Genomic DNA, 144,179 nt, shown 5'->3' on the forward strand with positions numbered 1-144,179 from the left:
CTGAACAAGAAATTTTTGACACAAGGCTATGTAATTATGTTAATCATAATTAATGTTATTCTGGAGTTACCTATGTCAATAAATATGTCATAGCTTAAAACTTTGGTAAAATATGTTTGGAAGACTGGATGCAGAAGCCACAAATGTCTGCTGGTAACTCATGGCCTAGATAGTTCTATCCCAATCAGTGTGACTAGTCAGAAAACATCTGCTAGGATCATCTTTGGAACACTTGTATACTCTGGCTCTCTTTACTATCCTGGCCTCCTCTTCTAACTCTGAATCTGGCTGCGTATAGTTTTACATCTGACATCATTCTGCTAGTTACAAGGGTTTCACAATTCATATCTGCAGAGGGAAGATTCTATATAATCATGTTCAGATGACTAAAACATATAATGGAGGTTAAAAAAAAATGGTGCTTTGTCTAGATGTGCTGAATGAGAACCAGGGTTCATAAATAAAGGGTTCTTGAAACCAGAGGGAGGAGTAAAAACCTTCAGAAGATAACCAAGGCACATTTCCCCTGTGATAAATAATTGTTTTTGTTGGCTGAAGAAATCTATTTTGCTTACCATCTGTTAAGCAGTTCACTTTCTTTTCTCACTCTGGTTTTGTTTGGATTTCCAACTCTTGAAAAAGTCACTTTGGAAATTGTTCTCTTCAAGTTGCAACTTAAAGAATTTAAAAAGAAAACAGCTGGGGCCACAAGCCTCTCATATATAGAGGGTACCTTCAGACTGGTGGCAACTTTCTCACCCTACAATTAGAAAGATGGCCCCCCGACATGGGCAGGAGAGGTCTGATTTAGTTGAAGAGTCACAGAATGAAAGCTCTGTCTCACGGGACCCTCCACTCCCTCATCTCCAGTTCGGACCTTACATTCACTGTCCTTTCTGCTCCCATCTAAAGTTTGATAGGAAACTCGTGTCCCCAGTGCTAAAAATCAATGACCTTTTCTCAGGCTTCCTCTTCCCATTTCCCAAGTCTCTCTTCAGTAGATGTTTTCCTGTTTGTCTGACTTTATCAGTCTCCTTTGCTGACTTCTCTCCTCCTCCACCCCCTATTGGGTCTGGCTTCCCCGAGTTTCAGCTCTTGGCTGTCTGGTTGTTTTTCCTTCTCATCTACTGCATTTAACCCCTCCCTCCTTCTCCACCCCCAGGGCTTTTATATGTGTTTTCAAGGCTTTACCTTTCATTCATTCAACAAATATTCATTGAATAAATATCTTGACTCCTTTTTTTCCCTCTTAACACCCACAATCAAACCATTAAGTTTTGTTGGCCCTACAATCAAAAATCTATTTCGAAACTGACTTGCTTTTACTGTTACCAACCAAGCTGAAACCACCATCGTCTCCTGGACCACTGCCTTAGACTCCAAATTGGCCTCCAGACTTTGCGGTTCATTTTCCCACCCACCTCCCTTGGTTTAGTCTCACTCAGCATCTGTGATCCTTTTCAAAACCTACGTTGAATCACGTCACTGCTCAGCGTGCAACCATCCAAATGGTACTCTCTCTCTTTTCCAATTGCAGTAAGAACACTAAACATGAAATCTACCCTCTTAACAGATTTTTTAAGTGTACAATAGAGTAGTGTTATCTACAGAGACAATGCTGTGCAGCAGATCTTTGGAACTTATTCATTTTGAGAAACTGAAATTTCACCCCTGTTGGTTAGTAGTTCCGCTTCCCCCCTCCCCCTAGCCCCTGGCAACCACCATTCTATTGTTTGCTTCTAAGAAGTTGATTTCTTTAGATATAAGTGGAATCATGCAGTATTTGTCCTTCTGTGAGTGGCTTCTTTCACTTAGCATAATGTCCTCAGGTCAAAGTTGATATCAGGCTCCACACAATCACACTGTGATTATCTGTTTACCTTTCCCATCCCTTGCTTGTTACCATCCAGGCTTCATATCCTACTAAGCTTACGGTCACTGAACTCCTTTCCAACAGTTCAGACTTGTTCTGGCCCCAGGGTCTTCGCACTTCCTGTTTTTCTTCCTGGACATAATTCCCCCATAGAGAATGACTACCTCTCTCCCTCACCACTTTCAGGTCTTTGCTCAAGGATCATCTTCTCAGTGACGGCTTCTCAGGACAGCCCATTTCAAAATTTCAGTATATCCTCTCCTTCTTAGTTAGCTTTCCTAATTTATTTTCTCTCTACAACTTATCACCATTGTGTGTTTATTATCTTTCTTTACGCAAGAGTAAAAGCTACATAAGGGAGGGACTTTGTTTTTTTCACTGATATATCTGTCTTACCAGCATCTAGAACAGTGCCTAGACATAGTAGGCACACAGTGGGTGCATTTTGAATGAACAACTGAATGAATGAATACATGCTAATATGTGCCAGTACTGAGTATAATGATGAAGAAAAATTGGATCCTGCCCTTGATAAACAAACTGTCTAGTAAAAGACTGTCAAAAATGAAAGAGTTTTGTTTAAACTTAAAAGTTAGAAAGCATGGAGCAGGGATACTTAATCTATCTGGAGATAGGATGAGGTACTCAAGTTGGGCTTCCTGTAGGAGGTGGCACCTGAGCCTGACAGAAGTTGGCCCAATGAAAGGAAGAGGAGAGATTTGGAGAAGAGTGTTTTTTTTCCTTGAGAACATTTACCTTTAATTCTTTTTGTTAATTAATTTTTATTGGAGTATAGTTGCTTTACAATGTTGTGTTAGTTTGTGCTGCACAGCAAAGTGAATCAGTTATACATATACAGATATCTACTCCTTTTTAGATTCTTTTCCCATATAGGTCATTACAGAGTATTGAGTAGAGTTTCCTGTGCTATACAGTAGGTCCTTATTAGATATCTATTTTAGAAGAGCTTTTAAAATAGAGAGATAACATGAACAAAGGCATGGTGGCTAAGAAGATGCTGTTACTGCTTTTCTCATTTCTCCTCAAATCTCCTTACCATTTCTGAGAATGCCAACCTCACTTCTCATGGCTAAGACGTGCATCATTCTTGGGGAGCTACTATGCCTGTGAGCATAGCAGGCTGGGAATGTCTGAGAATGAATGAGTGCCCCCAGCCCTTAATCCATGACTGATGAGTGTTGGCATATATATATATATATATTCCTATTCTCCTGCCCCTTGGCTAGGATATTTCTGTGGGGCGTACTTTACATCAATTCTGTGGGATTGTGGTTACCTACTGTGGTAGATTTAATAATGTACCCATTATTGGCCAATTCCCTTTTCTGTGTCACTTCACCCTCAGCTACCCCTTTTCCTTGAAACTCCCAACAAACTGCTGGTGCTTGAAACTTGGCTCTGGGTTGGCCTCTGTAAGAACAAAGGGGAAGATGGTGATTACTTTCCAAACTTTAGAGAATAAAAATTACAGTCTTTGGTCTGCTTTGGGAGGTAATAAAGCAAACCAGATCGGCTATAGGGAGAGGTGAAGTGAAGGAACTTGAATTCTAGGTTAAGAGATCTGGTTTGCTTCCAAATTTTTTCTGAAATCTTTGAGTTTGGGGATAAAGTAATTGAAAGGTTATTTGAGTATGATGAATCTAGCTGTGGTACGTGGGGTCAGGGAGGGTGTACACAGAGGGTGATCAGTTAGGACACAGTTCAAACAGCACATTAGTGAGGTGGCAGTGAGAATGGAAAGGAATAGAGGAGAGGCAATGTGAGGGGGAAAAAATGACAGGATTTGGAGTCTAGCTCTGTGTTGTGGGGAGGGAGGTAGTGGGAGGAGAGAAGTAGAAAATGCCTGAGGCTCTGTGAGCTAAAGAGCAGCAGTATCATTAACAGAGATGAGGAAGCCATGAGTGGGATCTGGATTTCATGAGTTAAAGACATTTGGAGTTTGTGCCAGTGGAATGTCCAAGTAGAAATGTCCAGCAGACAGCTGGAAATACAAGAAGGGAGGAAGGATTTGGTTTCAGAATTGGGGCTCTTTCAGGCAGCGATAAATATGGCTGGCTATTTTGAAAAGCCCAAAGAAACACTTAACTTTTTTTTTTAATAGATCTTTATTGGAGTATAATTACTTCACAATACCGTGTTAGTTTCTGTTGCACAACAAATCCAATCACTTAACTTTATACAAGTCTTATAGTCCTGAACTTGTGACTCTCAGTAGAGAAGGAGGAATGTCATAGTAACCTGCAATTATTGGTGGACTTTGCAGTTGAAACACACACACCCTTGTGATGTGGAGAGGCTGTAAGTATGCATGTGGGCAAGTGGGGGATTGGAAGGGCAGAAAGCTAGGCTCTAACCATGCAAGTTCTTGAAGATACTGGACAACCAGGGAAGTGAGAAGTCAAGTTCAAGGACTTTGGCAGGATTCAGGCACAGCAGACAGATTTGGAATTCTGGAGACTGAGATTTGGCCAAAAAGACCAGCCAATCCCAGCAGAGACCTCAGATTTAGAAGACTGATGCTCTTTGTTTTCTGCCTACTTTCATGGAGTGGCACTGGCCAGACACAGAAGGATGTTATTAAGGAATCCCTTCCTTAGCCTTTTCTTCTTCAGGCTAAACAATCCTTATTTCATTCTCACGTGTCATACTTTCCATTTCTTTATTTGTTGCTCTTCTCTGAACTTTCTCCAATATCCCTCTTAAAATACGGAGACCAAACCTTACACACACCATGACAACTGGCTTAGGGCTGGGCACAGGAAATTATTCTTTTTCTAAAGTGTCACACACAGGCAACATTTCTTTACAGGTTTTCCACCTGTTTTTAACGTGACCATTTAGTACTCATCTAGACATCATGCTAATTTCAGACAAAATGTGATCATAATGGAACGTCTTTTCCAATAATTTTCTGTTTTAACTTCAAAGGCTCAGAGTTGGAAAGGGTATTGGTTCAAATCAGCTCCACTCCCCTCCCCCGCCCCTGCATTTTAGGAAGATAGAGGTAGAACATTATCGAATATTGCCATACTAACAATATGATTTTTTTTCTCCCATAGGATAGCTCGTGTCATGAAATATACGAGGCAGATTGTCAGGCTTTGGCCTTAATTTGTGCTTTTGCCCCTGCTCATCCCAACAGATTAAACACTGGGCTAGCTAAGATGTGCTGAGAAGTAATACATTAAAAGGAATTTTCTCAGACATGAGTCAAAACTGGAAGCAGGGGAGGACGCGCCAGGGAGATGAGAGATCGCTCGCTCTGACAGCATCTCTGGGAGTAATTTTCCATGTAGACTGAAGGAAGATCTTGTAAGGCAAAGCACCGGGTTACACATGCTGGACTCCGATTCCGCAGGATTTACAAGCCATTACTGGAGAGAGTCTAAGGCTCTCCTGGCACAGGCAGAGGAGGAAGAAATGTTCAATGGCCAATAAAAACTTTCTGTTTATAGAGTAAACTAAAAACAGGGCCTTCCTTTTACAGGGTTTAGAAATTTGCCCCTGAGTTAACGGGGGTGCGGGATGTGTCTACATTTCCATCGTTCATTGTCGGGCGAGGTCCCATTCAACCAGGATTGCTGTGAATTTGACGTCGCTTCTGCTCTGGGGTAGCATCTAAATGTAGAGAAGAGCAGAGTCGCACCCTTAGAGGCTACCGGGAAGCTCAGGGTGCTGGGGAAGCCGAGAGGAGGGAGCGGGGAGCGCCGCCCGTCAGCCAGACTCCCAGCGTCTCCTCCCCCTGTCTCGGGCCCACTCCCAAACTTAACTGCACGCTTCCGGGTTCCAGCCAGAAGCCCTGCGTGAGCCTCCACACGTAGCGGCAGACGGCTCCTTAAATAGGTCGGAGTTGAGCAAACAATCCCAGACGTGGGGCTGGGACAGGCGCGCAGGCAGGGGAGCGCAGGCAACCGCACGGTGCACTCAGCAGCGCGGCGGGTCAGCCGGCGGCCAATAGCCGGGGCGCGGCCCGCCCCGTCACCTCCCCCTCGGGGACCCTATAAGTCGCCCGCGGCGCCGCTGGCGCCCGCCGCTCTGCGCCTTCCAGACCACCTGATTCCCGCCCCTCTCCACGCCGCTTGACCTGCCGGCTGCGGTTACCCTGCGCCCACTCTGCCCGGCCGCCTCCGCCCGCCTTCGTCGGCCCGGGGCGGATCAGGGGTCCCCACTCTCGCGAGAAGTGGGCCGCTGCAGGGTGTCAGGGGCGCCGGAGCCCGCGCGGGCCCTCGACGGGCCGAAGATGGGGCGGTGCGCGGTGCAGCCGCGGCTGCTGCTGCTGCTGCTGGCGCTCGTCCTCCAGCCCTGGGATCCCTGCCTGGGTGCAGACTCGGGGAAGTCCTCCAGCATCCCCACAGGTGAGCACTCCCGCGGGCCGCCCTGTCCCGCGAGGCTCGGCCGGATGGGCAGTTCATTCATCCACCGGTCCTTCGCGTGGGGTCGGCCGGGTGAGTTGGTGGAGGGGGGCGCCCGTCCCTCCGAGGTCCACAGAGGTGATTTGGTGGGAGCCTGTCCTTCCGCAGGACCACCGAGGTGAGTGGGGGTGGGCTGTCCATCCTCCTCAGAACCGCCCAGGTCTTCCCCAGAACTGCGCTCGGGCTGTGCTGATCCCCGGGGGAATGTGGGCGCATCCGCCCTCGTGGGCTCTCGGAGTTCTCCGTAACCCGAGAGCGCACGAAGTTTTCTTCAGCACGAGTTGGGGTTTCCTTTTGGTCTTGCAGGTCGGTGGGCACCAACACCTTTCCTGCAACTTTGCTTTCTCCTCCTTTGCTGGAGTTGGCATGATTTATCTGTTTTGGACGAAGCAGTACTCCCTCTGTGACCTAAACACTGGGCTAGTGTACTTTCTGATTGATGGTGACACATTCCTTCCAGCGCCCCAGGAAGTAGCTGGTAACACCTACCTCCTGCCAGAAACAACGCTCAAAACCGTGGTTGTTCTCAGTAAGGCTGCTTGGCTACCCAATACCTCCAGGAGGTAGCTTTCCTCTTTGGGGATTATGGAGGGGAAGCTGTCCACAGCTTTTCCGCTTAGCCACCCTGTTCGTAAGCCTGGTGCCCTTCCTTGTTTTCAGAAGCTGGAACTGCAGCAAATAGTCAAGTTCATGTAAAATAAAACTTTTTACATTTAGCAAGATTAAAGGGAGCCTCACCACATGTTTGTCGAAACATACTTTGCTGCCATTTGCTGCACATGCGATATCCTTCGAGTGTTCCACTTTTGTGCTCTAACTCTGTGTTCTCTGAGATTAGATCTTGAATTTAAATGTCTTTCTGCTGTACCACTTTTGTTTAAAAATTAAAATCATTCTGTCATTTTTTTGGGGAGTGGGAGAAAATAGGGCACTTTTCTTTTTGAACTTTAGTTAAGCACAAGGACAGAAACTTCTATTTTAAGTTTACATCCAGAAGTTGACATTTGCTGTAGAACCCAGTCAAATCCATGTAAGCAATACTTTTGTTTTCATCTGAAACAAACCTTTCCTAGGGTTTGTTTCCTAGGGTTTGTTTCAGAAAACTTCAGTGGACTAAGTTGCCCATCTTTCTACATTCCTGCCAAACAGTACTTGCTTTGTTAGTTTGAGAAACTTAAGCATTTGGATAGATTTTTGTCAGTTACAGTATACTTTTCTTTCTCTCAGATATATGTGATGGCTTCAAATTGAGTTTCTCAACCCTTTGTGGTTTCTTTAAATTTGAACTGAATTTTTTTCATTATTTTAAAATTATCTTTTACTGTAACATCTAGAAAATAGACAAGAAAATGCCTTCAGCAAACCTGGAAAAGGAGACATTAAAAAAAAATTCCCAGAAAAATGACTTTCTTTGTTGAAACACCCAAGGAAACTTACTGGGAAATAAAATAACCTCTAAGGACTTTGCCACTTTTAGAGGGACCTCTTCAGCCTTTGTATATTTTATTTCACTTCATTATCAACACCCCTTATAGAAGACATCTCTTTGTGGCTGCGTTTAGGTTTACATTCAAAATTATCTTTCTTTCCTAATCTGACTTTTAAGTTTCATGGAGCTGGACAGTAAAGTTTTAATGGATTGTAACATCAGAGAAGGGAATTTCAGATATGAATGCTTTTCTCAGAAAATGACACGTAAAACCCACTGCTGACAACTGAGGACTGATTTTGGTGGTTGGGCATGGGGAATTCAGATATCATTTAAATGCAGAAAAATATTGATTTGTCATAGATGGAGCCAGCAGTAGTCAGTTTGATTATGAACTGTGTATAGGTAGATGTGATAAGCTATTAAATATAGATGGTACAGTGCTTGATAACATGGGGAGAATCATGGAATATGTTCTATTTTCTCTCTAAACTATTACAACTGAAAATTGCTAAATTGGAAACTTATCTATGTAAATATCAAGCAAACTTTAGAACTCTAAGTTGTTCCTTGCTTAATAGGAGGTCTTTAAGAAGAGTGCTTATCATCTCTAACCCGCTATTTTTGTCACCATGTCCCAGCTAAACATGAAGAAATAGATTAGACCAGGGTTTTGTGGCTGTATTTACATTTTGAGCTAGATAATTATTTATTGTGGGAGACTATCCAGTGCATTTTACGATGTTTAGCAGCATCCTTGGCCTCTACCCACTAGAAGCCAGGAGGACCCTCCTCCAGGAGTGAAAATGAAATATGTCTCAAAATTAAAAATGGCCATATGTCTCCTGAGGGACAAAATTACCCAGGGTTGGAAATCACTGGATTAGACAAATCTATGTGTATTTGAGGCAATGTGGCGTTATAGTGTACTGGAATGATAATGGCTACTCTTTTTTCGAAACAAATATTTATAGTGATTTTTCCATTTTTCCACTGTAGTAGGGAATGTGTTGTTTGAATCACATTACATTAATCAATTTTTGAAATATAGTTTTTCCTAGCTTTGATGCTGTGCATTAACCAGAGTTGAGAACACTGCTTTTTGTTTTCTTTGCTGAGAGTTCTACTGTGTACTGCATTCATTCCTTTTCGGTTGCCACTTTATTCTCAGCATGGAAAGACTCTAAATAAGAATTTGGTTAAAAACAATCATTTTCTCCTAGAATCATTTATAGGAATTTTGCCTTAAACTTTTATCTCCATGGGAGCTTTCGAGGCAAAACCCTCCTAACAAGCATCAACAAATCAAGTTCATACCCTGATTTATGTTTCCTACACTTTTTCCCTTCTCAATGAGAGAAGGTGTATTCCTGCCAAGAATTTGTAACTAAGTCTCCAGACCTAGATCAACATTTGGTGTGTTTTCTAAGGTACCTTGCCTATTCCATGATCTAAATTGGGCAGAAACCAAGTTTTGCACAAAAATGGAGGAAATGGTTTCAGATGTTTCTGTCAAGACCAGTATTTTTCAACCATGTTCATTTATAAACTCTTTAATTTACCCTGGCACATTCAAGGAGGAAAGGAAAGGTCTGTCCCTATCTGCTGATGCAAACTGACAATTTACGGGATGGAGAGGAAAAAACCAAGGTCCTGGAAAAACCTCGAGAAGAAGAGAGGGAGGCTTGTGCTTTGTGTACTTTGTGTGTCCTGGGCTCCAGCCACACAGAATGACCAGTCTCTGCCTTTTGTTCGTGTAAAAATAGACATACAAAACAATTCTAGAGAATGTGAGGACCAGAAATGAAAATTAAATTGAGATACCCTTCTCTACCCATCACATTGACTAAAGCATTAAAAAAATAAACTCTGATCATACCAACTGTTGTGAGGGTGAGAAGTCTCAGGAAGCACAACACCTTTGGAGAACAATTTAGTAATGTCTAGTGGAATGGAGAATCCACATACCCTGCCATCCTAGATACACATGTACAGGTCTCTCAAATTTCTACTTCTGTCTGTTCTCCTTGAAATTATATTCTTTGTTTATATCTAGCTCCTAAGAAATTCTTCTCCATCCTGCCTTTTGTTTGGCTCTCTTTCTAACTGCTTAATGCAGTTGGTTTATACGATCATGTCTGCTTTGTATGATAGATGTTCATGTTTAATAAATTATAAATTTTTTGGAGTAAAGGACTGAGTCTTATTCATTTTTGTGCCCCTCACAGTACCTTCCCTGTTCTTTTAACACAAAGAAGATTCTCAGTTTATGTTTGTTGAGTTTCTGGCCGCCTCGGAGAATTATGAAAAGTGGCATGCAGTCAATGAGATTTCTAGCTGCTCCTTTTCCTAGTGTTTTAACTAAGTTCACTGAGTTTCCTTTCTCTACCAGGGTACCCATGCACTACCATGATCAAGGAACTTACCCATGAAACATCAGGCAAGGCTTTGTTTCTGAACAAGTTGTTGGCAACTCTTTTTTTTTTTTTTTCCCTTGGCTATGTTGGCTCTTCGTTTCTGCGTGAGGACTCTCTCTTGTCGTGGTGAGCGGGGGTTACTGTTCGCTGCGGTGCGCAGGCTTCTCATTGCAGTGGCTTCTCTTGTTGCAGAGCACGGGCTCCAGGTGCGTGGGCTTTAGTAGTTGCAGCGTGTGGGCTCAGTAGTTGTGGCTCGCGGGCTCTAGAGCACAGGCTCAGTAGTTGTGGTGCACGGCCTTAGTTGCTCCACGGCATGTGGGATCTTCCTGGTCTAGGGATCGAACCTGTGTCCCCTGCATTGGCAGGCATATTCTCAACCACTGCGCCACCAGGGAAGTCCAGTTGTTGGCAGTTCTTCTCCAGAAGTTATATTTTCTGCTCTACCTAGCTTTCTCAATATAAAATCATACCTTCAGAAATACTTTCACGTGGTTGGATACCATGATCCTTTTTTTATAGATGGTGAAATGGACATTTAGATGGTTTGTTACTTGAAGATCAGATAGCTGAAAGCAACACAAGAGGGACTTGTGCCCTTTCTTCAGGCCATGCTCTGTGTCTTCCCTGACCCCTTTATGCTTTTGGACTTTCAGTACCGATGGGAAAGAAATAGAGACTGGGCATCAGAGATCTAAAGAAGCAAAAGGGCTGCTTTGCTAAAGAGCACTAATTTTGTAGGTTTATATAAATGGAGGGGAAAGGGATAGGCAGGGGCTGAAGGAGAGCTTGGCCCCTGGTCAGGGATGACAAGCTACAGCCCACGGGCCAAATCCGGCAGACTATAAACAGCTACCTGTTTTTGTACAGCCAGTGAGCTAATGATGAGTTTTACATTTTTAAATGACTGAAAACTATAAATATATATATATATATATATATGTCTCGTGACATATGAAAGTTATATGAAATCCAGTATTCAGGGTCCGTAAAGTTTTATTGGCTCACAACCACATTCGTTCGTTAACATATCATCTGTGGCTGCTTTGGTGCTACAAGGCAGAGTCGATTAGTTGTCACAGAGGCTATATGTCCTGCAAAGTCTAAATTATTTGCTCTCTGGCCCTGTACAGAAACCCTTTGCCGACTTTGGCCTTAGGAGATGGTATTCCCTCTTAAGCCATGTCTCCTGCAGATCTGCTGCTCTCTTGGAAGGAGACACATTCTGGACAGTAGCAGCTGGCTCTGGGCACTTGAGAGAGCTGTTTTTCATTTTCGCCTTTGCCAGTGATTCCTGTGGCATTTTGAATTCAAACATAGAGCTTCTCTGTTACATCTTTTTAAACCTGGTGCTTGATGCTAACTAGACATGTACTTTGGTGTAAATAGTGTGCTTAGGATAAAAAATGGATTTATATATACTACCAAATGTAAAGTAGATCGCTAGTGGGAAGCAGCCGCATAGCACAGGGAGATCAGCTTGGTGCTTTGTGACCACCTAGAGGGGTGGGATAGGGAGGGTGGGAGGGAGGGAGATGCAAGAGGGAAGAGATATGGGGACATATGTATATGTATAACTGATTCACTTTGTTATAAAGCAGAAACTAACACACCATTGTAAAGCAATTATACTCCAATAAAGATGTTAAAAAACAAAAAGAATAAAACACCCTGGTGGCCGATTGTAAACGAGATGCATATTTCTTTTTCAGAGCTTGTGTGTGTTCTAGAAATTTGGTCTAGAAACTCGACTGTGAATCTGTGGCTTGATTCCTGGGAGGAAATGATTAGCACATTTATCAATGACTATTTTTATTCTTCTTCAACCTTTGCTGTAAAACTTAAGCTGAACTGAGAAATTGGTGCTTTTAAAATGACAGATCTTTTTCTTTTACATTTTACCCCTTTGCATTTGCTGCGATATGTTTGCCTCACTAAACTTAAATAACAACTCATTTTCAGAACTATTGAGATTTTAATTAGCCAAGAAATAGTTATCCAGAGTAGTAGAATTATAAACAGTGCATTATGATTTGTTGTCCTTATGCTACCTACTATCTTTTTAAAATTGAAATACACTTGATTTGCTACTTACTGTCTTACGGCGTATTATGTTGCAACTTTGTTTGGTAATGGTGCTACTGAATTAATCACTACGCTATTAACTGTGTCACAAGAAAGCTCCGTCAAAAAATGCTGTTTATAATTAAAAAATACAGAAACTTTAAATACGTTTTAATGTTTCCCATTCAGGATAACTTTATTTAAAACAAAATTTAAAGAGTGAAGATATGTTATTTTTATACCCAGAGGAAAGATTTCCATTACATATTTTCTTTTGTGTGTTAAAAGAGGCACATCAACTTCTGTTAATGATTTTGATTTAGTTTTTAAATATAAATCTCTTTATTAAAAAAATAAACTAATTCAGGTTAGTGCATTTACGTACTTAGTTACTAGATTGATTCATAAGTATTTTTCAGGCCTTGGTTGTATTAGTAGCATACTGTAGCAGTTATGGGAAAATAACAATCATTTTTTATTCCAATTGAAATGTGGGTATATCTCCCCCCTTAAATTTATTTCTTAAAAAAAGATGTGATTATATGAGAAAATGCTTGATTTGCTAGTGTGGACATATACTTCGTTTACTGTTTATATTCTGCTGTAAAAATTTTGGTTTAAAGTTTAGTTTGTATAGGGTTGGAATTGCATTTTATGTAGTTAGGGAGAAAACTTTGAATAGTGAGTAGACTATCTTTGCTTTATAATGAAAATCTTCATTAGAAATGGAAAAAAACACTTTAATTTCATACAATTGGAGGAACATGCTTGTTGCTATTAATATATTCTGTGAAATTTTTAATACAAAAAGAGTTTTTGAGGACATACAGCTAAAATGAGGGGGCTAAATGGTCAGGGAAAGTGCTTCTAAAAAACATGGTTGAGTTTCCAAAATGGGCTAGGGTTATAATTAAATCTCATTTGTTATATTGATTTTAACATTGCTTTTATTATTTTGGATGTATAAGACATCCTGGTGTTATTACATTAACTGATCATCTGCTCATTTACTTTAGGGTTACATACTAAAATTTTTAAAAGGAGTTCTATTTATTTTTCTAGTTACTGCTAATCTGTTTCAACATTTCTTCCAAAGAGAAAGAGAGAGGGGATTTTCCTCTGATTAAAATGCTGTGGTTCTGTTCTTCTAACGCTGTGGACATCACATGGTAAAGATTCTTATGGTAGGAAGGAACTTGCAAGCACATGTAATTTTTATCGCTCTCATCACCAGCCCTAGTCAGACCCAGACATTCAGAGGTACTGAGGAGACACTGAATATGCATCATGCCACCCAGCTTCACTGTCTGCAGGCACAGCAGCAAGTGGAAGAAGGACGTGAGGTCCAGGCAGTCTTGAGTTCCTCATTCTTGGACACTGTCCAGGAAAAGCCCCAGAAACTCTGCATCTCAGTTCCAGTGACCACAGAGCCCCAACACAGAGCCAGTGTCCCATCAGCAAGGCTCTTTCATTGACTAGTCTGTTTCACTGGTTTGAAGCTACAACTTTTATTGGGCCTTAGGGTGCTAATTACTTTTAGGTGCTACACACCTGGCTAGGAAGGGAGCCAGTTACTTTTGGATTTTTAAAATTCATTCTCAAAACTGGTTCTTTAAATATTTGATCCTTTTCTTCCTGGGTCTAGCAGTATACTAACACGAGCAGCTCTTTTAGCATGCCAAACAACAACAACAACAACAACAAAGCAAATGTAGAATTAAATTTTTTTTTTTGGAGGAAACTGGCTAACAGTTTGTAGGCAGATTAAAATGACCTCCCTAATTCAATTGCCTAGGGAAGTCTTACAGAGCCATCATGCAGAGGGCAAACTGGCTCTCTGATGGGATTTTCCAGTCATGCCCAAGCCAGCTCCGAGGCCCCTTGTCTTCCGAGGGCTCCTTGCTCTCCTGCGCTAACCTTGCAGACCTCTCTCCTGGCCTCCAGCTGGCATCACAACTGTGACCAGGGTGCCTTGGTCATCCAGAGCCTCTGAAATTCCTGTCGGCCACGTCTAGAGAGGGACAAGTCTCCTTTTCTTCTTAGTTGAGTTTAAACAGGGGTGGAATTTTTTAAACAGTGACTTTACTGGGTAACCAAGGGCAAAACAAAACAAAACCCCAAACTGGAAAAGCACCAAAGCAAAGCAATGAACAGACTTACAAATTAGAGACTCAGAGTTCTTACTCTACTGTGACTTTACTTAAAGACCTGCCTACCTGCACATCCTCGGGGATTCATAGGTTCTGCGTCTGTGCGCAGCTTTTCTTTCTCCTCTCTTCCGTCCTGCTTCTCTTCACCAGCTTCTTTTACACAGACAGCTCTTTCTTCTCCAGCATTGGAGTCCATGAAGTTCATAGATAGATAAGTGTTACTAGGTTGTGAAATAATAAAAAATATGTTTATTTTGATCTCAACAGCCGCCCCCCTCGCCCCATTCCTGCTAATATTTGGCCTTTGAGCCTTGCTCCTGACACAGAGCTCCTAAAACCCTTGTAATTTCCTGAGTGATAGGAGTGTCTGACACAGAGCTCCTCTATCCCTTGGAATTTCCTAGGTGATAGGAGCATCTTTTGTTCTAATGAGACAACTCTTGGTGGGCTCTTGGACGGAATCTGGTCACTAGAAAGACCAAGCCGTGATTAGAAACTTGGAGCTTTCAGCCCTACCCCCGTATTCCACGGAGGGAGAGGGATTTGAAACTAAGTTAATAATCGACCACGCCTGTGTGATGAAGCCTCTACAGAGATCCCTAAAGTTCAGGTTTTGGAGAGCTTCTGAGTCTTGGAATGCATCTACAAGCCAGGAAGGTAGTACACCCCAGCTCCAGAGGGGACAGAAACTCCTGCCCTGGGGACCCTTCTAGACCTTGACCTATGTATCTCTTCATCTTGCTGTTCATTTGTATCCTTTAAAATATTTTTGTAATAAATTGGCAATAGTAAGTCAGCTGTTTTCCTTGGTTCTGTCGGCCACTCTAGAAAATTATTGAACCTGAGAAGGGGGGGTCTTGGGAACTTCTGATTTGTAGCCAAGTCACACAGAAGTTGTGGGTAACCTGGGGACCTACTGCTTGCGACGGGCATCTGAAGTGGGGGCAGCCTTATGGGACTGAGCCCTTAACCTGTTGGGTCTGTGGTAATTCTGGTTAAATTGAACTGAATTGCAGAACACCCAGCTGATGTGGGAGAAAGGGTCTGTGTGGGGAAAAAACCCACACATGGGTGTCAGAAGTATTGTGTGTGTATATAGTAGAGGAGAACACCATAGTGTTTTCTCTAGGCATCGGTGGACGAGATATTTTTATAGTTTCGTAGGGACCTATCAGCCTAACCCTAGTCATTTATTTTCTTCAGTGGGTAAGTTTTTAATGCATTTTTGCTCACAGCTCTTCTGATAGTGCTTTTTTTTTGGTTTTGAGTAGTAATTTACATTGGCTTATATGAATCTACACTCTTCAATAAATCTACACTTATTTAAATAACTTTAAAAATTCTCCCAGAATACACTTTTTCTAGAGGTAATTAGCAGTTTTGTAACTTCTTAGATACAAATGCACGCTAAGAACAATTCCTACTGTGTAATATTCTGAAGTGTCACAATTAATATTTCAAAATTTAATTCTATGAGTATTTATTGAATGGCTAGTCTGTGTTCCAAGTTGCCTTATGTGGAGGAAAAAGAGAAAAAACATGACAAACCAAAAATGTGTTAGGCTCAGTTCCTGTTCCACATTGAAATTCTAAGATTCTTACATAGAAAATAGTGCATATATAAAACTGAACAAATCGAAAGAGCACTTATGATGAAGCCTGGCCTGTGGGGAAGACGATAGACATCTGGGCGTCGGGAAACTTACATCTAAGTTTTAACCCTTCCACTCACTAACCTTGAGTCAATTACCTTGCCTCACCCGACTTCTTTGTAATTTATGATCTCTCTAGCTCTGTTATTTGATGTTCCTTGAATTCTAAATGTCAGGATGTGTAGTGGAGACAAAGTGCTGCAGGAATCAGAAATGAGGTCTCAAGGAAATTTACTACTGATGATTTTGTTAGGCCAAAGAAAGCATAGATGCAAAGTTGTTTTGTATTTTAATATTCTAGTTATTCTATCAGAAGCTGGACTTAGGCTTTGATTTTTTTTTTTCCTAATTAACTTTTGATTTAGAGGTAAGAAAATAGGGCCAAGAATAATTAAATTTACATTTAAAAATATTTCAAGTGTTTTAATGTGAGAGGAGAAAACAATCTGGTGTTTATATGAAGCTATTTTCCATCTCCTGAGAGGAATCATATACTCTTCAGTACATTTAAATATTGTAAGGTTTTTTTTTGTAAGCTGTTTTTAAAAATAACTGTATATTCCTCTGTTTCCACCCTGTTTAAGGCCTGTTGGTTAACAAAAATGATGCTGATAACTCTTTCGAAGTTAAAGAATTTTTTTAATGAAATGTGCTGTTTAAAAATTGGAAGCCCTCCTCCAGATTGTTCTGAAACACTTATCAAATCACCCAGATCTACTTTTTAGAGTCATTAAATATTTGTAAAATATGATTGCATTTAGTAAACTAGAAACATGGTAAAGAAAAAGAAAATCAGCTCATGGGAGAAAAGTGTTTGTGTGCATTGTGTGTGTGTATGCATAGTGTTTGCTACCCACAGAGATAACTGTTAAGCCTTGAGAGTGGAGTAGAAATTTGGGATGCCTTTCGATCTGGACTTTTCTTGGATATATTTTTCATTCATTGTCACAGTAACATTTATTCTGCATGTGTTTGCACCCCTGGAGTGAAACATATCTAGTAAATGGTATAGTCTTAGACCCAGGCCTTGGAAGAGGTGGTGGTGCTTTTCTCTTCGGACTATTTTTCCTACTGCTGCAGATGGATTTTATGTAAATTGAAGGAAGCAGTTCAAAGAAAACAATGGGATGGGAAAGAGGGTGGCTTAGTTTTGAAAACATACAGTTGTTAACTTTTTCCAGTATAAGATTACAAAGAAATCACAGAACCATTTAGTCTGGGTGTTGTTTTTGGAGATTAACTGTGATTTATTGAATAAGCAAGTAAACATTAGCAGATGTTTCTCCTGTAGCGTCGGTAAGGTTGAAGAAAAATCTGTTTCAATAAAATAATTACTTTTGTATTACTATAAAATAGTTGATACGTTTATGTCCCTCAAGTGTAAGCATGGGTTGTTTTCATAGGGTATATAATCCTAAATAGTCAAGCTCCTCTTCTCCATAGCAAGTCGCTGAATGGCTCTGTTACACGAGTGACAGCAGCATCACGGGTTGCAGTTACAGCGGGTTACAGTTTATGGCAGAGTGGGATTTTTTTAGGTTGAGGTAAGAGATAAACTAAGAAGCTTATTTTAAATCGTACACGTAAACTTAAGAAATGTCCACACTTGACAGTTCTAGCTCCTTTTCTAAAACTGGATTTAAATTCTTCATTGATGTAAGGTATGACTTTTTCTTAATAAGTGTCAGAATAGCCCACATTTGAATGAGTTTAAAGCATATCTGAATTGTAGAAGATTCTTTTGAAAAACGAGTCTTACTCAGTGTGAAGAGGTGATGGGAGGTAGAGGTGAAGTGGAGGAGAGGAGCTGAAATTGCTTGCAAGCCTGTTAGAAAATTATACAATATGTGATTCGAATGGGTTCAGGCAATTAATTCAGAAATACCTGAAAGTGCCACTGCCTCAAATGCTGGCAGAGAGCAAGTTTGCTTATGTAAAACTAGACACTCCCTAAGCAGAAATTTGGTTTGAATAGTTTCACATGAGGAATTTCTTTCCCTGGTTTGTGCTAACTGATAGTGTAGCATTTTGTTTTAACCATAATAAACTGTACGTCCCAGCCATTCTTGCCATGCAGTGACTCCCAGGCTGCAGGCCCGGGTGCATGGATCCTGGTGGGACATGCACGCTGAGACAGTATGCAGTACTGGATTTGCTTTTCGTTTGGTTATGGGGAATTAGCCGGTTGCTGTGGTAATCAGCAGAGGTTCAGAAACCTAGACACTGTGACTCTATGATGCCAACCATGGATGTGTTCCCTGGTGGAAGAGGTCACGTCACATTTCTTGGTGTTTCTGATAAATTAAGGTGCAAGTCCATTGTGCTTTGAATTATCTGGAAAGCTGTATTGTTCCTGCTTTCATCCTGAATACATTATTAAGAATTTGAGCAAGATGCTACTTTGCTCTTGACACATTAGGGCAACTGCAAAGGCAGTACAGAAGGGGATGCTTGCTTTCTAGATATAGCCAGAGAGGGTTCACCATACAGGAAGGGGGCTAGACCCCTCTAAGTGCGAATTAAAGGTATGTATTGTATGAGCTTGCCTGTCTTACTGTGATACATGATTTATTTTAAGGCCAGATGTTCATAAACTGCTTGTGTGCTAATTATGAAAGATGCCCCGTGGAAGACAGTATAGGATAATGCTAAGGAGATGGGATTATGGAATCAGACAGCCTGCATTTAAATCCCATCTCTGCCACTTATTTGCTGATTGTCCTGGGAACAAGTTAGTTAACCTCTTTGAATCATAGTTTCTTTATAACAGTAATTGCCTCCTGGGTTTGACTTGAGGATTAAATATGATAATGCCAGTAAAAGGCTTAGCACAGAGTCTGCAAACGGAAATTGCTCAATAAGTGCTACTAACTAAATTTGTCATTTAGTTAGAGTATAATTTTAAAGAGTAGAATTCCAGTTAGCATTATTCTAAAGTGGAGCATATAAGGTATGGAATTAATTCTTGTGTTCTGATTGATAATGGAGAGGAAAGTGTGGGCTGTCAATGAATTCTAGAAAATAAGTTTTGACAAGTTAAGATATAAAGACAACTTTTTCCAGGGGAACCCAAAGGAAATAATAAGTTTAGTAGTGCAGCCTCTTCGGTGATGCTCTTTGATTGCTTATTCGAATTCAAAATTTTGAAGTCACTTTTCCTCATTCCTCTTATTTACTCTTAATATTCAGATATGTTGAGTTTTACCCATTATTTTTTCTCTCTCCCTGTTTTTTGTTTCATCTATAGTGGAAAGTATATATATATATATATATATATATATATATATATATATATATATATATATATGATTACATACCACAAACAGATAAGGCCTGTCTTTTTTTAAACATAGTCTTAAGACTGTTATCACACTCAATAGTAATTCCTTCATATCATCTAATACTTATTCAAGTTCACTTTTGCCCCCTGTTCTCAAAACTGACTTTTAACAGTTAGTTTATTTGATCAAGATCCATCAGTTTCTCCTAAACACCCCTTCAAGCTGTCATCACCGTAGTCTACGCTACTGATCTCTGGCAGCTTGAGGGTCAAATTCAGCCTGCTTATTGTTTTTCAGAAAACTTGAACTAAGTCCTGTGTTGTTTTTTTTTTTTTTTTTGCAGTACGCGGGCCTCTCACCACTGTGGCCTCTCCCGTTGTGGAGCACAGGCTCCGGACACGCAGGCTCAGCGGCCATGGCTCACAGGCCCGCCGCTCCGCGGCGTGTGTGATCTTCCCGGACCAGGGCACGAACCCGTGTCCCCTGCATCGGCAGGCGGGCTCTCAACCACTGCGCCACCAGGGAAAGCCCCTGTGTTTTTAAAATTAGGAAAATTTACTGAAGAGTCTGGAATTTATTTCTCTTGGGGTGGGGTGGGGTGGGGAGGAGGCCTGGAGACCCTGGATTTGCCCTCCCACGTGGCAGCCACAGCTGGCTGTTGCTGAGTGGTGTTCCCCCTGTAGGTGGTACTTGTGTACTCCTGTTCGCCATACTCTCCCCGCACCGCCCCACCTCTTCACTGTTTATTGTGTGTTACAACTCCTGGTCTGGGCACACATCACAGAATAAGACAGTTATACTTGCTTCTTAAATTGTTAAATTATCTTGCCTCATCTTTCCATACTAATGTTTCTCGAGTCTCGTGGCTTTTAGCTGGGAGTGGTTTTTTGCCCTCCATGGCATGTTTGGTAACATCTGGAGACCTTTTTGATTGTCGTGAGTGGTGGGTGCTCCTGGCATTCTATGGGTAGAGACCAGGGATGCTGCTAAAACATCTGACAATGCACAGCACAAGAATTATTTGGTCCCAAACGTCAGTAGAGCTAAGACTGAGAAACTCTGCTCTTGTCTGATGGCACATTTCCAATTTCACTGCCCTGTTTAGAAACTTTCTGTGCCTTCCCTATTTTCAAATGTATTTATCACTGTTTCCCAATTTTCACTTGATAATGCATACTGGACTCCTTATCCAGCCAAGATACCACAATTTTATCTTTTTTTTAGTAATATCTGTTTTTCCAGTTTCTTCTCACTGTCAAAATCCTACTTAACATTTTTTTTAAAAAAAATTTAATTTTTTGGTCTCGCCGCGTGGCATGCAGGATCTTAGTTCCCCAACCAGGGATCGAGCCCGTGCTCCCTACAGTGGAAGCATGAAGTCTTAACCACTGGACCACCGGGGAGGTCCCCCCTACTTAACATTTTTAAGTCCTCTGTTTTGCCCGTTCATGAAACTGTTTTTTTTATGACACTTTTCCACATTATTCTCTAAAAATCATCTTATTAGAACTGGAAACTTTCTTAAAGATGATCTTTAAACTTTCTTAAAGATGATCTTTCCCTCAATACTGTTTCTGCTTCTCCAAACCAAGAAACTGCATCTGGAGGTATTACATGGTATATGCAAGGTATCTCCTAGTTCTTTGTTTTTCCCCTCCATGCTGGACTCCTGCAACATTATTTGCTAGCTTATAATCTGTTACTTAATTAGGGATTTAGTATGTTATTTTTCAGACTTTTCATGTGAATTAACTTCATATTCTCTGCTGGATTTTAAACCGCAATAGGACAGAGACAGTATCTCTTACTGTTGGTACCAAGTCTGTGATTTGCCGTGCCTCAGACCTTTCTTTGCCTGTAGGCCCTACAGAGGGGTAGTCAGATAACCCATGTCACCCCAGTCACAACTAACAAGGTGAGTGGGCACCTGTGTTTCTCCATTCCATTCAGGAAAGAGAGACCATTCTAGATATCTTGAGCAGAAGGGGATTATTTAACAAAAGTAATTATGGGTTTATGAAATTGTTGGAAAGGCTGGAAGAGGAGGCTTTAGGCTGAGCCTCCAGCATTGATTCCTAGAACAGCGGAGAGAGCTAACCAGGCTCGGAGGTTACGACCTCAGTCCCAACTGGGGGGAATCAGGAGGCCTCCATTAGAACTACAGCCACACGAGTATATGATGCTGTAAATGTAATTCCGGGATCAGGAAGCTTTCTCCATTGACTTCTTCTGCACCGGAAGCTGGTGACTGGACTCTAGAAAGCAGAATTCAACCACTGCCTCTGCTGCATATCTGTCTGTGTGTCTCCCTCCTGCCCTCCATCCCTCCCTCCACAAAGTGGAAGACTGGAACACTGAGGTGCCTTCCTGACCGTATTTACCAATGGAATCGGCCAGCAGTGTGGGAAGACCACCTGTCTTCCAAATTTCATAGGAATGCATCTGAAAAGGAGGGGCATGATTTTCATCGAGAAGCTTAGCTCCAAAGGAGTTGGGGAAATGTAGCTTTAATATTTATTTTTCCCATGACTTTCTTCAGTAATTGTTCTCCTTGCAGCTTGATAAATCATTCAATAATTTTGGACATTTATAAGTCTTTTTGACAGTAGGAATGCAAGTATGGGCTCAGCATTACGTGAAACACGTGCTCTGAATGTTAACATGGACTCTGTTATAAAGTTTAAAGATTATTGAATACTTGCCCAAATTTCAACAATTACTGAAGACAGTCATGGAAAAATGAAATAAAACCATAAAATAGAGGAATTTACCTCGCCTTGCCCTCCAGTATGTAGTGCAGCTTATCTCTAATTACCATTTTGTAGTGTTTGTTTGACTTTCAGCTATTTTTTTTCTTTTTTTTTTCAGCTATTTTAAAATTTTATTTTCTAGTCCTTTCATCTTATACAACACCCTATTAATTTCAGTAAGTACTTAGCTGGCTAAAGCGACTTTTCTGAGATGAAATGACTGGGGCTTACCCAAGGCTTCTGGAATTTGAGAAGGTCAAGAGATAATGGAAAAATTCTGGCTCATTTAGGAAGGAAGGATTTTATTTGACTCCACTTCTTAAGTATTCATGGAAGCAAAAGTACAAAACAAAACAAAACTCAAAACCTTTGTGGATCACCATAACTACACTTCATAATTATACATTTATTTTTAGTGATTTTTATTTGAAAGCTTGGTTTTCAGGTAACACTTTTTTTACCTTTGTAGTTTCTCTGCTCATAGCAGAAACTATAAATAAGCTTGTGGCTGAAACTTCTGCTGAGCAAATCTACAGAAGATTATCTTGCATTAGACTTTGAATGTTGGTTTTCCTTAAAATTTCTTAGAGTTGGGACATGCAAATGTGTTTCATTTTATTTGACTTTTCTAGGTTCTTCCCAACTACACATTTATTTATTTTTAAATTACATTTGTTTTGCTTATTGTTTGTGATAATTCCAGGTGATAAATACATGCACCTCAATGTTAAAATGAATAAGCAGACAGAACTATTTTGGAAATGGATGGATTTGGTTAATAATTACCTATATAGGTTTAATATGCTGCCATGGGAATTTTAGCTTTTTGGTTTTGTGTGTGTGTGTGTTTAAATGAAACACCTCCAAAATTTTCACTTTTGTTTTGATGAAGATAAAAATAAACCTTTGGTGAATCTGGATTTATTTTGATGACATGTGCCCAATACTGTAACATGTGCCCAGTATTCAGTCAGTTTAACCTTCTCTCATAATGTTTTTATCTATAAATCATTCTGAAAGCTTTAGTAAGAAATGACAGATCTTTTGTAAGAAATGGTGAAACACCAGTAGGAATCCCTAAGAACTAGGATATAACAAACTTCATGAAAATGGTATAACTTCACTTAAAAGTTTGCATTTTTGGTTACAATGAAAATAAGTGCTTATAACTGAAAATAAAGACACTTAAGGAGATTAAATTTGTTCTTGATCTCACTATCATTAGTAAACAATGTAAAATATTGTGATAGTATTTTTTTCCTGTTCATATGTCCTCATATATTTTCTTTATAAAATCAGGATACATACACATATTGACAAACATAAAGAGCTAATTTTTTATTCCATGTTATTCACAAAACACTATATTCTAAGTATTTTCCCATGGCTTTGAATAATCTTCAAGTCATGAATTTTAAGTAACATTTTGGTAACTGTCATGAGATTATACCATAATTTTTAGAGCCACTATCCTGTTATTAGGTACATAACAATATTCAATATGTAACAATATTGGATATATAGTTTGCAATTTTGTGCTAACAGAAGTAATATTGTAGGGATGTTCTCAAAAATGAGTTTTGGTTTCTGTTTTTACAGGATAGGTCCAAGAAACAAGACACTGAAATCAAAGGATATGAACTCTTATATCTCTCTTATATATCCTTGAGTCACTTTCCAGAAGGTTGTACGGATTGGCATCTCCCCTAACGGTACCAGATGGTCTGCAGTATGAAATTCTCAGCAGCATTACTTTTTAAAGAATCTCTTCTAATTTTTAGGGAAAAATAAGTTTTGCTTCTCTTTATCCTCCTTTTTAAATTTCTTAAATTTATGGTGACTTATTTCTTTCCTTGCCAAACTAGAAGCTTTCATTCATTATTTTAGTCACTGCTGTTTCTTCTATGAGCCGCATATTCATATCAACGGAGTGTACATCTTAGTGGAACGAGAAGGGACAATAAATAGATGTATCTAGTGGATTCAAGTACTAAGAAGAAAAGTAAAATGAGATTAGGGGCAAGAATGCTGAGGTCAGAAATGCCATTTTAGGTGCTGCTTTCAGGGAAGACTTTTCATACTGGTTACATTTGAGCACAGACCTGATGGGAGGGGATTTTGCTAGGAGAAGAGCGAGACTTACAGGCAGCAGGGATCACAAGGGCAAATGCCTTGAGTGTAGAATGTGCTTGATGTGTTCCTGGAACAGCACATTTTCCCACGTGCCTGCAGTGCGACAGGAAGGGGCTGGTGCTCCAAGAGGAGATCAGAATGATAGGACCAGATTGCTTAGGGACTTGGGGACTATGGTGTGGAGTTTGGATTTTATGGAGAACAAGAAGGAAACTGTTGAACTATTTTGAGTCAAAAAGACACAAGATCTGTGTGAATTAGAATAAGTTACCACCTGTGAATGGAGTGGGGCTGGATTTCAGCCCCATCTCCCCTTTGACTTCTCTGTTGGGTGGCTGGGTGCAGTGCAACTGCACAGCTGTACACTGCGGCCCTCAAGGGACAGAATTGTAGATGTGTTGTCTTGGTTGGTGGCCATGTAGAGAAGATTGAAGTGGGCATGGGTGAATGAGGGGAGATCCCTTAGGAGGCCATTTCATTGTCCAGGGAGGAGATGATGGTGCCCAGTCCCAGAGGCTGGTCACAGAAAAGGTGGGTATGTGAGGCTGGATTCTCTCCCGCTGGTAGAACTTGCAGATTGATTGATTGGATGGGGAATGTGAGAGGAACAGAGGAGTTAACACTTTACATGTTAAAAGTTTAAATTTGGGAATTCCCTGGTAGTCCAGTGGTTAAGACTACTCACTTCCACTGCAGGGGGCATGGGTTCGATCCCTGGTCGGGGAGCTAAGGTCCTTGCAAGCTGCGCGGCACGGCCAAAAAGAAAAAAAAAAAGTTTAAATTTGCTGAAGCCTGCATCAATTAGGAATAACTCTACCAGCCATGCTTTATATTCTCCCTCTTGGATTAAAACTTCCTTGTGAAGGATTTTGGTGACTATTTTAGAGTTATCTTAATAATCACTGTTATTAAATTTATAGTCTTTTTTGTGCCTCTGCTGTTGGTACCGAGGTGTTTATTCAGTAGAGTGTGAGTGCTGAGAAACAGGCCACCACAACAGAGACTTTGCAAGGGAAGAGTCCGAATGTTAAGCTCTAGGAAGAAGGCCAAAACAGCTGCTGTGATTCACTGAGCTGTGAGTTTGGAAACCAGCACTCTGCAAAACGGTCAAGTGCTGAAAAATTACAGAGCAGCTTGAAGCAGAATTTTAAGTTTACAGGAATTGTCATGTAACCAAAGCAAGTAAGATGGGAACAAATAGTGTGGGGGGAATGTAGCTTCATGACTATAGGCTTAGTACTGCTGCAGTGCACCCCCGAGTCAGCTGTGGTTTGTACCAAGGCATCGGTGCATTTGATTTGGCAGGAGAGCAGAATGTGTTGACCATGGCCTTCTCTTATACTTTGATGCAGTCTATTAACCAAAAAGCTTTATTGTGAATTTAGTGTTTGTTGTTATTTTTTTATGCTTAAATTATGTTTAAAGACAAGCACTGGGAGATATATGTGACCGGAAAGTCCTCCCCTCTCCCTCTGCTGTCCTTTCAGTTCGGTGGGAAAATTAATCTTGTGAGATGAGAGGTTTGGGTTTTGTTGGCTTTTCACTGATTATACTTTGCATAAAAATGTAGCTACCCTATACTTGGAAAAATGGTCCCTAGAGATTCTGATATGTGCCACTCTTAGTTTTCAGAAGCAGATGGAGGAAGAAACACAGGAAAAAGAGACTGAAAATGAATAGGCAAAGGGAGGATACTTAGGTTGCTTCCACGTCCTGGCTATTGTACATAGAGCTGCAGTGAACATCGTGGTACATGACTCTTTTTGAATTATGGTTTTCTCAGGGTATATGCCCAGTACTGGGATTGCTGGGTCGTATGGTAGTTCTATTTGTAGTTTTTTAAGGAACCTCCATACTGTTCTCCATAGTGGCTGTATCAATTTGCATTCCCACCAACAGTGCAAGAGTGTTCCCTTTTCTCCATACCCTCTCCAGCATTTATTGTTTCTAGATTTTTTGATGATGGCCATTCTGACCGGTGTGAGATGATAACTCATTGTAGTTTTGATTTGCATTTCTCTAATGATTAGTGATGTTGAGCATTCTTTCATGTGTTTGTTGGCAATCTGTATATCTTTGGAGAAATGTCTCTTTAGGTCTTCTGCCCATTTTTGGATTGGGTTGTTTGTTTTTTTGTTATTGAGCTGCATGAGCTGCTTGTAAATTTTGGAGATTAATCCTTTGTCAGTTGCTTCATTTGCAAATATTTTCTCCCATTCTGAGGGTTGTCTTTTGGTCTTGTTCATGGTTTCCTTTGCTATGCAAAAGCTTTGAAGTTTCATTAGGTCCCATTTGTTTATTTTTGTTTTTATTTACATTTCTCTAGGAGGTGGGTCAAATGAATGGGTAAAGAAGATGTACGTATATACAATGGAGTATTACTCAGCCATGAAAAGAAACGAAATTGAGTTATTTATAGTGAGGTGGATGGACCTAGAGTCTGTCATACAGAGTGAAGTAAGTCAGAAAGAGAAAAACAAATACTGTATGCTAACACATATATATGAAATCTAAGAAAAAAAAAAAAAGGTCATGAAGAACCTAGGGATAAGCTGGGAATAAAGACACAGACCTACTAGAGAATGGACTTGAGGACACGGGGAGGGGGAAGGGTAAGCTGTGACAAAGTGAGAGAGTGGCATGGACATATATACACTACTAAACGTAAAATACATAGCTAGTGGGAAGCAGCCGCATAGCACAGGGAGATCAGCTTGGTGGTTTGTGACCATCTAGAGGGGTGGGGTAGGGAGGGTGGGAGGGAGGCTCAAGAGGGAGAGGATGTGGCGATATATGTATACATAGAGCTGATTCACTTTGTTGTACAACAGAAACTAACACAGTATTGTGAAGCAATTGTACTCCATTAAAGATGTTAAAAAAAATAAAAAAAGGAAACAAAAAAGGGAGGAAAAAAATAGTAGAGGGAAGCATCAGGAGGGTGGTTTGGTACAGCTGCACAGTGAATTTGGCACTAAACCTTTTGGCTAATTGAATCAAACATGGAAACTTGTTGGATTATATAATTGTCTACTTAGTGGAAAAAAAACACTGTACACATATTGGTTTAGGTGACAAAAATCTGTTTAGAAAAAAATGGTTTCTTTTAATGAAGAACGTTAAATAACAGTAGATGGTAGCTTCAGTTGTGGTTAATTTACAGTTACTTTCAAAGGAATAAATATTTTCTTCCTCTTTTTGAAAAGTAGGGAAGGAATGGTGTTACATCGTAACTCGGTAATTGCTTTTCTGACAGGAACATTTGGTCAGTGACACAGTAAGGGACATTGTTACCAATCCTGTAACTCTCTAGGGGCAGTAGTAAGAGAACCCAGAATAGATGACAAAGAGGGGGCCTCTGAAATGTCGATATTGCTGGATAATATTGAATTCCACCCTCATATTCAAATAGCACATTTCTTCACCTGGAGTCATCTTTCCTTCAGGTCTCAGCTTTAATCTAGTTCCTCAGAGTTCTTCCCTAACCTTCCAATTTAAAACAACTTCCTCTGTTAAAATCTCTCACCTCATTCCTGTTTGAATTCATTTTTAACATTTACCACAATTTCCACTTGTACTTATTTATGCAGTTATTTACTTACTATCTGCCACCCCAGCCCTACCCCCCACTATATTGTAAGATCCACGAAGACAGTGATCCATTCTTCCAAAGCTATTTATTGAGTGCCTGCTACGCGTCAACTAGGAGTTGGGGATACATCTGCTCCTGAAGTTTAGATTATCCTCAATTCTAGTGTCTTTTTTTTTTTACGATCATATCTCTAACATTTAGTACAGTGAGTGGTTCACAGAGAATGGTTAGTAACTAGTTGTTGAAAGAATGAAGGTAGAAGTTGTTGAGGATTATTTGCAGAGCTCAGAGGTAGAGTGGAGTCAAGGCTTAAATCTGTAGTTCGGGAATATAAACTTTTTCTGAGGCTGGGGGCTCCTTTTTCCTACCACAGGCTGGAATTTCCAGCTCCCCCTGCCTCTGTGGTGCTCCTTGGATGTGCAAGAGTTTCTCTCTGACCACAGTGATCTCCCTCTCTGAAAGGGGAAATAAGAAGAACCCAGAGATTATGAATGATGAATTGGTCTGAGATGAGTTCTGGGCTCTTTAGGTGACTGTATTACACATGCAGGGTCCAAAATTACATCTTCTAAAGCATGAAGAGTATGGAGTTTTTGTCTAGAGGGTTCTCTTCTCATCAAATACTACTTGTTTTATTTTGGCAGATGAATTTGTAGGTAGGGTGTGTGCATGTTTGTGTGTGTATTTTCTTCCCCCGAAGGAGTTTTGAATTTTTTCCGTACCACTCGAATAAATAGCAAAGCAACACAAATTTTCAGCAAATACCATGGAAGCCTGAGATATTTTTCACTACTTCAGCTTGAGAATGTTTTAGGGCAGCCTGACTTTTCTTTCAATATAAAGTAGAAGCCCCTTAGTGTTAGAACTTATTCTGTAAACTGCATCTGGGGAGTATATATAGTTTAAGCAGGCTGCAAGATAAATCTTTGAAGACTTCGTGTGGTAGTGATCATTTTATTATTGGTGGACACTTATAAAATACAGCAATTTTAATTTTAATATAGTTTGTACTTTTCTTTTTCTGGCCATGATTAATCTAAACCTCCAGCTGTTTCTTTATATTACTTATAATTAAAGATGGGAAAGCCATCTTTAATTTATTTAATATACAGTATGAACAAATGAGTTTTCTACTTCTGTGTACATAATATAGTATAAAAATTATAAGGGGGAGGTAACTGGAGAAACGTGCTGTGTTACTGGTGGAAGCAGGCATTCTGACACTCAGACATCAAAATGGAGACCAAGAAATTAAAGATCTGAAACAGCATGTGAAAAATAATGTCTGAGCCCCCTCATTATGGGGATAAATGGCTGTGGAGAATGAGATGCATTTTGGGGAATTACTGTATCACTGGAAGGTGCAGTAAGAAATGAACATGAAGCATCAGGAAGAGGTTATATTTGTTTGGAATTCTTTGCTTAATTATAGTATTTTATACAATGATTTCTATTAAAAAGTATTTAGAGAAAGATTAGACTACTGGGCATATACCCTGAGAAAACCATAACTCAAAAAGAGTCATGTACCACAATGTTCATTGCAGCACTATTTACCATAGCCAGGACATGGAAGCAACCTAAGTGTCCATTGATAGATGAATGGATAAAAAAGATGTGGTACGTATATACAATGGAATATTACTCAGCCATAAAAAGAAACGAAATTGAGTTATTTGTAGTGAGGTGGATGGACCTACAGTCTGTCATACAGAGTGAAGTAAGTCAGAAAGAGAAAAACAAGTACCGTATGCTAACACATATATATATATGGAATAAAAAAAAATTGATTCTGAAGAACCTAGGGTCAGGACAGGAATAATGACAGACTCAGACCTAGAGAATGGACTTGAGGACACAGGGAGGGGGAAGGGTAAGCTGGGATGAAGTGAGAGAGTGGCATGGACATATATACACTACCAAATGTAAAATAGATAGCTAGTGGGAAGCAGCCGCATAGCACAGGGAGATCAGCTCAGTGCTTTGTGACCACCTAGAGGGGTGGGGTAGGGAGGGTGGGAGGGAGATGCAAGAGGGAGGGGATATGGGGATATATGTGTACGTATAGCTGACTCACTTTGTTATACAGCAGAAACTAACACACCATTGTAATTAAACTCTAATAAAGATGTTAAAAAAGAAAAAAAGATAGAGACTCCACAGCTTAAATAAGTGGAATTCTCAATGACTAAAAATGCTAACAGAGAGTAATTTGTGAATTTGAGAAGTCTTCTCTATTCTGGTTTTAAGCTATGTTGTTTATTTCTGAAAAAATACACAGTGTCATTTAATCCAGATTCTTTGAGGCATATGAATATTTAACAGTATACCAGTTAATGACATTATTGTGAGTTTTCTTCTACTTTGAGAAATTTTGGAATTAAGAGGGAGTGAGGAATGTTGGAGAGGTACCCCTATGCTAAGAAATACTGAATGCTTATCCCTGTTCATCAGAGCAGCTCTCTGATGAGTCGTGCTAGGACCCCTTCAGCAGTGGGAATGTCTTTGGTTCTGGTGTGTAGAGGTTTCTTGAGAGCTTGGACTTTTGAGGAGTCTTTGCAGCAACTGGCCCCATGTGACACTGGCCAAGCTTTCCAACTAGGGGATCTTCGTCCCTGATACACAGGGTCCCTGATTGAGCTGCTGACTCATTCAGATACACCCTGACCCAGTATACAGGAGCATCTCCCCCCAGCTGGATTTATACTGCTGAGATTAGATTGCATTCAAAAGGCAGCTATTTTATAAACATCTGCTTTAAATATGTATGTTGTTTATGACTACTTCATGACTTGCTGTGTTTTTGTTCTTCTTTTTGAGGAACCAGTGGGTGAGGTATTAATTGACTATGATTGTTCAGGAGATGGGGAAAGAGAGAGGGAGGGATCAACGTTTTCACAGTGACCTTCCTCTAACAGTGCTCTTTGCCAGCAGCTATTTCTTTCCCCAGTTGCTTTTCTACGTACATGTTCTAATCCCCTACGTACATGTTCTAATCGAATCTGACACTTCTTACTAATGACTTAAAGTGATGGCATTTATACAGGAATGTGCAAGCATGCCTTGCTTATTCTACAAAAATAGATTTTAAAAAAAAAGAAAACCTCTGCATTTTGATTTCTGCCTAAAACTAGTGAAAATCTAAATAACTATTATGAAGTACAGAAAAGCTTTACATTTTAGGGTGAGCTCAGCCATGATCCTATTTTATGTATTAAAATAAACTACTTATTTTATGTTTAGGTTTTCAATAGTTGGGGTCCATAACTGCTCCAGGAGCAAACAAGTAACAAAAGAGGAGTTATAAGGACTGTATCTCCTTCAGGACAGGGAGTGTGGCATTTAGCTTTTTTATCATCTTGAAGGTCACAGTAACCGCCTTTGATTTAAACATTTTCTTACCATTTTACCCATGCAGCAGACTAATCTTTTAAGGTTAGTCTTCTTAAATAAATCTGGAGTCCTTCACACCTTTCTTTCAAATCCCACATTTAATGTCAGTCAGTCTTGTTTAATCTATCAAAACATATCCAGACGGATCACTTTTTACCTTCTTTCCTGCTACTCCTTGGTGCATGTCCCCGTGGCCTAGATTATTTATCTGGTTGCGCCGGGTCCCAGTTGCAGCAAGTGGGCTCCTTATTTGCGGCATGTGGGCTTCTTAGTTGTGGCATGTGAACTCTCAGTTGCGGCAGGCATGCGGGATCCAGCTCCACGAGCAGGAATGGAACCTGGCCCCCTTGCATTGGATGTGCCAAGTCTCAACCGCTGTGCCACCAGGGAAGTGCCATGGCCTAGACTATTGTTGTAAATTTCCTCCCAGTCAGGCTTCCTAATTTTACCCTTGACCTCTTTCAGGCATAGCAACCAGAATGAATAAACTTTATTCAGATTTTGTCAGATTTAAACTTTAGTCAGATTTTGGAATGCAGTACTGTATTGCAGTTATGGGCACAGACTCTGGAGCCAGGCTGTCTGGGTTCTTATCTAGGTCCTGACATTTATGGTGTGTTTAATCTTGGGCAACATTTAAATATAAAATTGGAATAGCTGTAGTGTATGGATTAAAAGAGTTAATAGTAACTACATGGTAGACACTATTATTAGTATTAGTATCAGCAGCAGCAACAGTGGTAGTTGTAATAGTAATAGTATTAGTATTTGAACAACTAGTATGGCATCCTTTGACTCAAAATCCTCTAAGAGCTTCCCATTGCATTCGGAGAAGAAGCCAAAATCTTTGCAATGACCTCCTAGGCCCTGCACAATCTAGTCACTCTGATTTCTGGATGCATCTCATTTTCTGCCTTGCTTAGCCTCCTCTGTATTCTGGTGCCTGTAGTGTACTCCCCTCTCTCCCCCAAGCACGTATGAGTCCTGAAACTGGCTCATTCAGATTCTTTGTATTTGTTCTTTCCACTTGCGGGAAAGCATCCCCTCAGATACCTGCAGAGCTAACTCACTTCCTTCACTTCACATCACCCTCTCCGTGAAACTTGATTATGCTATCCCAAATGCCAAACAATTCAAGACTCCCTGTGCCCCTTCCTCCTTTCTCTTTAGCCGTGTAAGTTAGATGAAGTTATTTTTTGTTTTGGTTTTTGTCCCCCTGCATTAGAATGTAAACTCCATGATGGCAAAGATTTATTTTTTGTCTCGTGTCCACTCTGGAATCCCCAAACTCTCGAACAGTGTCTGGCATATAGTAGGCCTACAATAAATATTTTTTGAAGGAGTGAATGAAATTATGGCACCTTAACAATGTTAATTCTCTGCTCAAACCCTTCTGTGGCATTCCTGTCCCTTACAGAGCTCGGTGCCCTTGGCCTTGGCCTCCATGGTCTGCCACATCTCGGCTGCCAGCTGGTCTCTCTCACTCCTAAATTATGATTTGCGATTAACCATTTCCTGTCGTTCTGGATACTGAAAACACTATTATTTCCTCCTCATTTCTGACTAGCTAAGTCTTACCCCATCTTTGAGGCCCCCTAAATTTTTTTTCTTCTATGGCACTACCAGCCCCCCAACTACTTTTGATTTCTTTCTTCATTGTTTAACCTCTTCATTGGGCTGTTACCTGGAATTAGAGATACCGAAGTGTGTATGTTCACTGGCCTACCTAGGATGTAGTTCTTAGAATGTGATCCTTGTTCAGCCTTATCAGCATCTCCTGGTGTTGATGCCTGGTGCACAGAAATTATTTCTGAACCTCTCCTAAGACACAACAAATCAAAAATTCTGGGGGTGTGGTCCAGAAATGCATGTTTTAATAAGGCTTTGTGTATTTCTGATGCAAGCTGATGTTTGAGAGCTGCTGGACAAGGACATCAGCATGATGGACCAGACTGGGAGTGTCTGAATTAAGGAACCAGTTGAATCTTCAAAGTTCAGCAATCCCCAGAGATGGGAGGAAACTAAAATGGGTGTAGGAGGGCCAGAGGTAGAATGTTCCAAGAATGAAGTAAACAAAAACTTTCTCTGAAAAAGAAACTAGGAAACATGTCTACAGGATAAAGGACCATCAGGGGAATGGAACTCTGTTAGTGAATGCTTATGTCCATGATTCAGATTTTCTTCTTGTGGAGTAAGTTTTGGACAGTAGAAGGTTAGCAGAGAACTTGGAGGTTGTGAGCATTAGCACTGGGCAAATCTTGAGAATGGTGAGCCATGCAGAGTCTGAGGCAGCACGTATGGCCTTTCCTGGTAAGCGTTTGGGGTGCCGGCTCTGAGACCGGGATATTTTGACAGGAGCTAAAATTGAGGAAGAAGGTACAAAACCAGATTCTAGTCGTCTATTGAAATAATATGTCATGATAGGTATCTGATCACTGATGGGAAAAGTGAAGGACAGACAACCCAGTTATTAAGGAAAGGAACCTGTCTCTGCAGAAGAGCTTGGCATGGAAGCACCTGAGGACTGAGAAGAGGTCGGCATGAACTCTGGGATGGAGGTTAAATGGCCTCGGGGGGTGGGTGTTTAGAGGCCTGGGGTGGGGGTGGGGCGGTTATCACAGAAACCATTAAAGTCAACAAGTAAGTGCCAACTATGTGTTACATATCAAATTAAATATTTTACTTGAACACAGGTAATGTACCAGTATACATCTTTCTATCTCTTTATTGCCTGAATGATAATGGATTGAAATCAAACACTTAAAATGACTGGCTCTTTATAAGGACTTACTTTAATCATATAATTGTGTTTGCTATATGATACCAATCTTTTTGAATTTTTTTCCCCCAATTTCAAACTTGAATTAAACTGTACTTCAGGCACCGGGAGAATATAAACACATGTTCAGAAGGATCTTCGGCTTCCTGTTAAAACTGACCTATCATACACATCATAATGGGCACTGAACTTAGAAAAGTGAACATGTTCAGGGCTTTATATTGTCTTGCATGAGACAGGGTGAAAGGTCAATTGGGTAGATTTCTTCTGCTGCTGTCCTTCAAGAGTTCTGAGCCCCATGTTGAGGTGCATGCTTACCCACACACCACACCGTCCCCACCCTATGGAATCAACCTAGATCTGGAAGTGTGGTGCAGGGGTTCTGATGAACCATGACTGATGTGACTGAGGCCATTCTGGGAGGTTGGTTATCTCAAGGTCCTGAGGTTGACCAGCCACAGACTTGTTCAACAATGACTTGTCAGTGAGAATCACCCATGTATTCTTTCAACATATGACCTGGTTCAGCATTCAAGAAAGTCACTGTTCAAAACTGAAAGAAGAAATATAAGAAGGGAGGAATATCAGGCACTTAGACAACAGGGAGCTGATTGGGTCAGAGATAATTCCATCTTAGGGGAGTTTTTGTCAGTGTGGCAGATGGGAGCAGGTAGAGAACCTTTTATGTGGGACTTTATATCCAATCAAAATAGTGTTATAAAGCCAGTTTTACTTACAGAAAAACAAATTACGGGACAGTATTATGTTCCTGTTACTTTTAGTGTTCTCAGCATTTGTATATTTTGAGACTTTTTTTTTTCTGTCTTTAAAAAATCATAGGTCACCTTGCAATCATAGTTGAAATAATTACTATTTCTCTTTAAAACATGGCAGGGAGCACGGGTTTGATCCCTGGTCAGGGAACTAAGATCCCGCGTGCTGAGCGGACTGAAATGAAATGAAATGAAATAAAATAAAATAAAATGAGAGGGCTATCTAGAAAAGAAATCTATCTATCTATCTATCTATCTACCTACCTATCTCTGTATGTATCTATAAAATTCAGAATGGAACCCAAGGACTTCCTTGTTTGGAATAATACGAGAGAAAGCCTCAACAGGTTCAGCATTTCATTTATTCCACTTCAGCCACATGATAAAAGAAAGAAATATGAAAAAAATATATAAAAAACTGGAAGAAAATATGGAAGAATTATTTTATAATTATAACATGTGGAAAGACTTTCTAAAGTATAACACAAACCTAGGCATGTAAGAGTTAATGGCTGATAAAAACAATATTGTAGGAAAAGAAATTTTGCCTGGCAGAAATCATATGTCAAAACAAAGTCAAGGGCTTCCCTGGTGGCGCAGTGGTTGAGAGTCCGCCTGCCAATGCAGGGCACATGGGTTCGTGCCCCGGTCTGGGAAGATCCCACATGCCACAAAGCGGCTAGGCCCGAGAGCCATGGCCACTGAGCCTGCGTGTCCCAAGCCTGTGCTCCACAACGGGAGAGGCCACAACAGTGAGAGGCCCACGTACCGGGGGAAAAAAAAAAAAAAAGTCAAATGATAATGGTGATAATGAATGGGAGGAAATTTTTGACTCAGAAATTCTATTTTGAATTTATCCTACAGATACAATCTTACATGTAAAAAATTACTTATGTACATCATTATCAATTGCAGAATTTTTTTAGTACAGTATTAGATTGGAAATAATTTAATATCTGCCACTAGCATGGTGGTAATTAAATTATGGTTCATCCATGTAATGGAATACTGTGCTGCTGGATTCCATTTGAAAATATCTCAAAGATATGTAACTTTTTTTTAAAAGATGCAAAAAAATATTTAACTACAAAAATAGCCAGAAAATTAACAAAATGGCAATAAGCACATGGCTATCAATAATTAACTTTAAATGGATTAAATTCTCCAATCCAAAGACATAAAGTGCCTGAATGAATTAAAAAAAAGGCCAAGACTCATCTATGTGCTGCCTACAAGAGGCTCATTTAGATGTAAGGAAACACACAGACTGAAAGTGAAGGGATAGAAAAAGATATTCCACGTAAATGGAAACCAACAGAAGCTGGAGTAGCTATACTTAAATCAGACAATGTAGACTTTAAAATAAAGACTCTAATAAGAGAAAAGGTTCCCTTGTGCAGTGTTGGTGGGAATGTAAATTTTGTTCAGCCACTATGGAAAACATTATAGAAGTTCTTCAAAAAATTAAAAATAGAACTATCATATGATCCAGCAATTCCACTTCTGGTAATTTATATGAAGAAAATGAAAATACTCATTCGAAAAGCTATGTGCACAGTCATGTTCATCACAGCAGTATTTACCATAGCCAAGATATTGAAGCAGCCTAAGTTTCCATTGATAGATGAACAGATAAAGAAATTGTGGTACATATATACAATGAAATATTATTACTCAGCCATAGAAAAGAATGAAATCCTCCCATTTGTGACAACATGGATGGACCTTGAGGGCATTGTGCTAAATGAAATAAGTTAGAGAAGCACAAATACTGTTTGCGCTCACATGTGGAATCCTAAAACATATATATATTTATACACACACTATATATATATATATATATACACACACACATACATATATACATATATATACACACATATGTATGTACACATATATATATATGTTCATGGACACAGAGAACAGATTCATGATTGCCAAAAGTTGGGGAGTTGAGGGGTTGAAGAAATTGGTGAACTGGTTTTTTTTTAAGTGTAAATAAATTGAAAAAAGGAAAAAGAAGCAAAATGGGGTATAGATTATAAAGTGTTTGACATTGTATGCATTGACATCTCTTGACGCATCCATAAGAACAATCATTGGTATCTCCTGAGGGAAAGTCAGCTATATGTCTGGGAGAAAGGGCTGGGAAAGAATATCACTTCCCACTTTATCACCCAGTCCAAAAATTAAATTACAAAAAGTGGCTGCAGAAGGAAAAAGCAGTCATGTGTATATACAAATATATTGTTTTAATCTCTAACTTGGCATAGTGAATACTAGAATATTTCTTTTATTTTCTGGGATATACTCCAAAAAATAAGACATTCCTCATATAAAGATGATAGTTTATGACACAAAGTGAATAATGAAGCTTTCTTTTGGAGTCTTGTAGTAATTCCATAGGAGAAGGTATTTATAGTTGTAGATGTCACATCGTCTACATTTAATTTTATGTCCCTGAAATGTCTAATGTGCTGATTTGGTTTTATAGTAATCTTTTATATGGTAACTTCAACTTGTTGGACATTGTGGGGAACTAGCAAGTTGTGGGGGAGGATTCTGAACTGCCAGCAAAGATGCCATAAAACTCTCAAGCAGGTGAGGATGGGCTGCTGCTCAGATTAATTGTACTCATTTTATGCTACCTGGGTACAATGGAAAATGCCCTCTTAAAATATATATAAGTATAATGTGTTCATGGCAATGTGGAGTGGGAGAAGCAAATGTTTCCGTGTACTTGAAGATGATGAGTTACAGTTACGACTTTTCATTTGTTTCCTTTCAGCTCCTCCACACTTTGTCAGGTCTGCTTTTAATTTTGCGTCCCACATTGATTTATTTTCATTCCTTTAGGTTAAGCAGACTTCTTTAAAAAGATTTTTTTGTTTCCCATTATCGAGAAATAAAGGTCATCTTGGCTCAGGCACCTCACCCTTGCAGCTTTGTCTCACATGGACCACAAGTGCATCTCAGGATGTTCTCTGCCCTAGGACAACTGTTTTTTTGTGGGTTTTTTTTTTTTCTTTCTTTTTCCATTTGTAGGTGAATTAGCAAGAGTATATGATCTCAGCCCCTGCTGTTTTGTCCTGGTAATTAACTTTATTATTGATGCCCTTTGCTGATGAGTCTGGGAAATACTTTCAATGCCTATGCAAAATATGGAATAAAGAACAGTAGATCAGATTGTAAATCGAACACAATAATTTGTTTGAACAAACCGTACAACCTTGGGACCAAATTTCTGGCAGGTGGGTCATACTCTCTGCTAAAGCATTTGGCCAGCAGATGGGTTATATCATCCCACTCAAAGGAGGTTCTCATTACTGGTACATCTTTCTATTTTGGAGGTTGCTGCAACCTTTTTTTAAAAAAATTAATTGATTTATTTTTGGCTGCATTGGGTCTTCACTGCATAGGGGCTTTCTTTAGTTGCTGCGAGCGGGGGCTACTCTTCGTTGCGGTGCACAGGCTTCTCATTGCGGTGGCTTCTCTTGTTGTGGAGCATGGGCTCTAGGTGCGCGGGCTTCAGTAGTTGTGACACGCAGGCTCAGTAGCTGTGGCTCGTGGGTTCTAGAGCGCAGGCTCAGTAGTTGTGGCGCACGGGCTTAGTTGTTCCGCGGCATGTGGGATCTTCCCGGACCAGGGCTCGAACCTGTGTCCCGTCCATTGACAGGTGGATTCTTAACCACTGCACCACCAGGGAAGTCCTGCTGCAATCTTTGAACCCTTGAAATTCAACAGATTGGAGTCAGCTCTGGCTGTGAAGAGGGCAGGTCCTTTTTCCTTTGACATTAAAATTACATTCAAGGTATGCATCTCATAACTTTTGAAGGGATCAGTTGTGCTCTCCAAGTCATAAATTCTGGAAAATGGTCCTGTGCTATTTATTTTAATACTTGTAAAGATAGAAAATGCTGCTTTTCCAAGACAGAACATTAATTCTGAGTGCTTTTAACTGTACTTTGTATTTGCTACGACCTGAATGTTTGTGGCCGCCCAAAATTCATATATTGAAATCCTAACCCACAAAGGTGATGATATTAGAAGGTGGGGTCTTTGGCAGATCCTTAAGTCATGAGGGTAGAGTCATCATGAATTGGGTTAGTGCTCTTATAAAAGAGGTTCCGAAGATACCCCATCCCCTTTCACCATGATAAAATTATGAAGGTGCTTATACTATGAAATATTCGATCCCATTTGTGAGAAGGATATTCATTAGAAGGTCTACTTAAGCAAATATCCAGAGACCAAAGCTTATTCTTATTTGCCCACTATAACAGTTCCCATGGATGAAAGTGTTTCATAAAATAGCCATAGTTTTTAGTCAACAGATTGGTAACTATAATGGTCTGAATGTTTGTGTCTCCCTAAAATTCATATGTTGAAATCCTAACATCTGAAGACGATGAAGTGGAGCCTATAGGAGACACTTAGGTCATGAGGGCAGAGCCTTCATGAATGGGATCAGTGTTCTTATAAAAGAGACCCCACAGAGTCCCTGGCCCCTTCCACCATGTGAGGACACAGGGAGAAAGTGCTGGCTATGAGCCAAGAAAAAAGCCTTCACCAGAACGTGTTCGTTCAGGTGCTGTGATCTCCAGAACTGGGAGGAGTAAATTTCTGCTGTTTATAAGCTACCACGTCTGTGGTATTTTGTTATAGCAGCCTGAACAGAGTAAGACAGTATTGATAGAAAATTTGCCTCCTCTCCATTAATTCTTCCCCTAGCTAATTATCTCTTTGAAAATAAAACAGAGGAAATCCTTTTTTTTTTTCTCTTCAAATATGGTGAGGTAGAGAGGTGGTGAATCTTTTTTATCAGGTAGAAAAATTCTCACTTCCTCAATTATTCAATATGTGAAATGATTGCCAAACCTCTAACCATGCTGGTCAAACTCCATGTTTGTCAAAATTCTCCTTAATGTAGCATGCCAAACGTCTGATAATTTTTTGTACGTGAACTGCACAGGTTACAGTGGGATCGTCACCTCTTTCGTTAAGATTGTGTTTTTTTTTATTTGTTTGTTTCGGTCAGCAGTTCACACATTGGCTCATTTTTGAGTTTGTATTTGAGTAATGTTATGTGAAAATGAAATGCTTCTCAATCAGCGGAGGAGCAGGGTATGATTGTCTTATCTACCAAATATTTCCTTTATGGAGTCTATTTGGAGTCTTTGCTGTATGTCTCTAGCCTGGCCTCTGAGCCCAGATTGTAAAACTCAGCCATGTATCAGACATAATCAGTTAGGCCCATAGTGTCTCTTTCAGATGAAGAAATGCTGCCTGTAGCTAGAAGCATAATGGGTCAGCTATCCCCAAGACAATGTTCAGGTTCAGCAATTCAGTAGGAGGACTCAGATGATGCAGTGTATCGTCATATTGATAGCTATGACTTTTTACATTGAAAGAATACCAAGCAAAGGCAGCAAAGGGAAAAGGCACATAGGCAAAGTCCAGGGGAACCAGACACAGCTTCCAAGAGTCTTTTTCCAGTGGAGTCACAGAGGATTAGCTTAATTCCTCCAGCAACTAGTTGTGACAACACATGTGAAACGTTATTTGTTGGGAAAGCTCTTTAGAGACTCAGTGCCTAAGGTTTTTATTCGGGGCTAGTCATAGAGGCAACCCCTGTACCAGAATTCCGAACTCCTAGAAGGAAAGCTGGTGTTCAGCATAAATACCTTGTTTGTACAATTCAGATACAATGAGCTGTTCTTATCTGGGAATGGTGGGAATCCTCTCCAAATCCAGCTTTCCAGATGCCAGCCGAGGATCAATCCTGCAAACTAAGATTGAAGTCTTAGGCTTGCTATGTTATCTCTTTTCTGTACATTTAAACAGATTTTAATTTTAATTTTAAACAGATTCTAGCCTCTTGACCTCTTACCACCAAGTGAGGCCACATGAAACATTGGAAAGAAATGGACTTTGAGGAATACCCAAAGTTCCACTTCCAGCTTTGCTAGTAACTCGTTGGGTGACTTTGGCTAAGTCAACCTATTCAACCTTATTTTCTTCATCTATGAGTTGGATGTAATAAGGCAATCTACATAAGGATTTTGTTGGGAACAAATTATTTTATACACCCACACAGATAAAATATAACATCCCTTGTTCCTGAATCCACTCATTCAACAAATATTTATTAAGAATCTACTATATGCTAAACACTTTGATAGGTCCTGGAGGTGTAGTGCTGAGCAAAAAACGTCCTGCCTTTCTGGAATTTACGGTCTAGTCGGAGAAAGAGACTTGACTCTTGAATAGTAATCATGCAAATTAATATGTAATTACAATTTGTCATAAGTGCTCCAAAAGAGAGGTAGAGAATGCAGTGAAAATGTATAATGGGCACTGACATACTTGAGTGGGTCAGGGAAGTTTCCCCCAAGGAAATGGCATATGTGTAAGAATCTCAATGAATTGAACAGGCAGGGGTTGCATCAAGAGATGATGCAACCTGACATCTAATGACATCTAATGACATCTAATTAGATAAAGGTTTTGCAGAGGCTCTTCTCCTCAGGGTGGGAGGGAGAAGGCATTGTTGGAGAACTGAGAAAAAAGAAAAAGAAAAACTGCAGTTGGAGCAGAGAGAGCAAAGGGCAGAGAGATGGTGGGTGAGATTAGAGAGGATAGAGGTAGTCAAGGGCCACATTAAGGTAAAGTAGCTTGGCCGCAGTGCTAATAGCAATGGAAAGTCATTTAAGGATGTTTAGCAATGGGGTGACATGATTAGATATCTAATTTTTTTGAAAAGATTCAGTCTGCTTTGTAGAGATATGATTGGAATGGGTATAGTGGGATTTAGGAGGGTATTGTGGAAACCTGGGCTAGTAGGAGGGTATTGTGGAAACCTGGGCTAGTGATGATTGTAATTTGAGTTAGCTTGCTTGGAGATGGAGAGAAATGAAAAGATTTGAGACGGTGTATCTGTAGTTACATGCTAAATTATTTTAGTGCACAGTTTAAATTGAACTCTTTTTACATAGATTTTTTTTCCCGCATTACAGTTGCCTCCACCCCTTATCTGCGGCAGATAAATTCCAAGACCCCCAGTGGATGCCTGAAACTGTGGATAGTACCGAATCCTATATATACTCGGTTTTTTCCTATACATGCATATCTATGATAAAGTTTAATTGATAGATCAGGCACAGTAAGAAATTAACAACAATAACTAATAATAAAATAGACAGTTATAACAATATACTGTAATGAAAGTTATGTGAATGTGGTCTCTCTCAAAATATCTTATTGTATCAAGTTAATGCCTTTTTATCTTAATTAAGCACTTACCATGCACTGTGGCCATGACTTCTACAGTTTGAGGCAAGACAGCAAATCTAGCATGAACTTCTTTTTCTTTCTTCACAGTTTCACAGAGAGATTTGTTCCTAGCGTAGATCTTAGCAACCTCAGCATATGCTTTCCTTTTCCTTATTAAATCAAGAACATTCACCTTTTCATTTAAAGGAAGTGCTTTACAGCTTTCTTTGGCTTATTTGAATTACCAGCATCACTACTCTTGTGCTTTGGGGCCATTATTAAGTAAAATAAGGGTGACGTGGACACAAGCAGTGTGATACTGTGACAGTGGATCTGATTACTGAGATGGCTACTAAATGACTAATGGACAGGATACACTGGACAGGGATGATTCACATCCCAGGCAGCACAGAACGGGATGGTAATTGATTTTACCATGCTACTCAGAATGGCGTGCCATTTAAACAACTTATAAGTTATTTATTTTTGGAATTTTCCATTTAATATTTTCAGACCATGATTGACCCTGTGGGTAACAGAAACCTTGGGTAAGGGGACAGTACCGTACTGGCATCATAAAATCTTGAGAGTTGGAAGAGATATTTGGTTCTTGAATGAATAACTCTGGTAGAGAAAAAGATTGAGTTGCATAACTTGCTGAGATTTGCACATCAACTCCCTTACACATTTATCTGTTGAGTGGAAATAATAAGATACTGTCATTAGACCTATGTATGGACTTAAGTGTATCATCCACTTTACATATATTAACTCATTAATTCTCACAGCAAGGCTATCAGGTGCTCTTATTACACACATAGATGAGAAACAGATGAGACACAGAGTTTAAGTAACTGACCAATTTCAAACAAGTAATAAATGGTAGGTCTGAGATTGGAACCCAAGAAGTTTGTTGTCAGATCCCTATGGCCAACCACAGTGGCAAACTATGACCCTTAGGCCAAATCTGGCCCATGGCTGTTTTTGTACAGCCAGCCAGAAAACTAAGGATTATTATTATTTTTTTATTTTAAAAAAGTTTTAAAGAAGAAAGAAAAAAGGAGAATCGTGACAGAGATTGTATGTAGACCACAAAGCCTAAAATATTTACTATGTGGCCTTTAACAGGGAATGTTTGCTGGCCCCTATACTAACCATTCCTAGGAAAATGCGTTCCTTGAATAGAAAGTTGAGCACCACTGATCCTTTCAGATGAAGGACATGTCTTTCATTAAATGCGTTATTGCAGAGTAAAGTATATACTCAGAGCTCCTTCTGTGGTAGAATTATTTTTCTTGATTTTTGCAAATTTAGAATTAAGACTGGGTGTAGGGAAAGTTTCTTGGGAAGTAGGGAGAATTATCCCTCTGAGTGAGATCAAAGGCAGCTGGGCTGGCGCTGAGTTACTGAATGTGATGCCTGTTATTAAGACAATGAATTTCAGCTGGATTTATGGGCTGATTTTTTTTTTTTTTTTTTTTTTTTTTTTTTTTTTTTTAAGCAGTTTGGAGATAGGATATATTAGCCCAAAAACTTCCTGTTTTAAATCCATGATTTGTTTTTGGAAAGAAAAATTATATCAGCTCTAAAAATTGATGAATTCTGGTATTGTATCAACAACTATTTGGAGAAAAAAAAGACTAACAATGCCATTTTTCCTCCCCAGAGCTGTAATTTCATTAGTAAGAAAGAACATAACAGGGTGTTTTTTGCCTTTCTAAATAAAAAAGATTTAGATTATTGGAGAAATTCTGTTATTCATGTAAATTTTCGTAGGGGGCTAAATATTAAGCTACTTAACAAATATTTATTAAACCTTACTATGGTGCTAGGTATTTTGAGGGACTTTGTAAATATGATTACAGAAGGTTTTTTTTTTTTTTTGCTATGATGTGATTTTCATTTGATAAATGGTTGTTGTAATAGACCACACTCTATAGATGATTTACATGTTTCTTGCTCATGCAAACTGTATTAACTGTTTTCTAACAGAGTCAGGCAGTGGCTCTAGAGTTTATGTTTGGTCACAGTTGGGCTTCCATTTGTCTTTTCTTTGACACTGTCTTAGACTGGTTTTGGTAGTGGTTGATGGGTACCCATTATTCAAGCCCATTTCTTCAATCATCTCACTTGATCCTTTTGGTTGTTGTGGGTGGATTGGGTAAGGTACTAATTATAGTTGTTTAAATTATAATATTGTCTGGTTAGAAAATTTCTGCTGTCTATTCTGTTTTTCCTTTTACTTAGATGATTCAGATTGTTGAAAAGAGTTTTATATTGAATATTTTTCTGATTGGAAGATTAGGGATTGTGCATAAAGTTGAACTCCCTTTTTTTAATTTAGGGATTTCCAAACATATATAAATGGAACCCACTTTTAATAGTATCATACGTGGGCAGTCTTATTTACTCTTTATCTTCCTCCTCCATTGTCTCCCATCTACCCCTAATAATTTTAAGACAAATCACAAACACTACTTCCTTTCATTGAGTAAATACTTTATTATTTGTCTCTAAATTATAAGAAGTCTTTAAAAAATACCAATGCCATTAGCATGCTAAAAAATTAACAATAATTCCGTAATATTGACAAATACAAGTTAGTGTTCAGATTTTCCTCATTTTCTCATAAATACCCTTTTATAGTTGACTTTTCAGATCAGGACCCAAATAAAGGCCATGATGTATGTTTGGTTGAATTGTCTCTTAATTCTGGCGATATACTATAATAGTCTCCCTTTCCTTTTTCCTCTTTTGCCATTGATTCTGTAGATCAGTTGTCTTCTGTCCGTATATTTCTGATAAATTTGTGGTATAAATTTTAGTGGAATCTAAAGTATGTGTCAAATGTAGGTTAAATTTTTTGACACGCATACTTCGTAGATGGTGAACAAGTTGGACTGTTGAACTGGTTGGCAAGAACTTGTGAGTGGTGCATGTCAGCACTTTCTTCTTTTACTTCCCCCAGTTGAGTAAGATTTATTTCTCATCATAGTCACGATAGTGAATAGCAGGTAAGAAGAAACAGAAGTTTCTACGTAATGTTATTGAACAGGCCTGCCTTTGACAGAACTACTTATTTATTACTTGGTTTTGCTTTTTTGTAATTAGCAACAGTACTGAAGCAACAGGAGTCCTTATTTGGCATAGGCTTGCCAGACACAGTCAGACTACATATTTTTAGTTTTGCCTTCTGAGTCATTAGATTCCATAACATTTCTGTCTGCCCAAGGGTCTGGCCAACATTACTTTTTTTTTTTTAACATCTTTATTGGAGTATAATTGCTTTACAATGCTGTGTTAGTTTGTGCTGTATAACAAAGTGAATCAGCTATATGTATACATATATTCCCATTACTTTTCCTATTAAGGATGATGAAATCCTTGCTGTTAATTTTGTACTGGAAATTATAAGTATAAAAATCCACCCAGGTAAAATCTATAAACTTTTTTTGTGTAGAAAAAGTTAAGAAAGAAAGCTATCTTGTCATTTTATTATGCAGGAAAGAGACTTAAAAAGTATTCCTTTTACTCTTATGAAATAAAATCTTGTATTGCCTATTTCAAAATTTATTGTAAATGATAAATAGGTCAAGTTTTCTTAATTGTTAAGCCCTGTTTGAAACTTCACAAATGAAATTTTGTTTTTTAAAGAATAATTAATTGAAAAAGTACTCTTAAAATATATTTGCTTCAGCCCTGACAGCTTTAATGAAAATGACTTTTAGTTTTCCTTAAATATCTATTTCTCATAATGGTGAAAGTTATGTGAGAAATACATATTTCTAGAAAAATATCTAAGAATGTTGATATTTATTTTCATGAAAATGTTTTCCTTTTTTTGGTTGACTTGTTTGAATTTCTTTCTTATGTGTCTTACACTTATGTATATTTTGTTTAAAGTATTTTCAAAATTTGATGATTACCTTGGGTCATATGAAATTGTTTTTAATTGATTCCTAGAATACATTAATGCTATATATTTCATTTTCAATGATTGTCTACTGTTTAAGGGATATTTAACACTGTCTGACTTTTTTCTTATTGATAACAATCAAGTGAGAGTCAAATGATATAACTCAGTGCCTAGAAAGTTAAAAAGATGTTAATTTTGTTTTCTTAGTCCTTTGGTCCTTCTATAGCCTAAGGTTAAAAAAAAATGCCCTGGCTGTTAACCTTTGGCATTTTCTGACGCACTTGTTTCTTTTATGCATTTTTCCAACATGTCTTTTCCTGATAAGCATTTTCCTTAATAGCTTCTATAGGTATTTTGAAATAACTCCTTAAATCTATCTACTTCTGCTAAGAAGAGGTGTTTTGTTAGATTGAAAATAATAATTCATTATAAAATGGTGACTCAAAGCTGTATTTACCAGGGAAGTGCTGATTTTAGTTTCTTTTATTCTTTAAAGAAAAAACAAAGCACTGAAGGTGGTGTAAATGTGGATTTTATAGACTTCCCATATACAAACATTCATTGATAGGAGGAAAAATTAAGATTCTCTTTCTAAATATTTGTTCCCAATTCATCATAATTTATTTCAAAAAATTAGGATCAGTCTCACGATTGGATCTCTTTTTGTACATGTGCTTTGAGGAATATAATGTGCTTCTGGACTCACTGATGTGTGTAATAAATCAGTGATGGTTTATAGGTGACAGTGAACCTTGTTGGTTAGATAACATTTAGGAGAGTTTGTCTTTACAGATAAAAACTTTGTGCGTTTTATGCAAGTGTTTCTCTTAGTGTTGAAATCCTCTGTTGAGGGCGTGCTTTACCTTAAAAATAAATGCACTTTTTTACCATTAAAATAATTCATTATTTGGCAGTCTGTCGTTTGGCAGTAATATAACCAATTTTAATTGCCTAGTTTTTCAACAGCTCTTTGTTTAGCCTCATGTAGATGAACAAACCAGAACATTCCCATAGGTTTAATGAGGTCTCTAATCACTGCAGTGATCTGTAAAGTGTGAGGAGTTAGCCTCTTGGTAAACTGTCTTATGTTATTCCCTCTGTCTTTGCAGATAAATTATTAGTCATAACTGTAGCAACAAAAGAAAGTGATGGATTCCATCGATTTATGCAGTCAGCCAAATACTTCAATTATACTGTGAAGGTATGATATATCTTTTAATTCATGGAGATCTTAGAATATGTGCCTGAAGTACATTTTTCATAACAACAACAATAACAACCACAACATGATCTGCAATCCCCAGAAGGATGATGAAATTGGGTTACATAATGGTGTCAGTTTACCTGTACTTGATTGTTTTAAAGATACGTTTTGGCCTTATTAATACTCTGCCACTCAGACAATAATTTCTTAATATTTGCTAATGCTTTGTGTAAACATGTTCTATAAAACAACAGAAAAATATATTTATACTTATATTTCTTTTGGGGGGTCATGTACAGGTACAACATAACTAAGATTTGACGGTAATTTTTTTCACTTACTTTGAAGAATTGTAATGGGTTTGTCTACCCTGAGAATTGGAAACATTACTGTGAAGGAGATACCTTTTCTGTTCCAGTATTGAGAGGTGCTTTTCCTGTTTTTTTATTTGTTTGTTTCAGAGGAATTTAATAACATTATAAAAGTATAAAAGGGTTTTAGAAGACTTATCTCCAGGGAAATAGCTCACTGATAAATGATCAGAGGAAACCTGGCATATTTGGTAGGACTAGTAAACTGAGCTGTGAAAGGCCTGCCTTTAAAAAAAAAAACAAACAAAAAAACTTATTTATTTTCTGATAGAAATTAGGCTGTCATCCAGGTCTTTTCCACATGCAGCGGAGAATAGGGAAATATCCCAGGTAGGAAAACAAATTTAGTTCATTTACAAAACAAAACAGCAGAGCTTCCCTGGTGGCGCAGTGGTTGAGAGTCCGCCTGCCGATGCACGGGACATGGGTTCGTGCCCCGGTCCGGGAAGATCCCACATGCCGCGGAGCGGCTGGTCCCGTGAGCCATGGCCGCTGAGCCTGTGCGTCCAGAGCCTGTGCTCCGCAACGGGAGAGGCCACAACAGTGAGAGGCCCGTGTACCGCAAAAAAAAAAAAAAAAAAAAAACAGCAAAGCAAAAAAAAAAGGGAGAGAAAAATTGCTTTTTTGCCTAGGGAAAAACAGCTATTTCAGAAAACTGAGCTATTTCAGAATGTAATGCACAAAAAAAGTAATATTTGCTACCTAGCCACTGGAAGACTAGGTACAGATGTTAATACAGAATAACTATTAAAGAGGCTAACTTTGCTAGAAAAGAGATGTAGACGTTTAATGTAGGGTAAATGAGAAATATGTTAGAGAAGTTTGTTAGAAGGGAAATATTGTAATATGCATTGATAGGGGGCAATATGAAAGAAAAATCAGGGTAAAATAATGCTGAAATCCAATGAGGGGCATCTCAAGGGGAGAGTGTGGAATATTTTTTACATGTGAGGCACTGTGTTAGGACCTTCATATATGGTATGCTGTTGATTCTTTGTATAAACCATGTAAGGTAGGTATTACTTTACTTATCAGTGAGGAAAACTTTCTCCAGGGTACGCACCTGTAAGGCGTCAAATGTTGGACCCCAGCCCCGTTTGACTGACTCTGGAGTTTTGGATCCTCCTGCTGTCTTTCCGTTGTGAAATGCAGTGGTTCTCAAAATGTGGACCCAGACCACCAGCATCAGCATCATCTGGGAAATAGGAATGAGTATTCTTAGGCGCAACCTCACTTACTGAATCGCATACTCTGGGAGAAGGGACCAGCAGTCTGTGTTTTAACGAACCCTCCACGTGATTCGGATGCATACCAACGTTTGACACACGGATGCTGTGGAAAGAAAACAGAGACTAGAGCTTAATCAACACAGTGCTGCACAGAGTAGGCGCTCAGATGCACTTAGGCCCGGTATGACTGCAATATTGGAGAAGTCCAGAAGGGTTGTAGAACAGAAGTGTAACAAATCTTAGGGCCAGAGGAGGTCACTTAGGGCAAAACCAAATAATTCTATTAGAGTAGCCCCTGTATGAATCCAGATGCCCGCCACAGTTTGAGTTAACATTTATCCCTTCGGCATAAGTAGTGATGAAGCGCTCACTAGAGATTTGAGGCTGGGAACGCCACAAACTCTTGTATTTGGCTCGATGTTAAGTAAATTTGGAACTAATAATATTTATTTTCTAAGTTAATTTGATCTTTTTCTTTTGTATTTATTCTTAATTTCATCCCCCCTGAGTTTCACAAATCTTTTAGTAGATCCTTATTTTGGGAACTTCAGACTTTGTTTTGGTGAAACTAAGATACAAGGTGTGTGTGTGTGTGGCGGCAGGGGGCGTGGACCTGCCTCCTGCTCCCTCCCAGCCAGGTGAGTCAGCAGGCATGTGAGTCAGCAGGCATATGATTCAGGAGGCAGCTGCTGAGGCTAAGCAAACAGAGCCGAGGATGGCTGCAGGCTTAGCTCTGAGTAATTGTGCTTAGGCGATCTCTTGTATTGATAAATTATTAAACTTTTGAGGATAACCTAAACTTAAGATTTTTAAGGTAAAGAAGGTGACGTTTGACTTGATGCCCTCTGTGTTTCCCTGGACAACCCATCTGGTTTCAGCAGGAAAATCGCTTAAGGGCCCCAGCCAGGAATCACTGAGCTTCCAGGGCGCCCAACGTTCATCAGACAGATTTCCAGCCAGATTGAAAAGTGTTACGGAAAGTTTCTTCATTTTCTTTTTCATTTCAGTCCGAATAAAGAGAAATAGGATGTGAGAAATACTTTCTAGGGTTTCCCGCACCAACCCCCAGCTTCCTTGGATTAGACTCCACTTTTGAAATGGTAACATTAGGAATGGCATTCCACAGGGTAAATAACATTGAAGAATTATGACCTAACCTAGGCATCAAACTTTTTCTGTTTAGCATCATGATTTAGTGTAACATTAAAAGAGTGATACTGTGTTATACTGTACAAGTTGCTGGTGACTTCCAGTTTTTATAATACTATCATCATCTGAGTCTTGCCCGGGGATGAAATGTTGATTTCATTTATAGGTCCTTGGTCAAGGAAAGGAGTGGAGAGGTGGTGATGGAATTAATACTATTGGAGGGGGCCAGAAAGTGAGATTGATGAAAGAAGTCATGGAACGTTATGCCAGTCAAGAGGATCTGGTTGTCTTGTTTACTGAATGGTAAGAGAAAGAACCTGTGGCTTTCTAAGTCTGTATTAAATTATTTTAAAAGAGTTGAAATTCTTAGTTGTAGATTATATATTAAATTATTTTATTCACATGGGATCATTGTTTTAAAAAGTAGATGTTACTCACAATTATAAAACCATGGTCTGACGTAGTGATGTAATATGATCAAATTTGATGAGTTACCATAAACACCAATGGGAAAACAGGGCATGAGCTAAAATTTTTGTGAAATTCATGTTTTAATCCTCACTTGAGATGGAATAAAGATCATATTGAATTTTTCTATTGAGAGAGCAACTCAGTGGATTCTGGTTGTCTGGGAGAAAATACATCATGTAAGTTATAAGTGAGAAATAAAAAAGCCTATGTTTAATAATAAAGAAAAACCTTTCTCATCTGTAAATATCTTTTTGTCTACTAAATTTGGAGTGTTCGCTGTGTCTCCATCTTCTCACATGTTTTTAATAATGTCAAGTTGTCATGAACCGTTATTGGTTGCCGCCTTCTTTCTTCCATTTTCTCTACATTCTTTTTTTTTTTTAAACATTTTTTTTTGGCCATGCGGAGTGTGGGATCTTATTTCCCTGGCCAGGGATGGAACCCACATCCCCTGCCTTGGAAGCGTGGAGTCTTAACCACTGGACCACCAGGGAAGTCTCCCTTCATTCCTTTTTATTTTTATTTTTTGGTCATTGGTCATCATTTTAAATCCCTTTGCATTTTCCTCTTTAATTTAGGAAAGTTATTTTATATCTCTCCCTCAATTTGAAAATCCAAAACCACAGATTATTACAGGTGAAAGTAAGAACAATGCTTTTATGCAAATGTTAAATAAAGGCAGAAATTTTGAAATGAAACGGACATACTGAAGTCCTGGTGCCACCAACACTTACAGGTTTTGAAAGGGTCCATGTACTTGCATCTTCAGAATTTCTCTACTGTCTCCTGGGAAAAAATAAAGTTCTGCTTATAGTTATTTATTCTTGCAACATGAGATGTGGTATAGATGGTGTTAGCTTGTGTACTGAGAATTTTTCTACAGAATCTATTATTATATATATTTTTTACCCTTAGAAAGAAGAGGAGGAAGTTGATAATAAACGGTTTAGATTAAATATTGAGTATGTTTGGGTTAAAATTACCATGGATTTTAAACAACTATTTTGGTCAGCTTGAACTTGCCACACCTATGTTTTGACTCTGACTTTGAGGCAAATTCTCCTTGTAGAAGTTACCACATATGAGCCAGTAATAGTTTTGGATTCCCAAACCTCTTTCTGCATTTTAGGAAGAACTCGTTTTCCTCTCCCTTTACTCTCCTATCAGACTGCCCCTCCCCGCTATCCCCCATCTAAGATTTAGGCTTGGAAGAAACTGGTTTAATAAGGGGCCAGTTTGTTTCTAATAAGAAAAGGGACACTGTGAGATATCTGAAGACTGCCTGAGGTTGCATTTGTTTATTTAGATGATACTTTAAGATCCAGTGTGACAGAAAAGACAACAATAAAATTTTAATGGAAGGTCCAGTGTGTGCCAGGCACTGTTAGTATTTGGGATTTATCAGTGAACCAAAGATTAAATTTCTTGACAACTCCCTCGGTGAGAACAGCCAGCTAACCGAAAACATGCAGGCCCAACTCAGCCAAGCCCTTGTCTAGGAAGAAGCCTTAACATTTTCTCTGTCATCCCCACCTGCCATATCTGTCCTCCTGGAGAAACCTAGGGATAATGAATAAGTAACCAAGATAAAGAAGGATGGACAACTGCTGCCACTTTAGAGCTCTTTTCTCTTTTTTTTTTTTTTTAAACAACACCCTTTTAAAAAAGTACTGTGTACAAGTAATCAATACGGTAGAAATTGTGGGTAATCCAAGGTCTAGGAGAAATGAATTAGACTGTAAATTATTTGAAATAGGAAAACCATTTTGCAACAATATTGCTAATCTCCTAATTAAGCTTACCTCTGGCTAAGGCTACAGTTCAGAATTTATTGTAATTTTAATAAATCAAACAAATTCCTACTTCTTATATGATTTTTTTAAAGGACAGTTTAACTGTACTAATTAGTTTTATGGAAGCATAGGTTGCTACTATATGAAAAAAATACCAAGATTTATGTACTTCATAGTTTAAATAGTATTTTTTTAAAAAAAAACAGCTTTGTTGAGGTAGAATTTATATACTGTGACACACTTATTTTAAGTGAAAAATTCAATAATTTTTATTAAATTTACAGAGTCATGCAGTTATCTTCACTATTCAATTTTAGAACATTTCCAATAACCCACAGTGATTCCTTGTGCTCATTTAGATAGGCTTTTGTGAATTAACTTGGAAGCAATCTTATAACATCGTTTCCATGGGAATATATATTGTAAACTGACTTTTGGATGAACTTTTAAAATTAGAGACTGGGTGTTTATAAATATACTCTGTAAGTTAAGATTTATCATGTTTATTTCAGATAAAAATAAATATTTTGCAAGGGTTTGGGTTCTACTTAAAACAAAATGAAAACTGAAGCTCTCCATATGAGAAAGTACCACAGAATTTTTTTCAAGTTATTTCATACTGCAATGTGTGTGTGCGCATGTGCGTGTGCGTATGTGTTTTATTGCAATTAAAAAAGTTTGTAAAGTTGACAATCTCCCTTTAATTAGAGCAACCACCAGTAAATATAATGGATTTAATGACTTTCATGGACAAAGCGTGATGTGTTCTTTTGAAATAGGCTCATAAAGATTTTGGGGACAAATATTGTAACATGATAGCTGAAGATTCCCTATGGATTAAAATTATAATGATTTTATAATTCACCTGGGTCAAGGTAGCTGAACATTTTGAATTTATAATAAGGTACTTTGCATTACTTTTAGAATTACCTAGTAAAACATGTATTTCTTTTAGTCTAGTCACATTGAAGACATATGGTCAGACCTAATTATTATTACATAGTGGGCAGTTTTTTTTGTTTTTTTTTTTTAAGGATAATACGTAGGCCAATATATAACAAAAGGTGTTTAAGTTATTGTGAGTAAATTCGATACATACTGAATATTCCCACAAACTTGTTCTGTGCTGGGTACAGTAAAACATAAACCAGCAGAGTCCAGACCTTGAAGTAAGTATGTTGTAGAATACTTTTGAGTATCAGATAAATAATAAAAACTTTGGTCATTTGTTTTATTCGTTTTCTTTTAGGCTAAAGAAAATTCTTTAGAATAAAAGTAGTTAGAAATACAGTTGGTGTGATTATTTGAGTTTGAATTTGGACGGAGCAGAAATTTATATTTTTTTGGCGGCACTGAATGTAACACCATTAAATAGAATACAGATGTGCTTTGTTTTGAAAGATTCCCAATATATGAAATAATTGAAAGACGTATTTGGTGGTGGTTCTTGGCCTCACCAAAAGGAGTATTTCCTCTCTGAAAATACCTACCCAAGAATTTTGCTATATAGCAACTCCCCAGTTCATTAAAGTATAGCAACTCCCCAGTTCATTAAAGTATCTGTTTAAAGATGACTAGCTCTATGACTTTGAGGTAAGATAAGGGAATTGACTTTGTAATTTATAGGCTCTTGCTAACTAATGATAGCAGTAAGGTAGACTGAATTTTTTAAAAACTAGAATGGTAGTCAATGTCACAATATAAAAATAAAGTTGATATTGAATTAAAATGAATGTAAAGTAGGGCTTCCCTGGTGGCGCAGTGGTTGAGAGTTCACCTGCCGATGCAGGGGACATGGGTTCGTGCCCCGGTCCGGGAAGATCCCACACGCCGCGGAGCGGCTGGCCCCGTGAGCCATGGCCGCTGAGCCTGTGCATCCGGAGCCTGTGCTCCACAACGGGAGAGGCCACAACAGTGAGAGGCCCGCATACCGCAAAAAAAAATAAAATAAAATAAAAAATAAATAAATATAAAGTAAAGCTGATATTATAGTAGTTTTCTGGGTGGCTGTGTTCTGGGAGATTGATCCAGCAAATACTGGTTGAAAATTGAGGGATAGTCTTAGTTACAGAAATCTTTGCTGTTAGTGTATATGCCTCATCTCACTTTGATTGTATATTGCTAGCTTTTGTTCACTTTTCATGTTGAATTGTAATTGTTTTTATGCTTCAGACAGTGAAGCTTAGAGCTGTACCTGATTTACATATTGTCAGGGTAAATAGCAAGGAATCAATAAATACTAGGTAACAGTATATTGCATTAAAAGACGGAGAAACATCTTGAAAGAGGCAGAAATATGGTGGATGTTTTGAGACTATTTTTAAAGATTTTTTTCTTCATTCATTTGGAGAAATAAAGTGACTTAAAGGCAGGAAAGCATCCACATTCTCTAAATCTCAAAGATAGAAATTATGTTAAAAATTGATTTTTGCTTAGAAACAATGAAAATGCTGCTGCTGCTTCTTTTGATCTTTCCCATGTCAACCAATGTTTTTTTCTTTTAACTTCTAATTAAATATTAGAAGTGACATCAGTGAGCATATTTTTCACTTTGCATTCAGAATACATGTCTTGAGCAGAAGCTTTGACCCAGATATTGAACTTAACGCTATAGAAAAAGAGATCGACACAGATCCCACCCTCAAGGAATTCTCGTATTATACTAATTCTGCAAACAAAACTGAACCAATCAAATTTAGAAGAAAAATGTGTCTTCAAAAAAAACTTGAATGTTGGCATAATCTCTTTAGAATCATTTACTTTAGAAAACTGTGAAAGATTATGTTTTATTTGATCATTTTGCTAATTGTGAAAATATTTTTATGATTTTGTTGTTATTAAGCAGTATAATTTATATATATTAATTCTATAGGGGACCAGATCCCATCTTATTTTATTCTATGAAATAAACATTTTATACCTCTCATAATTTAGGTTACATTCCCAATATGCCTACATTTTGTATTGTCTTACATAGTTTATACAGAAGGCAGAGTGAAAATTTTCTAAAAGCAAAGCTTTTTAAGAATGATGGCTGGGCTTCCCTGGTGGCGCAGTGGTTGAGAGTCCGCTTGCCGATGCAGGGGACGTGGGTTCGTGCCCCGGTCCAGGAAGATCCCACATGCCGCGGAGCGGCTGGGCCCGTGAGCCACGGCCGCTGAGCCTGCGCGTCCGGAGCCTGTGCTCCGCAACGGGAGAGGCCACAGCAGTGAGAGGCCTGCGTACCGCAAAAAAAAAAAAAAAAAAAAAAAGAATGATGGCTAAAATTTTAACTAACTATGGCAGATTTATTTGATGGACTTCTTTTTGGCAGTGAGGACAGCTTAAGTGTGCAGACACAAAGAACCTAGTCATTAGTGATGGACATTTCATTATATTAGTATGAAAGAAAGCCAGAACACATCAGAGTTTTCAGTTTCTACACTGCTTTTTAATTTCTTCCCTTTTTTTTGAAGGAAAGGTTGAAATCCTTAGCTGACACTTAGACATATGCAGTGCCTTAAGGCTCCTCCATGGTAGTGTGAAGTATGATTAGGAATTATGTAGGAAATGAGTGACATTTTTTCAAATTGTTCAAATGTTCTTATCAGTGTTTACTGAGTATATTGGTGGGTATGTTGAAATAAGGAAGAAGCAGATTGTATACAAAAGAAGCATTGGTGGTTTATATATATCTAGATAAATGGTAGTAATTTGTCTACTTTTTGTGTCTGTATGTGTGTGTGTGTATATATATATATATATAATTTTTCCCCCAAACCAGATTATCCTCTCCTTGAATCTTGTTTTTTTTGAGTAAACATATATTAAGCATCTGTTATTGTGTAAAATATGGTGCTAGCTGCTGTGGCTGGATCAGGGAGGTGACTGGGACAGAAATTTTGCCCCCTGGATACATTTTTCTATCCATAGGTTTGTATATGTTGTATCTGGCATGCTGTAGCTACGTCATAATAAATGCTGGGGATTAAAAAAATGCTTCTTGATTTCTTCATTGATTCAATGAATGTTTATTGTGCACCAAATAGTTATCCGATTTGAAAGTTCTAGTGTTGCAGAGATAAGTTTAACTATCATTTAAAATTAGAGGGAGATTTTCATTTCACCATTTATTTTACAATAAAGAGACTGATCCAGAAACACCAAGTGATAAGGACAGTTAGCTAGCAGCTTGGGCAGTTTGAGGTCTGCCACATTCTCTCCTTGGCTGCCCTCTCTGCTAGTGTTACTCCAGCACAAGGCTACTCTCAGGAAACTGTCTGGAGAAAATGACCCTCCACCTAGCCAGTGTCCTTATTTGGCTCCTACCTCTATCCAGCCTCAGTAAAAATTCTATATTCAGAAAATGAAATTATATACCATTTGGAGGAAAACTCCCCCAAGTAATAGTTTTTAAAACCCACTTTATCTGAACTAATTTCTTCCCCGTCCTTCAAAATTTCTGCAATAAATTTAATCATTTCCATTGTGATTTCATTGTAATCTATTCTGCAAGTTCAGTTGGGTGGACATTTCCAACTGTTTTTTCCTTTAGGTATGTGTGGGGGGAGAGTGGTTGCATAATATTGGTTTATGGCATTAATTAGCTATGAAAATATAGATACGCGTTTAAGGTGAAGACATGAAGGACCTAGAGTCTGTCATACAGAGGGAAGTAAGTCAGAAAGAGAAAAACAAATACTGTATGCTAACACATATATATGGAATCTAAAAAAAAAAAAAAAGGTTCTGAAGAACCTAGGGGCAGGACAGGAATAAAGATGCAGATGTAGAGAATGGACTTGAGGACACGGGGAGGGGAAGGGTAAGCTGGGACAAAGCGAGAGAGTGGCATGGACATACATACACTACCAAACGTAAAATAGATAGCTAGTAGGAAGCAGCCACGTAGCACAGGGAGATCAGCTCGGTGCTTTGTGACCACCTAGAGGGGTGGGATAGGGAGGGTGGGAGGGAGGGAGATGCAAGAGGGAGGGGATATGGGGATATAAGTATATGTATAGCTGATTCACTTTGTTATAAAGCAGAAACTAACACACCATTGAAAAGCAATTATACTCCAATAAAGATGTATAAAAAAATACAGAATTATCAGGTGTGTTGCTGCTTGCTTGCTTCAGTTTCATTAGCTTTTAAGCTTTTAAACACTAGCTGCTAATAGTTTGGGTGATTATAACTTTTGGCTTAAGTTTATATCAGTGGCGAGGAACAAATAAATACGCTTAAGGAACACTTCTGTTGCTTTCTTCTCTGGCTCCCCAGTAGGGGGAATATACAGTTGAATAAAGTCGTGGATCTGAAGGAAGACCATGCAGTCTAGTATAAACAGGCAATCCCAGCATGAAGAGTAGAAGAGGAAACATTCTGTGAAAAAGGAGAGGAAAAGAGCTGTGGAGGTTAAGAGGAAGGAAACGATCTTTTACATTTATGCTGCTCAAGTAGAGGTTTGTAGAGGAGGTGACCTTTGAAATGGGCCTTGAGGGTGAGTGGTTTGGACATGATTGGGATAAGACGTGTTAAGCAGACGAAACATCATGATTAAAGATATGAGGACAGATCAAATAATTCAGTGTGACATCAGAACAGGTTATTTAATGGAACGTTATTAATGTGAGACTGATTCATTTAGATTTTATTTTACAGGCCAGGGTTTGGTAAACTATGGACTGGCCCAGACTCTTTTTTGTAAATAGTTCTATTGGAGCACAGCTGTGCTCAATTATTTGCATATTGTCTATGGCTGCTTTGTACCACAATGGCAGAGTTGAGTCATTCAGCAGAGACCATGTTGCCCTCAAAGCCTAAGGTATTTTCTGTGAAAGGCTAGATAGTAAATATTTGCTGAGTCCTGCTTTAGACCATAGCGGAGAACCACCGATTCAGTCAGGGGACTGGCACGGAATAGTTTTCAGGAGAGTTTGTCAGACAGTCCTTGTTAGAAGTGGGGAGGAAGGTGGGTGATGTGGAGGCTTGTAGGGTGTTTGAATTAATCTAGTCCAGTGACTTCTAGTGGGAGTAGAGAGGCTTTAAATTCTACATAGATTAAGTAGATGGAATCAGTGGGATCTGGAAGAAGATTTGATGAGAGAAGCCTTGGAAAGGGAGGAGGGAAGGCTGAGTGAAAGATTTTCAGCTTGGGTGACTGTATGGTTGCTGGTGCCACAGAAACAGGGAGCACAGAAGGACAAACACTTGTAAAAGTTTCAATGACCTGTTAGAGATAGAACACTGACGTGTCTGCTAGAGGACTCAATATGACCACATGAGGTTTCTACCTTATGGTTTTTGCAGGACCCAGGAATATTTACCACAGTTAGCTGTGGAAAGTTTTATTTTATTCTTCATATTTAAATGGACCGATTTACTATGAGAATTGTTTTTAAGACTGTTGTGCATTTTTTAGAAAGTTTGAGCTTTTGGGTTGTTGTGGCTAAAATAATTTTAAGTAGAAAACCTTTCTTGCTCTTTGAAAAGTTAAATTGGTTCAAAGAACTTTCCTGAAGTACTTAAACACAGAAACAACAATGCTACTAGAAGAAAAGGGGAACATTTCAGCAACCTTCAATTTTTATTCAAAGTCAGATCCTCATTTGAATTACATGAAGATAATTTTTGCCTTTTACATTTTGCTTTACAGGAATTGCTTTCTCTTTATAAAGGTAATGCCTGCTTATAAAATACTAAATTATAAGAGTACAAGTTGCTAACACTCCTTCTCAAGCTACTGACGTCTGCTAATAGTTTGAGCTATACTGTGGAGATACTATATCCTTCGCTGGGATTACAAAGACAAAACAATCACTTTGCCAACTGTGCATTTATAGCTTTGAATACATGATGCTACCTACAAAATATCTGAATCAATTTGGTCCAAGTCTCCAATCATATGATTCTCTGACATAATGAACTCTCTTCATCCATCTCTCCAGACAATGTGTTGGTGTTCCTCTGCAACTTGCCAGGCAGTCTCTGCCTCAGAGGGTTTGCTTTGCTTGCCTCACCGCTCATGGCTCACTTACACGTAAAACTGGTCTTATTTCCTAATCTTCAATATTAAAAAAAAATTATATCAGTGACTAGTAGTCTTGAGGAAAATATCCCTGTTAGAAGAGATAGGATTATCCTAGGAGACAAAAATCTAAAGTGATCATACTGATGAAATCAGTTGTACTTATAAAAGAAACTTGTTGTATTTATGTAAATATCATTTTGTGAAGTCAGATTAATTCAGTTTTGTAAATAAACAGGGAGGGAAGAGTTGGCTTGAGGTTTTAGTCAGAACAAATTTATTCTGATTTAAAATTTATCTTAGAATGTATGTGTATTTGGCTAAAAATAAAGTTGTTTAAGACTACAGACTGGTGTAAACTTAAAAGTGAGTTTTTCTCCTACCTCTTGTTTCCTCAGTCCCTTTCCTATAGTAACAATAATGTTAATTTTGTTAACTGTTTCGAGAGATTATAATGTGTCAAGTATTGTTCTTAATTTTTTATTTTTAACAATAACTTGATGAGATAGGTACTACTTCCCCCCTCATTTTATACTTAAAGAAACTAAAACATAAAGAGTTTAAATTACTAACTTGTCTGTGGTTACTCAGATAGCAAGTGACAGAGCTGGAATTAGAAACCCAACTGGCAGACTTCAAATTGTACGCACTGAGTCACTTTATGATTATGTTATTAATAGTATTAAAAATTTCCTGCCCATTGATCCTAGAAGAAAGAAAAAACTATATGCCAAAAAGTGTATCTATGTACACATATATCAATATGTTTTAATTTTGAAGTTATTTTTTTGTAACTGAAATGAAAAGCAATGATAAAATTTAAATTCTCTAGAACAATTTAAAATGAAAAAAATAGTCTATCTCTCTGACTCCAACTTTACGTTTACTATTTTTTTAAAAATTGGCTAGGCATAATTACTAAATTTAGTTGCACATTAGCAACATTTTAATCCTCTTTTTTTAAAAAAAAAAAGATTGAGAAATGGACTGTCTGGTGAGGGCGTGTATACTTGTGAAGTCTGGTTCTTTAAAGGGAAAAAAGAGACAGGAATCAGAGGGTAGGCAGCTTCCTTTTTAAAGCACAAGACCTGGAGACTGCAGGAACACACCAGTCCCACTCACACTCCGTTGGACAGACTTGGTCATGTGGCCACATGGCTTCAGAGTAATCTTTAGCCATGTGCCTGGTTATCATGAGGGATTCCATTATTAAAATAAAGGCATAGGAATGTCTTCGGGGGCATATGGGGGTCAGTTAGCATCTCTGCCATAAGTGTAAACTTACGCTATTCTCGCTAAGCTAATTTTTTAAAGTTTCATTGGATTTTTACTTTTATAGAGATGAGAAATAGTCTTTTATTTTGATAAAATAATTCATATGTAGAAAGTTATTAAATGTTGCCTGATGCATTACGACTGTCCTAGCATATTAACAAACTCCTTGAGAGCAAGTCTGGCAAAGGCATGTGGAACAGCCTCCTTACTCCCCAATTCAGATATCACAGCAGTGCATTTGGACTATTGGCTATTAGGAAGACCTGGTGCTGAATTAAAGAGCATTAGTGGGACTTCCCTGGTGGTGCAGTGGATAAGACTCCACACTCCCAATGCAGGGGGCCCGGGTTCGATCCCTGTTCAGGGAACTAGATCCCATATGCATGCCGCAACTAAGGAGCCTGCATGCTGCAACTAAGGAGCTGGTGAGCTGCAACTATGGAGCCTGCCTGCCGCAACTAAGACCCGGCGCAACCAAATAAATAGTAAAAATTAAAAAAATAAAATTAAAAAAAAAAAAGAGCATTAGTTTACTCTTCTTGTTTGCCACCTGGGATGTCAAGTCATTAAATTATCATCTTTGGAAACCTTTGGTTTTGAGGTACTCTGATGTTAAAAAAAGTTGCAAAAGAAATTGTAGTTGTAGCAAGAATTATAAGAATTATTCTAAGAATTATAATAATTTCATATTATAAGTCATTGTGATTCTGTGGATGAACTATGAGGAATAAATTCCCCAGAAAAATCAGTGAAACTATAAATTTCATTTTTTACATATTTTTTCAAGTGTATTGAGCTTTAAAAAATGCACTTGTCCATATACTTTTATTCTCAGATTTCAGGCTAAATCGTGATTCAAATATAAATTTATATTGATGACATTTAGTAGGTAAACACATTTTGTCAAAGATAAAGAAATCTTCAGAAATTGTAATGGATGGGTACAAATTAGATAGAAACATTAGGCAGTTACAATGGCAGCTTCTGTCAATGATTGTGTTTATATTATATTATACAGCAAGTTACTGATTTTTAACATTTCAACACTGTTTTAGAATTTTGATTTTGGAGAGTAAGTGATTATTGAAAAATATTAATGCTAAATAAAAAGCTGTCTTTTATTTGGATTTCATTTGCCAATGTAATGTAAACACTAGTAATTTAATACAATCCATATAATTTAAGTTGAGGGAAGCTTGTTTGGTTTACTCTGTAAATAGTTGGTATTAATCCTGTGTTGGATTCTAAATTCTGACTTTTGTTAGAGACTGTTTCTTGGTTTATATGTCTAAATTCTGTCAACTATATTTTAAAACTTCTTTTTTCCCTCATAAAACAGCTTTAATGTTATATTTGCTGGTGGTCCAGAAGAAGTTCTAAAAAAGTTCCAAAAGTCAAACCACAAAGTGGTCTTTGCAGCAGATGGAATTCTGTGGCCGGATAAAAGACTATCAGACAAGTATCCCATTGTGCACATTGGGAAACGCTACCTGAATTCGGGAGGTGGGTAAGGTGCTGGAAGAAAAGAGTAATGCAAGTCATAGTAAATTATAAATATTGATGAAACAACCTTTTTAAAAATATGTAACTGTAGACATGAGGTTTGAAATAACCATTATCTTCTTTTCCGAAGGGAAAATTATATCAGTTTAAAATCCAGGGCTTCCCTGGTGGCGCAGTGGTTGGGAGTCTGCCTGCCGATGCGGGGGACGCGGGTTCGTGCCCCGGTCCGGGAGGATCCCGCATGCCGCGGGGCGGCTGGGCCCGTGGGCCATGGCCGCTGAGCCTGCGCGTCCGGAGCCTGTGCTCCGTGACGGGAGAGGCCGCAGCAGTGAGAGGCCCGCGTATCGCAAAAAAAAAAAAAAAAAAAAATCCACAGTGCATTTTATAGTTGACAAAGCATTTTTTCATCTATTATATCATATGATACTCCTAACAACACTAGGTGGTGTAAATGTTATTATTTCTGCATTATAAGTGAGAAAACCCATGTTTCCCCGATTTAAGTGACTTTTCTTAGAGACATTTAGTTATTAAAGGAAAAACAACAGGGATCCATGTCTTCTGACTATAATTTCATTAAGAATTTTCTGGCTCTAGAATAATGGGTTTAGTAAATTCCCTTACTTAGGAAAAAGTGCAAGTTATACTCATGTAGCTTTAAAAAATAGGCATTACTTAATTTTATCTATATTTTAAATATATTGGAGTAAATTATTTATCTTGAAATCCCTAGTCAAAAAAAAATTCAACATTGAGTGTCTAGGTGTACTTTAAGTACTGCATTAGCTATGCCACCATAGATTAAAGGAACAAATTATCACATTTCCCTCTTTCCTTCAAAAAATAAAATAAAATTTGACTTTGGACCTTATTATAACTCCAAAATGTTTTCCTTGGATTGTGAATAATATAAACACATGGCCAGAAGACATGGCTGTAGGATGGGGGACATGTCAAAGAAACAAGTTGGGTGGAAATTGCAAGCCACACTGGGAAAATAGATTTGGGGGTAATTTATATATAATAACTGATTGTATTCAGGTCAGTCCAAATAAGTGCTGCTTGAGATATCATCATGTCTGGAATCTAGACTTTGATCAGTTACTTTTGTCAATGAAACTTTCAGCAAGTAATTCCCTTTCTCTGAGATGCCACAATTACAGCCGTACTCACCTGCATTTTACTTTAGCAACCCATTTCCATATGGTACCTTGGAACTTTGTCAACCCAGATAAATGTCACATTTTTGAAACCTCAAATCCCAGTGTGTACTACCTAGTTTCAGCTCACTTTTTCTCTTCATCTCCATATGTTTTTAAAAAGTTCATAGTTTTGGGGATCTCCTGACCATTCTATTTTTCTCCTAATTTATCTACCACCTTTGGATTTTACTTCAATATTCAAGACAGAACCCAGGGTTTCTCATATTGGTCACTTTGTCCTCAGTATTTTAGCATTCCTTCCTCTTAGATTTACAGTAGAGATGGCTGCCCACTCTTGACTTCTCTGAGCAATTGAATTGGGAGTGAGTGCAGGTTCCGTCTCCAGCTGTCAGACCCTCAGTGACACATGGCTAACCTTTTAACTTATCCTAAGCCCTAGGTAGTTTAAGAGCCGCTTAGCTATGGAACTCTGAGATAAGTTTTACTTTGTATTTATTAGTTTTTCTAAACATGTAGAGTGAAATACATCATATGTAAATGTATCTAGATAACGATATATCTACTCCAGAATGTGAATCTCAAACAGATGCACAATACTGTGGAAACAGCAAAAAACTAGCGAGTGCCTTTGTGAGCAAGTTTAATTAAGGAGGTGTTTATATGTGGGAAAGTGATCATACAAGGACATCAAAACGTCATCCTTATGCCCTCTGTAGTCAAAATAATTAAAGAAATGCTAGAAAATCTAAGTATGTTCAATAAAAGTTTGTGTAAGTTTGTGAATGATATATTGAGAGTTATTTAAGAGACATGAGTTTTGTTTGTGGGTACCTCATTTGGTTAAAAAAAATCTTTATCATGGAGAGTAAACATGTTTCCTTATGAGGAAAATTGCATAATATTAGAAACTTAATTCTTTTGAAATAATATGACAGTTTAATAGAAAAATGTAAATCATGCAATATATATCACATACTATGAAAATAGATGTAATTCCTTTTCACTTTTTAGGACACTTGGGATTTATGAAACAGATAAGGAAACATAGTTTTTGAAAAACAGTCATATAAACCATTGGAAAATATCATGTGTTCCTTCTTGAATATGTTTTTTATCACAAAAGATTGGTTATAAGAATTAAGAAATACATCTTTTTCAGTGTTCTGGGATTTTTTTATTTGGCAAAAATGACACCAAAAAATGAGCCACCAGTGATTGATTTAGTCATGTTTTCATTTTGTCTTGTTTTCTCTAGTTAGCAATAATATTCCTTGACCTATTTCTTTTAATTCTTTTATTCCTATGAGGACATTTTAATTTTGAGGGTAACAAACTAGGTTTCCTTTCAATTCACAGGAATAAAATCGGTCCTTTTTAAAAAGTACTGCACATCAATGAAGCATAGCAGTTTGGCTGCATTTCTGAAATTCAGGGGAAGACTCAAACACAGGAAAAATGAGCCTGTTTTCTGTGTCTTTTACAGACAGCTGTTGTTGGCATATTTAACGCTTATGCCCTAAGGCCAAGGTGAACAATCCAATTTTAGACTTCCTTTCTCCAGACCATGACACACAAAACCCAGCCAGAAAATGGTTTAGCAAACACACTACTGACTAGCTCAGTGAAGGAAAAATTCCCCAAATATCCTAGATATAAAATATCTTTGGGATGTTTGCAGTCCGTGACATATCCAACATTCCTTTGATTGCGTACTAACATTAAAACCACTGTAGTAGAGTTTTTTTTTTTTTTTTTTTCCAGAAACAGTGAATCCTTTACAAAGGATCTAGGAACAGCATTTTAGAAGGTCAGAAAGAAAATTCTTCTAATTCTAATTTTTTCCTAGTAACTCTTTTTTTCCCTTACAAGCCTTCTAAAACATTAGTTCTCCCTCTTGTGTCAATTAATTTGGGGAACACGTTTATTCAAAGAGTCTTTGATTTTGCAATTGGCAGTAAAAACTTCCTCTCTTGTAGTTTATATATGGAAACAAAGGATACCCAATAACTCATATTTCTGTCATGGTGAGCTATGAAATTCAAAATTAAGGATTAGGACTAATAGCTTTACAAGTCTGTGCGACTGGTCTATAAAATTAACATAGACATGAGTTTCGGTCTTTGAATTCTGAATCTTCTATTCTTTCTCTTTTGTATTGCAGGATTTATTGGTTATGCTCCATATATCAACCGTATAGTTCAACAGTGGAATCTCCAGGATAATGATGATGATCAGTTATTTTATACTAAAATTTACATTGATCCATTGAAGAGGGTAGGTAATAGCTCTCACTTTCAGTGTAACTTCCTTGTTGAAATGGCTACTGGTGCTCCAGCCATTGCATCCATATTCTGGGCAGTTAACAGGCAGAATAGTAAATAAAGGGCCATTTCAGTTGTGTCAATGCTCTCTAAGCAGCTTATCTAGAAGTCTTACAAAATACTTTCTCATACTTTTCTTTGACCAGAGCCTATTTATTTGACCACATAAAATATGCAAAGGAGTTTTGTTCTTTATTTCAAGTACATGTGTCCTACTAAAAATCTGAATTCTCTTATTAACGGGAGAAATGTTGGGGACAATAGCAGCCTGCCGTAAACCCTAAGGACAATATTCCTGAGACTGGTTTAAATGAAACTTTGGAGAAAAGTTAAAACAAAGTTCTCTAATTTGATAATATTTTTAGTATATTCAACTAGTGTAAGTTAATGTTTCATAAGTTTACTATGTATAACCAGTACAGTTCTAAAATTTACTGAACTGTGTATTTCTAGGTGCTGTCATTAGGAAACATAAGTGTTTTTTTGTGTATATTTTACAGTGAGTTTGCAACTGTAGCTGCTGCTTTTTCTTAGATAAATACTCCAGTTATCTATATATTTTCATTAGATCCTTCTTAAGAAACTGTATTCTTTAAATGTTTGTTTTTCTCCTCTCCAGTTTTTTACTGTCTCTACGTGCCTGGCACTGCCAGCCTGAGGACTTGGTTTCTAATCCAAGAGCAGAAACCTACTCTTGGCATGAGTGCTAGCCCATGCAGCTTGATGCTTGTCTTTCTGAGTGTAATTCAACAGTGAAAGTGCTCTGAGTCTTATTTAATTGTTTTTGCTTTAGGATGCTTCCTCTGAAATATCACTGCTGGGTCTGTAATATTTTTTGTTGTGTAAATCCTATTTAAGTTTTTCTCTAAGCGTAAGAGTTTATCTGGTTAGCATGTGTCTTAGTCTGCTTGGTTTACCATAACAAAATATCATAGACTGGGTGGCTAAAATAACAGAACTTTATTTTCTCACCATTCTGGAGGCTAGAAGTGTGAGATCAGGGTGCCTGAATGGTTGGTTTCTGGTGAGAGCGCTCTTCCTGGCTTATAGACGGCAGCCACCTTCTTGCTGAGAGACAAGAGAGACAGAGACAGAGGGAGGGTTAGGGCTTGAACATAGGAATTTTGAGGGAACACAAAAATTCAATCCATAACAGCGTGCAAAGACAATTTTAGGAGTGTTATTATGACAGAGCAATGTAGCTGAAAAACTACATTGAGAATAAGATTTGTAAAGCAGATTAATCTTTATGATTAGGTTGATTAATTATAAACCTACTGTAGCAGTCAGAGAGGTTATGCTGCATAATAATAATCCCCAACCTCAACAGCTTAACATAACAGGGGTCTTTCTGAAGAAGGTTGGTATAATAATTTATGTAAAGAATCTTTAAATTCCCTAAAAAAACAAACTATATTAACATGATAGTGTTGTTTGCTGTTTTTATTGTCATTTTTAATATTTTTTCTATTCTTATTTTTAGGAAGCTCTTAACATCACACTGGATCACAAATGCAAAATTTTCCAGACCTTAAATGGAGCTGTAGGTATGCTTCGTAAATACTGGGTTGCTCATGTGTGCAAATGAACACCTGTGTTTTCAACTGTCTGTCTTTTGTTATATTCATTTGGGGCTATGACTAAGATTGATGTGTAGGTATTGCAGCTTTTAATAAACATTGTACTCAAGCTGAGCTTGATATAAATATGTTCAGTTAAAATCATTTCCTAAGAATAGTACAAAGAGATGCTTCTGCCCTTAGGTAACTTAGACTTTAGTATCTCACCATCTGGGGACTGTAGATATAGTTTTGAATTAATTACACTTTGTTATTACACGGTTTTCAGTATCAGCTCTTTACATTGTGAGTTACTCAGGAGTATTAGAGTATTTTAACCTAGGTTAAAGGTAACTGGTAACGAGACATGTACACTGTGGAGTGAGTGTGTGTGTGTGTGTGTGCATGCCTATATGTGTTTTCCTGATAGACATGTATCTTGATAAAAATACATTAACACATTAAATTTAATTAATTGATACGTTAAAAATAAACATACATTAATGCATTAATATTTCAGAAATTAAAAATACATTGCAGTTCAGTACAGTTCTTCAAGGCAGTTCATAAGTAAAAAGATTCTTAGAATGGAAGGCATTTAGTTTGGAGTGCTCTGGAAATGTGAGGAAAGGAACTTGAAAACAAAACAGAAAAATGTTTCTGCTCCCATGTGACTTGTATATTCCTGGAATTTACATTAGGCCTGATTTTCAAGAACTGGAAATACTATCAGTGATGGCCAGTTGTAGAAACCTAGCTTATGCCTGGCAGTTTTCTATTTGCCATACATATATTGTTATTATCTTTATAATAACCTAGAAAAGCAGGCAAGAATCCCATTTTATAGATGAATAAATTGAGACAGTAATTTAACTCATCTGGGATTATGTCACTCTCAAAAGGCAGAGGCAGTATTGCAAAGATGCTTTCCTTCCACCAAGACCCCTTGGTGTCTTAGCACCTCAGTTTGCCAGCACCAGGTTGGAGAAAATCAGGTGCTCAGAATCCATATCTGTGTCAGTGTTGTCCTTCATTTTGGATATCTGCTGACTTGGAGCAGGCCAAGTCTCCAAAAGTGTAGCACATGGAATAGCATGCGTGAGAAATTTTATAACAAAAACAAGCTGTATAGATAGAGATATATATATACATGTATATGTATATATGAATACATACACACACATTTTAAATTACTAAAATCTGTCTTTTTAACCCAGATGAAGTTGTTCTGAAATTTGAAAATGGCAAAGCCAGAGCTAAGAATGTGTTTTATGAAACATTACCAGTGGCAATTAATGGAAATGGACCCACCAAGGTGAGTCACAGTGACCATTCTCTGTTTCCTTATTTCTTGGAGATAGATTATGGAGCAATATATAGAATGACTTCTTCTCCTCCCCCTTTCCCTCCTTCCCCTCCTTCTTTAATATCTTTAAGAGGCTTGGTAAACAACAAGATCCTACTGTATGGCACAGGAACCTGTATTCAATATCCTGTGATAAACCATAATGGAAAAGAATATTTTAAAAAAAGAATGTTTCTATGTGTATAACTGAGTCACTTTGCTGTACAGCAGAGATTGGTACAACATTGTAAATCAAGTACACTTCAATAAAAAGAAATTTTAAAATATCTTTAAGAGGTTTTATTTTGGTGCCGACAATTTACTAGTTTCATCTTTTACACAGTGTATTATCTGGTTTCATTTAGATTAATCAAACTGATGATTTTTCCTCAGCAGATGGATAACTTTCTATTCTATTTGTAGCACATTTCAGTTTAGTGTTTAATGTAACAGCTTCCTTGAGAGTGAGCCACATTTCCCTCATACAGAGTAGCCTCTCTGAATAAGAAATGTTGAGGTTTGTAAGGGATCATTTGTTTCACCTGAGTCACCGTTGTCAAAGTTAATAGCTCTCTTAACGTTGGGGTGTAACTGTAGGTCCAGAATGCTTCCTCTTGCACTTATTCTATAACAAGGTTGATGGATTATAGTTGACAAAGATATAATTTGTCTAATGAAATTTTATGTGCTTTTGGAACATGTATAATTGAGCTTGCTGACAGTGTTACTGACTGCAAAATTTGTAATAAGATTGTATCGCCGGAACCTAATTAAAATAGAAAATGAATTGTTATATATACATATAAGTATATATACACGTATATACACACACATATATCACACAAACATACACATATATGTTTAGTAATACAGTGCTTAAAACAATGTTCTGAGATAATAAGATGATGCCTGGCTTACTCATAAATACCTAGAAAAGAGATTACCAGATAAATTTGCATTGTGGGAAGAGAGGATGGGGAGATGGGGTCTGCTGTTTCAGTGGAGTGAGTAGCCTGAATTCCAATAAAAGCTATCTGCATGGGAAGACATTCAAGGAAAAGCCCACACTGGCAGCTTTTCCACCATAAAAATGGAGGAAGTAGATTCCCCTTCTCTAGTTAATCTTTCCACCTTGCTTTTCATCCCATTCCAGCCCTCCTACAGAGCCTTCCCAGTGGGCTCCTCTTTCTGTCTGGTAGCAGTTTTCCCAGCTCTAAGTCTCATCAGCATTTTAAAGACCCTCAAGCCTTTCTTATCCTAGAAACCCAGCCAACACAAACTGCAACATCCTTTTCAATCTACCTTGCCTCCCAGCCTGCCTGTCTTTTTCCCTCCCCTTCACAGCCACACTCTTTAAAGTAGAGACGACTCACTGCTACCACTATTCCTCTTCCCATCACCCCCAGGAATGGCTCCTGTCAAGGTCTGTTGTGACATCCTTGTTGAGTAGCAGACACTCATCAGCCCTCATTTCTCTTTCATCCAAAGATAACATTTGATGATGTTCATCCCATTTGGTCCAATTTGAAATACTTCCCTTTGCTTCCATGATGCTCTGCTGGTTTCTCTAATAATTTTCTGGCCTTTTCAGTCTCTCTCTTTCTCTTTCTTTTTTTAATATACATTTTTAAAATTTAACACTCTGTGTGTGTAGGGGGTTTCAGGGGTTGGGTGATCCTCTTCCTGCATTGTTGTTTTTTTTTTAAAACATCTTTATTTGACGTATAATTGCTTTACAATGGTGTGTTAGTTTCTGCTTTATAACAAAGTGAGTCAGTTATACATATACATATGTTCCCATATCTCTTCCCTCTTGCATCTCCCTCCCTCCCACCCTCCCTATCCCACCCCTCCACGCGGTCACAAAGCACCGAGCTGATCTCCCTGTGCTATGCGGCTGCTTCCCACTAGCTATCTACCTTATGTTTGGTAGTGTATATATGTCCATGCCACTCTCTCGCTTTGTCACAGCTCACCCTTCCCCCTCCGCATATCCTCAAGTCCATTCTCTAGTAGGTCTCCTGCATTGTTTTAGTTAAGTGTTCTGCAGGTGTCTGTCTGAGACATCTTTCTTTTTCCCAGCTACATGCATTCTTAGGTAATCTGCTTCATTCCCAAGTCAGCAGCGCTGATTATTTTCAAATCCTTGCTGTAGCGTCTATCTTTCCTGAGCTGTGGGTGTGAATACCCAGTTGTTGGATTTATCTGTGTGTCATACAAGACCTGGAGGTCAGAACCTTCAGCTCTGCCTCTCCTTCCACCCACTTGATTAACCAGAACCTGGGTTTTGTTTTGACCGTATTTACCTCCCATTCCCAATCCAAAAGACATCCTTTCTAACTCCCATGCATGGTGGTTTGTCTAATTTGCTTAGAGTCAAGAGCAACCTCCTTAGTTCAGGCCACCTGCAACCTCCCACCAGTAGCAATCACCCACTAGCAGTCTGGAACTCGACTATTCTGCTGAAGCAGAAACCCAGTTACATTACTCACCTGTGTTATGCCCTCTATAGACTTAGGTATGAAGTTCCACATTCTCAACTTGGTTATTTTTTTGGTTTTTTTTTGTTTTTAATTTTGCTTCTGGTTTAGGGGTCCCAAGTCTACCATCCTATCTACTCCCCCACTCCTGATACTGTAATATCTATACAGAATATCTCATTCTCAATTCTCTCCCTCAGCTCCTGCCATACTGAGTTAATTTGAACTTTGTAAATGTTTCATGTGTCCTCTGTCTGCAAGTCTTCTGTACATGCATTTCACTCATTCTGGAGTTCTCTGACCTAATTCCCACTTGCTGTACCCATCTATCAGTGCTGTTCATCTTTTACGTGTCAACTTTGCTTTAACTCCTTAAGTCTCCTGAATGCCTTTATAATATCTGGAACTTTGTCCATCACAGAACATAATACCACACGTTGAACAGGGATGGAACTGAACTTTTTTTTTTTTCGTCTCTCACTGGGTCTTTAGCCTAGGAATTACAGAAATCATATCTATCCTGTTCACTTTTTGTTTTGCCAGGGTCCAGCACATATATTAGCCTTTCAATAAATTGTGATTGAATGTCAGAGTCTATAAATAATCTAATGACCTAGCATTATTCTTGGGAATGGTGAGGTAGATTTTCTTCTGTCAGGGCAAAATAGTCATAAAATTTCTGTGGGTTCCTGTAACTGTACCTAGGCAGATAAATGGACTTTTACAACTGGACATCTATAACTAAATAGTGTGCTATTTCTCCTTGGTAATGTAATATTTTAATGAAATTTAAATGTCTTTAAAGAGGGTGCTTGGTCACAATTTAGTTATTGTGAGTGAGGCCTGATATTCAGTGATTCCATTGTTTTCACCAATTTTTTCCAAATTTCCAGGATAATGCTGATAGGAGTTTTACAAAGCGATTGAAAGACTTCTCATAAGAAAAGAAGCTCTAGTCCTCAGTCATTTAGAAAGACCTGTGTGTACTAAGAAATTTTAAGTCTTCCAAGAAACATTTTCAGTTTGGGCTATCACTGTTTCTGGCATTTCAAGCAGTATGATGATCCTATTATATTTTCTGTGACATGATTTTATGATTCTATTTGGCAGTAAAAATGAAGTAATTTTTTATTGTAAAAATTATGTTTGGTATAATATAAAATTTGAGAAAGGATTATATAAATAAGCATTCAACTAATGCTAATACTTTAGGAATATGTTAAAGTTAAATAATATCATATTTTCCTCTGTGTTCAGGATAATGAGGAAAGAAAGCAGATTACTCATTTTAGGTATACCCTTTTTATTTAACCATCATAAAAGATGAAAGGATTTTTATATGATATTTTGTAATTTAACTTATTATTTTATTTACTAAGAGATGATTATAATGTCAGTAAGTCATAACCTTCATGCGAATGTTAATATTTAAGCCATTTTTTTCATTTAAAAGTATACATAGTCTGAAAAAATATACATAATCTATAAATGATAAATTGTTTATAATGTGTTTATAGACAAAAGTATGTAAAGGTGAGTTTATTTCTTAGTTACTTTCTCTAAATCTCATGCTATTAGGAATAACAACTTTTAAATTATAAACAGTTTTAAAAATCAAGTATAATCCCACTACCTTCTCATATTGTTTTCATTCATAGTTGCTTTCAGTATTTATGTCCTTGTGGTATATAGATATGAGTATTAATATTTTTCATTTGTTTTCATAATGGTGTATAAACAATTTTGTGCTTTTTAATTACCATTTTATTTGAAATATGTTTTTAATTCTACATAATTATTTTCATACTTGTCTAGATAGAATGTAATATAAATCAGCTTTTAGATAGAAACCATGACTTCTGGTTTGAAATTTTACTTTTTATTCTTGAAACTTATTTACTGTTAGTAACACATCATACGATTTGAATATTTGAACACCTAACTTTTTCTTTTAAATATCAGTCATTATGAGATTGGTAGTATTTTTTTAACATCTTTATTGGAGTATAATTACTTTACAAGGGTGTGTTAGTTTTTGCTTTATGACAAAGTGAATCAGTTATACATATAGACATATGTTCCCATATCTCTTCCCTCTTGCATCTCCCTCCCTCCCACGCTTCCTATCCCACCCCTCTAGGTGGTAACAAACCACCAAACTGATCTCCCTATGCTATGCAGCTGCTTCCCACTAGCTATCTATTTTATGTTTGGTAGTGTATATATGTCCATGCCACTCTCTCACTTTATCACAGCTTACCCTTCCCCCTCCCCATATCCTCAAGTCCATTCTCTAGTAAGTCTGTGTCTTTATTCCCGTCTTACCCTTAGGTTCTTCATGACCTTTTTTTTTTCTTCTTCTTAGATTCCATATATATATGTTAGCAAACGGTATTTGTTTTTCTCTGACTTACTTCACTCTGTATGACAGACTCTATGTCCATCCACCTCACTACAAATAACTCAATTTCGTTTCCTTTTATGCCTGAGTAATATTCCATTGTATATATGTGCCACATCTTCTTTATCCATTCATCCGATGATGGACACTTAGGTTGCTTCCATCTCCTGCTATTGTAAATAGAGCTGCAATGAAAATTTTGGTACATGACTCTATTTGAATTACGGTTTTCTCAGGGTATATGCCAGGTAGTGGAATTGCTGGGTCGTATGGTAGTTCTATTTGTAGTTTTTAAATATAATTTAATATAGATTTGTAGTTTTTAAATATAATTTAATATAGATCCATTGATCTATATTTCTGTTTTTGTGCCAGTACGAAACTGTCTTGATTACTGTAGCTTTGTAGTATAGTCTGAAGTCAGGGAACCTGATTCCTCCAGCTCCATTTTTCGTTCTCAAGATTGCTTTGGCTATTCAGGGTCTTTTGTGTTTCCATACAAATTGTGAAATTTTTTGTTCTAGTTCTGTGAAAAATACCAGTGGTAGTGTGATAGGGATTGCATTGAAGCTGTAGATTGCTTTGGGTAGTAGAGCCATTTTCACAATGTTGATTCTTCCAATCCAAGAACATGGTATATCTCTCCATCTATTTGTATCATCTTTAATTTCTTTCATCACTGTCTTATAATTTTCCGCATACAGGTCTTTTGTCTCCTTAGGTAGGTTTATTCCTAGATATTTTATTCTTTTTGTTGCAGTGGTAAATTGGAGTGTTTTCTTGATTTCACTTTCAGATTTTCCATCATTAGTGTATAGGAATGCCAGAGATTTCTGTGCATTAATTTTGTATCCTGCTACTTTACCAAATTCATTGATTAGCTCTAGTAGTTTTCTGGTAGCATCTTTAGGATTCTCTATGTATAGCATCATGTCATCTGCAAACAGTGACAGCTTTACTTCTTCTTTTCTGATTTGGATTCCTTTTATTTCTTTTTCTTCTTGATTGCTGTGGCTAAAACTTTCACAACTATGTTGAATAAGAGTGGTGAGGGGGAGAACCTTGTCTTGTTCCTGATCTTAGTGGAAATGCTTTCAGTTTTTCACCATTGAGGACGATGTTGGCTGTGGGTTTGTCCTATATGGCCTTTATTATGTTGAGGAAAGTTCCCTCTATGCCTACTTTCTGCAGGGTTTTTATCATAAATGGGTGTTGAATTTTGTCGAAAGCTTTCTCTGCATCTATTGAGATGACCATATGGTTTTTATCCTTCAGTTTGTTAATATGGTGTATCACATTGATTGATATGCATATATTGAAGAATCCTTGCATTCCTGGAATAAACCCCACTTGATCATGGTGTATAATCCTTTTAATGTGCTGTTGGATTCTGTTTCCTAGCATTTTGTTGAGGATTTTTGGATCTATGTTCATCAGTGATATTGGCCTGTAGTTTTCTTTCTTTATGACATCCTTGTCTGGTTTTGGTATCAGGGTGATGGTGGCCTCGTAGAATGAGTTTGGGAGTGTTCCTCCCTCTGCTATATTTTGGAAGAGTTTGAGAAGGATAGGTGTTAGATCTTCTCTAAATGTTTGATAGAATTCGCCTGTGAAGCCATCTGGTCCTGGGCTTTTGTTAGTTGGAAGATTTTTAATCACAGTCTCAATTTCAGTGCTTGTGATTGGTCTGTTCATATTTTATATTTCTTCCTGGTTCAGTCTTGGCAGGTTGTGCATTTCTAAGAATTTGTCCATTTCTTCCAGGTTGTCCATTTTATTGGCATAGAGTTGCTTGTAGTAGTCTCTCATAATGTTTTGTATTTCTGCAGTGTCAGTTGTTACTTCTCCTTTTTCATTTCTAATTCTGTTGATTTGAGTCCTCTCCCTTTTTTTCTTGATGAGTCTGGCTAATGGTTTATCAATTTTGTTTATCTTCTCAAAGAATCAGCTTTTAGTTTTATTGATCTTTCCAATCGTTTCCTTCATTTCTTTTTCATTTATTTCTGATCTGATCTTTATGATTTCTTTCCTTCTGCTAACTTTTGGGTTTTTTTGTTCTTCTTTCTCTAATTGCTTTAGGTGCAAGGTTAGGTTGTTCATTTGAGATGTTTCCTGTTTCTTAAGGTAGGATTGTATTGCTATACACTTCCCTCGTAGAACTGCTTTTGCTGCATCCTATAGGTTTTGGGTCGTCGTGTCTCCATTGTCATTTGTTTCTCAGTATTTTTTGATTTCCTCTTTGATTTCTTCAGTGATCACTTCATTATTAAGTAGTGTATTGTTTAGCCTCCATATGTTTGTATTCTTTGCAGATGTTTTCCTGTATTGATACCTAATCTCATAGCGTTGTGGTCGGAAAAGATAGTTGAAACAATTTCAGTTTTCTTAAATTTACCAAGGCTTGACTTGTGACCCAAGATATGATCTATCCTGGAGAATGTTGCATGAGCACTTGAGAAAAATGTGTATTCTATTGTTTTTGGATGGAATGTCCTATAAATATCAATTAAGTCCATCTTGTTTAATGTGTCATTTAAAGCTTGTGTTTTCTTATTTATTTTCATTTTGGATGATCTGTCCATTGGTGAAAGTGGGGTGTTTAAGTCCCCTACTATGAATGTGTTACTGTCAATTTCCCCTTTTATGGCTGTTAGTATTTGCCTTAGGTATTGAGGTGCTCCTATGTTGGGTGTGTAAATATTTGCAATTGTTATATCTTCTTCTTGGATTGATCCCTTGATCATTATGTAGTGTCCTTCTTTGTCTCTTGTAATAGTCCTTATTTTAAAGTCTATTTTGTCTGATATGAGAATTGCTACTCCAGCTTTCTTTTGATTTGCATTTGCATGGAATATCTTTTTCCGTCCCCTCACTTTCAGTCAGTATGTGTCCCGAGGTTTTAAGTGGGTCTCTTGTAGACAGCATATATATGGGTCTTGTTTGTGTATCCATTCAGCCAGTCTGTGTCTTTTGGTGGGAGCATTTAATCCATTTACATTTAAGGTAATTATCGATATGTATGTTCCTATTCCCATTTTCTAAATTGTTTTGGGTTTGTTATCCTAAGTCTTCTCCTTCTCTTGTGTTTCCTGCCTAGAGTAGATCCTTTAGTATTTGTTGTAAAGCTGGTTTGGTGGTGCTGAACTCTCTCAGCTTTTGCTTGTCTGTAAAGGTTTTAATTTCTCCATCAAATCTGAATGAGATCCTTGCTGGGTAGAGTAATCTTGGTTGTAGGTTTTTCTCCTTTATCACTTTAAATATGTCCTGCCACTCCCTTCTGGCTTGCAGAGTTTCTGCTGAAAGATCAGCTGTTAACCTCATGGGGATTCCCTTTTGTGTTATTCGTTGTTTTTCCCTTGCTGCTTTTAATATGTTTTCTTTGTATTTAATTTTTGATAGTTTGATTAATATGTGTCTTGGCATGTTTCTCCTTGGATTTATCCTTATGGGACTCTTTGTGCTTCCTGGACTTGATTAACTATTTCCTTTCCCTTATTAGGGAAGTTTTCAAGTATAATCTCTTCAAATATTTTCTCAGTCCCTTTCTTTTTCTCTTCTTCTTCTGGGGCCCCTATAATTCGAATGTTGATGCATTTAATGTTGTTCCAGAGGTCTCTGAGAGTGTCCTCAGTTCTTTTTATTCTTTTTTCTTTATTCTACTCTGCAGTAGTTATTTCCACTTTTTTATCTTCCTGGTCACTTATCCATTCTTCTGCCTCAGTTATTCCGCTATTGATCCCTTCTAGAGTATTTTTTATTTCATTTATTGTGTTGTTCATCATTGCTTGTTTCCTCTTTAGTTCTTCTAGGTCCTTGATAAATGTTTCTTGCATTTTCTCTATTCTATTTCCAAGATTTTGGATCATCTTTTTTATCATTATTCTGAATTCTTTTTCAGGTAGACTGCCTATTTCCTCTTCATTTGTTAGATCTGGTGGGTTTTTGCCTTGCTCCTTCATCTGCTGTGTGCTTCTCTGTCTTTTCATTTTGCTTATCTTACTGTGTTTGGGTTTTCCTTTTTGCAGGCTGCTGGTTCGTAGTTCCTGTTGTTTTTGGTGTCTGTCCCCAGTGCCTAATGTTGGTGCAGTGGGTTGTGTAGGCTTCCTGGTGGAGGGGACTAGTGCCTGTGTTTTGGTGGATGAGGCTTGATTTTGTCTTTCTGGTGGGCAGGTTCACGTCTGGTGGTGTGTCTTTTGGGTTGTCTGTGGCCTTATTATGATTTTAGGCAGCCTCTCTGCTAATGGGTTGTGTTGTGTTCCTGTGTTCCTTACCTCTTTGGGAGGTCCAGACTTTTTCCCTGGACTCCCTCCTTGCTAGCCGTGGCGCACTAACCCCTTCAGCCTGTGTTCTCGCTGCCAGTCCTCTATTGGTAGTATTTTTATACAAACACGTTAAATGTAAGAAGAGCACATCACCTAATTTGCACATGAAAACAAGTCATTTCTGAAACGAATTTGATTTACAATCTAAATAGGGATCATAATTTTGTGCATATAAACCTCAGTGCTTGGGTCACTATGACCTTGAATAATTGGATGAGTTGAAAAAAATAAAGAAAAAAGTAAGAAAGAAAAGATTCAGTTGGAAAAGTTTCTCTGCCAATGACATGACATCACCCTTGGAACCATTTTGATATTGTGAAAAAAGGATCAGGAAACTACTACCACCTCGTAGCTGGGGACTGCCCATAACAGCCTAACTACATAAACAGTTTTCTGTACTTTCCAAAGCTGCCAGCATAAATGTCTGAGATTTTTAATGAAGAAAACAGACGTAAATGGAGGGTGGTGGTGATGGTAACCTCTGCCTGTGTGATGAGAGATCTAAAAGAGGGAGGTTTCCAGTCTTAATTATCTATGAAAATCAAATTTAGGTGAAAAGTAGAAAGTAGAAAAGTTATAATATAGTTTTAATTCTGAGAAAACTAAATGTAATGCCTTCTATGCTCTAAGCTTTTAAAAAAGAGATTGATCATTTTCATATTCACACAGGGATCCTAAGAGACAGATCAATAATTCATGAAATAAATATTTATTTCTTATGAGATTTCTGAGATGAGGAAAGTGCCAGTGTTTATATATAGATGGGAATTCTAGATATGTCCAACTCTGTGGGGGATTTTTTTTTCTTTCTTTTAAAAAAATTCTTTCCCAGGATATATAAAACACTAGCCTTTAAAAAATTTCTCACTAGCCTTTTAAAAAATTCCTGTTAGAAATAATGCTTAATAGAGAATCCATTTTCGCATGGACCTTTTTATTTTCTTCAAAACCATAATATTATATAGAACATGAATGATTAAATTAATGTTTGCACTTTAGTTTGACAACAGTAAAATTTTTGTTTTTGTTATAGAGGCATATTCAGATGACCACATTGACTCTTGAAATGTCATTAATGAATGTCATAACTACACATTTCCTGCCTTGTATTGAATAATTTGTTTCCTGAATTATGTAGTTCAATAAGGATGTGAATGAGTTATCTTTTCCACGTCTTATGATTGTGCTGTACAGAATAATGGAACTGTCTACAATATCTGTAAAACACAAAGGTTTTCTCATTGTAATTAATATGGTACTTGTTTCAATAGCATTTGCTTCAGTTTTAGTACAATAGAAATATTTGGATAGAATACCAGATATTTGAGAGGAATCGGATAAAATGGTACTGGACTAATTTCCTCATCTATTCTATACCATAACATCTCTTTTAGGATCTTAGGAAGCCAGAAAAAGTCAGTTGGCACTTCTGTACATTTTTGACCATCATATTTAATGTATAAACATTTTTTTCTTTTGAGTTCGTTTCACATTTTCAGTGAAACGTTAATGATTGTATAAACAGAGTGAGGATTTTAGGTGCTTCCTTTTAACAGTAATATAAAATTACAGCCAAAGCTAGTTTGCTTCAGCTTCATTGTGTTGAGGTGAGATAATTATAGTTTATGACAAGAAATAATAAAAAAATTAAAAACTATAACTGTTCCTACCACTACAGATATTAAAATTGCAGTAGAATGTGTAGTAATTTTTTAAAGAAGATTGGCAGAATTTTCCCTAAAATATTTACACTCTAGATATATTCAAGATTTTTTTTTTTGAGGGTTCGGAGCATCTCTCAGTGTGTTTACCTCTCTCTGTCATCCATCTTCCCTCACCTTCTCCTAAACCCAAAACATACACAAGGACTCAGATTTTACGTGTAAAATGAATGCCAAAAGATGCTTAAGGAGAAGGGGAGATAAGTCACGAAGGAGATGCTCTGAGAGACCTGAAAGGAGTAAGTGGGGAAGCAATATTGTACTTTATTTTTTTTCCTTCCAGTCTTACAATTGATATACAGCACTGTATAAGTTTAAGGTGTATAGCATAATGATTTGACTTACATATATCATGAAATGATTACCACAATAAATTTAGTAAACATCCATTATCTCATATAGATACAAAATAAAAGAAAAAACAATTTTTCCTTGTAACGAGAACTCTTAGAATTTATTCTCTTAACAACTTTCATGTATAACCTACAGCAGTGTTAATTATATTTATCATGTACATTACATCCCTAGTACTTATTTATCTTATAGCTGAAGTTTGTACCTTTTGATCACCTTCATCTAGTTTCTTCTCCCCCGCCTCCTGCCTCTGGGAACTGCAAATCTGATCTCTTTTTCTGTGAGATTGTTTGTTCGCTTGTTTGTTTTTGAAGTATTGCCTAAAACACCATATTAGTTCCTGGTGCACAACATAGCGATTCGATATTTCTATACATTACAAAATGATCACCACAATAAATCTAAGTGTCATTTGTCACCATAAAAGGTATTACATTATTATGGACTATATTCTCCATGCTGTTCATTTCATGCCCATGGCTCATTTATTTTGTAACTGCAAGTTTGTACCTCTTAATCTCCCTCATCTAATTCTCTCACCTCACCACTCCCGTCCCCTCTGGCAACCACCTGTTCGTTCTCTGTTATGACTGTTATTTGTTATGTTTGATCATTTGTTTTGGTTTTTAGATTACACATGTAAGTGAAATTATATGGCATTTTTCTTTCACTGTCTGACTTATTTCACTTTGAATAAAACCCTCTAGATTCATCCATGTTGTTGCAAATGGCAAGACTTCTTTTTTTTATGGCTTAGTAATATTCCATTTTATATATGTATCACCATTTCTGTATATTAATACATTCATATATTGGTGGACATTTAGGTTGCTTCCATATCCTGGCTATTGTAAATAATGCTGTGAACATAGGGGTGCATGTATCTTTATGAGTTAGTGTTTTTGTTTACTTGGAAAAAATACCCAGAAGTGGAATTACTGGATTATTTTGAGGGACCTCCATACTATTTTCCGTAGTGGATGCACCAATTTACATTCCCGTCAACATTGCATGAGGGTTCCCCTTTTTCCACATCCTCGCCAACACTTGTTATTTTTTTTTGATAATAGCCGTTTTAATAGATGTGAGATGATATCTCATGTGTGGTTTTGATTTGCATTTCCCTGAGTGATTAATTATGTTGAGCATCTTTTCATGTGTTGGTTGGCCATTTGTGTGTCTTCTTTGGTGAAATATCTATTCAGGTCCTCTGCCCATATTTCATTGGGTTGTTTGGTTTTTTGATGTTGAGTTGTATGAGTTCTTTGTATGTTTTGGATATTAACCCCTTATTGGACATATCATTTGCAAATATCTTCTCCCATTCAGTGGGTGACCTTTTTGTTTTGTTGATAGTAGTTTCCTTCACTGTGCAAAAGCTTTATAGTTTGATTTAGTCCCATTTGTTTATTTTGATTTTGTTTCCCTTGCCTGAGGAGACATATCCAAAAAATATTGCTAAGATCAGTGTTAAAGAGTATACTACCTATGTTTTCTTCTAGAAGTTTTGTGGTTTCAAGTCTTACATTTAGGTCTTTAATCTTTTGTGAGTTTATTGTTGTATATGGTATGAGAAAGCAGTTTGATTCTTTTACATGTAGCTGTCCAGTTTTCCCAATACCATTTATTAAAGAGGCTGTCTTTTCTCATTGTATATTCTTGCCTTCTTTGTCATAGATTATTAACCATATAAGCATAGTTTTATTTCTGGGCTCTCTGTTTTGTTCCATTCATCTATGTATCTGTTTTTGTGCCAATACTATACTGTTTTGATTACTGTACCTTTGTAGTATAGTTTGAAATCAGGGAACATGATACTTCCAGTTTTGTTCTTTTTTCAAGATTGCTTTGGCTATTTGGCATCTTCTGTGGTTCCATATAAATTTTAGGATTATTTGTCCTAGTTCTGTGAAAAATGTCATGGATATTTTGATAGGAATTGCGTTGAATGGAGATTGCTTTGGGTAGTATGGACATTTTCACAATATTAATTCTTCCAATCTGTGAGCATAGTTTATCTTTTCATTTATTTGTGTCTTCTTCAGTTTCTTTCACCAATGTCTTATAATTTCCAGAGTACAAATCTTTTACCTCCTTGTTTAAATCTATTCCTAGGTATTTTATTCTTCTCGATGCAATTGTAAATGAAATTGTTTTTTAAATTTCTCTTTCTGATAGATCATTATTACTATATAGGAATGCAACAGATTTCTATATATTGTTTATATCTTGCAACTTTTCTGAATTCATTTAGTAGATCTAATAGTTTTTTTGTGGAGTATTTAGGGTTTTCTATATATAGTATGATGCCATCTTCAAACAGTGGCCCTTTTACTTCTTCCTTTCCAACTTGGATGACTTTTATTTCTTTCTCTTGCCTAATTTCTCTGGCAATGATTTCCAAACTGTTGAATAAAAATGGGGAGAGTGGGCATCCTTGTCTTCTCCTGGTCTTAGAGGAAATGCTTTCAGCTTTTCACCATTGAGTATGACAGTAGCTGTGGGTTTGTCATATGTGGCCTTTATGTTGAGGTATGTTTCCTCTATAACACTTTGTTGAGAGTTTTTGTTGTAAATGGGTGTTGAATTTTGTCAGAATTCTTTCTGCATCTATTGAGATGATTATATGATTTTTATCCTTCTTTTTGTTAATGAGGTGTATCACATTGAGTGCTTTGCATATATTGAACCATTCTTGCATCCCTAGAGTAAATCTTACTTGATCATGAGGTATGATCCTTTTAATGTATTATTGCACTTGGTTTGCTGGTATTTTGTTGAAGATTTTTGCATCTATGTTCATCAGTAATAATCACCTATAATTTTCTTTTTGGTAGTGTCTTTGGTTTTGGTATTAGGGTAATGCTGGCCACATAGAATGACTTTGAAAGCGTTCCTTCCTCTTCAGTTTTTTGAAATAGTTTGAGAAGAATAGGTATTAAGTCTTCTCTAAATGTTTGACAGAATTCACCTGTGAAGATGTCTGGTCATGGACTTTTATGTGTTGGGATTTTTTAGATGTTTGATTCAATTTCTAGTAATGAGTCTGTTTAGAGTTTTTATAACTTTCTGATCATTCTTGGAAGATTGTATAGGCATACTTCATTTTATTGCACTTTGTTTTATTGCACTTCACACATACGTTTTTTATAAATTGAAGGTTTGTAGCAACCATGTGTTGAGTAGTCTATCAGCACCATTTTTCCAACAGCATTTGCTCACTTCGTGTGTCTGTGTCACATTTTGGTAATTCTCATAATATTTCTAACTTTTTCATTATTGTTTTGTTTGTTATGGTGATGTGACCAGTTAGCGGTTATGGTGATAAGTGATCTTTGATATTACTATGTAATTGTTTTGGGGTGTCGTGAACCTCACCCATATAAAATGGCAAACTTAATCGAATATTGAAATGATGACAAATCATTTAGAATATACATAAATGTAGTTTTAAAGCAGCGGCATGGTTTGAGAGGTTTACTCCAGATTTGAAAAGAGTTCTGCTGTGGGTAAAGTGCTATTAAACAGCACTGCATGCTACAGAGAAATAATTTGTGAAAGGAAGAGTCAGTTGATGTGGCCAACTTCATTGTTGTCTTATTTTAAGACATTGCCACAGTCAGCCCACCCTCCAGCAGCCACCACTCTGATCAGTCAGCAGCATCAGCATTGAGGCAAGACCCACAACCAGCAAAAAGATTATGACTTACTGAAGGCTCAGATGATGGTTAGCAATTTTTAGCAATAAAGTATTTTTTCAGTAAGGTATGTATATTGTTTTTTTAGACACAATGCTATTGCACACTTAATAGACTACACTATTGTGTAAACAAACCTGATATATGCACTGGGAAGCCAAAAAATTTCTGTGACTTGCTTTATTGCGACATACGTTTTACTGTGGTAGTTTGGAACTAAACCCGTAATATCTCTGAGGTATGCCTGTATGTTTCTAGGAATTTATCCATTACTTCTAGGTTGGCCAGTTTGTTGGCATATAATTGTTTGTAGTAATTTCTTATGGTCCTTTGTATTTCTGTGGTGTCCTTTTTAACTTCTCCTTCATTTCTGGTTTTATTGATTTGGGCTCTCTTTTTTTTCCTGAGTTAATCTGGCTAAAGGTTTGTTGATTTTGTATCATTTCAAAGAACCAGCTCTTAGTTTCATTGATTTTTTTTTCTTTTTTTTTATTATCTATTTCATTTATTTCCACTTTCATTATTATTATTTCCTTCCTTCTACTAACTTTGGGTTTTGTTTGTTCTTTTTCTAGTTCCTGTAAGTGTAAGGTTAGATTGTTTATTGTTTTCTGGTTTCCTCAGATAGGCCGGCCTGTATCACTGTATATTTTCCTCTGAGAACTACTTTTGCTGCATCCCACAGATTTTGGATCCTTGTTTTTCCATTTTCATTTGGAGATATTTTTTATTTCCTCATTGATTTTTTTCAGTCACCTATTGGTTGGTTACTAGTATATTGGTTAGCCTTCACATGTTTGTATTTTTTGCATTGTTTTCCCCTTGTAGTTGGTTTCTAATCTCATGCCCTTGTGGTTGGAAAATATGCTTGATATGATTTCATTCTTAAATTTATTGAGACTTGTTCTGTGGCCTAGTGCATCATCTGTCCTGGGAAGTGTTTCATGTGCACTTGAAAAGAAAGTATATTTTGCTGCTTTGGGATGGAATATTCTATACAGATCTATTAAGTCCATGTTCATTGCAGAACTATTTACAATAGCCAGGACATGGAAGCAACCTAAGTGTCCATTGACAGATGAATGGATAAAGAAGATGTGGCACATATATACAATGGAATATTACTCAGCCATAAAAGGAAGTGAAATTGAGTTGTTTGTAGTGAGGTGGATGGACCTAGAGTCTGTCATACAGAGTGAAGTAAGTCAGAAAGAGAAAAACAAATACCATATGCTAACACATATATATGGAATCTAAAAAAAAATTGATTCTGAAGAACCTAGGGGCAGGACAGGAATAAAGACGCAGATGTAGAGAATGGACTTGAGGACATGGGTGGGGGAAGGGTAAACTGGGATGAAGTGAGAGAGTAGCACTGATATATATACACTACCAAATGTAAAATAGATAGCTAGTGGGAAGCAGCTGCATCGCACAGGGAGATCAGCTCAGTGGTTTGTGACCACTTAGAGGGGTGGGATAGGGAGGGTGGGAGGGAGACGCAAGAGGGAGGGGATTTGGGGATATATGTATACATATAGCTGATTTACTTTGTTATACAGCAGAAACTAACACAACATTGTAAAGCAATTATACTCCAATAAAAATGTTTAAAAAAAAATTGAAAACATAAAAAAAAAAAAAGGTCCATATGGTCTAATGTGTCATTTAAGGCCAGTGTTTCCTTATGGATTTTCTATCTGGATGATCTGTCCACTGATGTAAGTGAGGTGTGAAGGTCTTCTGCTGTTATTGTGTTACTGTCAGTTCCTCCCTTTATGTTTGTTAGTATTTGCTTTATGTGTTTAGATACTGCTATGGGTGTGTGTATGTACATGTGTGTGTTGTTCTATCTTCTTGGTGGATTGATCCCTTTATCATTATGTAATATCTTTGTCTCTTTTCACAGTCTTTGTTTTAAAGTCTATTTTGTCTGATATAAGGATTGCTATCACCAATCTCTTTTCATGTCTGTTTGTATGGTATGGAATACCCTTTTCCATCCCCTCACTTTTAGTCCATGTGTGACATTAGATGTGAAGTGAGTCTCTGGTAGGCAGCATGTATATGGATCTTGTTGTTTTTATCCATTCAGCCACTCTATTTTCTGGATTGCAACATTTAGTCCATTCACATTTAAAGTAATTATTGGTAAGTATGTACTTACTGCAATTTTGTTAGTTGTATTCTGGTTATTTTTGTTGTTCTTCTGTGTTCCTTTCTTCTCTTGTGATTTGGTTACTTTCTTTACAGTTAATGTTTGTATTACTTCCTCTTTATTTTTGTGTACCTAATATCAATTGGTTTATGGTTACCATGAGGTTCTTATGTAACAACCTATGTATATAGCAGTCTATTTTAAGTTGATCATTGCTTAAGTTTGAGTGTATTCTATAAACACTACAGTTTTACTCCCCTCTGCCATGTTTTATGTTTTTGATGTCATATTTTACATCTAAAAAATTTTGTGTATCCTTAAATAATTATTGTAGATATATTTGATTTTACTAGTTTTTTATTTTAATCTTCATACTAGCTATATAGTTGGTTGATCCATTACCTTTACTTTGTATTTGCCTTTACTGGTGGCATTTTTCTCTTGCATAATTTTCATATTTCTGGTTATGTTCTTGTCTCTTCTGCTTAAAGAAGTCCTTTTAACATTTCTTAAAAGATTGGTTTAGTGGTGATGAACTCATTTACTTTTTGCTTGTCTGGTAAACTGTTTATCTCTCCTTCAATCTGAACATTAACTTTGCCAGCTAGAGGTTCTTGGTTGTGTTTTTCCTTTAAATTCTTTGAATATGTCATGCCACTACCTTTTGGCCTGCAAGTTTTCTGCTGAAAAATCAGCTGATAACCTCACTGGTTTTACCTTGTATGTGTCAAGTTGTTTTTCTCTTGCTGCCCTTAATACTCTCTTTATCTTTAACTTCTAACATTTTAATGATAGTGTATATGTGAAAATCCCCTTGGGTTCACCTTTTAGGAATTCTCTGGGATTCATGGACTCAAATGTATTTCCTTCACCAGTTTAGGGGAATTTTCATCCATTGTTTCTTCAAATAGGTTTTCTCTCCCTTTCTTTCTCCTCTTTCTGGGACCCCTATAATGCAAATGTTAGAATGCTTATTGTTATTCCCGAGGTTCCTTAAACTATCCTCATTTTTGAAAATTCTTTTTTCTTTTTTGCTATTTTGATTGGGTGATTTCCATTACCCTGTCCTCCAGATTGCTGATCCTTTCCTCTGCATCATCTAATCTGCTGGTGGTTCCCTCTAGTTTCTGGTTTTTCTCTATTTCGTTTAGTTTTTTCTGAGGTTTTTGTCTTGTTCTTTCATTTGGAACATATTCCTTTGTCTCCTCACTTTACCTAATTCTCTGTGTTTGTTTCTATGTATTAGCTAGATCAGCTATATCTCCTGGTCTTCAAAGAATGGCTTTGTATAGAAGGTGTTCTGTGGGGCCCAGTGGTGTGGTCCTTCCTGGTCACCAGAGCCAGGTGCTCCAGGAACGTCCTCTGTGTGGGCTGTCTGCATCCTTCTGTTGTGGTTGGGCTGCAGTTGCTGTGGGTGCACTAGTGTATGGGGCTGGTCCCCAGTACAACTGGCTATAAGGCCTGGCCACAACAGTTGTGGGCACTCTGGTGTACTGGGTTGGCCAATGGGATGGGACCCTCTTTGGGGAGACATTGGTGCTGACCAAGGGCACCTGCTGGGACTGGCAGGGTTAAGGGCTGCTTTAGTGGGGCTCTGGTGCTGGATGAGGGTGCTTGTTGGGACTGGCAAGGTAGGGGGCCACTTTGGAGGAATGCTGGCTGTGTCAGGTCCATGGGCAAACCGGGGTGGGGCAAATGGTACATTAATTTTGATGGAGAGAGTCAGAAATGTCACCTGCTAGTGCCAGGTTGCTAGGTAGAAGGTGAGCCAAATAAAAACAAATAAAAACACTGGCACCTGCCAGCCCCTTTATACCCAGAGAAAGTTGCAACAGATCCCTGCCCCTCAAGCACATGCCCTAAAATTAGTAAATGAATTTCTTTCTTATATCACCCAGGCACTTTTCTAACTGCTGCCTCTGCACTGGGACTTGGAAAGAGTGAATCTGTGCATGTGCCCTTTAAGAGCAGAGTCTCAGTTTCCTACAGCCCTTCTGCTCTCCTGCACATAAACCCCAATGGTTTTAAAGCCAGATGTTATGGGGGCTCATCTTTCTGGTGCAGGTCTCCCAGGAAGGGGGCCCCAAGGTGGGGCTTGGACCCTTCGCTCCTTGGGGAAGACCTCTGGGGCTCTGATACCCCTCCCACTTGTGGGTTCCTTCACTGGGTACATGGGTTCTGATTAGACTGCATCTCTGCCCTTCCTACCTGTCTCATTGTAGGTTTTTCTTTTTATCTTCAGTTGTGGAAAGTATTTTCTTCTAGTCTTCAGGTCATTCTCAGAGACGGTTCTCTATCTGTAGTTGTAATTTTGGTGTATCTCTGGGAGGAGGTGAGCCCAGAGTCTTCCTTCTCTGCTATCTTGTTCTACCCCCACTTTAGTTTATTATTGATATGATCTGTGAGGTGGCTCTAATTAGGACTTGTTCTAGATCTGTTTTAATCTGCAGGCTTTCTTTTCTTCACATTGGTGCCCTTGAATCACTGCCCAGAAGTCTGGGTTATAGTGGGTAACATAGTTTCCGAGAAGAGTTTAGTGCCTTTTGGTGATAATGTGTATACAATATTTGTTTTGTGTGGTGATGGCTGGTAGGAGGTCACACTGGCACTGCCCCATTCACTGTACACACTGGCACTGCCCCATTCACTGTACACTGTATTAGTAGAATATTATGGGGATATCCTAATGCAGAAAACATGCTTTGAAGTTAGAGGTTTATAGAATGAAAGCACATTGATGGGAGAGGCTTACTTTTCTTCTTTTTTTTTGAGAGGGGTCTTTTAATTAATTAATTATTTAATGGCTGCATTGGGTCCTTGTTGCTGCACGCAGGCTTCCTCTGGTTGCGGTGAGCGGGGGCTACTCTTCGTTGCGCTGCACGGGCTTCTCATTGCGGTGACTTCTCTTGCTGTGGTTGTGGAACACGGGCTCTAGGTGTGCGGGCTCAGTAGTTGTGGCACGTGGGCTCAGTAGTTGTGGCTCTCAGGCTTAGTTGCTCTGCAGCATGTGGGATCTTCCCAGACCAGGGATCGAACCCCTGTCCCCTGCATTGGCGGGTGGATCCTTAACCACTGCACCACCAGGGAAGTCCAAGGTTTACTTTTGTTAATACAGTTTTCCTTCTTTTGCTAGATTCTCCTGAATTATTTTGGAAATTATGTACCTAATGCATGGACACAAGACAATGGCTGCACTCTTTGTGAAGTGGATACAATTGACTTGTCTGCAGTAGATGTAAGTGGAATTGACTCTGTGTGAAACGTAGTAATAAAAAATAGTGAGGTGGATGGACCTACAGTCTGTCATACAGAGTGAAGTAAGTGAAAAAGAGAAAAATAAATACCATATGGTAACACATATATATGGAATCTAAAAAAAAAATGGCACTGATGAATCTAGTGGCAGGGCAGGAATAAAGACGTAGACATAGAGAATGGACTTGAGGACACAGTGGGGGTAGGGGGAATCTGGGGCAAAGTGAGAGTAGCATCGACATATATACACTACTGAATATAAAATAGTTAGCTGATGGGAAGCAGCAACATAGCACAGGGCGATCAGCTTGGTTCTTTGAGATGACCTAGAGGGGTGGGATAGGGAGGGTGGGAGGGAGTCTCAAGAGGGAGGGGATATGGGGATATATATATATGCTTATGGCTTATTCACTTTGTTGTGCAACAGAAACTAACACAGTATTGCGAAGCAATTATACTCTAGTAAAGATCTATTACAAAAAAAGTACATTGTCATGAAATACAATAATTTGTAAAAGAAAAAAAGCACATTATTTTGTAGTATTGATAATATGGTAGATAATGGATTTAAAAAGCTAAAGCATGATGACTCCGAAAGTTGCTGGATTTGTGTATTTCCAGCAAAACCAGTTAATAATTGACCCTAGCGAAAAGGGCTTGATTGTTAATATTTACTAGCTTGCTATGGTTGGGTGCTCTTGTTTTATTTTAGTCTGGTAACTTGGTCAAAGTGTTGAGGTACAATGCTTCGTTATTTATATGGACTAATTTTATCTGTGCTTGATTTTCAAATTTGATGATTTTAAAATAATATTATATGACTAAGGACTGTTTTAATATTTTATAGATAGTAACTTATATTAATTTTACAAATCCCTTAAGTAGGTAGTGCTGTTGACTGAGTTTTACAGATGAGAAAACTAAGGTATATATACGTTTCAGTAACTTGCTTAAGGCATGTGATTTTTTTTTAAGTGTTGGGGGTGGGATTTAAATTTAGGCAGTCTGGCTCCAGATCCTATAATCTTGATCACTGTGCAATTTCGCCTGGATGTAATGTACATATTATATGCCAGACACAGTGCTACTTATACATGTGTTTCATAGAGAATTATAGCTATAGTTTAATGTTTATACGTTGAGAGTAAATGAGCAACTGAAAGTAATTATTATGTGTCTATTAAACATTTTATGTATCCTTCTCTCATCAACCAGAGCAGTTTTAGGATATCTTATAGTAACATTTTTCTTCCAAAAAATTTCTCTTGTAACTTGTGTATGAACAATTGAATTCTAGGGATGATTTTGTCATTAAGGCTGATTCTTTCCTTCATTCACCATAGGTTTATTGAGTATCTACGGCATGCCAGATAAGTATAGACAGAAATAAAATTCACCTTAATATAGTTCTGGTGACTCCTGTACCCATGCAAACACAAAAATACTCTCACCGTAAAGCACTCAGACTCCTGAATTAAATAGTTTCTGTTCTATTCTGAAAAGGAGGATAAAGAGTAACTTGTCCACATTTAGGACCTTCTGAATAGAACCCTATTTTACTTGAAAATAAGACTTTTTGGCCAGTCTCTCAAATAACAGACTGCATGTTTCCTATCTGGAAAGAAAGCCAGGAACTTTCTGACTGAAGCTGCATCATGAAGATGTTTAAAAATTCATCCTGATCGTTTTTGCAAAGTCTTCTGGAGAGAGAGTTAAAGCTTTTTATCTGTTTAGTATCCTTTTACATAAACTTTCTGGTGCAAAGATTGAAAAATATTTATATTATAGTTTTTTATCTTTATTTTTTGCATATAGGTGAAAATCACCTAATTCTTAAGCTAAGTTTTTTGTCTTATAGACTGTTAGAAAGGAAAACCATTTTATTATGCAAAATAAATTTCTTATGTGTTTTATATGTGTAGTAATTATGCAACAGGGATATAAAAATTAAAATGATGTGGGTAGTTAAGATCTAGGGCTACCATATACTTAGGTGTGGGCTGTAGGCAAGTTTCTCTATACGTAAAAATGATAATGGCTATCTCAGAGGATTGGTAGGAGGGTTAAATGAAATTATATAGATGTGTATATATAATGATATTTTATATGTATAAATTATATATATGAGGTGCTAAGCCTTGATAATAGCTAACTGTTGTACTCTTAGTATCATTAGTATATAAAAATGAGCTTAGGTTGACAATGGAGATGTAGCATGTTGAAGCCCAGTTCTTTACCTACTAATTTATGTGTTCTGAGTTGCTTAACTCTTCTAAGTCCCATTTTCCTCATGTGTAAATTTGGGGTAATAAATAACTTCTAAGGTTATTACAAAATTTAAATGAAATGCATCACATCATTTGATAAGGGAGAGTTGTCATCTAGTTTTTACTCATTTTCCCTGTTAAATTGAGAACTCCTAGAAGGTAGATATTTTGTCTTTAGTTGTTTGTATTTGTTTATTGATTTAGCAATAAATATTTGGGTGACTGAATGAATTGATAAGAAGGACAACAGTGTATGACTTGTACTTCAGTGCAAACAAATAATGTTATTATCCAGATAACAGAGGAATATGTGAGGTATCATGTGTGAAAAGATGGGGGAGAGGTACCTAATTCAGCACTTAACATATATGGTACTTTAAAATATCTTGGGCTTCCCTGGTGGCGCAGTGGTTGAGAGTCCGCCTGCCGATGCGGGGGACACGGGTTTGTGCCCCAGTCTGGGAAGAGCCCACATGCCGCGGAGCGGCTGGGCCCGTGAGCCATGGCCGCTGAGCCTGCGCGTCCGGAGCCTGTTCTCCGCAACGGGAGAGGCCACATCCATGAGGGGCCCGCGTACCAAAAAAAAAAAAAAAAAAAGCTGTAATCTTTATTAAAAATTTTTTTCTTGCTCAGTAATGCACTGTATTTATTTATTTATTTTTTTACCTTTTGACCTCCTTCACCCATCTGTATGTAGTTTGTAATTTAAAAATCTATAATCTTTAAAGTCAGGCTTTAAGACACTGATTAAAAAAGGCATTATAAAGAAATCTTTCCTATGGTTCTGGTAATAACACTATTACATGGCATTTACTTATGTTTCTTTCTTCCTCAATCATTTGTAAGTTTTCCAAGCAAGGAATTTTCACTCCTTTTTAAAAACGTTTCTTATCACAAGGACGGACTAATAGTGGATATTTCAGAATTGTTCATGCAATGAATGAAAGAAACTATTCTCTGAAACATACCCAAACAGAAATTAAGAAAATGTTAAAAATCGATACAAGATAAAATATATTAGTGAAAGAAAGTAGCTTTCCTTATATATAATATAATGATGAAGCAAAATAAAGTACTATCAGTAAAATGAGATTAAAGGTTCAGGGATAGAAATAAAGTCTCAAGTCCTCTGTGATTGTTTTCTTTGAGCTACAAATTAACCACTAAACTTCCAAACCATGGAAAAAAACATGGAAGCACAATTAGCATTCTGGCTTCATAGATGAAGCTGTCAAATAGATTTAGATCTGAAGGAAGTTTCTTTTAGGACCATCTTAAAGGAAGCATTAAATAGTAAAGCAGGTAGTAACCTTAATTACAGTATCCCTATGTTATACAATAGTGAGTTTCCTCTTCAACCTAAATCATAATGTTAAGATGTGATTCAGTAAAATCACTTTGGTGGGGTCCACAAAAATGTATTAGAGAATTGTCATGGGGCAGTCAAATTTAGAAGGTTAAGTTGTACTGATATTCTAGTTTATGTTTTATGTTGTATTGATTAAAACTTGAATAGAATTTAAAGTAAAACCATGCTAATTCTAATTTGCTTTTATGTTTGCCACAAAACAAAGGTTCACCCCAATGTAACAATAGGTGTTTTTATTGAGCAACCAACCCCTTTCCTACCTCGATTTCTGGACATATTGTTGACACTGGATTACCCAAAAGAAGCAGTTAAACTCTTTATTCATAACAAAGTAAGTATTTGAGAAATGAATATTTTATGGGAAAACTGTTTTGATCTTATTTGGAACTATTTGTTATTATTTAGTCATGTCTAAAAAAAATTTTTAAAATTTGAGTTAAATTCAGTGGGGGATTTTTGAAGTCATTACTACTCTGCGTATTTAGGACCTAAGGATTATAGAGTTTAGAAACTAGTATCATACTATTGGGATGAGACACGTGAAACTGTCAATGTTTTGTAGATCAAAAATGGTTGAACATCAGCCATTTTTATATGTTCAACCTTATAATGAAGAGATGTCAAAGGGCCTATAGTCCTTTGCCTTTGGGTTAGTTCTGGTACTTTCTTTTATAGAACCGATCATTAAATTGTTTGCAGCTAATGATAATACCCAACATCAGAACTTGAAATATCTTCCATATACAGTATTGTTTTGATTAATTACACAATGGCATGCTCTTCCCCTAAAGATTTTGATGCTGTCATTTCCCTCAAAAATATTCAGAACCTCCCAAATACCTCCTACGTATAGTCTAAATTTAAAGACATTTTTCCTCAATATTTTTCAATTTTGCTTGTCTCTTCCCTGTTAAAACAGTTGGCATTTATTATCACCTAGAAAAACTCAATAGCTGTGAAGTATGCTCTTTTCTCTCTTTTGTCCTAATACTTTTTGTTTAAGATTGTTCTTTCTTCCTGATGTACATATCGGCTAATCATTTGCCTTTTCCAGAGACTATTTTATATTTGCAGAAAACCACCTCAGATAAGTTTAAAGGGGTGAATGTATTGAGCATTGGCTTTGTAAAATGCATTGTAATACATGTACTTACATTAAAGTATTTTGTTTCTATGTATTGTCTTTTATTTATATTTTTCCTCCTTTCGTAGGACCTAAAACCTCTTGATAGCAGGAGTTACCTTCTTTTATTTAAAATTAACTCTATGCAGCTTTTGTATGATAAGTAGTTTTAACAAGCTGTGAAAAGCTTTCAAAAATACTTAGTGAGACTTGATACATAAAGAGCTCTGAAATGCTCTAATGATGGCGATAGGTAACCTTATCTAAATTTTAGCAGTTAGATCACCTTATTTAAATTTTAGCACAGTTGAATCACACTAATTTGATGACTTTTCATGTTGATTATTTTCTCATCATATTTTCTTATCAATAAAATTTTAACTTTCCCTTCTTTTTGTAAAAAACACAACTTTTTATGTGACCATTAATTTTCTCTCTGCTTAAAATAATATTGTAATATTTATTTTATAAAAAAGATTATAACAGATTAATCTGTTAGGTTTAATAGATATTTTTTATGGATATTTTACAAAACATGTCTAAGATTCTCAGGGCACAAGCCATTTTCCCCCTCAAGTCAGAAATATTTTATAGGACTCAGGATTTAAATATTAATGCAAGGACTAGGAGTAGATGTTAAAAGAATTTTGAAGTATATATTTTTTTAAAAATTGATATGTATCTATTTTAGATTCTACATGTGATATTTAGATGATATTTCAATATAATATGCTTAATATAGTTATCACTTTGCCTGTAGTGATGAATATGTGAATGGTGGAATTCACAAATTTTGAATGTGAAGTCATCCCTACATATGAATACTTCAGTCATCTTATTGTCTTTTTTCTCACTACTTTCCTTTTTTTAAACTAATTTTCAATTTTTAAAATATGTTACAGGAAGTTTATCATGAAAAGGACATCAAGGTGTTTTTTGATAAAGCTAAACATGAAATCACTACTATGAAAATTGTAGGACCGGAAGAAAATCTAAGTCAAGCCGAAGCCAGAAACATGGGAATGTATGTTTTAGCAAATTTAAATTCAACCAGTATCTACTAAAGAAACTTAAAAAAGAAAGACAACTTTTCTTCAAAATTAGTGTCCTAAACTTGGATGTCTCAACTGTGTGTGTGCATGTGTGTCTGTGTTTGTGCCCACACATGAGCATACCTCTGCTGTTCGAACTATATCTATGTTTGTGTGTATTTATGTCTAAAGGGCCATGAAAGTTATTTACGTTTTTCTTTTAATGGCTAAGAGTCAATATATTTATTCAAAATATTAACTGAACTTCAGATCAAGATTTAAATCCCCAGACAGATGAGTAGTGTGACTGATGTAGCAGTGATTTAAATATACATTATCTGAAGCTTTTGTGTGGCAGAAATGTGTGTTTCAGATATTCTAGTTACCTATTGATCTAAATAGTACTATAACCACAGAAGAAATATTTTAGGTCCTTTGTTTAGCCCCTTTAATACTTCAGACAGATTACTAATAAAATTCTGGTAATAGTGAAAACGATCACTTATTCAGTGAATGTGAATTGAATATGCCCATCAGTGGGTTAAAAGTTGGTAATGAAAAGGTAAGACTCAGTGATTTCTCAGCAGGAGACGTTCTTGTCTTGTGCTGTGGAAGCTTCAGGCCCAAAGTGATGGAAAGTGCCTATTATGGGGGTAAAGGGACAGGCAGGAAAACGGGCCTTAGAAAAACCAAACAGATGTTATTACTAATGGTTCCATAACTTCATCATTGGAGAGTACCTTGGGTCTACATTTAGAACTTATTTTCTCTATTTAAAACATTTTTGTATGTGCTCTGTTGTATCTGGCTTTGCCTTAGCACAGTGCTTTTTAATTCACTCATGTCATTACAATTATCAGCAGCTCATTCCTTTTCATTGCTGACTAGTATTTTATCATATGAATATACCGCAAGTGGTTTACACACGCCCCTGGTAATAGACACTGGGCTGTGTCCAGTTTGGGGCCAGTATGAATAAGGCTGCTAATGAAGATTCTTTATTAGAAGTGTGAATATGTGTGTTGTGTGTGTGTGTGCGTGTGCGTACATATGCTTTAGTATATTTTGGGAAAATACCAAGGAGTGGACTAACTAGGTCATAGGGTTAGGATAGGTGTATGTTTATAAGAAACAGCTAAATAGTCCAAAATGGTTGTACATTTTTAAAAATTTTATTTATTTTTATTTTTGGGTGTGTTGGGTCTTCGTTTCTGTGCGAGGGCTTTCTCCAGTTGCTGCAAGCGGGGGCCGCTCTTCATCGCGGTGTACAGGCCTCTCACTATTGCGGCCTCTCTTGTTGCGGAGCACAGGCTCCAGACGCGCAGGCTCAGTAGTTGTGGCTCACGGGCCCAGTTGCTCCGTGGCATGTGGGATCTTCCCAGACCAGGGCTCGAACCCATGTCCCCTGCATTAGCAGGCAGATTCTTAACCACTGCGCCACCAGGGAAGCCCTGGTTGTACATTTTACACTTGTAACAGCAAGATAATAGACCTCCATCTGCTCCACATGTTTGTCAACATTTGATATTGCCCATCTTTTTTATTTTAGCCACCCTACTGGGTATGAAAAGGTATCTTACTGTGGTTAGGTATCTAAAGGTATCTAAGTCTTTCGTGCATTTTTGCTTACATTGGGTTATCTTGTTAGTTGTGTATTTGTAGGAATTCTTTATATATTTTGTATACAAAATCTATCTATCTAAACTCTATCTCTGTCTCTATAATGTTTTGTGAATATTTGTTCCATTCTATGGCTTGATTTTTTACTTTTTAAATACTGCCTTTTAATAAGAAGAAATTTTAATTTAATAAAATTCTATTTCGTCTTTTTCTTTTATGCTTTGTGCTTTGGGGTTTATTTTCTGTTTAAGAAATCTTTCTTATTCCAGTGTCATGAAGACATTCTTTGGAATTTTTCTTTCATAAGCTTTATCATTCTAGCATTTATGTTTTAAGATGTTTCAATCTGCAATTCATCTTGAATACATTTTTGTGTTTGGAGTGAAGTAGGGGTTAACTTTTATTCTTTGCAAATGAAATTCCAGTTGTTTCAATACTCCTTTTTAATTTAAGGCTTTTCTTTTCCTACTTAATTGACTTGGCCTTGGTCAAAAATCAGATAACTGAGTATTTATGAGTGATTGTGAGCTCTCACTTCTGTTTTGTTGCTCTAAGATCAGTGCTACACTTTATTACTAGGGATTTATATTAACCTTGAAATCATGTGGTATAAATTTTTAAATTTTTTTCCAAGATAATTTGAGCTGTTTTTAAAAAATTATTTAATTTTCATTTTTATTGATGTATAATTGACATATAATGTTAGTTTGAGGTGTACAACACAGCTTCAATATTTGTATACATTGTGAAATAATCACCACAATAAGTCTAGTTACCATCTGTCACCGTGCATAGTTACAGTATTTTAAAAAATTTTCCTCTAATTTTTTTGCACAATTTTAACAAACTTTCCTGTCTGCTGTCCTGCTTGACAGTTGCTTAGAAACAAATGTGTCATGGAGTTAAACACTCACAGTAGCAGAAAGTGATAACTCGGATCAGCAGTGAGGGAGGAGAGCTCAGAAAGAGAGAGCTCCAAATGCAGAAACCGTAATACTTGATGTATCACAAGTAGTTCATTCCTTCGTGTTCCTGATGGTAACGCTCCAGGCTCTACCAAGAAAGCATACATCACAATCCGTGTCCTTGGATAAGAAGCAGGGCAGTGACCATCTTAGAAAGAATTCCACGCAAATCAAGTTTTAAAAGTATTAACACCTAAAGAGTTATATATACACCTGTATTTCCAAGATTCAATTAAAACTGAGTTGTTGGATATACAGGATCTTACACTGTGAATGTGTGTGTGTGTGTGTGTGCGCAGAAAACATTTTGATTTGTGAAAAAAAGTTGTTGATAAGTACATTGGTATAAATTATGTTCCCTTTTTAGAGAGAATTAAATGCTGAATTATAAATTGCCCTTCTGACTGGATGTTTTATGCCTTGAAGTATTTAGTGGCTTGAAAATATATTTCACTTGCCCTAAAATTTTTAGTTTCCCTCTACCCATGAACGTCTGTGTTGATCAACTGACCATTTTGAAATTTAAGATAATATTTATCCTTTTGGGTATAGTCTTACTATTTTGATTAGAAAAGTATTTTAGAGAAACCTTATTTTGCTTATGAGCTTTATGTTAACATTTTTCAACCAGCAAATATTTATTTTATTTAATGCATATTTTATTTCTTTTTCAATGACAGGGATTTTTGCCGTCAGGATGAAAACTGTGATTATTACTTTAGTGTGGATGCAGATGTTGTTTTGACAAATCCAAGGACTTTAAAAATTTTGATTGAACAAAACAGGTACTATATATTATGCAATGTCAATTTATTTTTAAAATTATAATTATTTTCTGTATCTACGTGGACATGCTATAATTACTTGTCTGTGTTTAGCAAATTGAGGGAACTCACAAGAAATTATTTTCTACACCTTATAAACTTTCAATTCTAAGTAATTAGTTTTCTTTTAAAGAAGTCAAATAGAAAACAACCTGATGAAAATTTCAAAATATTCAATATTAGTTACAATCAGAAATGTGATGTTTATCAATTATGTTTGACCTATTTTTCTATTTAAAGCTAGATGAAATTGTGATCTATCTAAAAATAGAATTGTCTTATTTTCCACAGATATTTTCAAAGTAGAATTTCATAAAACTTCTGACCTAGAAAGTTATTACAGAGTTGGAAGTTCTTAGAATATGAAAGAAATTTCAGAGGTACATATTATTCCACAGCCTGATCTGTGATTTTGTTTAGTACTGAACTAATTATCTCTAGGCAATACCTGTTTTCATTTAACTGAATTGAAATGGGTAAAAGGCACCATCTATACCGGCTTATAATGATATTAATCTTCATTTATAACTACTACTGCTACTACTATTAATACTCTCACTAATACCCCACCTTTAGTGAGTGCTTATTAAGTGCCAGGTATTACTCTGTGTATGTTCACATATATTAACACAATTATTTCTCTTAACAAATAGAATGGTTAGCAATGAAATGTTAGAATTACTGTTTTCATTTTGCTGAATAAAATATGTAAGAAGTCTATTATACTCCACTAATCCATCGTTTGTGTAATTTGTCAATGAGAATTCAGTTATTATTTCAAAAGCTAAAACCTCTTAGTATTAATCTTCTAATTCCGTACTGAAAACATTGAGGCACACAGAAGATGGATTTTGATTTTCAATGTCTCTTTCCCTAGCTCTGTCAGGCAGCTAAGATTATAAATTACAAGATTTTTTTCTATTAAATATTTGATCTTGTTAGTTATCGACATTGAAATATCATTCATTCCTTAGATTAGCATAATATGTAGATTCTAATTTATGTTTTTATTTCCAATATTGTAGGTATTCTAAACAAAACAAAATGTAAATGTATCTGGTTAACGTTTTATTCTAATAGGAAGCAGGAAAAATAAAGTACAATCATTATTTTGCATGAAGTGTATTTACAGACTGTGTGTCATTTTTCCATAGGTAAGAGAAAGGGCACACCTGGTCTTCACAAGATTGGAGGGTTGTAAAATAGGTTTTTTTGTGGAAATAGTTGGTCTATAACCTTCCTCTTGGAGGAGTTGTGTGAGATTTTCTTCAAAATTGTGTGACACCATTAAAATTTACTTCATTTTAAAAATAATTCTAACAGAACTTCAGATTTTGTTACCTCATTTGGAAAATGTTGACACATTATAAATTAGATTTCCTTAAAAGAAATCTGGCGTGTTTTGAATTTGTAACATATACTTGTCTTAAAGGGGCTGCTTTCCTGGTAGGCAGCGAGACAGCATGGTATAGCAGTCACCTTTTATTTTGTTTTCTAAAATAGTCAAAAGACCAGAAAAATGTTTAGTGTTGCCAGGGCTAGCACCCATTTTAAAAGTTTTAACACATTTTAACCCATTTTAAAAGTTAAAAAAAAAAAATACGGAAACATACTTTAAAGTAATTCAAGGCTTAACTTTAGGAAAACTGGCCTACTTACAAATATCTCAGCCCATCTTCATACATTTTTTTATTCAGCAAATATTTATTGGATACCTTAATGCACCAGGGACTGTTATGTCTGCCTAATAACAATGAAAATATTTGATTTCATTTAGTATAATTTTCGAAATACTAAAATAACTAAATAATTAAGGTAGCTATACTTTTTGGATATAAGTATGATACTTTTAAAAGTTGTTTACTTTCATTTGCATTTTCAATTACTTTTCCTTTCTCATTAGTCTTTTTTTTTTTTTTTTTTTTGCGGTACGCGGGCCTCTCACTGTTGTGGCCTCTCCCGTTGCGGAGCACAGGCTCCAGACGCGCAGGCTCAGCGGCCATGGCTCACGGGCCCAGCCGCTCCGCGGCATGCGGGATCCTCCTGGACCGGGGCACGAACCCGTGTCCCCTGCATCGGCAGGTGGACTCTCAACCACTGCGCCACCAGGGAAGCCCTCATTAGTCTTTTTTAAAAAACATCATTGAAAGTCATCAATGTACTTATTTTTAAAGAAAGTGAGGGGAGGAAATTCCTCTCTTTTATTTTACATTTAGTTTTTTGGACTAACTACATGTGTGCTAAATGAACTTTATTGTTTTCTGTGTCATGTTAAGCCCAAAACACATAATTCTGTGGCAATTAAAAAGTAAATAATTATCTGGATTTGTTTTTCTCTCTTCTCTTTAGAAAGATCATTGCTCCTCTTGTAACTCGTCATGGAAAGCTGTGGTCCAACTTCTGGGGGGCCTTGAGTCCTGATGGATACTATGCTCGATCTGAAGATTATGTGGATATTGTTCAAGGGAATAGAGTGTAAGTTACTTGATTTGATCTTTTAATGTAAAATACTTTTATCTAAAGATATGGTCCTGTTAATATTATATTGAATTTTCAAACATTTTTTATCTCTTTATGTTAAATGGAAATTTGAAGACCTGGAGACCACTTGGGATCCTGCAATACTAGTGTAAAACTAATATTTAAAAAATTGTTCTTAAAGCTGTAAATCATCAAAGGCACAAACTCTCAGTTGTGGGAAATACTAAAAGGCAATGTATGATTACCATGGGTAGTCATCTTATGGTTGTTAGAAGAGGAATATTCTTTAAAGTTTGGAAAGGGAATTTAGTTTAGCTAATTTCTTTAGTGGCTAGGGTGAAGGTTGTTTGATAGCTTATAAAATTTTATAAATGAGCAAACAAAAACACCAACAATGAAACCTTCCAACATTTCCTTTTGCAAGAATTTTCTGTGTAATATAGCTAATATTCTGCTTTAAAGAGAAATTGCTTTGCCAGTATGATTTCCATTTCTAGAGTTTGAAAAGAATATACTTACTACAAAGTATGTGCATGACTGATATTTATTTCAGAGACAACAATTGATATTTTTTAAACTAAAAATTAATCACACCTGAAGTAGTTTTTTTGCTAAGGTAATATTAAGGAAGAATGTATCCTGTTTTTCATACAGATGGTGGACCAGAGTGACTGAGACATTAAGTGCTTTGCCTAATTTCTCAGATACATCAGCTCAATTAAAAAGGGTTAAAATGTAGGGAAAAAAAAAAACCCCACACTTCTTGTTGAACAGTTGAGTGGTAAAGAGATGTTTTGCTTGTGAAAATAATAATAGGTGTAAAAGCAGTAATAGTCAATTTGAATGATGTAAACGATAAAGGCTTTTGTTAGCTGCAGTTAAGAAGCATGATAACTGAGAAAATACTATTAAGATCATATTCTGTTGTTTCAAAGTACATTAATTGATTCTGGAATGATCAGGATAGACCACATGCCCGATATTGTCTGTGGGTATAGCGGGAATAAGGCTTCACAGAAGTAGAAATAGAGAACTCATATTTCATTTGTTTTAAGCACTGGTGTTTTTCTGTCCAACCTCCTGTAATTGTTGTCTAAAGTGTAAGGAAAAGAATAAAATAGAGGTTTTTGATTTAGTTAATAGAAGAACATACCTTATGTATAAAAGCTACATGAAAGAATGACATCTTGTGACGTGTGTGTGTGTGTGTGTGTGTGTGTTTTCCTTTAAAATTGAAACAGTGCACACTCTACCATACCAGTGATTAATTTCTGAATTCAGCGGACACACTGTATATTTTTGATTGGCCATTTCCTTTGAGGCTCATCTAGTAAGACAAAATGATGTTACGTATATTGCTTTCAATTACATTTCCTTGGTCAGGATCTTCCCTTTCATGTGCTCTAAAAGCAAAGGTATATCCCTTCAGGTGAACCACTATTATATTGTTTTTATGAAATGAGTCATGTTCAGAATAGGGAGACAAGTGTGGGAAAGAATAAAGGACAAAATAAAGTGTCTCCCAATACTCAGGTACTTCTAGCTCTGTTTCTTTATATCTTCCTTTTTCTACAGACAATTGAGATAGCTTAATGAATTTCAAAAGGCTATATTTTAGGAGAATTTTAGGCTGTATTCAGTGATGTGCTGGTAAATGTCTAACAACTAGTTCTTTGGGTTGGAGGATGCCCTGATTTGTAGTGTTAGCCCAGTTCTGTGTTCTGAATAGTTCTACCACGGCTGATTTCAGACTTCCAATGTGAAGTCAGAAGGGAAGCCAAATGCTCTGGGGAGCCAGTGTGAGCTGGCTGCAGTATGCCACTGGCTGGATGTGCTATTTTTTGCTATCAGGCTGCTTAATCTTAAATGTACAACAGAATATTATACTCTAGCTGTATCAACAGAATGAGGGATGACAGCCAAAATGCCAAACATATCAATCTTAAAATGAAGTTTATGTAGGGAGATAGTGATTTATCTCATAGTATGTAGTGTTTACCAAGTAATCTCATGTATATATATGTGTACATATGTGTCAGATATCATTAAATGTTGTTTGCATTTGTGTGTAACTTGATTCAATAGCTTATATCTGCAAAATTTAAAAACATAGAAGGCATTTATTTTAAAAACATAAAACTTTGTATTTGTGGTACTTTGGAACGTCTTATCTTTACTTTCAGAGGGATATGGAATGTCCCATACATGGCTAACGTGTACTTAATTAAAGGAAAGACACTCCGATCAGAGATGAATGAAAGGAACTATTTTGTTCGTGATAAATTGGATCCCGATATGGCTCTTTGCCGAAATGCTAGAGAAATGGTAGGGTATACAGTAATGGCTTGCTTGAATGTCTCTATAAGATGGCTTGCTTTCCCAGTTGATGTGTCATTTGTTTTGGTGCCCTTTTTCTTTCTAATTTATAGTACTAGCCAATTTTTTTGGTTCTGTATTGAAATACTGGAAGCAATTATGGAGAATAATTTACCTGTGGAACATTTACCTATAGAAACAACTTGAAAAAAGTTAGGCTTGGTGCTTAGGTTAACTCATAAGCAACAGTAAGATTTTCAATAATAAACATAGATTTATTATGAATCAGCTTTGCATTTTTAAGAATTTGCCTTTACTTTCATTTGAAATTCAATAGTTAAAACCTGACCTAATTAAAGTTAACTATATGAAGCCTGGGTGAAATGATCAGTTACACATTTAAGAAAAACACACTTTTGTCCTGAAATCAATGTCCATAATTTTTCTATCATTATTAACCCCATACTCTCAAAAAGTAGGTTCCTTACCACTAATCTGGGAGAAGGATCGAAACATGTAGTCTATTTAATCTATGTGAAAAATTAATGATACATTGCTATTCTACAAATGTACTTTCTTGATAAAACTTAAGTGATTGCAGAAAATAGTTTGTTTTTCAAAATGTGTTAATACGTCTTAAAACATTTATAAAGTTTTCTGTTTTAAAATGGTTGGGTTATTTTATTCAAATTTATATAAAAAATGTGATTTTGGAAAAAATCAGGAAAGTTGGCAAGTACTTTTTTTCTGGTTTAATAAGGCATGTATTGTTTGAATATATTTGTTTTTCCTATAAACTTATGTCCATTGTTATATTGAATATACTCAGTACTTGTGATTGTAATTTGTGCTCATGTTTGGCTAATTTGACTCAACAGCGCATCCTGGAATGGCCATTCTTACACCTTTTTCCTTTCTCTTAATTTTGTATCTAATGAAAATTCTACTAAGGAATGAGCTTGGATTTATGTTTGACCAACAGAAAAAAAAAGGGCTGGAGTTGTTTCTTTGTGTGCGCTGTAAGCTTTGCTTGTTCTGCATGTTGTCTGTGAAGGACATTTCAGAATGTCAGCTTTTGATCAAAGGCTGCTATTTTTATTTACCTAAGAATACCTGAGAGAGTGGGTGTACAGGTCAACTTACCCAATCCTTCTCTTCATTTTAGACTTTACAAAGGGAAAAAGACTCCCCTACTCCGGAAACATTCCAAATGCTCAGGCCCCCAAAGGTGTTATTTTTATTTATTTTTACTTGTTTTGGTTTATTTAATTTTATTTATTTAATTAAAATACTAGATATTGTCTAGAAGTAAAGTTTAAGAGTCTTCTTTCCTTTTAGCTTGGTGTAAACGGTCGGTATTCGTTGGTTCTGAATCTGTATATGTATGTGTGTGCTTTGCATGTTGGGGTACACATTGTGTGATATTCACTTCTTAGTTCTTTGGGCTGATTTAGATTTTATGGTTGACAAATGAGAAAGTTAAATCCAGATCACTTTAACTAGTTTTTCCAGTTTTTGTTTTTTTAAGGGAGAGAAGAAGTAGGAGTAAGTATAAAGTACATCCTGATTAAAATGAGATTTGGGTACTCTTCACCTTTTTTTTTTTTTATTACTAACTAACTCTTTTACTATTAAAACAGGTACAAAAAGAAACAACCTTACCTTAATGGTGTTTGCCACGTTTATTTGGTTTGGGGCAAGGACAGGAGACTGCTTTTCTTTAGCTGCCTCATAATGCAGGAGTAATTTCTGTGTTCAGTCTCTAAGTATCAGGACAGTAAAAGTATGGAATAGACTGACAAAATAAAATTGACCTTTGAATTCTTGTTTAAAAATGTGATATCTTCTTTGAAAGGGAAAGAAGCCGAAAGAGGTACAATTAATTGCACTTTGGTGTCTCAAAAATATTTCTGCTTTCAAACAGGAATTCTTTTTCCTTGATGTCTACATTTAAGACCAATGAGAAAGGGACAAAAACAGTTCTTCTTTTTTTCAGTTGAGTGTCAGTGCTATCAATTAGTTTTGTGTGGTGTCAGAATTCATAATTAATGAAAATTTTATTTTTTATTTTAAATCATGCATGTTTTATATGAAAAATAAAAATGCATGTTCCTGAATGAGATATAAAAGTTGAAATTAGTATCTTCTGTATATCTTTCCTATGGTTAAATTTATGTTCTTGTACTTTCCTCCAAGATGATTAATACTATTATTTTTTGGCATATAGGGTGTGTTTATGTACATTTCTAATAGACATGAATTTGGAAGACTATTATCAACTGCCAATTATAATATTTCCCATTATAACAATGACCTCTGGCAGATTTTTGAAAATCCTGTGGTATGTATTTCATGCTCAGCTTCATTTATTACTTATTTTCCTATAACTCTAAATGGATGTAAATCAATTAGGTTAATAATATGAAAATATGGTAAGAGGCTTTAAAAAGGTATCTTTAATTATATTTTTTAAGGCATAATTATATTTCTTGACTAAGAACTTTCTTTTTAAAGACATGAGGTTTGGGGAAGGGAATTATCAGTTTCTTTGATTTCTCCCAATATCTCTGTTTATATATTCAAAAACTCCAACAAATTTTTAATCACAATTTCAGAGGAAAATGTTTACAAGTAGCTCATGTATGACAATATTACATTTTGACTTTCAGGAAAAGAATTCAAAAAGTTAGTTTGTGAAAATGGATTTTATTTTATCATTTTGTTTGTTTTTTATAACAATTTTGTGAATGTACACCAAAGATAGCTAGAGAAAATTGCAGAGTAAGTGGATTCAGCATATAAAGTCTTAAGTTGAGGAAATGATTTCCTTTTGAAGTCCAAAATTATTTCTTTTCTGAAAGATTTGAATCATGCAGACATTAATTCCTTTTTTGTCTTACTGGGTTGGTTTTGTTTAGTCAAGTTGGCACAATTATTCAAGGGAAAATACTCTCTCTAATCTCTGTAATACTACTATTTATGGTTTTCTCCTTCCCAATAGTGAAAGTTTTAAATTACAAAGACTCAGTCCACCTGATGAGAATTGTCTTTTATTTTGTAGTAGTTGACTTTTGGGAATAGTAAATTTAATGGTCTCTGGAACTCTGTTGAAGGAAAAAGAATGTCTTTTGACTTTTTTGGGGTATTTTAAAAATACTTTTGTTTCATTTTAGCTGCGTATCTCCATCTTTCACAGGAGTAGAATTGAAAAGAGGCATTTTTTAAATGGTGAGGGTGGAATTACATATTTTACTTTGGCACTGAATCTCTTGGTATTTTGAGAGACAGAATTATTTGATTTCTTGGGTAATAATTAGTTTCCTGAAAAAAATTTCCCAAGTTATATCCTGTAGATATTTGTGTGAGAATTCAAATCTTTAGAGATTTGAATATGCAATGAATATATCAGAAATAATAGGAACTGCTTTTCTTTCCATGCTTTGTTTTTGGTAAATTAGCCTGACTGACATGCCTCATGAGGGGTATCCCATAGCAAAATATTTAATGATTATCCCATTATCAGAACTTCTAAGAAATTAGTAAAGTCAGTTTGTTCCATGACATTTGAAAAGCAGTCTAAAATGAAAAGTTAATATTAATGCTTTAATGTAAAATCTTAGGAGCTTGTTTCTTTAACTTCAAAAAATCTATAATGATGCCAGGAAAGGATACTTAAAAATATTTAAAGGTTCTGAAATGTTATGTATGATTATTTACTGCTAATTTTCTCCCATGTTTTGGAATCAGAGAACCAATTAATATTAAAGGGAATAATGAGATAATATAGTAATTTCATCCTTATAATTATATACTATGTATAAATTAAATTTGTTAAAGAATTTGAAGATAACTTTTATTCTTCCATATCAAAAATTTCTGAGTTACACGTAAGCAGAGATATGCAAAACCAAGAATGGCAAATAAATTATCAGAGCCCTTCTGAATTGTGGCCTGAAAAGATATATTTCAGACAAATATTTTTGAAACGTATTTTGATTGGAATTGTTTTGAGCCCGTATCTCAATTCTTTCCTGTTTGCTCACTTAATTTGTACTTTGCAAAGAGAAAATTAAGAATTTTGTTAAATGGTCTAAATATATATAAGAAAAGATCGTTTTGGATATTGACTCATATTTTAATATATACCCTTTAAATATTGGGCTTTTTAAATAAAACACTTGACCCAGGAAAAGGATTCCTTAGCTGATATTGACAAAAATTGATGTATCTTAGTGTGTGGCTTACGTGTCAGTGATTGGACTAAGAGAAGATTCAGGTTCATGAATTAGTATGAAGAGGAGCTATTTTTCAATATATGGTCTTATACCTTAATTTCAGTAACTAAAAGATATGAAATAGTAACCCCATGATCATTCTTTGATACACATCTAAAACTGAAGGCAGAAATTTTAAATACATTTAAAAAAATCAAAATTATTTTAGAGTAATTCACTATAAAATTATAAGTAAGGCCAAGTTGATTAATATTTTTACGAATTTTAGTAATTTTTACTGATTAAGTTTTACGAATATTTGTTGGTAGGATTATGTTCCTTATCTTTCACTTTTAAAACACACATATTTACCTACACCTATTTATATGCATAGAATATAGTATACAAATATAGTGACTATAAGATTACTCAAATTTTAAAATCCTGAGTTATAAAAGTCCGTAAATAAAAATTTTGCCATTCATAAAATGATGTGAACATACATAGAATCAGGCGAAGTTTAAAAAACATAAACTGTGGTTTCTGAAAATTCCTACTTTGTCTACTACATGTAGTCATTTATAAATTGCTTGAGCAATTTCTAAAGTGCATGTACTTTATATTTTCTATTAAAGTATTTATGAAAAGGTTTTTGCTTTAATCCGTGCAATTGATTTTTTTGTAGGACTGGAAGGAAAAGTATATAAACCGAGATTATTCGAAGATTTTCACTGAAAATATAGTTGAACAGGTTTGTATTAATAATTACTATGATATGTAGAGCATTTTTGCTATATTTTCCAGCAGGGAATATTATTAATGCAATACTGCTTTAGCAGCAGATGTTGTGAAAGTGGAGAAACTTTATCCTTTAGGTAAAATTCATATGACTTAATTACCAGTTTTACAGCCTTAAGGGTCATACAGTTGTAAACATGTAGAAAAATGAGAATTAACAATAATTTTAAGATCATGCCATTTTTTTAGCATACTCCCAAATGTTATAGCTATCTCAAAAATAAGGAATTCTTGGCAGATCTCTGGTGTAGGCCTCTTTCAATGAAAGTTTATCTTTGAAAGAAATTGAGCTCCAAACGTCTCTTCTCAGAGAGGTCTTTTAAAAAATGAACTCTGTTTGAGGTTAGTGTTCCAAGCTATTGCTAATACCTTATTTCAGAGAATGTAACGTGTCTAAAATGTCTTTAATTCTGAGATGCTGTTATTTTGTGTACCATGAGAAAGGAAAAAACTACTGCCAATTAAACTATGATGCAATGTTTTCTAGTCACTTAGAATTTTTAATTTTATGCATATTGAAAGAGCTATTTTAGACTTATTAAGGCATATATGTTATAGAGCACTGTATACATAATAGCATTTCATTTCAATGAGTGGTAGTATAAATCATTTAAAAAGATGTTTCAAAAGGCAAGTCAACAGTGCCAACTAAATGTGTGCATGTGCACACACACAGATACACACAAAGTGAGGACAGAATGAATGCCTGACCAAGTGTACATGCCCTGTGGCATTAACAACATCACTATGGCTGCCTGGCCAACTGTGTCTCTAAGACACGTCTTGATTGCACAGATGTTAAAATGCAAACAAAATAAGTAAATAAATGAAAATTAAAGTCTTAGAAATTGTTTAAAAAAAACCAAAACCCAAACTAGTATTGTTTGTAACAGTACTGTCAGTAATGTTGGGCAAACTTCTTAAAAAGACATCTAAGTGAGATAAATATTGAATATTCTGTACTTTTGAAATGCCATTTCTTAGTAAAAAGACACAAAATATTACTCTCTTAATGGTGATATCATGTTTTATATATAGCCTTGTCCAGATGTTTTTTGGTTTCCTATATTTTCTGAAAAAGCCTGTGATGAATTGGTGGAAGAAATGGAGCATTATGGCCAGTGGTCTGGGGGAAAACATCATGTAAGTTGTCATTTCACACAAAGAACTAAAATGTGTATGTGGGGCAAGGAGGAGTGTAGATATTTAGAGAAGGTAGAGGAGGCTTGTCCTTTTTGTCTTACATCTCTGAGTCTTAGACCTAAATGAAGGGGCTACCCAAGGCTGTCAAGAGAACTCTTGTTTTTAGCCTAATTCTGGTACTAATTGTTTAATTTAACATTTAATCTATCCGGGCCTCAGTTTCATCTCCAATTAGGCCTTAAGGGTCAGTGTCTCCTGGCAGGGGATGGTAAGGTAATGCCTATTGTGTGACACTGCTCTTCTCCAAGGTCACTTTTTATTCTCTGCATTTTTGCAGTGAGCTGTAGTGAAAATACCAAGACAAAGTTTCTGTGGTTGACTGCCAAAGCTATTTTTTTGTGTGTAGACATAGGAAGGAGGAATCTGTTTGAATGCCTTTGGTGTAATTCAGTTTTGCATTTACATTCAGAGTCAAAGACTTGGCTGAAAGCATTACTGTAGGTGGTTCAAGGTATTTCTTTTCCTCTGAGAACCCACAGATGCCAGTTCCTTCACAGTACTGAGGAATTTTCGTGGAATGTTCTGGAATATCACTGCCTCTGCTCAATTATATATTCCCCAGCTAGTTAGCTGATCAGGAAGATAGAAGTTCAAAGTATGAGGAAGAGCTTGAAGTCAGCATGTTGTAGGATAATGAAAAGCAATCATGGAAGGACTTTGGGTGCCACAAAATTAAAGTGAGGAACTTGGCAGGGAAAGTTTATTTTCAGTGACAGGTAATCCAAGTGGCAGACAGACAGAATCTATGCCCGTCACCAGCTAAGACTGCCTGAAGGTTCACTGTAAAAACACTCATTTTTTAGGGGACACGGGAAGGCTTTGGCAATCAATCTTATTTACTTTCTCATCATACCTCACATATCTATTAAATAAGTAGGAAAGCAGTCTTACTCTGTAATACTTTGCTTCATCATTGATACATTTGCAAAGCCATGTTATCTAAGTTATTTTGATAGTTTCGCAATTAAAGCAGATGGTACACCATAATTGAACTGTTATTTTTATTGTCTGTTATGATCTTGTGGTTGAAAAAATTCCAAGATAATGTAAGTGTGATTTGCACACAGACCACAGTTTATGATGTCATGAATACTCTTTTTAGGATAGCCGTATATCTGGTGGTTATGAAAATGTCCCAACTGATGATATCCACATGAAGCAAATTGGTCTGGAGAATGTATGGCTTCATTTTATCCGGGAGTTTATTGCGCCTGTTACGCTGAAGGTCTTTGCAGGCTATTATACTAAGGTAATTATCCTCCCGTTCCTGCTGCCTACCTCCTACCAGTTTTTACACAAATGTACTATTTTATATTGTTATTGATAAGCAAATCCATTGATTTACTTTGCTCTTTTAGGGGTTTGCACTATTGAATTTCGTAGTAAAATACTCCCCTGAAAGACAACGCTCTCTTCGCCCTCATCATGACGCTTCTACATTTACCATCAACATTGCGCTCAATAATGTGGGAGAAGATTTTCAGGTAATTATGGCTTTTTTTTTTACATTTTTCAAAAGAAATATGTCATTATGAAAGGGCTTTGCCTTATTTTTTTTAGATTCTGCTTAGATATCATCATTTGAATTTTATCACTCATTAAAAATGAAACAACAAGTTGATACATTTATTGGTCTATCTTTTTTAGGGAGGTGGATGCAAATTTCTAAGGTACAATTGCTCTATTGAGTCACCAAGAAAAGGCTGGAGTTTCATGCATCCAGGGAGACTCACGCATTTGCATGAAGGACTTCCTGTTAAAAACGGAACAAGATACATCGCTGTGTCATTTATAGATCCCTAAGTTATTTACTTTTCATTGAATTCAGTTTTCTTTTGGAATGGATGCCTGGCATGAACATGTCTTTGAAGTTGTGCTTGAGACGATAAGAAGAATATTTAAATAACTTCCACAGAACAACTTCACTTTGGGCCAAACATTTGAAAAACTTTTTATAAAAAATTGATATTTCTTAATATCTGCTCTGAGCCTTAAAACACAGATTGAAGAAGAAGAAAAAGGAAAAAAAAATGTAAAAGCAAATATTTATTTCTATGCCTTATTGTCTCTGAGAATAATAACAATTTTCTGAATTTGTGTTTCAGTTGATAAAGTATTCAGGTACAGATGAACAAGTGACAAATGAGACTAATAATATTTTCTTATTAAAAGGCTGGGAAGAGTTTTATTTATCAACATGTAGACAAAATGGTTATAAATGAAAATTTCAAAAATTTTAATTTTTGAAATGCTGAAAAACTGGAGTTCTAACTGAATTTGTATGCAACTAATTGTGTAAGTGCTTTTTTGACTGCCTGTATAGGTACCTTTTACAGTAGTTACTGAAGGAATACAAAGAACAATATTACACAGTGTTTTTCCTCAAGAAACTTAGTACAAAGTATAACTGAGGTACATATCCAGTGGAAAACATTTCTGTTTAGATTGTTAGACAGATTTTTTTTACATTTGCAGTAGAACTCAAGCCTTATGTTCCTTCAGATGAATTTTCCAAGGTAGATTATATTAAGTAGATGTTAGATTTAGGACAGCTTTTGAGCCTTTCGATTTCTTAAAGTACATCAAGTATCAACTTAAGATCAGCAAGTGTCCTTAACTCAAAACAGGGTTGTTGTTGTTGTTTTTATTCTAGAAAATAATGAGGAAAAAGAAAATTTCATTGAGATTAGTAGTAACACTTTATGACTTTTTTAAAAAAACTCTTTTTACGTTTTTAAGTACTTGAATTTTATATCAGGAAGATAAAGTTGGTGAGCCTTTGTTCTTCCCTTTTGCCTTTTGTCTTCCTCCTAATTCTTTTCTTCAGGAGGGTGATTCACATTTTTGTCTTCCCAGCATAGTCTCCATTTTGTCATTCTTACTCTTTTTTTTTGCGGTACGCGGGCCTCTCACTGTTGTGGCCTCTCCCGTTAAGGAGCACAGGCTCCGGACGCGCAGGCTCCGGATGCGCAGGCTCAGCGGCCATGGCTCACGGGCCCAGCCGCTCCGCGGCATGTGGGATCCTACCGGACCAGGGCACGAACCCGTGTCCCCTGCATCAGCAGGCAGACTCTCAACCACTGCGCCACCAGGGAAGCCCCTATTCTTCTTACTCTTTTTAGTACCTTCCTTTTATCCCACTTTAAGAAATTCCCCAACACCGAAAAATTTGTGACTTGAGTTTTTACCATTACTCTGAGTGAGGTTTAAATAGTCTTATTGTAGCTACTGTTTTTAATTTAAAGGTTAAACTTGAAAAAAAGTTTTAAGTCATGGTGCCAAATTTCATTTTTCTAACACCATGTGTTAGAAAATTATGAAAAATAAAATAATTTAAAATAAGTTTCTGTTGTTCTCTTTATTATTGGGGATTTATCTTTAGAAGAGAATATATGGTGGAGTATACTGAAAGAATATCTGGATGCAATAGGCCGTGATTTTTAAATTTTGCTTGGTACATTTACTGATATCAGAACTTAATAAACATTCTAGTTACTGAATTCCAAATTGAATTGTAATATCTTCCATTTCAGACTGACTAGAGATTTCATCTAACTTATTTTACACGTGAGAAAACGAGACAAAAATATTTATTTGATATATATTGATTTACTCAATGGTGTATTTCAAGTCCTTACTGTGGGCCAGGCACTGGTCCAAGCACTGAAGGTATGGTGATGAATAAGATGTTATATTACTGGGAGATGGATTTCGGAAATAAGGAGTTGGGTTCTATCGCCTTTTTGTTCTTTATTGGCACTTAATATCCAAAGTAAACTCCTACTATCCATCAACTTGATTGAAGAGATATTTTAATAATTATTTGTGAATTATATTACTATACTTCAGGATGGTATTCTAAATATAAATACTGGTATGTCATGGATACCAACCATTCAGAACAGACTTTGGTTATAAAAAACAGTTCTACCAGTGCAAGCCAGCTTAATGTCCCTTGTGGTACACTTCAGAGGAAGGACATAACCAGATACTAGTTCTTTCCAGTAGTAGGTGGTGACTTACAGTAGCTATTTTAATCTCATGCTATGGTGCCAGAAATTGGATCAAGGCAATCAACTGAGCACATTTTCTACCTTTCCTCTTTTTCCAGACTTCATGAAATGATATGAAATGTACTTTTATTTATTTATTTATTTTTTAACATCTTTATTGGGGTATAATTGCTTTACAATGGTGTGTTAGTTTCTGCTTTATAACAAAGTGAATCAGTCATACATAAACATATGTTCCCATATGTCTTCCCTGTTGCATCTCCCTCCCTCCCACCCTCCCTATCCCACCCCTCCAGGCTGTCACAAAGCACCGAGCCAATATCCCTGTGCCATGTGGCTGCTTCCCACTAGCTATCTACCTTACTACATTTGTTAGTGTGTATATGCCCATGACTCTCTCTCGCCCTGTCACAGCTCACCCTTCCCCCTCCCCATAACCTCAAGTCCGTTCTCTAGGAGGTCTGCGTCTTTATTCCTGCTTTACCCCTAGGTTCTTCATGACATTTTTTTTCTTTAATTCCATATATATGTGTTAGCATACGGTATTTGTCTTTTTCTTTCTGACTTACTTCACTCTGTATGACAGACTCTAGGTCTATCCACCTCATTACAAATAGCTCAATTTCGTTTCTTTTTATGGCTGAGTAATATTCCATTGTATATATGTGCCACATCTTCTTTATCCATTCATCCGATGACGGGCACTTAGGTTGTTTCCATCTCCGGGCTATTGTAAATAGAGCTGCAATGAACATTTTGGTACATGACTCTTTTTGAATTATGGTTTTCTCAGGGTATATGCCCAGTAGTGGGATTGCTGGGTCATATGGTAGTTCTATTTGTAGTTTTTTAAGGAACCTCCATACTGTTCTCCATAGTGGCTGAACCAATTCACATTCCCACCAGCAGTGCAAGAGTGTTCCCTTTTCTCCACACCCTCTCCAGCATTTATTGTTTCTAGATTTTTTGATGATGGCCATTCTGACTGGTGTGAGATGATATCTCATTGTAGTTTTGATTTGCATTTCTCTAATGATTAATGATGTTGAGCATTCTTTCATGTGTTTGTTGGCAGTCTGTATATTTTCTTTGGAGAAATGTCTATTTAGGTCTTCTGCCCATTTTTGGATTGGGTTGTTTGTTTTCTTGTTATTGAGCTGCATGAGCTGCTTGTAAATTTTGGAGATTAATCCTTTGTCGGTTGCTTCATTTGCAAATATTTTCTCCCATTCTGAGGGTTGTCTTTTGGTCTTGTTTATGGTTTCCTTTGCTGTGCAAAAGCTTTGAAGTTTCATTAGGTCCCATTTGTTTATTTTTGTTTTTATTTCCATTACTCTAGGAGGTGGGTCAGAAAGGATCTTGCTGTGATTTATGTCATAGAGTGTTCTGCCTATGTTTTCCTCTAAGAGTTTGATAGTTTCTGGCCTTACATTTAGGTCTTTAATCCATTTTGAGCTTATTTTTGTGTATGGTGTTAGGGAGTGATCTAATCTCATACTTTTACATGTACCTGTCCAGTTTTCCCAGCACCACTTATTGAAGAGGCTGTCCTTTCTCCACTGTACATTACTGCCACCTTTATCAAAGATAAGGTGTCCATATGTACATGGGTTTATCTCTGGGCTTTCTATCCTGTTCCATTGATCTATCTTTCTGTTTTTGTGCCAGTACCATACCGTCTTGATAACTGTAGCTTTGTAGTATAGTCTGAAGTCTGGGAGCCTGATTCCTCCAGTTCCTTCTTTCGTTCTCAAGATTGCTTTGGCTATTCGGGGTCTTTTGTGTTTCCATACAAATTGTGAAATTTTTTGTTCTAGTTCTGTGAAGAATGCCAGTGGTAGTTTGATAGGGATTGCATTGAATCTATAGATTGCTTTGGGTAGTAGAGTCATTTTCACAATGTTGATTCTTCCAATCCAAGAACATGGTATATCTCTCCATCTATTTGTATCATCTTTAATTTCTTTCATCAGTGTCTTATAATTTTCTGCATACAGGTCTTTTGTCTCCTTAGGTAGGTTTATTCCTAGATATTTTATTCTTTTTGTTGCAGTGGTAAATGGGAGTGTTTTCTTGATTTCACTTTCAGATTTTTCATCATTGGTATATAGGAATGCCAGAGATTTCTGTGCATTAATTTTTTATCCTGCCACTTTACCAAATTCATTGATTAGCTCTAGTAGTTTTCTGGTAGCATCTTTAGGGTTCTCTATGTATAGGATCATGTCATCTGCAAACAGTGACAGCTTTACTTCTTCTTTTCCGATTTGGATTCCTTTTATTTCCTTTTCATCTCTGATTGCTGTGGCTAAAACTTCCAAAACTATGTTGAATAAGAGTGGTGAGAGTGGGCAACCTTGTCTTGTTCCTGTCTTAGTGGAAATGCTTTCAGTTTTTCACCATTGAGGATGATGTTTGCTGTGGGCTTGTCATATATGGCCTTTATTATGTTGAGGAAAGTTCCCTCTATGCCTACTTTCTGCAGGGTTTTTATCATAAATGGGTGTTGAATTTTGTCAAAAGCTTTCTCTGCATCTATTGAGATGATCATATGGTTTTTCTCCTTCAATTTGTTAATATGGTTTATCACATTGATAGATTTGCGTATATTGAAGAATCCTTGCATTCCTGGAATAAACCCCACTTGATCATGGTGTATGATCCTTTTAATGTGCTGTTGGATTCTGTTTGCTAGTATTTTGTTGAGGATTTTTGCATCTATGTTCATCAGTGATATTGGCCTGTAGTTTTCTTTCTTTGTGACATCCTTGTCTGGTTTTGGTATCAAGGTGATGGTGGCCTCGTAGAAGGAGTTTGGGAGTGTTCCTCCCTCTGCTATATTTTGGAAGAGTTTGAGAAGGATAGGTGTTAGCTCTTCTCTAAATGTTTGATACAATTCGCCTGTGAAGCCATCTGGTCCTGGGCTTTTATTTGTTGGAAGATTTTTAATAACAGTTTCAATTTCAGTGCTTGTGATTGGTCTGTTCATATTTTCTATTTCTTCCTGATTCCATCTTGGCAGGTTGTGCATTTCTAAGAATTTGTCCATTTCTTCCAGATTGTCCATTTTATTGGCATAGAGTTGCTTGTAGTAATCTCTCATGATCTCTTTTATTTCTGCAGTGTCAGTTGTTTCCTCTCCTTTTTCATTTCTAATTCTATTGATTTGAGTCTTCTCCCTTTTTTTCTTGATGAGTCTGGCTAGTGGTTTTTCTATTTTGTTTATCTTCTCAAAGAACCAGCTTTTAGTTTTATTGATCTTTGCTATTGATTCCTTCATTTCTTTTTCATTTATTTCTGATCTGATTTTTATGATTTCTTTCCTTCTGCTAGCTTTGGGGTTTTTTTGTTCTTCTTTCTCTAATTGCTTGAGGTGCAAGGTTAGGTTGTTTATTCGAGATGTTTCCTGCTTCTTAAGGTGGGCTTGTATTGCTATAAACTTCCCCCTTAGAACTGCTTTTGCTGCATCCCACAGGTTTTGGGTCGTTGTGTCTCCATTGTCATTTGTTTCTAGGTATTTTTTGATTTCCTCTTTGATTTCTTCAGTGATCACTTCATTATTAAGTAGTGTATTGTTTAGCCTCCATGTGTTTGTATTTTTTACAGATCTTTTCCTGTAATTGATATCTAGTCTCATGGCGTTGTGGTCAGAAAAGATACTTGATACAATTTCAATTTTCTTAAATTTACCAAGGCTTGATTTGTGACCTAAGATATGATCTATCCTGGAGAATGTTCCATGAGCACTTGAGAAAAATGTGTATTCTGTTGTTTTTGGATGGAGTGTCCTATAAATATCAATTAAGTCCATCTTGTTTAATGTATCATTTAAAGCTTGTGTTTCCTTATTTATTTTCATTTTGGATGATCTGTCCATGGGTGAAAGTGGGGTGTTTAAGTCCCCTACTATGAATGTGTTACTGTCGATTTCCCCTTTTATGGCTGTTAGTATTTGCCTTATGTATTGAGGTGCTCCTATGTTGGGTGCATAAATATTTACAATTGTTATATCTTCTTCTTGGATCGATCCCTTGATCATTATGTAGTGTCCTTCTTTGTCTCTTTTAATAGTCCTTATTTTAAAGTCTATTTTGTCTGATATGAGAATTGCTACTCCAGCTTTCTTTTGGTTTCCATTTGCATGGAATATCTTTTTCCATCCCCTTACTTTCAGTCTGTATGTGTCTCTAGGTCTGAAGTGGGTCTCTTGTAGACAGCATATATAAGGGTCTTGTTTTTGTATCCATTCAGCTAATCTGTGTCTTTTGGTGGGAGCATTTAGTCCATTTACATTTAAGGTAATTATCGATATGTATGTTCCTATTCCCATTTTCTAAATTGTTTTGGGTTCGTTATTATAGGTCTTTTCCTTCTCTTGTGTTTCTTGCCTAGAGAAGATCCTTTAGCATTTGTTGTAAAGCTGGTTTGGTGGTGCTGAACTCTCTCAGCTTTTGCTTGTCTGTAAAGGTTTTAATTTCTCCATCAAATCTGAATGAGATCCTTGCTGGGTAGAGTAGTCTTGGCTGCAGGTTTTTCTCCTTCATCACTTTCAGTATGTCCTGCCACTCCCTTCTGGCTTGTAGGGTTTCTGCTGAGAGATCAGCTGTTAACCTTATGGGGATTCCCTTGTGTGTTATTTGTTGTTTTTCCCTTGCTGCTTTTAATATGCTTTCTTTGTATTTAATTTTTGACAGTTTGATTAATATGTGTCTTGGCGTATTTCTCCTTGGATTTATCCTGTATGGGACTCTCTGTGCTTCCTGGACTTGATTAACTATTTCCTTTCCCATATTAGGGAAGTTTTCAACTATAATCTCTTCAAATATCTTCTCAGTCCCTTTCTTTTTCTCTTCTTCTTCTGGAACCCCTATAATTCGAATGTTGGTGCGTTTAATGTTGTCCCAGAGGTCTCTGAGACTGTCCTCAGTTCTTTTCATTCTTTTTTCTTTATTCTGCTCTGCAGTAGTTATTTCCACTATTTTATCTTCCAGGTCACTTATCCGTTCTTCTGCCTCAGTTATTCTGCTATTGATCCCATCTAGAGTACTTTTAATTTCATTTATTGTGTTGTTCATAGTTGCTTGTTTCATCTTTAGTTCTTCTAGGTCCTTGTTAACTGATTCTTGCATTTTGTCCAATCTATTGTCCATTCTATCTCCAAGATTTCGGATCAACCTTACTATCATTATTCTGAATTCTCTTTCAGGTAGACTGCCTATTTCCTCCTCATTTGTTAGGTCTGGTGCATTTTTATCTTGCTCCTTTATCTGCTATGTGTTTTTCTGTCTTCTCATTTTGCTTATCTTACTGTGTTTGGGGTCTCCTTTTTGCAGGCTGCAGGTTCGTAGTTCCTCCTGTTTTTGATGTCTGTCTCCAGTGGCGAAGGTTGGTTCAGTGGGTTGTGTAGGCTTCCTGGTGGAGGGGACTAGTGCCTGTGTTGTGGTGGATGAGGCTGGATCTTGTCTCTCTAGTGGGCAGGTTCACGTCTGGTGGTGTGTTTTGGGGTGTCTGTGGCCTTATTATGATTTTAGGCAGCCCCTCTGCTAATGGGTGGGGTTGTGTTCCTGTTTTGCTAGTTGTTTGGCAAGGTTTTCCAGCACTGTGGCTTGCTGGTCGTTGAGTGAAGCTGGGTGCTGGTGTTAAGATGGAGGTCTCTGGGAGATTTTCGCCGTTTGATATTATGTGGAGCTGGGAGGTCTCTTGTTGACCAGTGTCCTGAAGTTGGCTCTCCTACCTCAGAGGCAGAGCCCTGCCTCCTGGCTGGAGCACCAAAAGCTTTTCATCCACACGGCTCAGGATAAAAGGGAGAAAAAGTAGAGGGAATTAGTAGAAGTATGAGGAAAGAAAGAAGGAAAGGAGGGTAGGAAGGAAGGAAGAAAGAAAGAAGCAAAGAAGGAAAGAAGGCAAGAAGGAAAGAAAGGAGGGAGGGAGGGAGGGAGGAAGGAAGGAAGGAGGGAAAGAAGGAAAAAAGACAGAAAGAAAGAAGATACAGTAAAAATAAAATAAAGTATAATAAAGTTATTGAATTAAAAAATTCTTATTTAGAAAAAAAAAAAAGGAACGGATAGAACCTTAGGACAAATGTTGTAAGCAAAGCTATACAGACAAAATCTCACACAGAAGCATACACATACACCCTCACTAAAAGAGGTAAATGGGGAAAAATCATAAATCTTGCTGTCAGAGACCACCTCCTCAATTTGGGATGATTCGTTGTCTAAAGGAGGGAAGGAAGGACGGAAAGAAAGAAAGAAAGAAAGAAAGAAAGAAAGAAAGAAAGAAAAAGAACGAAGGTAAAGTATAATAACGTTATTAAAATTAATTATTAAGAAAAAAAAAATTTAAAAAAAACCATGGACGGATAGAACCCTAGGACCAATGGTGGAAGCAAGACTATACAGACAAGATCTCATACAGAAGCATACACATACACATTCACAAAAAGAGGAAAAGGGAAAAAATCATAGATCTTGCTCCTAAAGTCCACTTCCTTAATTTGGGATGATTGGTTGTCTATTCAGGTATTCCACAGATGCAGGGTATATCAAGTTGATTGTGGAGCTTTAATCCGGTGCTTCTGAGGCTGCTGGGAGAGATTTCCCTTTCTCTTCTTTGTTCTCACAGCTCCCAGGGCTCAGCTTTGGATTTGGCCCTGCCACTGCGCGTAGGTCGCTGGAGGGCGTCTGTTTTTTGCTCAGACAGGATGGGGTTAAAAGAGCCGCTGATTGGGGGCTCTGGCGCACTCAGGCCGGCAGGGACGGAGGGGCACAGAGTGCGGGGCGGGCCTGCGGTGGCAAAGGCCGGCGTGACTTTGCACCAGCCTGAGGCGCGCTGTGCGCTCTCCCGGGGAAGTTGTCCCTGGATCCCGGGAACCTGGCAGTGGCGGGCTGCACAGGCTCCGCGGAAGAAGGGTGTGGAGAGTGACCTGTGCTCGCACACAGGCCCCTTGGTGGCGGCAGCAGCAGCCTTAACGTCTCCCGCCCGCCTCTGGGGTCCGCGCTTTCAGCCGCGGCTCGCGCCCGTCTCTGGATTCCGCGCTTTCAGCCGCGGCTCGCGCCCGTCTCTGGGGTTCGCGCTTTTAGCCGCGGCTCGCGCCCGTCTCTGGAGTTCCTTTAAGCAGCGTTCTTAAACCCCTCTCCTCACGCCCCAGGAAACAAAGAGGGAAGGAAAAGTCTCCTGCCTCTTCGGCAGGTGCAGGCTTTTCTCCGGACTCCCTCCCGGCTAGCTGTGGTGCACTAACCCCTTCAGGCTATGTTCAAGCCGCCAACCCCAGTCCTCTCCCTGCGCTCTGGCCTCAGCTCGCAGCCCCGCCCGCCCCGGCGGGTGAGCAGAGAAGCCTCTCGGGCTGGTGAGTGCCAGTCGGCACCGATTCTCTGTGCGGGAATCTCCCCGCTTTGCCCTCCGCACCCGTTGCTGTGCACTCCTCCGCGGCTTCGAAGCTCCCCCCTCCGCCTCCCGCAGTCTCCGCCCGCGAAGGGGCTTCCTAGTGTGTGGAAACTTTTCCTCCTTCACAGCTCCCTCCCACTGGTGCAGGTGCCGTCCCTATTCTTTTGTCTCTGTTTTTTCTTTTTTTTCTTTTGCCCTACCCAGGTACGTGGGGAGTTTCTTGCCTTTTGGGAGGTCTGAGGTCTTCTGCCAGCCTTCAGTAGGTGTTCTGTACGAGTTGTTCCACGTGTAGATGTATTTCTGGTGTATCTGTGGGGAGGAAGGTGATCTCCGCGTCTTACTCTTCCGCCATCTTCCGCCTTCCTCCCTGAAATGTACTTTTAAATAGAACAATTTATCCTGAAGATTAAATCTAGTCCTACTGTTATCCTATCAACTATCATCATTATCTTATTACTCATCAAGTATTACTAAGTGCTGATCATAACATGGGCTGGGCACCGTATTAGAATAATTGGGGCCATTTATTGAGTCCCTACTGTAGGCCAGCTACTTTATGTAGGTTATCTATAATTGTCACAACAATCTCACAGTGCAAGTTTTATTATCCTCATTTTATGGAAGAAAACGAAATCTCCAGAAGATAAAATGACTTTCCTAAGGCCACACAATGGGCAAATTGCAGAAGCAGAGGTTGTCTGTAAACAAAGATCTGTCTGGCTCCCAAAAGTCTGTCTTTTTCCACTAACTCCTAGTCTTTTTTTTTTTTTTTTTTTTTGCGGTACGCGGGCCTCTCACTGCTGTGGCTTCTCCCGTTGCGGAGCCCAGGCTCCAGACTTGCAGGCTCAGCGGCCATGGCTCACGGGCCCAGCCGCTCCGCGGCATGTGGGATCTTCCCGGACCGGGGCACGAACCCGTGTCCCCTGCATCGGCAGGCAGACTCTCAACCACTGCGCCACCAGGGAAGCCCAACTCGCAGTCTTTTGAAAACAAAACTGAATTGTAAGAATGGTCCTTGACTCTAATAGGATTATATCTGTGTAGGAGAAAGAGTTAAATTAATAAACAAAGACTATCAGATAAGGAAATACTATATAAAACATGAACAATGAAAATGTGTGCATTTTGCAAGCAATGATTGCTATAAATGAACAGGAAGGAGGAGGGAGGACATCGGTGTTGATTGAAGTTCCCGGGGAGTTTTCATCAAACAAACAAAAAAAAGAACAATTCATAATTAATGAGCGAAAGTGCGACAAATTCCCTAAGTAGGTCAAAAATTTGAAAGCTGGAAATCAGGCAGGATTAGGTGGATAGGGAAAGCTATAGCTTGAAACATGTTCAGCTCTGGCAATCACTAATCTATTCTCTGTTTCTGTGAGTTCAGTTTTTTAAAATTCCACATATATGTGAGATCATACAGTATTTGTCTTTCTCTGTCCTATTTCACTTAGCACAATGCCCTTAAGCCTCATCCATGTTGTCACAAATGGCAATATTTCCTTCTACTTCATGGTTGAATAATATTCTAGTGTGTGTGCATGTGCGTGTGTGTGTGTGTGTGTGTGTGTGTATTTATATATATCATTTTTTCTTTACGCATTCATCCGTTGATAGACACTTAGGTTGTTTCCACGTCTTGGCTGTTGTAAATAATGGTCCAGTGAACATGGGAATGTGAACAGCTTTTGGGGATAATGATTTAGTTTCCTTCAGATATATTCTCAGAAGTGGAATTGCTAGATCATATCATCACAATTTTTAAGTTTTTGAGGAACCAAAATCTTTTACTATGGAAATACATCTGTGTATTAATTGTAAAGAAAAAAAAATAGAAAAGAGAATGTAATTTAATTACAATAAATTGAAGTTTATTGATGTCAATAGTAACTATTGGTGTCTGCGGGTACATGTATGTGAGTGTGTGTGTATACATATATTACCAAAGGGCTTTAAATGCTAATGGTGGCATTTTTTCTCATTCTTAATGTGCATAGGAATCAATGTGAATATCTTCCCTTAATATGGATACTTTAGTAGTAGTCCAGTATATTAATTTTTTTCACTCTTTTTTATTTTTGAAAAACACTAGTAATTTACCTGTATTGGTAACTTACCTAAGAAATCAAGTACCCTTCTACAGAATAAACATATGGAAAACAGTTAACATACAATCTGAGTGGTCCATCCTAATGACAGAATCTCTTTATATTTTCCTTCACTCCTACTTTCCTGTCTGTCATATGCACTTCTTAATCTCCCTGCTTGCTAAGCCCTAAAGCCCATCTTGTATGACATTTTTGGGGCATGTCATTCATTTGGAATATGGAGTGGTCTATACAACAGATCTCTTCAAGTTGCAGGAAAGCCAAACAAAATTTTCTGTCGCAGTTGAGAGTCAGTCTCAGTAAATACCTCACTTTGACTAGATGTTGACTATTTCAGAAAATTAAAGTCTTTAAACTTGATGAAAGCAGCTTTTGTCAAACTGCACTGTTTATCTGTGTCTTTCAGAATAGCAAGCTACAGACTTCTTTTAGTGTAACTCTTTATTAAGAAAAAGCCATTGGGGAGAAACCGGGGAAATGTATAAAGCTCTTCAATGAAAGCAATGAATTTTGGATTAAATTTGAAGAGAAATACAGTAAGAAATAACTAATGAAAAGAGAAGAAAACTGTACACACAGACATGCTTTTAAAATGCAGAGTACTATATTGCTAAATTATTCTAATAAAAAGAATTAGAAAATTGGAAAGATGGATATATATGCAAGGGATGTGTGGACTTCATAAATTTCAAATCTTCCAGACAGTTTCTTTTTAATTTTAAAGATAAACTTTAAATTATATTTTTGTTTTATTCTTAATATATTGAAATAAATTAGAAAATATTAATTTGGAAAAGTAGGTTCTTTGCTGATTCTTGAGGTACTGTAATTTTTTTGTGATAAATCAAGTAACAATGACTTAGCATGCTATTCTATCTTTACTGAAAAATGGTTGACTTAAAAAAATCTGATTAAACTCTTGAAAATTAGAAAAGAATTTCTGCCTATTTAACAAGATAAAATAAGTAATCAACTTAAAGAATGGTTTTAACAAAAGAAATGGAAAACATCATGCATGCTATCAACAATTTAAGGAAAATCTTGTTCCTTTCAAATTATCTTCATCCCAAAGTAACTATTAGATTTCAAAAAGAGAATTCAGGGATGTAGAAGGAGAAAAACAAAATTCATGTAGATTTGTAATAAGTAATGAACTTCTCTGCTTAATTATAAAATAATTTAAAAACTAATTTTAAAAGACATTTTTCTTAACACTGATTTAAGTTCAGTTACGTTTCCTTTAGGAATGTAATCTGAAATGGCAGAAAAAATCCTTAAGGAAAGCACATAATGATATAAAATCCTGCACCTACTCAGGAGACTTAAAATTTGACAGAGCTTAACTTCCAGGTGAGAAATGGACAAATTAAAGCATAACTTTCTTCTGCTGATCATAAATGATTAGATAATTGATTAATTGAAAATGTGCATATTTAAAAAATGAGATTATTCTATTAAATTTTTTTTTATTTTCATTTGTGATTACTTAAATATACATTTTACAAATCTTGCCAAATTGTGACATCAGAGCCCCACCTTGTGGCCAGTGTAGATAACTAATAGAGTCTAAATTTTAAGCAAAAAGCAAGAGCCTTAAATTTTTTTTAAGGTTCATGCTTTCAAAATGTTTCTTAAAGGCTAACATAAATAAAAATGATATAAATTTGGGTGATTTTTTTCAGGAATTCCTTTTTTTATTTTTGTAGATACAACACAGTGTTTTAAAAGGAGGAATTGGGATACCTTATTCTGAAATAAGGGGTAGCTAGCATATTCCCAGTTAGTACTGATGAAGTTGTTTTCTATACTTTATGTACTTTGGAAACTGCTAATCTGTTTTCACTAGGTAATACGGGCCAATGATAAAATCAGTTTAGAAATGGTCAGACTCAATTACAACTGATACAGTAATTGGTTTTGAGTAAACAAAATAACTTACACGACTTTAGAAAACTTCCATAGGGTTTGATTATAAAGAACAAATGTATTTTTAAAAATTCCTTTGTGGCAGGGAAAGGTAAATCACAATTTTTTTTTTCTCATAATCAGCACAGGGCTAGTAAAGTGCAGCAATGAAGACAGGTTCTCTTTTGGTTTTTTGAGGATTAAGGGAATTTGTTCCTGCTGAAGTTATTGAAGGGCGGTGTACTAGAGTAGTTCTAAATTACTGTAGCTCTCACGTATTCAGATGTTGCCCCACATCCTTCTTGATCATCTTTCCCTCCTTTGAGTTGCCTTGCACCCTGGCTGCTTCACTGAATTCAGGTGCTGCTCGTCTAAGTCTAGAGCAATTTCGTTGATTTTCATATTGTCCTAAGGTGGCTTTCCTTTTGATCTTCTGTGAGCCAAGAGGAGAGGAAATTTTAAAATATACCTATGATCAAAACCTCAATGGTTTGGTGTCTGTGATAGCAAGTCTCCAAAGATGGTCCTCAATGACCCATGCCTCCCAGGATTCGTATCTCTGCACACTTCGCTCTCACCTTGAACCTGGGTGGGCCTTCTGTAACCAGTGGAGTGCAGTAGAAGTTACTCTGCATAACTTCCAAGTTGAGTCAGGAGAGACCCAGTGGCTTTGATCACCTAGAACATTCACTCATAGGCACTTCTGGAATCCAGGTGCCATTCTGTGAAAAGCCCATGCCACATAAAAGCACTCCAGCCAACAGTGGAAGCTCAGTTACTACATCATCTGGCACCATGTGAGTGAATTATGTGGACATCAAGCTCTGTCGAACCTTCAGATGACTATTGTCCCCATGGTTGACTTCTGCCTGCAACCACATGTGAGTCCCCAAGCGAGAACCACCCAGCTGAGCCCAGTCAACCCACAGAGCCGTGAGAGAGGAAGATTACATTGTTTTGAGTCACTAAGTTCTGCATAGTTTATTACGCAGCAATAGAAACCAAAACAGGGATAATTGCTCATACTTCCTCTCTAATTGGGCCTGCTTTCCTGAGCACTTAACGTACTGGATTGTTTATTTACCTTTCATTTTCCTCAATAAAGCCATGTTTCTTGAAGGAAGGGACTGGTCCTTATTCAGTCTTTTCAGTTTTAGAGAGAGCCTGGCATACAGTAGGCACTCATATGTGTAAATGAGTAATTGGGAGTTGATTTTATGTCTGAGATTTTGTTGTATTTGAATCAAAATGATCCCTGAGGGAAATAGGAGTTTTGAATTTAACAGACCAAAAATAAAAATAAATCTATGTGTTCTTTGGCTGTGCTGTGTGAGGTAAAGACTTGAGAAAGACTGTACAATCTGTTCCTGAATAAAAGAATATGTAGGCAGCCCCAAGTTGGATAGAGTGATGTACTAAGATGTTATAAAAAGAAACCCATATTACTGTTATCCTCAATATCCTGTGAGAAAGGACCGAGACAGGGAATGGTCAGTTTATGAGTAAACTGCTTGGCAGGTTTAGTCTTTTATATTGAAAGACAAAAATAACCAATTTCTCCCGAGGGTATACTATGCCCAGAGACTTGACCCATGGTAAGATGGCCAAGTAAGATTTGGTGCAATCGCACAAAGAAGAGAGAGCTCGTGATTGTAGACGGCCTTTGTTCCAGCCAATAGCCTGAGTTCCCTCAGTCTTTTGTTTCTTCAGCTCCAAAAGCACAGACACAATTTGAGAAATTTCATGGAGCTGCAAGATGTTCTCTCACGTTATTTGTACAATGGGAAAGAAAGGTCACAGAGTCCAGCTTCCTTCCCGTGTCCGTGACAGATCACTAGTCACAGATCACTAGATCACTAGACTTTAAATAAATATTTTGAATTGAATGAATTTGGTTTTACACATCTTAAAACAGTTTTTAGTAAAATGCAAAAGCATTATATCCATATACTGACTAAAAAAATCTATATTTTATCATCCCACTTTAAACTAAGAAATAGTTCTAAAGTAGAAAAATGTGAAAACGGTGGATTTCTAAATGCCAAGGAGAGTGTGTCCTTGAGGTGTATTCTCACAGGAACTACTGTTGTTACCATAGTTACAGATTACACTGCTCATTGGGTGTGGCTTGTTGATTTTAACCAAACAGCATTTTAACATCTGTTCAGTATGGTGCTAGAAATGTGATCAATAATGGAATTAAAACTTTATAATTTCAAAAGTATGGACCTGAATGAATTTGTTCAAAAAATGAATTGTTTAGGAGAGCTGTAATGTGGATGATGTCAGAAAGAAAAAACAGAGTTTAGAAACTTCTTGACTGCATGTCAGTAATAGTTTGAATAAAACAGACTAGGGAAAAAGTATTTTTATACAAATACAGAGGAGATATCTTTAACTGTTTAAAATTGGTAAAGGATTTGGCAGATCTGAGACGTTAAAAGGGTAACAGTGAATTCAAGTGTGTAAAGTGACAGATATGGGAGAGAGCAATGAAATCAAAGAGTTATAATCAATCTAATTATAGTCCAAAGTGAGGATGTGAAAACTGGACATAAACCCCACCTAACTTGCCAATGATTAGAAAGGTTTCATCTCCTAATTTGGGGTGTTTGTTTTGGCCTTAAGATTTCAGATTCTATTTGGGGGAGGAAGCATGTTGTGTGCACTGTTTTTCAAACAGTTTCATCCTTCAGCAGACTTTCTTGTAAATATTTATTCCAATGTTTCCTTATTTTTTAAAGTCTAAAATGAGGACAGAAGGAGATGTGCAGAATGTGTACTTGTCCATGTCGCATGATTAACTGGAGCGCTCAGATGTTTGTAGCCCAGAATGTAAAGCTTCAATGATGGTTTACATTTGTAACAGTTACATGTAATTTTCCCTGAACATCCCTGTGCTTCCCAGATTTTCCACCCACTCATAGTTAAGTGGGGCCGTGTGACTGTTTTTTGGCCACTGGCCTGTGACCAGAAATAATGTGGATCACTCCCAAGGCCAAACGTTTAAAAGCCCATTATAGCGACCCTTGAAGCATATATATACTGAGATGTCTGGATCCTGAGTCACTCTTTGGAAGGGAGTTGCCATGAAGGGGTATCAGACCCACAACAGCTACGTGTGAGAAAGAAAGAAGTTTTACATGTTAAGCCACTGAGGTTTCCAGGCTTGCAAGATGGCTTATTTTTACCTAATATACCAATCACATGTTTGAGAAAAAGACATATTTTAATTGAAGAAGATAGATTTAGGTATCTACTGGTTTTAAAATAATGAAAACCTAGAGTTAATTTAGGTTTTAGTGATTTAATCTGTATCATCTAACAATAGAATCTCAAGACTGGAGTGGTCTTAAAAGCTAGGTAGTCCAATCTTTGTCCTGCTTTCACCCTAAACAAATCCCTTTCAGGTTTCCCTGGTTGGTGATCATCCAGACTGTACTTGAAAACTTTATTTAGTGAATGTTTATTAGGCGTCTCTTAACATGCCTATCGTTGTACCTGACATTAAAGATTTGATTTAGATTAATAGATAGGATTTATCATCTTTGCATTACAATCCAGTGATGATCAAGTCATTGAATCCTGACGTAGACACAGCAGAGCATTTTCTTAACTGTGTTAGAATCTGTCTTTTGTAACTTCGACTTAAAATTTATACATGTACATTTGAAAACGATATGAAAAAAGTTAATGCCTTTTAACATGGGTGTCTCTTTCATATATTTAACTGCAGTAATCACAACTGTTTCCTCTCTCCCCCCAACACCCTATGCCTCCTCCTTTCATCTTTTCCACACTTAAAATATCAGACTCTTCCCTAGTCTTTTATATTGAAAGACAAAAATAACCAATTTCTCCCGAGGGTATACTATGTCCAGAGACTTGACCCATGGTAAGATGGCCAAGTAAGATTTGGTGCAATCGCACAAAGAAGAGAGAGCTCGTGATTGTAGACAGCCTTGGTTCCAGCCAATAGCCTGAGTTCCCTCAGTCTTTTGTTTCTTCAGCTCCAAAAGCACAGACACAATTTGAGAAATTTCATGGAACTGCAAGATGTTCTCTCAGGTTATTTGTACAATGGGAAAGAAAGGTCACAGAGTCCAGCTTCCTTCCCGTGTCCGTGACAGATCACTAGACCTCTGCTTGAGGGTTTGCAGATTGCTCATCTGTGGTTGAAAAGCTCCTGTTAGCAGAATGCTTTTCCTTATATTGAGCTGATATCAGCTGCCCTTGCAACTTCTTCCTGTCGCCTCTTGTTCTGCTTTCTAAAGGAGCACAGACTAAGTTGAATGCCCTTTCTATGTGTTAGCAATGCAAATATATTGTGGTTTTCCTAAATCTGCTCTCCAAGACAAACATTTCAGGATTCACAGCCATCTCATCATCCTGTCCTCTGTGGCTCTCTGCTTCTCTCTCCATTGTCAACATCGCACTTGACAGTGTGTCACCTAGAAACCTGGCTCCTGCAGTGATTCTGATTGCCTCCTTTGGTCTGGTCACTCTATTTCTAGATGTAAAGCCTAAGATTTTACCATCTTGTATAGGGGGTTATACCACAATGATTTAAAACAAAACACCAGATTAGTGGTTTTCAAACCAGGCTGCACATTAAAATCACCTGGGGGAGCAGTTAAAAAATGCTGATGCTCACGTCCTAGTCCTGACCAAAGAAACCAGGATCTCCAGGAGTAAGGCCCAAATACAGCTATTTTTTAAAGTGCTTCAGTGATTTTAATGTGCAGTAATGCGTTTTGCTCTTAAATGAGGCTTCTCTCAACCTGTATGCAAATGCAATTTTTTATTTGAATGTAAAATATCGGACTTTTGCTCTGTTCCAGTTTAATTATCTCTGATAATAGGAGTCCCATAATTTCCAAATGCAATTTTGTGAGGTCAATCTTCAACAATCTTCAACAAAGCTAGAACACTGAAACTACTAAAATGTCCATAAGATGTTTAGAAAAGTTTGGAAAGGAATTTTAAGAAGTATAAGGATGAATTCATTTCAATTTAATATTTCTTATATTGTTGGGTTTATGCATAATTTGTACTGTGTGTAAGAGCATCCTACATCATACTATGAATAAACTTGGATGATCATTGTTAGCAGATGACAGAGAGCAGTATTTATGGGATACAAGAATGTTTTTCCAAATTCTAGGTCCTTCCAAACAAAACAAGCATTAATCCTCTGTGAGGTAGCTCTTTTCTATTGAAACACTAGGTTTCAAGGCATATCCAAATAAATTTTTTTTTTTACAATGGTGTGTTAGTTTCTGCTTTATAACAAAGTGTATCAGTTATACATATACATATGTTCCCATATCTCTTCCCTCTTACGTCTCCCTCCCTCCCACCCTCCCTATCCCACCCCTCTAGGTGGTCACAAACCACGGAGCTGATCTCCCTGTGCTATGCGGCTGCTTCCCACTAGGTATCTATTTTACGTTTGGTATAAACTACTTTTTATTCCTTTAACTTTCGATATCTTTCAGCTGTTAAAAGGAATGTCGTTTTAGAAAGTTTGGCAGCAGAAAATGAGTCCGGCACATCTGAAATTAATCAGTGTTGAGTAAGAATTAAGAGGAACAACTGCAGTTATTTAAATTTGCATTTCTGGGTCAAAATTGCCCAAGCATTGCAGTAAAATGAATTAGAATTTCTTAAAAATCCATGTTATTGGCCCTTTATTTAAAAGGCCAGGAGCAGCCCTCACGTTGCATCCCCCATTGTTCTTGGTATATTGAGTACATTGTTGATAATGATCATGATGTACAGTTTTGAAAGCACCTAGTTCTTAGGCTAAGGCATCATGCATTGATGTTCATAGTATTTTTCACATCCACTTAAAATGAGTTAGGGATAGTCCAGAGGAATAATGTTAATACCATCAAAATGAAGACACAAGAGGTCAGAAAACATTTAGAGGAAGTGGTGAGATATTTATTGTAATTGCACACACAACTTATTATTTCTCTCTGTAGAGCCAAGACAAAAGAAGAAACACAATAGGTTACTCTACAGAGGTCTCTTGATGTTGCCCAAAGACATTTTTCACTGCCCAGTTACTCACCTTTTTTTTTTTTCTATATCTGTATATATTAGACCTTCATCTAGAGATTCAGTCTTGCTTGCCCTCACCTCAGTTCTAATCCTGTCTGTGCTCAAGGGCCCCAAGTAGGTCAAGTAACGAGTTAACACTGATGCCTGTTTGGCTTTGACTTTTTCCTGTCAGATTTGTTAACCAAGTTTTATTTTGAGCCTGTGGAGAAATCATACTCTTCATTTATTAGAACTGGATTTGTCTTGTTCTTTTTTTTTTTTTTTTTTTTTGCGGTACTCGGGCCTCTCACTGCTGTGGCCTCTCCCGTTGTGGAGCACAGGCTCCGGACACGCAGGCTCAGTGGCCATGGCTCACGGGCCCAGCCGCTTGCGGCATGTGGGATCTTCCTGGACCGGGGCACAAACCTGCGTCCCTGCATCGGCAGGCGGACTCTCAACCACTGCGCCACCAGGGAAGCCCCTGTCTTGTTCGTTTTGTCTGAACACCTTCTTGGATACCTTGATTCTCGTTGCTGTTACCCTGAGACTGGGATCCTGTCAAGGACTAGAGGTCAGTTTGTGCTTTACAAACATGCCAGTTAGCTTTTGCCAAACAAAAGATTACATAACAAACCACTCCCACAGCACAGTGCCTTACAATTACAATAATTTAATTTCATGGATCTATGAGTTGCCTGGGCTCAGCTTAATAGGGTTTTCCCTGCTGTAAATCTCTCATTTCCCTTCCAGGCCCAATGGTCTCACCCCAGCATATTTCCCCCATGGCAGTGACAGAGGGAAAGGCAAGTGGAAACATAGAAGGACTCTTGGAACTGGCACATCACCACTTCCATATTATTCTTTTGCTAAAGCAAGTCATATTGCTGAACCTAATCTGAAGGATAAAGAAATATACTTGGAACCCTTAGGAAGAGAAACATGGCTGAGAATGTGGAAGCAGGAAGGACTGTTGAAAGGTATGAAGTGTTATTTAAAACATTAAAAATTATTATCCCAATTAAAAAAAATGTACAGTTGACCCCTTGAACAACACAGGAATTAGGGGCACCAACCCTCATGCAGTTGAAAATCCGAGTAAGACTTTATAGTCAGCCCTCTGTATCCCCTGTTCTGCATCCACGGATTGAACCAACCACAGATCACGTACTGCGCTAGTACATATTGAAAAAAAAAATTCAGGAATAAGTGGACCCATGCAGTTCACACCCGTGTTGTTCAAGGGTCCACTGTGTTACGAAATAACTATTATGCCATATGCTAGTAGGATGCTGTTTCATTTATCAATTCATTTCTTTCAATAAATATTTGAAGGCCCAGGGCAAAAGCGTCTAACCTGCCTTCTCTTCTGATTCATCACATAATGTCACATAATCCCCGGCAACTCACTTAAGGTTTTTTTTTAACTTTTTTTTTTTTTTTTTGCGGTACGCGGGCCTCTCACTGTTGTGGCCTCTCCCGTTGTGGAGCACAGGCTCCGGACGCGCAGGCTCAGCGGCCATGGCTCACGGGCCCAGCCGCTCCGCGGCATGTGGGATCTTCCCGGACCGGGGCACGAACCCGTGTCCCCTGCATCGGCAGGCGGACTCTCAACCACAGCGCCACCAGGGAAGCCCAAGGTTTTTATTAAAACTTTTCTTTTTCTTGATGTACAGTTCTATAAGATTGAACATGGGTGTAAATTCTTGTACCAACCACCATAATCAGGATATAGAACAGAACATCACAGCAAAGCAATGGTTTGTTTGTTTGTTTGCTCCTTTGTAGTTAAAACCTCCCCCTGCTCCTAATTGCTGACATCAGCTAATCTGTTCTTCCAAATAGTTTTGCCTTTTTTAGGTTGTCATATTATTGGACTCATACAGCATGTTACCTTTGGCCACTGGCTTCTTCCACTCAGCATAATGTCTTTGGGATTCATCAATACCATTGCATGTTCCTTTTCCTTGTGTACAATAGTACAGTAATAGTAATAGTAATTGCAATAGTAATCCATGATATGGAAGAATTATAGCTTTTTAATCCATTGACTTATCAAAGGACATTTGAGTTATTTCTAGTTTAGGTGATTATGAATAAAATGTCCATAGACACTCATGTACATGTTTTGTATAACCATAAGTTTATACCTCATTAGAGTAAATAGCTAAGAGTGGGATTGCTTTGCCATATGGTAAGTGTATGATGTTTGTGTTCAGAGTACATGATTGTGTACTTTTAAACTTGTTAAGGTTTGTACTATGACTCATGATGTAGTCCATGAAGGTGAATGTTCTACGTGCACATGAGAAGAATCAGTATGCTGCTATTGTTGAATGACGTGTTCCACAAATGTCAATTGGTCCAATTGTTTGATGGTGGTGTTCAGTTCTTCTGTATCTTTATGATTCCTGAGAAAGGAGTGTTGAAATCCCCAAGTACAGTGATTGATATGTTTCTCTTGTCATGTCTATTCACTTTTGCTTTAATATTTTGAAGCTCTGTTGTTAGTTACATGTATTTAGCATTGTTATATCTTATTAATGTATTGACTCTTTTATCATTATGCAATGTCCCTCTTTATTTCTGGTAATTTTCTTGGCTCTGAGGTTTATTCTGTCTGATAATATATTCCAGTTTTTCTCTGACTAGTGTTTATATATTACCATTGTTTTCCTTTTTAATCTACCTAAATTATTATATTTAAAGTGGAATTCTTATAGACCATATATATTTGTTACCCTCTTCCTAATCTGAAAACTGTGTCTTTTACTTGCCATGTTTAAATCATTTATCTTTAAATTAATTATTTACATGTTTAGAGTTAGGTCTACCATTTTATTTTTTGTTTTCTGTTTGTCCCTTCTATTTTTCATTCCACTGCTTCTACCTTCTTTTGGGTTATTTGAATATTTTAAGTATTACTTTTAAATTTATCAATTATATTTTTAATATGTCTTTTTGTATCTTTTCCAGTGGTATTACAATATGCATACTTAAGTTTCCACAGTCTACTTAGAGTTAATATTTTACCATTTCTAGTCAAATGTAGAAACCTTACCACCATATCTTCCTTTATATTTTAGTTGTGATATTTATTAACTCTGTGTTCATTGAACAATCCACCAATGTTATAATTTTTACTTTCAACCATTTAAAAAATTTAAAGAACCATTTAAAATAACTTCAATGAAAAATAGTCTGTTTATTTATGCAATGTTTACCATTTGTGTTGCTCTTCCTTTATTCCCAAAGTTCCATGTTTCTCTTGTATATTTTCCCTTTCACCTGAAACACTTCCTTTTGCACTTCTTGTATATTAGGTTTTCTGGTGATAAGTTATCTTAGTTTTTATTCATTTGAGAATGTCTTTATTTCATCTTAATTTGTGAATGAAAGTTATTTTTACTGGATGGGGAATTATAGGTTGACAGTCTTTTCTTACAGTGCAATATTGGTTTTGCTTCACTGCCGCCTTTTTTTTTTTTTTGCGGTGCGCGGGCCTCTCACTGTTATGGCCTCTCCCGTTAAGGAGCGCAGGCTCAGCGGCCATGGCTCACGGGCCCAGCCGCTCTGCGGCATGTGGGATCTTCCTGGACCAGGGCACAAACCCGTGTCCCCTGCATCGGCAGGCGGACTCTCAACCCCTGCGCCACCAGGGAAGCCCCACTGCCTTCTTTTTGATGACAAACTTACAATCACTTGAATAGTTATTCTCCTACATGTAATGCTTTATTTTTCTCTAATGGCTTTCAAGATTTTTTCTCTGTGATTTTCATCAATTTGATCATGATATGTATTGGCACGGAATTCTTTGAGTTTATCCTGTTAGGGGTTTGCTGAACTTCTTGAATCTGCAAGCTTATGTCTTTACCCAAAGTTGGAAAGTTTTCAGGCATTATTTCTTCAAGTACATTTTTTCCTGTACAATAATCTTTCTCTTTTCTTTCTGAAACTTCAAAAACACAAACGTTAGACCTTCTGATATTTTCTTCAGTTTCTCAAAACTGTTCATATTTTCTTTCAAATTTTTTTCTCTCTAATGTTCAAATTGGATAATTTCTACTAATCTACCTCCAAGTACATTAACTCTTCTCTTGTCTTCATTGAGCCCATCTAGTAAAGTTTTTTTCATTTTGGTGATTGTATTTTACAGTTCTAAAATTTCCATTTGTTTCTCCTTTATAGCCTCTATTTATCTGATGAAATTTTTATCTTTCCATTTGTTTTAAGAATTTTTTTGTTACTTCTTTAAACATTTCATAATAGCTTCTTTAAAGTCTTTGTCTGATAATTCAACATCTGATTCATAATTAGGTTGATGTCTGTTGATTTCCTTTCCTTCGACAATTTGTGAGACCTTTCTGATTTTTTCATATATTGAATAATTTGGGACTGGATATTTTGAATATTAAGTTACAGTGTTCTTGGTCTAGATTAGGTCCTACGGAGAATGCTTTCTTGTTGTTATTGTTTTGTTTTAGTAAGCAATTGACTCAGGTGCTGGCTGCAATTTCTGATATGACTTATGTGGACTGTGGTTCAAATGTCAGTATACTTTTCAAAGTCTTCCCAATGTTATTCAGCTCTCTCCTGCATGTGTGCTTCATGGGGGCCAGTCTGAGGCCTGAGTGCAGTCTACCTCATGCATCAGTTCTCAAAGCTTATTGGTATAATGTTTAGGGTCATATCTACCACTCAGCTCAGGGGTGAGCCAAAGGGTTCATATAAAATGTTTTGAAATCCTTTTCTTGAGCACCTTTTTCTCTATAGTGTCTCCCCAAACAATCTTGCTCCCCAGGTTCCTTCTTCCTGGTCCTCTGCTAGTCTTTTTAACCTGCATGCATGTCCTGAGCTTGCTTCTGCTTCTAGATGCAAGTGGCAGGAGGATAGAGAGAAAAAATGGAGATATTCCTTTATGCTCTTTGGATCACATCGTTTCTCTGGTTGGAGAGCAGGATTATCCTCTTTTCAGGTACTCACCTAACTGCCACTGCCACCACCACCACAGGGTTGCAGCTTCAGGAGTGGGGCTTGCTGGCAGCAAAGCTGAGAAAGAAAGAAGAAAACGTTAGGAATTTACCCCTACTCTCTCTGTCTAGAGGCTGCACTTCCCAATCCTAAGAACAAAAGAGGCTTTTGTTCTTCTAGAGGCTGCACTTCCCAATCCTAAGAACAAAAGAAGATGCATTTCTCTTGGAACTCTTTTTGTCCATGCCTGGTACACTCTTCTGGGATTTGTGCTGACTCAAAGACAAGGAGATATGTATGAAAAAGGAATAAAACAAGGAAACTTCCCACTGATTGCTTGTACTTTGAGTTCTGCTTTTCTTCCCAAGCCACCTTCTACCATTTACTTAGAGTTCCGGTGTGGCCCACTCCATGCATTTTGCCAAGGGCTTTGGTTGTATGTGGTTGGAGAGACAGAGTGGAGCTTCTTACTTCATCTTCACAGGAACTTGAACCCTCACTTAAGTTTTGTAAACTTCAGTTACTTCATCTTCAAAGGGAGTGTTATTAATACTTGCCCTTTCTAATTCCTAAGATATATATAGGAATAAATTGAAATGGCATATATGAAAGTGTTTTGTAAACTGTAAAGTACCTTATGATTGTGATCATGGTAAGATATTGACCTTTGAATACTTCTACCTAATTTGAAAATAATTTTTCCCATTTCAACTTTATTATTCTTGGCAATTTCCTCAATACACAGTGCCACATTAATAAATATTACAGTGTTTGGAAAGGTGAGACCCCCCCCCATGTTAAACAAAGCCAAACAGATTTCCCCACTGTGGGACTTCTTGAAGCCTCAGATAGGTTAATGTACATTTTGAACTCTCAAGAGATAAAGGAATAGATTTATGTACTTGTCTGTGAGCTGTTTTCTTTGCTATGGATCTTTTAAATATAGTTAAATGCAGAACTATATATTGTAAGCACATGCTAGAAAATGCTTCTCTATGGCATCTTTAAAATGAATGAGTCTTTTAAGCTTTGGCAAAACCTCTATTCCCCCTCTTAATCACCTGTCAAGCTGAGAGCCTTGCTCACAGATAGACATGTGGCTGTAGGAAGAAAGGTATTTTGAGGGAATTTGAGGCTTTAAAGAAACACACAGTTGCAAAACAAAACAATGTATATTTGGTATCTTTCTGAAGTTCCATTCAAGTAAAAGTGTTCTGTGGCTTCAGTTCTCAAGCTATGGTCTATTAGTGTGAGAGCAGTTAGAAGATGCTCTTAGAATCTGGTATTACCATGAAAATCCAGGCTGTGTACTTGTACTATTTCTTATACTAGAGACAAAACCCAGTTCTTTAGAAAAGTGTTATTGATTGTGATGTATTTACACCTCCTGCTTCTTTCAGTTAAAAATAATTATTATTAAAATATTGTTTTTAATTTTTATTAAATCATTATTATTATTATTTAAATTACTTTTAAAAATTATAAATAATTTTTAGAACTTAGGAACACAACACAGTAAGAAGTTTTATGTATGTAACCTCACTGTCCTTGCTGGACTCCTAATTGTTTCCTATCTGTAATGGTCAAAATTGGACATAATTCAAAATTATTTTTCTCTTCCACTTTACATTTTTGTGTGAATAAGTTTATATAAACAAAAAGTACAAGCAGAATCTATATTCATGAAAAGAGAAAATGAAGACAATATAACTTTAGACAATGAGGAATTTGACATCTTGAAGGTAATGTATGGATGTTAACTTATAAATCAGTTTAGAATCTCAAATTCACTACTAAGAAAAATAATTCTAGAATAGGTCATTGATTTGTTAATCTTTTTATCTGTACATGAACTTTAAAAGATCATAAGTAGAGGGATTGCATTCACAAATGTCCTGAACTTTGATCAAGAATTTACTTTTTGAAAGATAATCATTACGCATTTTATCACATTATAATCCAATTCTAATTATGGCCCTAGTTCATCACTACTTCTCACTGGAGAAATTTATCAGCCCCATATGCTTGTAGTCTGTGCCACGCAGACAGCCCTGGGGTCTCCCATTCATGCAATCTGAGAGCACAGACTACCATTACGTGCAAGCTTAAAGCCTAAGTTAAATAAAGCATAGAGAGCAGTAATTCGAGCTTACCCACAGAAAGAGCAAAGTCACATTTGGGGTCAAGTCTGGATATATCTAGCATCTGACCAACATCTGGCTAACTTAAAGCACTCTGTAAATACTCTAGCTTATTTTTATTTAAACAATTTACATAGTTCATCTTTTGTTTTTTTAAGCAGGGGTTAAAACTTTTGTGAAAAGCTGCAGTACAAAAGGCTAATACACTCCATATTTGTGCAGAAGAATTTCATCTGCAGAGAGTAAGTTTGGGTGACTTATTTGTTTCATCATCAAGTCATCCAGAATGTCAGTTTATGGGCAGACGTGAACTTAGGCTGCCTAAAAGCCATTCAAATTTCTTATCTCCTTCCACTATCAAAGCCAGAAAGTGGAAATATTCAATTTCTCAACTTTCCCTGGCTGGAACACCACATCATCCCTAGACTACTGGCCCCTGGATTAAAAAAAAAAAAAAAAAAATCTATGTTTTAGAAAAAAGGAATTTTTGAAGATTGTGCAGGGCTTCCCTAGTGGTTGAGAGTCCACCTGCCGATGCAGGGGACATGGGTTCGTGCCCCGATCTGGGAAGATCCCACATGCCGCGGAGCGGCTGGGCCCGTGAGCCATGGCCACTGAGCCTGCGCGTCCGGAGCCTGTGCTCCGCAACGGGAGAGGCCACAAGAGTGAGAGGCCCGCATATCGCAAAAAAAAAAAAAAAAAAAAAAAAAAAAAAAAAGATTGTGGAGATGCCTTGGATTCCAATAAAATTGTACCTCCATGCATTATAGAACAAAATACATGGGGTTTTAGACTCTCAGGATTAAAGGAATCAAGAAGAGACTGTATTTTCTTTGGATAGTCAAGATAGCAATTCTTTTATTACAAAACCTCTTTACATCTGTTTTTAGAAGTCTCATTTAGTTTTAATTTGAAACTGTTTTTCAAAAGCTAATCATCTGTGATAAGAGATACAAGCTGTTTTAAAAAGTGCCTGCATCAGAAAGCAAGCCAAATCTGCTGGCATCCTTATCCTGGACTTCCCAGCCTTCACAACTGTGAGAAGTAAATTGTTTGTTGCTTATAAGCCACCCAGTCAATAGTGTTTTGTTATAGCAGCCAAATGGACTAAGACACAGGGGAATTTACTTTGTGTGTGTGTGTGTGTGTGTGTGTGTGTTTTACATAGAGGGTCAGTGAGTGTTCCTAATTATCTTCTGTCAACTTCTGAAGGAAGGAAAGGTAGCGTGAGGTGGGGTGAAGATTAGAAATACTAATGGAAGCAGAACTTCTGATGTTTAGCAATAGCATGTGCTATCATTTGCCTCTTGGGGCCTCTGTTGCTGAAGGAAGAACTGTACTGGGGCCTCTGTGAAGCCATGTATAGTTGCAGTAACCCCTGGACCTGTCAGAGTACAGCTAAGATGTACACAGTATAAACTCATTAAAACAACATAATAGTTTAATCAAAATTCACCAAGGTTTATTTGTTGAAATAAATTGGTAACTGAGGCAGTGATAATAAGTGAAAAAAGCTATTGCACTTTTTTCTTGAAACATTTGTCCATGGGCTTGTATCCAAGAGGTATGTGGTAGGGACAGTCACATTGACCATGTAGGTTTTGGACTTTACCTTAAGAGCGTAGGGAACTATTAAAGTGTTTTAGCAAATGAGCATGGTCAGCATTACATTTTTTAAAGGTCAATCTGCTTACAGAAATGAATTATTGGTTTAAAAATTAGTGGTTTAAAAAACTGGAGTAGAGATTCCCAGGTAAGAAGATATAGCAATGATCCAGGAAACATATCATGGTGTCCTTCAATGTGAGTATGAAGAAAATTTGGCAAGTTACAGGCACATGGAATGTTGAATAAAACATAATGCATAGGGGAGTTCCGGGAAGATGGCGGAAGAGTAAGACGCGGAGATCACCTTCCTCCTCATAGATACACCAGAAATACATATACACGTGGAACAGCTCCTACAGAACACCTACTGAACGCTGGCAGAAGACCTCAGACCTCCCAAAAGGCAAGAAACCCCCCCCCCCCCACGTACCTGGGTAGGGCTAAAGAAAAAAGAATAAACACAGACAAAAGAATGGGGACGGGACCTGCACCAGTGGGAGGGAGCTGTGAAGGAGGAAAGCTTTCCACACACTAGGAAGCCCCTTCGCAGGCAGAGACTGCGGGTGGCGGAGGGGGGAAGCTTCGGAGCCGCGGAGGGGAGCGCAGCAACAGGGGTGCAGAGGGCAAAGCAGAGAGATTCCCGCACAGAGGATCAGGGCCTACCGGCACTCACCAGCCCGAGAGGCTTGTCTGCTCACCCGCCGGGGTGGGCGGGGCTGGGAGCTGAGGCTCGGGCTTCGGTCCGAGCGCCGGGAGAGGACTGGGGTTGGCGGCGTGAACACAGCCTGCAGGGGGTTAGTGCGCCACGGCTAGCCGTGAGGGAGTCCGGGGAAAAGTCTGGACCTGCCGAAGAGGCAAGAGACTTTTCCTTCCCTTTTTGTTTCCTGGTGCGCGAGGAGGGGATTAAAAGCGCTGCTTAAAGGAGCTCCAGAGACAGGCGTGAGCCGCGGCTAAAAGCGCGGACCCCAGACACGGGCATGAGACGCTAAGGCTGCTGCTGCCGCCACCAAGAAGCCTGTGTGTGAGCACAGGTAACTATCCACACCCTGCTTCCGGGGAGCCTGTACTGGCCGCCACTGCCGGGGTCCCGGGATCCAGGGACAACTCCCCCGGGGGAACGCACGGCGCGCCTCAGGCTGGTGCAACGTCACGCCGGCCTCTGCCGCCGCAGGCCTCACCCGCACGCAGTGCCCCTCCCTCCCTCCCGGCCTGAGTGAGCCAGAGCCCCCGAATGAACGGCTCCTTTAACCCCGTCCTGTCTGAGCAAAGAACAGACGCCCTCCGGCGACCTACACGCAGAGGCGGGGCCAAATCCAAAGCTGAGCCCCTGGGAGCTGTGCGAACAAAGAAGAGAAAGGGAAATCTCTCTCAGCAGCCTCAGAAGCAGCGGATTAAAGCTCCACAATCAACTTGATATACCCTGCATCTGCGGAATACATGAAGAGACAACTAATCATCCCAAATTGAGGAGGTGGACTTTGAGAGCAGGATTTATGATTTTTTTCCCCTTTTCCTCATTTTGTGAGTGTGTATGTGTATGCTTCTGTGTGAGATTTTGTCTGTATAGCTTGGCTTCCACCATTTGTCCTAGGGTTCTAGCTTTCCGTTTTTTTGTTTTTAATTTTTTTTCTTAATAATTATTTTTTATTTTAATAACTTTATTTTATTAAAAAAACCATATATATATATATATATATATATATATATATATATATATATATATATATTTGCGGTACAAGGGCCTCTCACTGCTGTGGCCTCTCCCGTTGCAGAGCACGGGCTCTGGATGCGCAGGCTCAGCGGCCATGGCTTATGGGCCCAGCCAGCCCACGACATGTGGGATCCTCCTGGACTGGGGCACGAACCCGCGTCCCCTGCATCGGCAGGCGGACTCCCAACCACTGCGCCACCAGGGAAGCCCAACTTTATTATATTTTATCTTACTTTATTTTATTTTACTTTACTTTATCTTCTTTCTTTCTTTCTTTCCTTCCTTCCCTGCTTCCTTCCTTCCTCCCTCCCTCCCTCTTTTCTTTCTTTCTTTTTTCCTTCCTTCCTTTCTTTCTTTCTATTTCTACTAATTCTTTCTTTCTACTTTTTCTCCCTTTTATTCTGAGCCGTGTGTATGAAAGGCTCTTGGTGCTGCAGCCAGGAGTCAGTGATGTGCCTCTGAGGTGGGAGAGCCAACTTCAGGACACTGGCTCCACATAATATCAAATGACGAAAATCTTCCAGAGATCTCCATCTCAACACCAGCACCCAACGTCACTCAACGACCAGCAAGCTACAGTGCTGGACATTCTATGCCAAACAACTAGCAAGACAGGAACACAACCCCACCCATTAGCAGAGAGGCTGCCTAAAATCATAATAAGGCCACAAACACCCCAAAACACACCACCAGACCTGGACCTGCCCACCAGAAAGACAAGATCCAGCCTCATCCACCAGAACACAGGCACTAGTCCCCTCCACCAGGAAGCCTACACAACCCACTGAACCAACCTTATCCACTGGGGACAGACACCAAACACAACAGGAACGACGAACCTGCAGCCTGCAAAAAGGAGACCCCAAACACAGTAAGATAAGCAAAATGAGAAGACAGAAAAACACACAGCAGATGAAGGAGCAAGATAAAAACCCACCAGACCTAACGAATGAAGAGGAAATAGGCAGTCTACCTGAAAAAGAATTCGGAATAATGATAGTAAAGATGATCCAAAATCTTGAAAATAGAATGGACAAAATTCAAGAAACATTTAACAAGGACCTAGAAGAACTAAAGATGAAACAAATAGTGATGAACAGCACAATAAATGAAATTAAAAATACTCTAGGTGGGATCAATAGCAGAATACTGGGGCAGAAGAACGGATAAGTGACCTGGAAGATAAAATAGTGGAAATAACTACTGCAGAGCAGAATAAAGAAAAAAGAGTGAAAACTGAGGACAGTCTCAGAGACCTCTGGGACAACATTAAACGCACCAACATTCGAATTATAGGTGTTCCTGAAGAAGAAGAGAAAAGAAAGGGACTGAGAAAATATTTGAAGAGATTATAGTTGAAAACTTCCCTAATATGGGAAAGGAAATAGTTAAGTCCAGGAAGCACAGAGAGTCCCATACAGGATAAATCCAAGGAGAAATACGCCAAGACACATATTAATCAAACTGTCAAAAATTAAATACAAAGAAAACATATTAAAAGCAGCAAGGGAAAAACAACAAATAACCCATAAGGGAATCCCCATAAGGTTAACAGCTGATCTTTCAGCAGAAACTCTGCAAGCCAGAAGGGACTGGCAGGACATATTTAAAGTGATGAAAGGGAAAAAGCTAAAACCAAGATTACTCTACCCAGCAAGGATCTCATTCAGATTTGATGGAAAAATTAAAACCTTTCCAGACAAGCAAAAGCTGAGAGAGTTCAGCATCACCAAACCAGCTTTACAACAACTGCTAAAGGAACTTCTCTAGGCAAGAAGCACAATTGAAGGAAAAGACCTACAATAATGAACTCAAAACAATTTAGAAAATGGGAATAGGAACATACATATCAATAATTACTTAAATGTAAAAGGACTAAATGCTCCCACCAAAAGACACAGATTGGCTGAATGGGTACAAAAACAAGACCCATATACTTGCTGTCTACAAGAGACCCACTTCAGACCTAGAGACACATACAGACTGAAAGTAAGGGGATGGATAAAGATATTTCATGCAAATGGAAACCAAAAGAAAGCTGGAGTAGTAATTCTCATATCAGACAAAATAGACTTTAAAATAAAGACTATTAAAAGAGACAAAGAAGGACACTACATAATGATCAAGAGATCGATCCAAGAAGAAGATTTAACAATTGTAAATATTTATACACCCAATATAGGAGCACCTCAATACATAAGGCAAATACTAATAGCCATAAAAGGGGAAATTGACAGTAACACATTCATAGTAAGGGACTTTAACACCCCACTTTCACCCATGGACAGATCATCCAAAATGAAAATAAATAAGGAAACACAAACTTTAAATGATACATTAAACAAGATGGACTTAATTGATATTTATAGGACATTCCATCCAAAAACAACAGAATACATATTTTTCTCAAGTGCTCATGGAACATTCTCCAGGATAGATCATATCTTGGGTCACAAGTCAAGCCTTGGTAAGTTTAAGAAAATTGAAATTGTTTCAAGTATCTTTTCTGACCATAATGCTATGAGACTAGTTATCAATTACAGGGAAAGATCTGTAAAAAATACAAACATATGGAGGCTAAACAATACACTACTTAATAACGAAATGATCACTGAAGAAGTCAAAGAGGAAATCAAAAAATACCTAGAAACAAATGACATTGGAGACACGACGACCCAAAATCTATGGGATGCAGCAAAAGCAGTTCTAAGAGGGAAGATTATAGCGATACAATCCTACCTTAAGAAACAGGAAACATCTCGAATAAACAACCTAACCTTGCACCTAAAGCAATTAGAGAAAGAAGGACAAAAAACCCCCAAATTTAGCAGAAGGAAAGAAATAATAAAAATCAGATCAGAAATAAAAAGAAATGAAGGGAACGATAGCAAAGATCAATAAAACTAAAAGCTGGTTCTTTGAGAAGGTAAACAAAATTGATAAACCATTAGCCAGACTCATCAAGAAAAAAAGGGAGAAAACTCAAATCAATAGAATTAGAAATGAAAAAGAAGTAAGAACTGACACTGCAGAAATGCAAAAGATCATGAGAGACTACTACAAGCAACTCTATGCCAATAAAATGGACAACCTGGAAGAAATGGACAAATTCTTAGAAATGCACAACCTGCCAAGATGGAATCAGGAAGAAATAGAAAATATGAACAGACCAATCACAAGCACTGAAATTGAAACTGTGATTAAAAGTCTTCCAACAAGCAAAAGCCCAGGACCAGATGGCTTCACAGGCGAATTCTATCAAACATTTAGAGAAGAGCTAACACCCATCCTTCTCAAACTCTTCCAAAATATAGCAGAGGGAGGAACACTCCGAAACTCATTCTACGAGGCCACCATCACCTTGATACCAAAACCAGACAAGGATATCACAAAGAAAG

General features: G+C 37.3%; 1 protein-coding gene across 2 annotated transcripts; it reads left to right on the top strand.

Moving 5' to 3' along the window:
- The first annotated feature begins 5,774 nt into the window (after positions 1–5,774).
- Positions 5,775–112,377, top strand: PLOD2 (procollagen-lysine,2-oxoglutarate 5-dioxygenase 2). Of its 2 annotated transcripts, XM_004278205.4 has the most exons (20): positions 5,775–6,249; positions 47,014–47,105; positions 50,024–50,160; positions 61,745–61,908; positions 65,233–65,345; positions 66,876–66,939; positions 68,169–68,266; positions 88,564–88,665; positions 92,527–92,652; positions 94,347–94,468; positions 97,741–97,845; positions 100,234–100,359; positions 102,549–102,690; positions 103,847–103,909; positions 104,909–105,022; positions 107,581–107,646; positions 108,732–108,836; positions 109,999–110,145; positions 110,255–110,380; positions 110,544–112,377. In XM_004278205.4, exons 1-20 carry the CDS (start codon positions 6,135–6,137, stop codon positions 110,697–110,699), a joined length of 2,283 nt encoding a protein of 760 aa, XP_004278253.1. In that variant the 5' UTR covers positions 5,775–6,134; the 3' UTR covers positions 110,700–112,377. The 2 variants fall into 2 exon arrangements, with proteins under 2 accessions (XP_004278253.1, XP_004278255.1); XM_004278207.4 differs by lacking the exon at positions 103,847–103,909 and having other exon boundaries at positions 5,781–6,249; positions 110,544–112,376.
- Positions 112,378–144,179: the final 31,802 nt, after the last annotated feature.

This window comes from Orcinus orca, chromosome 5, assembly GCF_937001465.1.
Source record: "Orcinus orca chromosome 5, mOrcOrc1.1, whole genome shotgun sequence".
Lineage (NCBI taxonomy): Eukaryota > Metazoa > Chordata > Mammalia > Artiodactyla > Delphinidae > Orcinus > Orcinus orca.

Excerpts from the sequence above, each read along its gene's own strand:
- PLOD2 (XM_004278205.4), top strand. The coding sequence starts at position 6,135 with ATGGGGCGGTGCGCGGTGCAGCCGCGGCTGCTGCTGCTGCTGCTGGCG. Across the intron at positions 102,691-103,846 it reads GCCGAAATGCTAGAGAAATG|ACTTTACAAAGGGAAAAAGA; the intron begins GTAGGGTATACA and ends TCTTCATTTTAG. Across the intron at positions 110,146-110,254 it reads TTGCAGGCTATTATACTAAG|GGGTTTGCACTATTGAATTT; the intron begins GTAATTATCCTC and ends TTGCTCTTTTAG.